Consider the following 144179-nt stretch of genomic DNA (forward strand, 5'->3'; position numbering starts at 1 on the left):
TTCGAATAGCCGTGTCCGCGGTAAATAACTTCTGGGTTGCCTGTACAGTTCATAGACAAGTGAAAGTGGATACTCTAAAATGCGCAAGATAAGCGTGAGTGCTATGGATGGTGTTCTCGTAGGGAGACGGGAGCGGATCCATAGTGGTGTATTGATATGGTGAATATGTGGACTCATGTGCGCCACCTCAAAAGAGTTACTTGTAGTCGTAGTTTAGGATAGCCACCGAGTCAAAGCTTTCTTGCTGCAGTTAAACTCCACCACCCCCTTTGTTGATACCGATGCATATGTAACTAGTTCTGATGTAAGTCTTGTTGGGTACATTTGTACTCACGTTTGCTTAATTTATGTTTTGCAGAGAGACTTCAGTCTCGCTAGTAGTTCCGCCTGGACTTCGACATTTAGCTTAATACCTCAGCTACGATCTTGTGCCCTTGGCAGGATTTGGTAGTTAGTCAGGCTTCTCAGCCTTTTTCATTTGTAGATGTCTGTACACAGACATGTTAAGCTTCCGCATGTGCTATTGCTTGTATGACTTGAATGCTGGGTCATGAGACCCATGTTTGTAATATCTGGCTCTTCAGAGTCTTATGAATAAATACTTTGAGTCGTAGAGTTTTGTTGTGATGCCATGTTGTATTTACACATATCGAGCATATTGTGTGTATGATTGAAATGCTTGGTATGTGTGGGATCTGACAACCTAGTTGTCTATCCTTGGTAGCCCCTCTTATGGGGAAACGTAGTCTGGTGCTTCCACTGAGCCATGGTAGTCTGCTATAGCCCGGTTTACCGGAGTCCTGCTAGCCCAGTTACTACTACTCCGGAACACCTAGACTGGCCGGCATGTGTCCCACATCATTCTTGTGTTTGTCCCTTCGGGGAAATGTCACGCGGTGACTTCCGGAGTCCTGCTAGCCTGCTACAGCCCAGGTTCCCGTAGTCCTGTTAGCCCAGCTGCTACAGCCCGGATTCACTCGCTGATGACCGACACGTTCGTTGCTGGGTCATGTATGCCTGTCCCTGTAAGTTAGTGCCACTTTGGGTTTACGACTAGTCATGTCGGCCTGGGTTCTGTGTCATATGGATGCTAGCGACACTATCATATACATGAGCTAAAAGGCGCAAATGGTCTCGGGCCAGGTAAGGTGGCACCTGTGGGAATACCGTGCGTGAGGCTGCAAAGTGATATGATTTGTTACATGCTAGATTGGTGTGACTTAGGATCGGGGTCCCGACAGCTTTGGCATCAGAGCCTAACTGCCTGTAGGATTACCAAGCCAAACTGGTCGAAGTTGAGTCTAGAAATTCTTTAGTTATGTAAGGGAATTGATTGTGGAAGGGAACGTAAGGCTCTTTTTTACTCCTCTACCTTATTCCCTTATGATCCGAGTCATCTTATCTTTCCTACGGGGTTAAGGAACTAGGCTTTCTATTCTTTCTATCAGGATCACGTGTTACTAATCTATAGACTTATAGGGTTGATGGATTCAAGTCTCAGTTCAGTTTCTACTACTCCCGTATGTTCATAGTTGATCTCGGAACCTTGATATTGTGATGTTAAGTGGTTACGCCACCAATTTGCAGGATGTCTCAAATCTTTTTGAGCATTTATAGCTGTTATGCTATCCGAGTCATCCCAGGTTTCTAAAGAATCTGATGCATTTGCAAATCCTTCCTCCCAGTTCCCGATGTCCTTTTGGTCCAGATTAAGCACACTAAACGGTCTGTTCAGGTACTCCATTGCCTTGACATATATGTTGGAGCTAGTATATGACCCTAGGCATCCTAGAGAACCACCCAGTAATCTAGCAATGCTTTATATTCCTAGTGTGATGATTCTGGTCGTCATTCTCGAAAGCATCCCGTGATGCCATTTAGTTAATAGGCATTCTATTCCTGGGTTCTTGAACCCGAGATTTACCCTACTTACTTCATGTTGATAGTGTTCCTAGTTCCTTTAGGATATTAGTAACCTTGCGACAGTCCTCGAGGTCCGTGGTATTTCCTTCTTCCAAATACCATGAACCATTAAGGTAGAAGTTCTTTGAACCAAAAGATCACAATCAGAGTACTCTTGAGGAGTTCTCCATTCATAATTGTGATTCTGCCAGTTCTACCTTTCTGCATGGGTTATCTGGAAGAAACCTGTTGAACTTGGTTCGACATATTAATCTATGCATCCACAACTCAAAAAGATATATGTCCCCTTGAGTTGTCCCTCTTCATTTGTATTCCGACCATCGTCTATCAATTGATAGTCAGGAGTAATTGGGCGACTTTAACTACATGAGAGCTCCGGACAATCGTAATAAACCTGGGGGTAACATTCACAACATGATTACGTTCAATGACATAATTTGTAAGCAGCAACTAATTGAGCTCCCGATGAAAGGTAGAACTTATACTTGGAGCAATATGCAGATCGATCCTCTGCTTGAGCAGATTGACTGGTTCTTCACATCCTTGCATTGGACTAACGCATATCCTAAGACGCTAGTTAAACCCCTTGGCAAGCCTGTTTCTGACCACATCCCTTGCATTGTCACCATAGAGACCAAAATCCCCCGATCCAAGCTCTTTCACTTTGAATCCTATTGGACCTTACACCCAGGGTTTATGGACATAGTTAGAGAGGTTTGGGAACGGCCAGTTAGGAACGCAAATGCTGCCACAATCCTTTGCCGAAAATTCAAAGCTCTTCGACACGCTCTCAAAATTTGGAGTAAGAATATTTCTCGTTTATCAGTGGCCATCACGAACTGTAACAATGTCCTGGCGGACTTAGACGAGCTGGAGAATAAACGAATCCTTTCAATTCCAGAAATGAACTTCAGACGTATCCTCAAGTCACACTTGATGATACTGCTCAAATATCAAAAACTCTATTGGAAGAAGCGCTGTACTATTCGCTGGATCAAGTTTGGAGATGAAAACTCCAAGTTTTTCCAAGCTGTGGCCATGGAACGATATCGCCAAAACAATATCTCCTCACTCAAGCTTAAGGATGGCACATTGGTTGACGATCATCCTGCAAAAGAGGCCCTCTTGTTTCAAACCTACAAAAACCGCCTGGGTACGGTCTCCCCTTCAGAAATGAAATTTGATCTTTCAACCATTATCCCCCACGCTACCAATCTTGACCAGCTTACCACTCCTTTTTCACATGAGGAAATCGATAATGTGGTCAAAGGTATGCCTCCGGACCGCGCACCTAGCCCAGATGGCTTTAGTGGGGCGTTTTTGAAAGCATGCTGGCCCATCATTCGACATGACTTTTATGCCCTATGTGATCAATTCTATGAAGGTACATTGGATGTCAGTAGTATCAATGATGGCCTTATCACACTTATACCTAAGATCAACTCTCCAGAAATAGTCAATGATTTCAGACCCATTACTTTGCTCAACTACTGCCTCAAGCTAATTACCAAACTGCTAGCAGACAGACTTCAACGTGTCATTCTCACCCTCATCCACCGGAATCAGTATGGGTTCATTAAAGGTCGTACTATACAGGATTGTCTGGCATGGGCTTATCAATATCTTTATCAATGCCAAAGCTCAGGCCGGCCAATCATCGTTCTTAAACTTGATTTCGCCAAAGCATTCGATACTATCGCGCATGAACCGATGATCCGCATTATGCAGTAGATGGGTTTCAATGACAAGTGGATCTCCTGGATCAAGTGCCTCTTCTCCTCGGGTCGCTCGTCCGTCCTTCTTAATGGGGTCCCAGGCCGGCAGTTCCTTTGCCGATGCGGTGTGCGGCAAGGTGATCCTCTATCCCCCCTCCTTTTCGTCCTGGCAGCTGAGCTACTTCAAGGCGCGGTCAATGATGCTTTTCGACGTGGAGATATCAGCCTGCTTTTCCCTGCAATGGCCAAAATGATTACCCAGTGATTCAATACGCGGACGACACCCTCCTTGTCCTACCTGCCTGCCCGCAACAAGCAGCCCATGTCAAGAACATTCTTTCTGACTATGCATCCTCAACTGGCCTCAAAATTAACTTTCACAAGTCGACGCTCATACCAATCAACCTGGATGCAAGTGCGGCATCTAGCCTCGCCGCCGTTTTCGGTTGCACTGTTGGTACTATGCCTTTCACCTACCTGGGCCTGCCGCTTGGCACTACAAGACCAACCATTCAAGAATTCATGCCTCTAGTTTGCAAAATGGAGCGTCGTCTCACTGCCACGATCGCTATGATGTCCTATGGGGGCCGCCTCTCCTGGCTCAATGCATCGGTCACATCCCTTCTGGTGTTTGCCATGTGCACGCTCAAGTTCCCTCCGAAACTGATCGAAATTCTTGACAAGATTAGAAGGAGATGTCTCTGGACAAAGAAAACCGACCAAGGCGACAAATGTAATTCACTTGCAGCCTGGGAACTGGTGTGCAAGCCCAAATGCACCAGTGGGTTAGGAGTGATCAACATTAAAATCCACAACGAAACCCTCCTGTTGAAATTTTTGCACAAGTTCTATAACAAATTGGACGTACCATGGGTTACTATGCTTTGGGATAATCGGTATGCCAACCAGGTGCCTCATGCGGTTGATTTGGCCGATTCTTTCTGGTGGAAAGACATTCTCAAATTAACGCCCATTTACCGAGGGATCACCCGTGTCCAAGTCGTTGATGGCTCGACTACGCTGCTCTGGAAAGACTTGTGGTCAATTGATGTGCTACAAACATCACACCCCCGTGCCTTTTCATTTGCTCTGCATGAAGACATGACGGTCGCTGACTTCTGGGCCAACAATGAACTACAAGAAACCTTTCACCTACCGTTGTCTGCTCGTGCGCTCAATGAGGTGCAAGATGTTCAACATGCAGCATCCCGTATACACCCATCCACAACAATATCTGATGTTTGGCTCTACACTTGGGAGACAGCTGAGTACAAACCAAAAGACTACTATAACTGTTTCTTCCGTGATGCAACAGTTCATCCCACTTTTCCGCTCCTTTGGAAATCAAACTATATGATGAAAATCAAAGTATTTGGCTAGCTGCTGCTACATGACAGGTTAAACACACGTGACATGCTGAGAAGAAGACACTATGACATCGGGAATGACTTCACATGTCTCCTTTGTGGGCAGAATACTGATGAGACTCTCGAGCATATGATCTTCACTTGCCAGTTCAGCGAAAGGTGTTGGGCCAAGATAGGTGCTCACTGGATTGATTTTCAAAATAGGTTTGACGCGTTGCAAAACGCACGACCCAACTGGCCCAATCCTTTCTTCATTGAAGCATTCTTCACTGCTGCCTGGAGTTTGTGGAAGGAAAGAAACAATAAACACTTCAGAGGTGTAGCCCCAAGCATTACATCTTGGTTCCATCGATTCAAAGAAGACTTGGGGCTTCTACAACATAGAGTTAAGGGTACACGTAGAGATGACCTGCTTTCATACTGTGACACACTTAGCTGAGTCCTGCTGTGTTTCCTTTTACCCTCTTAACTTACTTATAGACAAGTGTATAACAGTGATCATGGCGTAGTTTGCCCCACCCTTGGTGGTTACACCAAGAGTGGAGCTGGATGTATGTGAGTGGTATGTCTATGTAAACACCCCATTTATATAGATATATGAAAATATACAGTGGGAGTTCTCTCCCACTGTCAAATTCCTCAAAAAAAATTGTGCATCCGTGTTATCAATGCTTATTATTCTTGGGGTCTGTCAAGCCATTCTATTTCAGAATGACTAGGAGAAACAAACTCCAGTACCTCATCCATAGCCAGGGTTGGGTCAAAATAGTTGTGTACCGCAGATCAAAATGCCAATCCAGCTTTTGATTCTGTTCTACCCTGAAGTATTACCGTCTTATGTCAAGAATGTCATGGGAATTGCACACCATCTTATAAAATCTTTGATACAGTGATACCTCTCGCCATCGTTGTTCATTCCTCGGTTCTCGTGTTGCTGCAACCGAAATACCGACAAGTGAATCATGATGTGTGAAATCAATACTCCTAGCAATTGCGTTGCTTGGTAGTTAAAGGACAATATTCTCATCCTTAGCATGTTGGTTATTGAATCACCATCCTAGGACTGATCGTGCGACCTAGTCCATTTTTCCTGGTGCACTCCTCGATCAATGAGATGGGATTGTGTCAATCCATCACTCTCTTGATCACATCGTCTTGCCCTAAAAAGCAAGATTGTTCTCGAGCTTAGTAACATATCGGTGGTTCGTGATTTTCCGAATATCTTCTCGGAAGCATTACCAGGTTGTCACTTGACCGCTATGTTGAGTTCGTGATCAAGTTGGTTTCTTGTAAACCACCCCTTCTCCAAGAATCTGTGTTGGATACCCCTGAGCTAGTTGGTTAAGCTAAATAACAACTTGGAGAGTTGGAAGATAAAAGCTTGTCTGACTTAGTTCATGTTAAAGGATATCTTTTTGTGTGTGTGTGTGTGTTGAAGAAAGATGATATCTTCATCGATTGGTCCTCGTGATCAGTTCTTGGATCTATTGTATTGTCCAAACTTTGATTTGAGTGCGGGCTATCCTCAAATCAAATCAGAACCAACAATGTTCATAATGTTGTCTTACTCATGGTTGACCCATCGAGCATGCACCATTATATATTTTGGTCTGACCAATGCTATCACCGTGTTCACTTAACTGTGGAATTCCATCTATATGGAAGCATGGATGGATTGTTGTTGAACCCATCGGCAACATTTCCATCTTGTCCATGATTCATGTTGAACATCAGTAGTGTTGGAAACTTCTAAAAGCATTATCTTCATGTCTCGTTCATGAAGCATATGTTGGATGAAAGAAGTGACTTTCTCTAATTCACGTGCGTTTGGTGCAAGTTTTTGCCATGAGTTCGAGAAAGATTGTTTTTGTTTCCTCTGGTACCATCCCAAGTCAGTCATGCATGTGTGAAGTATGCTTGGTTTGACAGGCTCGCTACCTCCATTCCATACGTAATTCCTAGCACACCAAGCCCCTGATTGATTTGTTCAAGATAAAGGAGTATGTTCTAAGGTTATTACTTTAGACTTCCGCGCGGAGACTTCGACATCATTAATGATGGTTCCCTACCAGAACTCGGTAGTATTTTGTTGTAAGACTACCATGTGATCATGCTTGTCCGGGACAACGTGTTCACATGGGTGTAGCAGAACCAGCTCATGTTTTGGGGCTTGCTATCATAGTTCATTTCCCGAGAATCTCGCAACATCATCTCCTCGATTTGTGTTGCAAACTTTCATTTTTCTCTCTAGACTTGATGAGTCTGGAATATCCTGACACCAACCAGATCTGAATCTCAGGCAGATATGATGGTTGGAACGTGTCCCAAGAACTATAATATTGGTCTCTCTATAACCCGGTAAAGCGGATGTCGTGGCCAACACACCCAGCCGGAAGACCTATTATTGTAGTTTCTTGATTGAGGAAGTTGGCAACCTCCCCATAAGGATCTCATAGGATATACTCCAGAAGTTGCTCCTTATGGATTCTTGTGTTCCCGAAGTCCGACCTTTTACTTAATGCCCTAGATACCAAACCATAGCAGTAAATGGGTTACGCTAGCACATCAAGGAGAACATTAGAAGGGGAGTGCTAAATGTCTCTCGGTCGACCATCCAGATTCGGTTTCCTTGCCTCGTTAAGGTGAAATATGAGAAGGTGTTAGCTTCCTTTGCATCCGCACCATCCATCACCATTCATCATGGTAGTATGTTGTGTTGCTAGGATCCTTGACACGGATATTGGCAAAACCTTGATGAATATGGAAATGCTCGAGTTCTTGAGAGCACGCGCAAGCACTAGGTTTTTATCATTGGCATTAATTGGGATTTGCTCCCAGTTTCCTCGGTTATGTTATAACCTTTTCAAACAGTGGACTCACTCTCTACTGTTGGGTTTCTCCCCAGTTACTAGAATCATTCCCAGCATTTGCATTTTATTCCCATCTTGCACCACCGTTGTGCCATCCTACCACGGGTTCCCTCCATTTCCGATGATAAGTAGAGACCATCCATTACGTTGTCTTCAACAAGGTAGTCCACATCATCCATTCTAGTCAGAGTATGCCATTCTTCTGAACTCCTTCAAACGATCATTTGTGATTGCCTTTGGCTGGTATAAAGAGTTTCAATGATCTTTGTATCAAAAGTAATTCTTTTTGCCACTTAAGGGAATAATTCTACGAGTCACCTCTTCTAAGGTGTCCCGTTATGGAATCTTGACAATTTAATTCCTCGCTACTTTGAGAAACCCTTTCACCATCTTTTCAAGTATGGAAGTGTTGCTTACCAAATTGGGCAATCGTCATCTGTTTCCTTTCACCCCTGATGTGTGTCTTGTCTCTCAGCTCAAGAGGCGTTCTTTCGTCTCACTCCATGAGTTGATCTTGAGTGCTCAAACTTCGAGGGGATCAATTCCTGTAGAGTTTCCTTTTGTCGTCATAGGTTGGCATGAATGTTTCAAAAGCAAAGATGTCAAGACAAAGATGATGCAATGAATCAACATCTTCAAGAAGAGCAATTGGATCATGAAGATTGTGTTAGTTTGTGTCCCCTTTGTCTTCTTACCTCACGACTTGAATCTCGGGACGAGATTCTTGTTAGTGGGGGTGAGTTGTCATAGCCCTAGAATTTGCTTGTAGCTAATTACATGAGTGAGCATCTTGCATCATGCCTATATTCTAAAAGTTGAATTGAGGTTAGTTGAAACCCTCAGAAATAAGTTCAGAAATAATCAACATTAAAATCTCATCAAAGAAGCCCAAGAAAATGTTCCGGTTAAACCTTGAAAAATATTGGCAAGAATAAAATTCAAACCAATATTTTTGGAGGCTTCAAAATATTATTTTGGGCCTTTGATTTAAATCATAAACTGTTTGAATTGGATTTATTTCTGTTATAAACGAAATACATCTCCAATAATCCTGAAACTTTATGAGTGACTCTGGTATTATATCTACAGTCCACATGGATATTTTTAGGAGCAACAAAAGTGGTTTAGTATTTTTGCTAAATCAGAAAACAAAGACAGAAGTAGAAAAAAGAAACAAATTAGTAAAGAAAGAGAGAGAGTGGACTTACTTGACGCAGCCCACCTAGCGGCCCAGCTGCGGCCCACCACTGTAGAGACCCAGCCACAACGTCGCCTCCTTCAACCTCGTGCCAGAAGGCACGAGGGCGCGTGGTTGCCGTGTGCCGACCACCTCCTGCCTGCCTGGTTGCCTCCTCGACACGCCGGGTCTCCCTAGGCGTTGCCACGCACCCCCTGGCCCTCTCCTTCTCTCTCCCGTGTCCCTCTCCTTCCCTCTGCCTTCCCCCCCCCCCCCCCCCCCCCCCCCCCCCCCCCCCCCCCCCGCTCTCCTCGCTCGCGTCCGAGAGCGTCGACGAGAACCACCGCAACCACCGCGCATGCCTCGCCGTCCGGTCCCCTAGCTCCTCCTCGATGCCATGGAGCCACACGTCAAAGCATGCGACCGCAGGAGGCCTGCAACACCGTCACCACCGTCGTCTTCAACCCCCAATCTCCGAGATCCCCGGCAATGCCCTGACGTCGTCCAACCTTCCCCGAGCTCGCTGAGACCCTCGTCCGACTCGCCGTGAGCTCCTCTACCGAACCCCCTGCCCCATGCTTAATACCTCAGCATAGTCCTCATTTCCATCGAGGCCGAGACCTCGCCGGCGCCAGACTTGTCGCCGTCGTCATTTCGGCTTGCCTCCGTCCAAACCGAGCGTGTCCCCACACTCAGGGCACTCCCAGGAAGACGTGGACCTCACCGTCTCATCCTGAGATGCGTCGTAGCGCCTAACCCGCTAACACCGAATGCCGGCTGCCGCCACGAGCTCGACTTCCCCTTTATCGCGTTGGTTGCAAGGTTCTTATTTGTTTATGTAGGTACGAGGGACTTGCGTGTAGTCTCCTACTTGATTGATACCTTGGTTCTCAAAAACTGAGGGAAATACTTACGCTACTTTGCTGCATCACCCTTTCCTCTTCAAGGGAAAACCAACGTAGTGCTCAAGAGGTAGTGGGCCCATACGAGATGTGCCAATTCGGCCCGTCAACGGCCCGTTAAAGATTTGACACCATTGCAACCCAGCATCAGTTCGAGCCTGTTAACAGCCCGCTATATGTTTGGGCTGAATATCGGCCCGATGTGATTTCGGCCTATTAACTGCCCATTCAAGGGATGGGCCAATTTTCAGGATGTACATGTTTCGGCCTTTTAGCAACCCGTTTAAGTGTTGGGCCAATTTCTGGCCCGGTGTGTCTTTCAGCCTGTTCACGGCCCATAAATGAGTTGGGCCATTTGTAGTCGGACCTTAGTTTTGACCTTTTAGCGATCCATTTAAGTGTTGGGCCAATTACAGGCCCGGTGTGTCTTTCAGCCTGTTGACAACCCATAAATGAGTTGGCCATTTGTAGTCGGACCTGATTTTTGGCCTTTTAACGGCCCATGCTCTTCATGGTCCAATACCAGCCCGGTTTCTCTTTCGTCCTGCTAAAGGCCCACAACACAGTTGGGCCATTTACAGTACGACATGACTTTTGGCCTCTTAGCGGCCCATGCTCTTCATGGTCCAGTACGAGCCCGCTGTCTCTTTGGGCTTGCTAAAGGCCCATGGTATAGTTGGGCCATATGTAGCCCGACCTTAGTAACAGCATGTTAACAGCCCATGAAATCAAGTAGGCCCACCTATTGCCCGCTTCGAAGTCAGACTCTTCACTACGGGGGAGGTAAGAGGGCCGACCATTAACTTTCGGCCTGGTAACGACCCATTAACTTAATGGGCCCACTAAAGTTCGTACATGTCTTTAGGCCCAATTAGATGGCCCAATTAGATAATTTGAGCCCATTACGACAAGCCATTATGCATAGGACCAAAACCGATCAAGCAAAGGTACGACATACAGGGAAAAACGTTGCACATCCAGCATATATTACAGGAAATTACATCCACTGGGCAATCAAAGATTGATGCCAGTGGAAATAAATGAACAGAACCTAACGATCTACAATGTCACAATCCGCAACCTCAGCGCAGATGACGCCCATAAGCATGTGGGCAAGTTCTTGCTGCTTTGCTACGCTGTCTCTGAAAACATTGATCAGTTGTTGTTGCGCATGAATGTGCAGCTCTGATTCCTCCACCATTTCCATCATTTCTTCAGCCATTAATTGGCCCATAAACATACATATTTTCCGTTGCATGACATTTTGGCATTCTTGTATTATTGATAGTGGAGAGTGTCTCAACCACTGCATCATAACATAAATTAGGAGGGGAACCGAATAGATTAATCATGAGTTATTGCCATATTACCTAGCCTAGATTTATTGGAAAGAAACAATGGGGTTGCCTTGCTGTTTTCAGAGTTTGTCTTCTTATCTTCAGCAGCCTGCACCAAATTAACACACTAGCATTTGCTATCATTGGCAAGGTTAGATAATAAGAAAGCAACATTGACACAACGAATATTTGGGCAACCAGACCAAACCAGCCTACACCAACTTAACACAATATGGCACATCCATCATCAGCCAGGTAAGGTAATACGAAAGCAACATTGACACAATGAATGAATGGGCAACCAGAGCAACACTACAATTCAGTAATGTGCATGATATGAGATAGTACACTCATGCAGCTCACTATGCAAAACTACCAGGTAGTTTTCCTTACAAAAATCAAAATTGTCACCTTTAACATTTTGCTAAAACTGAATTTAGATTAGATAAAGGTTGTATTCACATTGATTAACAAAATACATGCTGATGTAAAAATATTGTCATATACAGCAGGTACTTACATCAGCATTGGAGCACAGAGAATTCTTGCAAGATACTTTCCTCGAATACGATCCCAGTACAGAAAGTCTTTTATCCTTTAAGATTATTTTCTAAAAGAGAGATGGGTAAGAAACATGTAGAAAATATGATCAGAATGCTATAAAATTTCATGATGCGAGGATACGCACATGCTTCTTAGAATGGAGTTGACATGTTTTTGCTGGACTGGAGTGGACTAGTTCTTTGGGCACTGGAATCTTCTTATTATCAGTGGGAGTTGGGTTTCTTTGTGGTGGAGCAGTATCTATGAAAACTGGAGTTGGTTTATTATCTCCTGGCGTTTGGATCTTTTGCAAAGACCTGGTTTGTAACCCTTCAGATTCTAACATAGCCGTCTTCCCCTTGCATGCCTTATATAGAAGTATGGTGCTTCAATTATAAAATAACTATATAAGAGATGGAATAGGTACTGAAGAATGCAAAGGCATGACATATTGACATGTATTCCCTCCATCCGGAAATAAACGGATGGGTCTAGGCGTATTTCAATTCTAGATACATCCAATTTTATCTATTTCTACGACATGTAATCCGGACGGAGGGATTATGATGTAAGAGCTGGGGATATGACAGGACAACAGTGTAAAAACACTACTTGGATGTAAAACTGTATGCTAGTGGAATACATTGCAGAAAAACACTAAGGCAACATATGCGTGTATGATTGGGAAACTAAGATGGCATTGCAAGAGACCACTAGAACAACACTTCAATGTAAAAAAGGAACATGGTATGATAGACAGATGAAGTACATACTGATGAATAACAATGCATGAGATATTGAGAAGCATGGTGTCCAAACTAAGCAGATGGCATTGCAATAGAGTAGAATGACAGTACTTGAATTTGAAAACATGTTATCATTAATGGAATAGGTAATAAGAAATAGGAAAGCATGCCATATTTCCATGCATGATCAGCAGGCGAAGCACAAGGCATTGCAACAGAGTAGATGCACTCCAGGACATTATATGCATGTTGTACCCATGTCAAGGGCCAAGTTAGAGCAAGGACCTTATGGGGTGAATAGGATTCATCATCTTTCTGCAAGTCTTGTGAAGAACTGCCTTTACATGTTCCATCATATTGGGTATCATTGACGTCAAGTTTGTTGGCCGTTACATTGCTCTGTGAGGTTCTTGTGGATAAAGCAGTGTGTGCAATTACATCTGACATGCATGGAAGACAATTAGTAGTTAGATTTATGTAATGAGTGCCTGTAGGAGACGACATAAATAGTAGGACTGGGGTTAACTAGAAGCAACAAGTCTTAAAAACTAAAGGGAGAACACAGATGCAAGCTACAGAATATGTATCGTTTGTACTTGAGACTAACTAGATGGCACACAAAAGTATTAAGGAACAACATAGGTTATACTAGAAGTGTCTAATGCTATAATCACCAGCCTGTGGGATAGCATTGGCTGATGGATGATAACTATGGAACAACGTTACCTAAAGAACAAGTCTCTTAGCTGAACTATGGAATAGTGTTAACTCCTGAACAAGACCCGTAAGAGATCAGCATGAATATACAGTGAAATGTGATAATCTATTTTCAATGCTTAAATGAATAACAAAGCCATAAATGTTGCACATAAGTAAGATGAGGGTACAACCTATCTGGCCGCCATCCATAGGAGTGAGAATCATGTGCTGACTTGTCGACGGCCCTGCAGTTGTTGTGGCTGTCCATGTCGGGCACGCACATTCGATGCAGGCAACTATTGAGTGGGGACTATAGCTCCCTTCTGGTGTATGCTTCCCTTGTTAGAGCAGTTGCGGTGAGTCGGAAGACGGTGTCGCTGAAGATGCAGAAAATGCATAATGTTAAGAACGACACATCTCTCTGGTCTGAAGAAATACCCTAAGAGATCAACAGCAAGGTACGAGAATGGTCACACATCTGTTGACTGAAGACTAAATTGGGGTCACACGATTTTATTTTATTTTGGTACCGTTCAATCTACGTCGGATGGCTTGATGGCCGTCTTATGCCTCCCGGCTGACACTATTCCCCGAAGAGCCAGCGACCACCGGCAGAACAGCCTGCCTCCGTCGTCCGTGGCCCCGACCAAAACCCCGCTCACCGCCCCACCGCACTGCCGTGGTTGCACCGCCCCCAGGCCAATCCACAAAGACTCGCCGTCATCCAGATCCGGCGGCGGCAGTATCTTCAACCCACGCAACTCTAAGATAGCCATCTAAGCGCTTCTTCCGCAGCGAACTTGCGCCACCGCACCCTTACGTTAGACACCAGCCAACCGGCAGCCTAAGATCTCCGCCGACTCGAGGGGTGCTGCTTCCCATTGGGAATCGATTGGCCCAGAATAAAATTCAGACAACTAACACGTAAATAAAGTGATTTGGGATGAGGGTGCGACCTATCTGGCGGCCCGGTGAAGTAGGCAGCTCTGCCTAGCCGGTGAGGTCGGTGCGGTTGCGGTGGCTACCGGCAGCAGGGAAGCAGAGATGTCGCGATGGTCGACGGCTACAGGGAAGTAGCGTCGGGGCTCTGGTCGGGTCCAAAGTTGGAGCCGCTTTGACCCCATGAACAACGGCAGGGGTGAATCGGCTCCGGTACGGTTCACACAGCCGTCGTCAAGGCAGCTCCGGCAGCACGAATAAGAGGCACACGGCCCAGTGCATGACGGCAAATGGACAGCGTCTCCGGGATTAGAGAGGAGGGCGGCTGTGAATTTGGTGCGGTGGGGGCGCCATGGAGGAGGGGCTGAGGTTTCGCGGCTAGGGAGAAGGGTGCTTCCGGGGAGAAGGTGATTTGGCACCCACGAGGTATGAATGGGGAATTGGGAGGGGGAACCATGTCTTACAGATGCAATTATCTGAAATGTGTGTGTGTGGGGGGGGGGGTTACAGTTCTACCCCTGCCTTTAGGCTTCTCGGCTTGGGTTTGTGTACTGAGGGTCGGGGATAGTAGAGTAACTTTGCTTCTACCAAATAGTGGGCGCGAGCGATTTCGGGCGAGGAGGGCGTGTTTTGAAATATACTGGGCGCGAGCGATTTCGGGCGAGGAGGGTGTGTTCTGAAATATAGTGGGCGCGAGCGATTTCGGGCGAGGAGAGCGTGTTTTGAAATAGTGGGCACGAGCTATTTCAGGCGAGGAGAGGGTGTTTTGCCGACCATGGTTTATGAATTATTCGGCACATGTCATTTTGGTCGAGGAGAAGGCGCGCTTGGATGAAGTTACGAACCTACCCTCGATGTACAACGGGCCAATTGATGCATGTCCCACATAGGCCGGTAATTTCGCGTCTCCCATTTATTTGCTCGGGCGAATTCCACTGAGTAGAGGGTGTTTAATGGTTCGTTCAAATTTTGGGAGAACGAGCATCCACGTCTACCTTACCAAGTCGATTCGAATCAAATGTTGAAATATAAGCTTGCCACTTCTTTTTTAGATGGAGAGATGATGCTCGGGGGTAATGTGTTTTTACATGCTCGTTGCTAGCGATTTACTATATGACAAATAGTTCCACTCAAAAACGGGAATCAAACCCAACATGAAATATCTCGATTCAATGAAATAGCTCGTTCACCAGGTCAAAATAGTGAACTAAATCCAAAATTGAACACCTCAATCAAGTAGCATGTTGTACAGTATTGTAATACTCCATGAACATGTTGAAAGTCAAATTAATGAACTTGTTTGATATACGCATATCTCCGTTCATGTGTGGATTGCAGACAACATGTTCTCCAATTTAAATATTTGAATGCAAGTTTATATCGAAACATGGTTTATATCAGTCTTTCATGCATAAAACGCGACCTCACCCTCTCCCGGACTCCTGCTCTCTCTCTCTCTCTCTCTCTCTCTCTCTCTCTCTCTCTTTCTCACCGACAATCTTCAATTATGTCACATGCATCCAACACACAAACCTTGTTGGTCCCTCTCCCTCTCTCCCTGTCTCTCTCTCTCTCTTTGTGTGTGTGGGGGGGGAGGGGTCTTTCTAGTTCGCATGCATATATACTCCATCTATAGGTCTCTCTCGCACACTATGTATGATTCTCTAGTCCAATCTAAATATCTTGGGTGCACCATCGTACGCACACAAATTCCTTGGCTCGTTGCCCGTAACTCTCTCACGCACCACTCCGTCGTCTCGGAGCTCTTCCCTCTCTCTCAAAATCTCCATCTACCTGGGTCACACATACACATGCATTTCTCACTCGCACTCAATAGAACCGTCTAAAACTCTATCTCTCTCCCTCGTTCTCTCTCCATCTCACACGCACACACACACAATATCATGCCTAGCCAAGTATGACGGTCTCTCACTCAAATGTAGGCACACGCAGTTCCCCCTATATGTACATGACTAGCTAATCTTAGTCTCCATCACAAACATGTGCATGGTCTATCTCTATTTGTCTCGAGGTATCTTTCTATCGCGCATGCACCTCCCTCGATCTCCCACCCATATAGTCCCCTCACGATCTCGAGGGGATCTCTCTATCACAAACACACCCTCTCTCCCTCCCCATGCATCCATGTTCTCCATGTGTACCTCTCAACCTTTGTTTCTTGTTGGCCAGACCTCTATTGGACATGTGCTATAGGGGTGTCTCTCTCTGTTGCAAACAATCACGCACTAGCTATCTTCGTGTATCGCCTCACCTCGCTTGTCTATCTCGGAGATGCATGCGTGATATGTTTGCATAAGAAACGAAAAAACACACACACTCTCTCTCTCTAATTTATCGTTTGTTGTCCCTTTCACTTTCACACACATACTCTTTTTGCACACTCACTCATTCTCCTTCACACGCACTTGATCTCTCTCGACTTAGGCACTCTCTTCGGTCCATAGCATATAGATTTATTGAAAAGTCAAACATCACAAAGTTTGACCATGTACGTGGAGAAAAACATTTACATATAGAACGACAAACATATACCATTAGATTCATCATGAGATGTAGTTTCGTATGATATATCTTTGGTATTGTAGATATAAATAACATTTGCATAAACCTGATAAAAGTTTCCAAAGTTTGACTTCTAAATTTTTTACATGCACTGCATTATCGAGCGGATGGAATATCGCTTTCCCCCTCTCAGCTATCTGACGCACCACTCAGCCTTATCGGGGCTCTTCTATCTCTCTCAAACTTTATTTCTCCCTGGTTCACACATACACATGTCTCACTCACGCTATATATAGACCCATCCAACACTCTCCGCCCTTGTTCTCTCTCTATGTGACACGCACCCCCTAAGTACCATAATCCCTCACTCCATCATAGCGCACGCACTCCCCCTAAGTATGATTATCTCTCACTAGCCACCAGGAACACACGTATTGTCTCCTTCCATCCATACATCTATCTCGATATCTCTCGGGGTATCTTCTATCACGGACACACCTTGTCACTCGATCTCCCACCCATGTAGTCCCATCACGATCTCCAGGGGATCTCTCTATGACAAACATACACTCTCTCCTCCCCATGTCTGCATTTTCTCCGTACGTCTCTATCGACATCTCTCCCTTGTTTGTCAGACCCTCTTAGCCACGTGCTAGGGGTCTTTCTCTCTCGGTTGCAAACAACCACACACTATCTCCTCACCTTGCTTCCGTTGTCGAAGATGCATGTATGATATGTTTGCATAAGACACACACGCCTTTTCTCTCTTTTATCGTGTGTTGTCCATGTCTCTTTCACACACGCACCCACACACTTTTTTCGCTCACTCTTTCTATTTCACTCTCTCTCTCTCTCTAGCTAGGGACTCTCTCACGTCCATAAGCATATGGATGTTTTGAAAAGACAAACCTCAGAAAAGTTTGACCATGTATATGTGGAGAAAAAACATTTACATCTGAAATGATCATTAGATTCATCACAACATGTACTTACTTCATACTATCATTTATATTTGGTATTGTAGATATAAGTAATTTCTTTATAAACTTGGTCCAAGTTTCAAAAGTTTGACTTTTAAAAAAATGCTGGCACTACATTGTCGAACAGAGGGAGTAGCTCTTTCCCTCTCTCTGCTATCTCTCACGGGCCTCCCCTCTCACTCGAACTCTCTATACCGACGGATTATACGCTCACTGTGTCCGCGTACAGCTCCGTATATTGTTTAGTTCACCGGTCAACCAGTCCACATGCTACCTTGTCAGCTTGTGTTCTCCATCTTCGTGTGCTGGCCCATGTGGCAGTGGGTGAAAATAAGTAAACTAGACGCCCATCTGACACGCGGTGAAGTAAACAAAGTTGAAACCACTCGGGGTAGCACCCCGCATGCTAGTAAATTGAGGGCGCATTGAGGACACACTTCTTCCACGTGAAGGACGCACTCGTGCATAATTCACCACTGCGTGGCGGCATGCACAGAAGGATGCACTCGCACACACCTAACAGGCCAGCACACAACACACACTAGCACACGTGTACACCGGCGTCGCCACCGGTTGAGATGGACGGCGAGGCAGCCAACAAGCGGAGGCGGTTCGAGCCAAAACCGCATCCGGCGAGCCTGGACTTCATCAGCAGCCTCCCCGGCGACATGCTGCTCGTCATCATCGGCCTCCTCCCCACCAAATCTGCCGTGCGGACCGTCCTGCTCTCCAGGCGGTGGTGCCCCCTCTGGCGCCCTGTCCCCCTCAACCTCACTGTCGACAGCTGGCTCTGCGGTGGGGATTGCAAATGCATGGCCGCAATCTCAAAGATCCTTTCATCGCACCCTGGGCCAGCCAGACGCTTTGACATCCGCATGTTCAATACCAACTCCAAAGTCCAAGCCAAGTTCAACGAGTGGTTCTTATCCCCCGCCCTAGATCAGCTCGAGGAGCTCAGCTTTGAAGCTGGACGATGTCGCTCTCTGCTGCCGTCCATGCTCCGCCTCACACCAACGCTGTGCCGCGCCAGCTTCAGCTCCTGCTATCTTCCCCCAGATTAATGCCGCGCCCACCCTTCTTCTCCCTCAACTCAAGCAGCTCGACCTCTTCGACGTTGGCATCTCATAGCAGGCTAAGGAGCACCTGATCCGCTACTGTACTGCGCTCGAGTACCTTCGTCTTGAGCAGATCCACAGGTTCATTAGCCTCCACATCGCCTCGACGAATCTCCAATGGATTTTTGTGTCTTGTTGGCCCCGCAACAAGACATCAATTGGGAAGATATCACTCCAGCTGTTCCACATTATGGTCATTGAGAATGCGCCTTTCCTTGTGAGATTGCTTGTATTTGATCTAGAAGGTCCAACAAAAATCAGGGTCATTGACGCGCCGAAATTGATAGCGTTGGTGTACTCGTCTGCCAAATTCTACGAACTCTTTGTTGGATCCGTGATCGTTCAGGTACAACACTCATCTTCTTCTCCGTCTTCTTGAAATTCATATTTTTTAATTTCTTCTTGATGTATTTACGACCGTCTTCCAGAAAATTATTCCCACAAGCTTGACCCAGTCTATGCGCACAGTGAAGATCTTGGCAATAAAATCTATCGGCCCCTATCTGGATCAAGTTGTTGAATTCCTTACATGCTTTCCGTGCACGGAGAAGCTACTCATCGAGGTGAAACTTCTTTCCTATTAGTAAACGGTAATCACAACGTAGCTCTATTTTTTCGTAATTTTCCCAAATTACGATGACAAGTCTAGTGTTCAAAACTGCATCTACGCACTACACCGAAAGAAATGTTTTTAGTATTTTCTCTCACGTGATCACTTGCATCGTTTTTTGTTGTACCACTATAGTAGCCTATGCTAGTCATAGGGGAAAGTAACTTAGACTAGTAACTCTATGGTTACCCTAAGAGCAAGTTTTACCTCCATCCCGCTTTACTCTTCCTATTTTGTAGTATCAAAATTTGACCATATATTTAACTGACAAAATGTTAATGCATGCCACTAAAAATTATATCGTTGGATTCGTATTTGAACATAATTTCAAATGGTATAATTTTTGGTGGCATGCATTGGCATTTTCTTAGGTAAATCTATGGTCAAAATTTTACACTAAATACGAGGTAGTACAAAAGTGGGCTATAACGGCCCTCCACTATGTAGGCCAAAACACGTGCCAAATTCACTTGTGATGCATTTGGCATCGATGCCCCTCCATTGCTCACCTGGTGCCCCAATCTGGATCACATACTTTGCTTCGGTGCCAAATTAACTCACACAATGAAAAACACTTGCGTGGGAGAGAGAGAGAGAGGACTGAGGCAATAACAAAACACTTTTTTGGGAGAGTGAGAGGCTGGTGTAGTTGGTTTGATTGATTTGTTTATACATGTGGTCTATGTGCACAGCGGTGCCAACTCTCTCACATCGCGAGAGCGGTTCCAAAATCTTTTGATTTGACATCGATTCGTATTATGTGGCATACTTTTGAGAAATATGGCATCGGCCACATAGTGGAAGGCAACAAATGCCCAAGCTCTTCACGTGCTCCTAGGTAAATGAGAGTAAATAGAAGGAGAGAGAGAGCGAGTGTGTGTGTGTGTGTGAAAAAATATCACTAGCCAGCCAACCCTATTGTATGAGTGAATGATATTGGTACCTCCTGATGACATGACAATCTTATACAGCCAGCTGCTCTAATATGTTCTCTTCTTTTGCAGATAAAAAAGACCCAAAAGTGAAAAATGTGCTGCACTATAACAATCTCATCGAATGCCTTGATCTCCATCTTACAGAAATTGATTTGATCGACTACCGAGGCAGCACATCTGAGATTAAATTGGCCAGGTTCTTTGTTTTGGAGGCAAGTGTGCTCCAGGTAATGAGGTTTGGCATTCTCTGGCGCAACAATGAATGGCGTGTTGATCACCGCAAGCGTCTAAGCCTAAATGACAAAGTCTCTGCAGACTCAAAAATTTGTTTGCCCATTAGTGACTTGTGAGGGCGGTGGATTTTAGTTTGTACGATAATGCTGCATCCACCTAAAGAAAAGAAAGTTCTTACGTAAACTTCCTAGATTCCCTCTTCGTAGGTGCAGCATTACTCCTAACATGTGTAATATCAGTTTGAAACTTGTAATATTGGCGTGTCCTATTCCTGCGTTTTCAATTTCCTGCAAATCAAAGAGGTCCTGAGTTGGTGATGATGTTGTGCCTGCCATCTTTCACCAATAGCCGTCGGATCTAGATCTGACACATACAAACCAAACTTCTCCATTTTTGAAAAAAGATGCCCGCACTTGTTCCCTATTTACAAATAACTCCTTGTCTCTCACAATCATCCTTATCTCCTCCCCACCACATCTAGAAGGCCATGGAAAAATATGGAGCGATGGCCGCTGCCGGCGCCATCCACCCCCAATCTTGGTGTTCCGTGCAATGCACGGGCATCTACACACGGGAAATTATGTCGAACATGGCTAGTTATAAGCAGGATAGCTCTACAGCCATGATGATAGTGACTGCAGACGGTGAGGTTGACTATGTTATGCCAAACATGGCGCGTATACTCAGGTGTCATCTCCGGCGCAGGGTCTTGTCACTTCACTGCGAGGAGCAGCACGTAATAATTTGACCAACGGGTAGTACAGTGCTACTACGTTGGTAGTACTACTAGTAGTACTAGCACCACCGTCTGGATTTAGTAGTACTACCACGTCCATCTGGATTTAGTATTTGACTAGCAATATCTAGTAATGCATGTCACAAAAAAGGGTCTGTCTAGGACACATCTAGATGTGACATAGTTATGTCACATCTAACCTGATGTCCACTATGTTTGTGGCCTATTTTTTTCTTGTCTCAGTTTTTTTGTTCCTTGTTGCTACGTTATTTGTGAGAGATTAGATGTGACATCCTTGGAAAACATCTAGATGTGAATTAGAGAATTGCACAAAAAATGTACTACTTCCTCTGTAAATAAATACATGGTGTATTGTTTTATTCCTTCCGGTAGATGGCTTAAATCTGAAGTCTCATCAATCAGACTACTATTGTACTCACCGAGCGCTCAACTTTGTAAGCTACCAACAAAAAATTGCAATTAAAGACTACTATTGTACTCCCTCTGTACTGGTGCATTAGTCACGTTACGAAAACCAAATAGTAATCCCAAAACTTTTAGGCGCGGTGCATTAACTACCCACCTCGTTCCCAATTTTTTGCCACGAAAAAAGAAATCACCCAATACGAGACATGGGGTGTGTATGCATCCAATGACTTGAGACTACTCCCTCCGTCTAGGTGTATGACTAGCCACAATGAAGAGAAACATACACTAGTAACATACACATATCCCTAAACTATGTTACTACCTTTCATAGTGGGTAGTAACATAAGCATGGTAACATGCAAAGCCTAATTTATTAGGTTATAGACTCATATTGCATCGAGACATGTGATGTTACATTAACTAGCTAAGTTACTCAAACTACCTCTCTCCTCATTAACTCATTGCCACATAAGCAAATTTGTTTAGTTGGACTCGATGTTACTGCTGAAGTTACTCCCACTATGGCTAGTCTAAGTCATCTTAGAGCAAGTGAAAAAGAGGAGTGGGCTCTCATGCAAGAGCCGCTATATGCATATTCCTAGGCAGATATACAATAAATATGAAGAAAGAGAGAGAGAAGATGAGAAAAAGTAGTACTATTATAGCCAGCCTTATAGCTAACCTTATTGTATGAGTGGCTACAAGTGATGGCTCCATATGACATGGCAACAACATATAGCCAGCAGCTGGCTATACTATTAACCATGCTCTTAGGGAATCTCCAATGGTTGTAAGATAGTTGTTGGTAGACTTTACCACATAGGATTTTTGATGATGTGGCATACAATAAATGAGGATAGAGAGAAAGGTTGTATGTACATGAACCAACACCCCTTGCACAAGCTCCAATGTAGAATGAGAGAGCACCTTATTTATTATCTTACATCCTATTGGGCAAACTAGATACAACCCATTGGAGTTGTTGTATGTTAAGGTGTTGATTGAGGACATGGCATATTTTAGCAACAAACTAACATACAAACTATTGGAGATGCCCTAAGGTTGTGCACCGTGACCAAGAAGAAGGGGAAAGCGAGAGAACTTAATGTCTTTTTGCTAATTAATAGGATTACATGCAATCAACTAACCACTGCATGTCATGTTTGGTAGTCTCAAGTCAATGAAAGCATGCACGGCCCACATCTCTCATTGGTTGATATGTCACGAAATAAGAAAAGAGGAGGGAGTTAATGTACCATGCCTATGTGTTTTGGGACGGAGGGGGACGCAGCTTCATTGACTTACTACACATGCGTTTGGGTGAATGACACGTGGGCCCAGTAGGTGGCTGGCCCACTGCTACCTCTTGAGCTTGCGTTGGTTTTCCCTTGAAGAGGAAAGGGTGATGCAGCATAGTAGCATAAGTATTTCCCTCAGTTTTGAGAACCAAGGTATCAATCCAGTAGGAGATAGCACACAAGTCACCTAGTACCTGCACAAACAAACAAGAACCTCGCAACCAACGCGATAAAGGGGTTGTCAATCCCTTCACAGTCACTTACGAGAGTGAGATCTGATAGAGATAATAAGATAAATATTTTTGGTATTTTTGTTGTATAGATTGGAAAATAAAGATTACAAAAATAGAAATAGCAAATTGATAGGAAAATAATATAATGGAAGATAGACCCGGGGCCATAGGTTTCACTAGTGGCTTCTCTCAAGATAGCAATTTCTATGGTGGGTGAACAAATTAATGTCGAGCAATTGATAGAAAAGCGAATAGTTATGAGAATATCTAGGCATGATCATGTATATAGGCATCACGTCCGCAACAAGTAGACCGAAACGATTCTGCATCTACTACTATTACTTCACACATTGACCGCTATCCAGCATGCATCTAGAGTATTAAGTTCATAAGAACAGAGTAACGCATTAGGCAAGATGACATGATGTAGAGAGATAAACTCAAGCAATATGATATAAACCCCATCTTTTTATCCTCGATGGCAACAATACAGTACGTGCCATGCTGCCCCTACTGTCACTGGGAAAGGACACCGCAAGATTGAACCCAAAGCTAAGCAGTTCTCCCATTGCAAGAACGATCAATCTAGTAGGCCAAACCAAACTGATAATTCAAAGAGACTTGCAAAGATATTTAAATCATACATAAAAGATTTCAGAGAAGAATCAAATATTGTTCATAGATAAACTTGATCATAAACCCACAATTCATTGGATCTCGACAAATGCACCGCAAAAAGAATTACATCGAATAGATCTCCAAGAGAATTGAGGAGAACTTTGTATTGAGATCCAAAGAGAGAGAAGAAGCCATCTAGCTAATAACTATGGACTCAAAGGTCTATGGTAAACTACTCACACATCATCAAAGAGGCTATGGTGTTGATGTAGAAGCCCTCCGTGATCGATTCCCCCTCCGGCAGAGCGCCGGAAAAGGCCCCAAGATGGGATCTCATGGGTACAGAAGGTTGCGGCGGTGGAAATAGGGTTTCATGGTGCTCCTGGATGTTTTCGTGGTATATGGGTATATATAGGAGGAACAAGTACGTTGGTGGAGCTGCGCGGGGCCCATGAGAGTGGGGGCGCGCCTACCCCCCTAGCCGCGCCCCTGCCTCGTGGCCTCCTCGCTTCTTTCTTGATGGCCACTCCAAGTCTCCTGGATCACATTTGTTCCAAAAATAACTCTCGCGAAGGTTTCATTCCATTTGGATTCCGTTTGATATTCCTTTTCTGCGAAACACTGAAATAGGCAAAAAAACAACAATTTGCACTGGGCCTTTGGTTAGTAGGTTAGTCCCAAAAATAATATAAAAAGGTAAATTAAAGCCCATTAAACATCCAAAACAGATAATATAATAGCATGGAACAATAAAAATTATAGATACATTGGAGACGTATCAAGCATCCCCAATCTTAATTCTTGCTCGTCCTCGAGTAGGTAAATGATAAAAACAGAATTTTTGATGTGGAATGCTACCTAGCATAATTCTCAATGTAATTTTCTTTATTGTGGCATGAATGTTCAGATCCGAAAGATTCAAGACAAAAGTTTAATGTTGATATAAAAATAATAATACTTCAAGCATACTGATAAAGCAATCGTGTCTTCTCAAAATAACATGACCAAAGAAAGTTATCCCTACAAAATCATATAGTCTGGCTATGCTCCATCTTCACCACACAAAATATTTAAATCATGCACAACCCCGATGACAAGCCAAGCAATTGTTGCATACTTTTGATGTTCTCAAACTTTTTCAATCTTCACGCAATATGTGAGCATGAGCCATGGATGTAGCACTATAGGTGGAGTGGAATGGTGGTTGTGGAGAAGACAAAAGGAGAAGATAGTCTCACATCAACTAGGCGTATCAACGGCCTATGGAGATGCCCATCAATAATATCAATGTGAGTGAGTAGGGATTGCCATGCAACAGATGCACTAGAGCTATAAGTGTATGAAAGCTCAACAAAAGAAACTAAGTGGGTGTGCATCCAACTTGCTTGCTCATGAAGACCTAGGGCATTTTGAGGAAGCCCATCATTGGAATATACAAGCCAAGTTCTATAATGTGAAATTCCCACTAGTATATGCAAGTGACAACATAGGAGACTCTCTATCATGAAGATCATGGTGCTACTTTGAAGCACAAGTGTGGTAAAAGGATAGTAACATTGTCCCTTCTCTCTTTTTCTCTCTCTTTTTTCTTTTTATTATTATTTTTGTCTGGAGTCTCATCCCTACTTGTGGGGGAATCATAGTCTCCATCATCCTTTCCTCACTTGGGACAATGCTCTAATAATGATGATCATCACACTTTTATTTACTTAGAACAAAATATGACTCTATGTGAATGCCTCCTGCGGTGTACAGGGATGTGCAATGACTCATGAGTGACATGTATGAAAGAATTATGAAGGTGGATTTTCCACAAATACGATGTCAACTACATGATCATGCAAAGCAATATGACAATGATGAAGCGTGTCATAATAAATGGAACAGTGGTAGGTTGCATGGCAATATATCTCGGAATGGATATGGAAATTCCATAATAGGTAGGTATGGTGGCTGTTTTTAGGAAAGTATATGGTGGGTTTATGGTACCGGCGAAAGTTGCGCGGTACTAGAGAGGCTAGCAATGGTGGAAGGGTGAGAGTGTGTATAATCCATGGACTCAACATTAGTCATACAGAACTCACATACTTATTGCAAAAATCTATTATTTATAGAAACAAAGTACTACGTGCATGCTCCTAGGGAGATATATTGGTAGGAAAAGACCATCGCTCGTCCCCGACCACCACTCATAAGAAAGACAATCAATAAATAAATAATGCTCCGACTTCATCACATAACGGTTCACCATACGTGCATGCTACGGGAATCACAAATTTTAACACAAGTATTTCTCAAATTCACAACTACTCAACTAGCATGACTCTAATATCACCATCTTCATATCTCAAAACAATCATCAAGTATCAAACTTCTCATAGTATTCAATGCACTTTTTATGATAGTTTTTATTATACCCATCCTGGATGCCTATCATATTAGGACTAATTTTATAACCAAAGCAAATTACCATGCTGTTCCAAAGGACTCTCAAAATAATATAAGCGAAGCATGAGAGATCAATAATTTCTATAAAATAAAACCACCACCGTGCTCTAAAAAGATATAAGTGAAGCACTAGAGCAAAATTATCTAGGTCAAAAGATATAAGTGAAGCACATAGAGTATTCTAATAAATTATGATTCATCTGTGTCTCTCCCAAAAGGTTTTTACAGCAAGGATGATTGTGGTAAAATAAAAATCAAATACTCAAATCATACAAGACGCTCCACGTAAAACACATATCAGGTGGTGAATAAAAATATAGCCTCAAGTAAAGTTACCGATAGACGAACACGAAAGAGGGGATTCCTTCTGGGGCATCCCCAAGATTAGGCTTTTGGTTGTCCTTGAATTTTACCTTGGGGTGCCTTGGTCATCCCCAAGCTTAGGCTCTTGCCGCTCCTTGTTCCAAAATACATCAAATCTTTACCCCAAACTTGAAAACTTCACAACACAAAACTTCAACAGAAAATCTCATGAGCTCCATTAGTATAAGAAAACAAACAACCACTTCAAGGTACTGTAATGAACTCATTATTTCTTAATATTGGTGTTAAACCTACTGTATTCCAACTTCTCTATGGTTCATAGCCCCCGATACTAGCCATAGATTCATCAAAATAAGCAAACAACACACGAAAAACAGAATCTGTCAAAAACAGAATAGTCTGTAGTAATCTGTAGTTTTAGAATACTTCTGTAACCTCTAAAATTCTGAAATAAATTGGCGGGCGTTAGGAATTTGTCTATTAATCATCTTCAAAAAGAATCAACCTAATCGTACTCTCCAGTAAAAAGTGGCAGCAAATCTCGTGAGCGCTAACATTTCTGTTTTTTACAGCAAGATCACATAAACTTCCCCCAAGTCTTCCCAAAGGTTCTACTTGGCACAAACACTAATTAATAGCATAAAACCACATATAAACAGAATCTAGATGAATTATTTATTCAAAAACAGGAAGTAAATATATTGGGTTGTCTCCCAACAAGCGCTTTTCTTTAAAGCCTTTTAGCTAGGCATTGATAATTTTAATGATGCTCACATGAAAGACAAGAATTGAAGCACAAAAGGAGCATCATAAAGCATGTGACAAACTCATGTGAATCTAACATACTTCATATGCATAGGCATTTTATAAGAAAACAAATTATCATAGCAAGAAAAAATTAGCATATGCAAGGAAGAAGAAAGAGACGATAGCAATCTCAACATGACGAGAGGTAGTTTAGTAAGATAAAAATTTCTACAACCATATTTTCCTCTCTCATAATAATTACATGTGGGATCATAATCAAATTCAACAATATAGCTCTCACATAAAATATTTTCAACATGATCCACATGCATGCAAAGTTGACACTCTTCCAAAATAGTGGGATTAACATTAACTAAAGTCATGACCTCTCCAAACCCACTTTTATCAAAAATTGCATAAGATTGAACATTCTCCAAATACGTGGGATCTAAAGTTGACACTCTTCCAAACCCACTTTCAATATTGCAAACATTATTATCAATCTTATATTCATCATGGGGCTTCAATAAATTTTCACGATCATAAGAAGAATCACCCCAATCATGATCATTGCAACAAATAGTAGTCATAGCAAAACTAGCATCCCCAAGCTTAGGGTTTTACATATTATTAGCACAATTGACATTAATAGAATTTATAATATCATCATTGCAATCATGCTTTTTATTCAAAGATATATCGTGAATCACTTCACAAAGTACTCCATCAAAATTTTCAGATTCACGAATTTCAAGAAAAACTTCATAAAGATAATCTAGTGCACAAAACTCACTAGCAATTGGTTCATCATAATTGGATCTCTTAAAAAGATTAGCAAGCGGATGAGGATCCATAGATCTTAGGTTCTCTGTTTAGCAATAAATAAACAATTATTCCAACCAAACGAGCAAATGAGCCAACTAAGACATCAAGGCAAACGAAAAGACGAAAAGAAGAAGGGCAAAGAAAAGGCAAGGGCGAAGTGGGGGAGAGGAAAATGAGAGGCAAATGGAAAATAATGTAATTCGAGGGATAAGAGTTTGTGATGGGTACTTGGTATGTCTTGACTTGATGCAAACTCCTCGGCAACGGCGCCAGAAATCCTTCTTGCTACGTCTTGAGCTTGCGTTGGTTTTCCCTTGAAGAGGAAAGGGTGATGCAGAACAATAGCGTAAGTATTGCCCTCAGTTTTGAGAACCAATGTATCATCCAGTAGGAGATAGCACACAAGTCACCCAGTACCTGCACAAACAAACAAGAACCTCGCAATCAACGCGATAAAGGGGTTGTCAATCCCTTCATGGTCACTTACGAGAGTGAGATCTGATAGAGATAATAAGATAAATATTTTTGGTATTTTTGTTGTATAGATTGGAAAATAAAGATTGCAAAAATAGAAATAGCGAATTGATAGGAAAATAATATGATGGAAGATAGACCCGGGGGCCATAGGTTTCACTAGTGGCTTCTCTCAAGATGGCAATTTCTACGGTGGGTGAACAAATTAGTGTCGAGCAATTGATAGAAAAGCGAATAGTTGTGAGAATATCTAGGCATGACCTGTATATAGGCATCACGTCTGCAACAAGTAGACCGAAACGATTCTGCATCTACTACTATTACTCCATACATCGACTGCTATCCAGCATGCATCTAGAGTATTAAGTTCATAAGAACAGAGTAACGCATTAGGCAAGATGACATGATGTAGATGGATAAACTCAATCAATATGATATAAACCCATCTTTTTTCCTCGATGGCAACAATACAATACATGCCTTGCTGCCCCTGCTGTCACTGGGAAAGGACACCGCAAGATTGAACCCAAAGCTAAGCACTTCTCCCATTGCAAGAACGATCAATCTAGTAGGTCAAACCAAACTAATAATTCGAAGAGACTTGCAAAGATATTTAAATCATGCATAAACGATTTCAGAGAAGGATCAAATATTGTTCATAGATAATCTTGATCATAAACCCACAATTCATCGGATCTCGACAAACACACTGCAAAAAGAATTACATCAAATAGATCTCCAAGAGAATCGAGGAGAACTTTGTATTGAGATCCGAAGAGAGAGAAGAAGGCATCTAGCTAATAACTAGGAGGAAGAAGTACGTCAGTGGAGCTGTGAGGGGCCCACGAGGGTGGGGGTGCACCCCCCTGCCTCGTGGCCTCATTGCTTCTTTCTTGATGGCCACTCCAAGTCTACTGGATCACGTTTGTTCCAAAAATAACTCTCCCGAAGGTTTCATTCCGTTTGGATTCCATTTGATATTCCTTTTTTGTGAAACACTGAAATAGGCAAAAAAATAGCAATTTGCACTCGGCTTTTGGTTAGTAGGTTAGTCCCAAAAATAATATAAAAAGATAAATTAAAGCCCATTAAACATCGAAACGGATAATATAATAGCATGGAACAATCAAAAATTATAGATGCGTTGGAGACGTATCACCCACCTATCATACAACCAAAGGTAGGTGGAGTAGAGGGCCGAGGAGTAGATGGCCAACACACACGTGAATGCAACGCAGTCTGCACATCTCATATAAAGGCTCCTCGCCAGTCCAATCTACAAAATCCTACGCACCTACGCACCCTAACCAAGGGCAAGAGTGATCACTCCAATCGCAAGATCAGTTGACTAGAAGCTAGACCCACGAAGGCGATGAGCGCGAGCATCAGCCGGTTGTGCCAGATGGTCCACAATGCCAGCCTGCGTCCCGGCACCGAGGAACATCTCCAGGTCGTGCTTGGGGCTGCTAGGGAGAGAGGCCGCTTGGACGATAGCTTCATCTCCTTGTTTGATAAGGTCCTCGTTGGCTTCCTCGACAAGTTCACCATCGTCAAGAAGCTCGCAAACGACCTTGACGTACGCCTCCAGCCCACGCGCCTAGGCTCTGCGATGCCCGCCACCCTCAACGGCCTCTATGGTGACAACCTCTTCGACGCACTGTTGGCCCTGCGACTGCCCGCCGTCGCGCCGGAGAATGTCCACCTCGAGGTCGCGCTTGCCGCTCAGCGCCTGGCGCAACAAGACACCATTGACATAATCACCCACGTCTACATGCAAATCATCCACAAGGACTACTACGTGCCAGAAGAGGATGATAGGTTGCTGGCCTTCTTGACCCGCAGGGCAACCTTCGACAACATTGTTCAGAAGCACGTTGAGCTTGCCGCTAACGCCGCTGCTCCTCACACGTCGGTTGGTGACCCAGCGCACTAGGGCGTGAGGATGTCGTTGATGGACCTGTATGTATCTTTATCTTCCTGTCAAATCCATGTAGTAGTATATGGTACTACTAGTAATTATCTTACCTTTCGCATCAACTTCATAATTTTCGTATGTACTCCATGCATGAACCGCGCCAGAACCAAACTTCTCATTACTCTAGGGAAAATCGTTATTTCTATCTTTCGGTCGCGCCATGGAGCAGAACCAAATTTTACAAGTTACAAGTTCAAAAGGAGAAGTTTGCCGTGTTCGCGTCGCACACCCACACGGTTGGTCCGGCACGCCGGTCAAGGGGGAATGTGTGATGTGTTGCATTTTCACTTACAAGTGGGACCGTAGTTAGCAAACCGACTATTGGCAAACCCCCACCCCTCCCACCACGCGATGGCTAAGAAAACAGGAGGGAGAAGAGATGGCTGTAGCACAGACTCTAAGAAAATTGGTGTCGGATGGGACTCGTGTCGGTGGCGTGTGCCATACTGCTAGACGTGAATGCTAGTTATGGCCCATTCCACCCGACTATATCAAGCCTATATCGAGGTGCTGGTTACGTAGAACAAATTTCCTGGAGTCCATGCTCAGCCCTCCTCTATCTCTCTTCTTAGCCAGCCAGCAAACGCGCGAAGCCCATCGTCTATTTGCTTACATGTGGTCCCACATGTCAGTCAAAACACAAGAGGACCAACTGAACCTGCACATCTTTCACCTTGACGTGCTGGTGATGAAAAAATCCAATAAAGATCTTCAGTGGCTGCTTTTGGAGTTAATCAAGAGTAGTAAGATTCAATTTACAGTTTAACCCAAGATGCACATCACGTGGCTTCAACTACCACTCCATTTTCTTGCATGACATGACCTGGATGCTGGATGTCCCATGTGTCGGCAAAAGGAGGAAGAACTCAACCAAATCTTCTCCACATTTAGACTGGAGGAGTGGGAAACACGGAAAGCCCTGTGCCTACATCATACTACGTACAAGCCCACCTCACGCAGTCACGCTATCACATATTTCTCGGCCTCCGTGCGACACCTAGCTCTAGTTGATCTAACTAGAACTAACTATTGGTTGGCTCTATGTGATGTGGCAACTTCATACTACTACGGATGCTGGCTATACTACTACGGCACTAACACTCCAAGAAGTTAGTCAAAAACCATTTATAAATTGAGTTTATGACATGCATATGCAAATTTACCATTCATTACATACAACAAGTCATCAACACACAATGACAACGAGGATACATGTTGGATTATAGATTAGTTCCAACGAAACATTCTAGTAAATACTAAAGCTTTCATCACACAACAATAACAAGCAATGAAATGAACTTCAGCTCAACCAATTCTCAGCGTTGGAAACACTTGCTTTGAACCAGAAGTGATTCTTTGGGAAGGGGCAGCTTCTGTCAATCTCGAGACCAACACATGACTGATCATCTAGGCTGAAGCGGCCTATGTCAGGATGCATATTGTGATAGCCACAATAGGGAGGAACCATAGCAATTTCCGAGGTATAGATACAATTGCTTCTCATAAATGGTAGTAACGTTGTGTCAACAGCAGTTGGATCACCTTTCACCATCATTGGATAGTTTTGTCCAAGGAAGAGCGAGTTTCCTCCAAGAGTATCAATACTAAACCAGGGAGAAGGTGTTGGCGCTAGAATAGTAGTAGTATCCTTCCCGAATACCCTGCAACGAACGTTGGAATAGGTACGGAGAGTGCGACCATGGGAGACAACACCTGCTTCCTTAGTAACATCAGCAGTGCCCTGTATATAGACAAGAAGAGGTGATCCATCAGAATAAGTTTCCACGCGCCACTGAGTATATGGGTCCCCATGCTTGTGATCATCATCATTGTCATAACCCCCTTGGTTATTGTAAGGGCATATTTATCCCTAAGGTGTTTAGGTGATTGATGACAATGCGTTTGCGGACTAATCGTGTGCCTAGAGTATCCCAGACGTTTCATCGCTAGGCACAAGATGGTTTGGTGCCCCTCGAACACTGTTGAAGACGGCGTCTTTTCTACGTTTCTTTTTGGTGGATTTGAGTCGTAGGAAAGCCATACTATTAAGAGGGGGTCCGCGTCGGAAAGGTTTGGGTGGAATCATCACGTACACATTTTCTTCCTTGTCCCCTCCTTTCCCCTGCACTTTGGAGCATCCTCCGTTGATCCTCTTTTCCCCTATCCTGACTGCTGTTGGTGGGCTTGCGGTAGTACTGCTCATTGTTGAGCGGTAGTACCGCAGGCACCCGCGATAGTACCACACTTCGGCGGTAGTACCGCACTTCGGCGCGGTAGTACCGCTGGTGCCCACGGTAGTACCGCTCCTCTGGAGCCGCAGTATCGTGGCCCCCAGGCCAAGTACCGCTCCTTCGCGGTAGTAGGGGCGGATGTAATTTTTTACATCCGCGCCACTACGGTAGTACCGCATTCCTTGCGCGGTAGTACCATGCGCGGCCTGGATCAGCTACCAGGCGGTAGTACCGCTCCTCTACGGTAGTACTGTGTCGGGTTTTTGCTTCTTCCGTTTACCAGCGGAAGTAGGCACGGATGTACCTTTATCCGCACTCTTCCCAGGCTAAGGGTTTCCTGCCTTGCGGTAGTACCGCAAGGGGGAGCGGTAGTACCGGGCCCGCGGCAGTACCGCCCTCACACTACTAGGAAAAGAGCTATAGATGAAATTGACACTAATGGCGCACCAGGCAAGTGGTGCGCCACTACTATATACTAATGGCGCACCATTTGCTGGTGCGCCATTAGTAACATTTTTTTTCATTTTTCCAAACATACTAATGGCGCATCCTGGCAAAGTGCGCCATTACTAGTTCTAACTAGTAATGGCGCACCACAACCACGGTGTGCCACTACTAACAATTATATATATATATATATATACAAAACTAGTTATGGTGCACCCTAACTGGTGCGCCATTGATATACCTCTCGATCTGTTCCAAAACTCCCTCTCCATCTGTTCCTCCCTCCCTCGCTCCCACATCGGCGCCGACCCCACCCCCACCCCCGCCGGCGACCTCGCCCTCTCCCACACCGAACTTCTCTCCCCACCCTAGGCCGAGGAGCCGCAGATCGAGCAGGTCAGGCCCGATCCGCCAGCGGCGCTTCCCCGATCCGCGCCGTCTCCAAGGGCCGCCTCCCCTGGTTCGCCGCCTCCCCTCGTATCTTCCTCCCTCGATATGCTCCGCCGCCCCGGTTCCTTCCGATTCTCGCCGCCGACTTACTCTTCTCTCCTCTCTCTCTCGATCTGCAGCACCATAGGGGATTCACGGACAGGGCAGAGGAACCTCCTCTCTTGATCTGGAGCTGCGTGCCGGCGTTCTTGCAGTGGGGCGGAGGGCTAGGTGGGATTCCGGCGGGCTAACGGCGGTGGCAGAGGCGCAACACACTCTTCTCTCCTCAAGGTACAAGCCTCTCTCAGATCCCCATGTATATGCTACAGGTGGAACTTATTTTACTCATGGATTTGTCCAGCCGAGAGAGAGAGAGTTCGGATCGTGGTTGCTTTTTGATTCATGACTGCTTGTTGATCCAATATTTACTCAAATTAATGTTGCCCAGTATATATCTGCAATATATGCTAATGGTGGATAATGTTGTCCAGTACGAGCCTCCTCTGCAGCAGAGCTCCGATTGTGTTGGTAGTCACACCGTGGCACTGGTGTGGCTGAGTTTTTGCTATGGCTACAACTCCTCTTGGTGAGCTCCTCCTTTCCTCTCTCTGTTCTCTCTATGATCTAGCCCTAGTTCATGTTTTAGATGCTTTGGTAGTCCTGCTAGTTCTGGCTGTATGTTCCAGATGAGCATCAATTAATTTTGGTGCTCTCTGTGATAGCTATATCTTGATCTAGAGTTGCCCGTTGCTGTGCTCTAGGTCATTTGTGATGGCTCTCTGTGGTGGTCATCTTGCTCACTAAACTTGCTGCATACATGCTCCTGTGGGTGCTGTTGGCTATCTAAGTGTGTGTGTAATTTAACTTATGCTAGGGTTCTGGGCTGTTAATTTAACTTGGCTGCTCTCTGTATTTGTGGCACTCTAATTGGCTTAGCTATTGGATTTTCTAACTAGTTTTAGTTGCTCAAATGCATAGGTACACCTGTGCATTTGTGGTGGCTTTAACTGGGTAAAATCCAATTGGTCTTGGTCATTTGGACAGTGCAAATGATCTGGTCTTGCACTACTGGCTGTTCTGTTTTTGTTGCTGCTGCTGTTTTTCTGCCTATAAGGGCTGAATTCATTCTACCATGCTGCTAGACATTACTAATGTTTGATTAAATAAGCATGGGAAACATTCAGATGTTAACTTCTTTTCTTTCTACCATGCTGCTAGACATTACTAATGGCATGTTCAAGCTTCTTGGCAGCATGTTAATAAATAATATGGCATCTGACTGAATAACTTTAAATGCATGCAAGATTGGATAAGAATGGGGGGAAGCAGCCACCGTCGCTCTGCATCACTGGAGTACGAGTTGGATGCTTTCGAGTTCTTCAGTATCATACTTTCTTATTCAGTATCAGCCACGAGGCAGGTATATAAAACGAGAGATCTCCCCTTCACCCATCTCATTATGATAAGTTTGTTGTTTGCTACATCACTCCTTGTCCCAAATTGTAGAGGCTACCTGACACTTTTATGAAGATGCTGGGTGAAGATCCGCCAGATAATGTGAAGCTCCGACAGGCCGGCAACGGGGTTCGCAGGCTGTGGGACGTGGAGTTGGTGATCGAGGAGGGCCACATGTACCTGTGCCGTGGCTGGGAGAAGTTCTACAGTGCCTACGACCTGCGGACCGGGTACTTATATGCTTAGTTTACTTATATGCTTAGTTTCTATAGGTTAGCTCCAAAATTACTTATGTTAGCACAAAATGATCAAGTTTACATAATAAGCTTATAGTCTTCTTCTTATTCTTCTTCTTTTCCAAAATGACATAGGTTAGCTTCATTTTACTAAGTTGGCTCTAATATGCTAACTTAGAGCTTATATGCTTAGTTTCCTATAGGTTAGCTCCAAAATTACTTATGTTAGCACAAAATGATCAAGTTTACATAATAAGCTTATAGTCTTCTTCTTATTCTTCTTCTTATTCTTCTTTTCTTCTTCTTCTTCTTCTTCTTCTCTTCTTCTTCTTCTTCTTCTTCTTCTTCTTCTTCTTCTTCTTCTTCTCTTCTTCTTCTTCTTCTAACTTCTTGTTTATCATTTTGCAGATTTGATTTAATTCACGGAAGCTTGCATGGATGGAGTGCTTCTTTTCCATTTGTGTTTTTATTTTGTATCAATGTGAAACTTTTGTGAATTGATGGATAACGGTGTTGGATGAACAATGTGAAACTTTTGTAATATGTAACGATGGAACTATGTGTTGGCTATGTATGTATATATGATGAAACATGTGTGTTGGATATGATTGTTATATGGATGCTTGTTGTATATATATGTGTTGGATATGTCATATGTGAAATAGTGACCTGAGATTAAGAAAAAAGCGAAAAAAAATTTAAAAAAATTGTTACTAATGGCGCACTTCCATGTGGTGCGCCATTAGTATACCAGATACCAGATACTAATGGCGCACCTGTGGGACACTAATGGCGCACTTATGGTGCGCCATTAGTATACCAGATACTAATGGTGCACCTGTGGTGCGCCATTACTAAAATATACTAGTGGCGTGGTACTAATGGCGCACCTGTAGTGCGCCATTAGTAGCCAAAACAGGTGCGCCATTAGTAGGACTTTTCCTAGTAGTGTCAGCTCTTGTGCTACAGGTCTGCCCTAGCTGCTGCTGGTGCTGCGGTAGTACCGTGGGCCTGCACGGTAGTACCGCGTGGCCTTGTTGTAGTACCGCTTGTCAGCAAGTGGAAGTACCGCGTGGACCTGTGGTAGTACCGCTGGTCTTATGCGGTAGTACCGCTGGTCGCGGGCTGGTAGGTGGATAATGGTTGGATCTTTGTCCTAAGCTATAAAAGGTGTGTCTTCTTCCTTGAGTTGACCATCTCTTTCAACCCTAAGCTCCATTGTTGCTCTAAGCTCCATTTTCGCCCGATCTCACTCCCTAGCCAATCAAACTTGTTGATTTGCTCGGGAGTGGTTGAGAAGGCCCCGATCTACACTTCCACCAAGAGAAAATTGATTCCCCCACTAATCCCTTGCGGATCTTGTTACTCTTGGGTGTTTGAGCACCCTAGACGGTTGAGGTCACCTAGGAGCCATAGTCCATTGTGGTGAAGCTTCGTGGTGTCATTGGGAGCCTCCAATCGAGTTGTGGAGATTTCCCCAACCTTGTTTGTAAGGGTTCGGTCGCCGCCTCCAAGGGCACCAATAGTGCAATAACGGCATCTCGCATTGTGTGAGGGTGTGAGGGGATACGATGGCCCTAGTGGCTTCTTGGGGAGCATTGTGCCTCCACACTGCTCCAACGGAGACGTACTTCCCCTCAAAGGGAAGGAATTCGGTAACACATCCTCGTATCCACCGGATCCACTCTTGGTTATCTCGTTCCTTTACTTGAGCAAGCTTATTTGTGATATATCTCTTGCTTGCTTGTGTTCCAATCTTTTTTGCATCATATAGGTTGCTCACCTAGTTGCATATCTAGACAACCTACTTTGATGCAAAGTTTAAATTGTTAAAGAAAAGCTAAAAATTGTTAGTTGCCTATTCACCCCCCCTCTAGTCAACCATATCGATCCTTTCAATTGGTATCAGAGCCTCGTATCTTTATTAAGGACTTTACCGTCCGAAGAGTATGGTTGATACCGTAGACGGTGTGGAGGAACACTCCGGTGTGAATCTGATCTTGTCTACGGGCGATGGGGGAACCTCAGTCTCTCGTGAGGAGTTCAATGTGGTCTTGGAGACATTGAAAACCTCCATGACGATCGAGGTTGAAAGCATGTTTACTAAATTCCTTAAAGGGCTTAAACTATCCACCGCACCATTGAAAGTGGGTGATCCCACCGACAAGGTGACGGATGCTATCTCCGACAAGGGGGAAGCTAGTAGTGAAAAGGCTCCTTCTTCTAGTGGTAAAAATGGCACCGACATATTTGCTCATGTGGAACCACCACTTGTTTATGGTGGACCGGTTCCTTCCACTCATTTGAATCATGCCGGTCCTCCCCCTAAGATTGTGAAAAATGAGGACTTTGATTCTTGGGTTTATCTCTTTAAGCGCCATTTAAATCATGTGAACACTAATCTTTGGAGAATCATTGAAGAAGGTTACCATCCGCATGATCCAAGCAACTTCACTCCTTGAGAAGCCGCGGATAACCAATTCAATGAGAATGCTCTCTTCATCATTCAAGATTCAATTCCACCCGAAGATCTACCTCATCTTCGGCCCTTCGCCTTGGCCAAAGACGCATGGCTTTGTGTTGTCTCGCTCTACCGGGGAAGCGCAAGCATTCAACGCTCCAACTATGAAGTGGTGCAAGATGAAGCCGATGAGTTTGCAATGAAAGAAGATGAAGAACCTCGTGAGCTTTATCGGAGAGTAACCAAACTCGCGGTCTCACTCCGAGATCACGGGAGCAAGTACACGGATGACAATTGGATCAAGCACAAATTCCTCAAGGCAATGATGCCTTACCACAAGGCCATGTCCTCCATCATTCGTGAAAGGCCGGACTTCCACACTTTGACCTCAAGCAAAGTGTTGGATGAGTTTGTGGCCATGAACATCTTGGACAAGACCGCCGACAATGCGGTGCTTCGTTCTCAAAGGGCAAAGAAGCCCAACCTTGCATTGAAGGCCAAGGTCTGCGTTGAAGAAGAAGAAGAAGAAGAAGAAGAGGAGGAGAGCAACCCCGAAGATACAAAGTATGCATATCATGAACACATGGCACTTGCTTCAAGGCAATTTTGGAGCAATAAAAACTCAAGGCCAAACTTTAACAAAAACAACTCAAGTGGCACGAAGAGCAAGCAACGTGTAAGGACTTGCTACAATTATGGCAATGTGAGTCATTTTGTTGCGGAGTGCCCGTATGAGAAGAGGGAAGACAATGGTGGCAAGCTCATCCGAAAGGACAAGGCCAAGTCGTTCCCCAACAAGAGCAACTTCACCAAGAAGACTCCTCCCAAGGCATTGGTGGTACAAGAAGAGTACAATGAGGATGACGATGATGAAGATGGTGAGTCGGTTGCCATGGCCTCAGTTGCCATTACAACGACACCACGGGTGTCTCTCTTCGACTCACCCAATGAGAGCATCACCGCCAAGTGCCTCATGGCTAAAGCCACCAACAAGGTAACCCCCAACATCAAAACTACCATCATTAATCATCCTTCTTCGACGGATAGCATTGATCAACATGAGGGAGTTAATGTGGAGGTGAATGAGTTTGAGGCCTTTATGGGCAAACTTAAGGGTAAATCCAAGAAGCACTTTGTTGCTCTCTTGGAACAACTTGGTGAAGCCAATGACATGATCGAGGCTCACGAAGATACCATCTCTAAGATGGAAGGGCATAGTCGTGACTATGCCGATGAGATCTCGGATCTTTCCAATGCTCTTGAGGAAGAGCGTGGTCTTTGTTTGGCTCTTGAGGAGTCACACAACGTTGATCATGCTAAGTTAAAGAAAGATTTTGATCATGTTCTCATTGTTTCTCGTGTGCTGAACTTCGAGAAGGCCGAACTTGAGGTTGATCTTGCTAGACTCAAAGAGGAGTTTGATCTACTTGACAAGGCTCACAAAGTCTTGAAGGGTGCTCATGCTAGCCTCAAAGAGTCTCATGATCAACTTCAAGTAAAGTTAACCAAGGAAAAAGCCACTTTTCCTCGTATGATGTTAGTTGATAATGCAAATGCTACTAACCCGTGTTGTGAGCATGTGGATCTTGTTGAGGAGAACGCTAAGCTAAAGGTGCAACTTGAGAAAGGTCTTGTGTCTTGCATACAAGGCGAGAAGAACCTCAACGACCTCTTGACCAACCAAAAGGGAGTTGTGGCCAAGGAAGGGATTGGGTACGTGCCCAAGTCCAAGAACAAGAAGAAGAATGACAAGGCCAAACGACCTCCTCCTCTCATGCAAACCTTTGTGAAGGAGGGAGAGAATGCTTCCAAGGAGAATAAGAACAATGCGAAGGGTGGCGGTGTCAAAAAGGGTAATGCCACTCCTCCCATCAAAGCCGGCGACTTTAATCCTTCTTATGTGTTATGTCGTGCTAGTGATGGGCATGTCTATGCCAAATTTGTTGGTTCTCCTCATGAGTACATTGAATGGTATAATTGGGTTCCAAAGACCCTTGTTACTAACATCAAAGGACCCATTACAAAATGGGTACCTAAAACCAAGCATTGATCTCTTGTAGGTGTTTGCTTCCGATGGGGGATCATGGTTGCTCAATAGCGGAGCTACAAATCATATGACCGGAAGCAAGGACTTGGTGGTGGACGTGCACAAGATTCCATCTATGCCCAGCAATGTCGAGTGGGGTGACGCCTCATCTTCTAAGGTATTGAGACTTGGCAAGGTAGTCATCTCTCATGATCTCACGATCGAGAAGGTCATGCTTGTTGAGTCCCTTGCATACAATTTACTTTCCGTTCGTCAACTTGCAATCATGGGCTTTGCCACTTTCTTTGATATTGATACCGTGGCCCTCTTGTGGAGCAAGACTCTTAAAGTAGCCTTTGTTGGGCATGTCAAGAACGGTCTATATGTGATTAACTTTTCGGAGCGACCCACTAAGACCGCGACATGCCTAATGGCTAAAGTTGATGTGGGATGGCTTTGGCATCGACGTTTAGCCCATGTCAATATGAGATCTTTGCAAAGTCTTCTCAAGGGGGACCATGTCCATGGACTAACGAATGTTAGTTTTGCTAAAGATCGTGCTTGCAGTGCTTGTATCAAAGGAAAGCTACATGAGAAGGCTCACCCTCCCACGACTATCATTTACTCAAAGAGGCCTTTGGATCTCCTTCACTTGGATCTCTTTGGACCTCCATCCTTTGATAGTCTTGGGGGTAGGAAGTATTTCTTGGTGATTGTGGATGACTACTCAAGATACACCTGGGTGTATTTCTTCAAGAGGAAGAGCGAGACCCAACAAACCGTCATTGACTTTGCAAATGAAGCACAACGTCAACACAACGCAAATATCTTGACAATAAGAAGTGACAACAGCACCGAGTTCAAGAACTACACCTTGGATGAGTTTCTTAGTGATGAGGGGATCAAGCATAAATATTCCGCACCTTACACCCCTCAACAAAACGGTGTTGCGGAGAGGAAGAACCGGACGTTGATGGATGCGGCAAGGACCATGATGGCGGAGTTCAAGTCTCCATACAACTTTTGGGCCGAAGCCATCAACACCGCGTGTCATGCATCCAATCGGCTCTACCTCCGCAAGGGCTTGAACAAGACTCCATATGAGATACTCACCGGTAACAAGCCCAACCTTAAGTACTTTCGGGTGTTCAGGTGTAAGTGTTTCATTCTCAAGAAAAGTGTTCGGTTGTCTAAATTTGAGGCTAGAGCTTATGAGGGCATATTTGTTGGTTATGCTACAAACTCTCATGCTTACCGTGTCCTCAATAAATCCACATGACTTATTGAGGAGACGTGTAACGTGGAGTTTGATGAGAATAATGGCTCCCAAGTGGAGCAAAGTGGCACTTGGGGTGTGGGTGATGAAATTCCTCCTCAAGCCATAAGAAGAATGGGTGTTGGTTTTATCCTACCCATTGAGAAACCCCTTGTGGCCGAAGGAGAAGGACAATGCTCCACTCAAGTGGAGCCATCACCAACCCAAGGCCCACACGCTTCCGAAGAACAACGTGAAGGCCCTCATCCTCAAGAACAAGACCAAGGGCAAGATCATGATCAAGACGGTGTTGACACACCAAGTGATGCCCAAGGTCAAGTTCACTCCTTCGAGCAAGTTCAAGAATGAGAACAAGCTCAAGACGACGCTCAAGATGATCAAGTGACCACTCCTCGTCTCACCCCCGAGGAGGAATTGGAGCGTCGTGCCGCCAAGGTTGCTTCCAAGCTCTCCACCAAGGATCATATCATGACAAATGTGTTTGGAATCTTAAGAAAGGGGGTAAGCACTCGTAGACAATTAGCAAACTATTGTGAACATCACACGTTTGTCTCTTGTGTTGAGCCCCAAAAGGTCTATGAGGCGCTCGAAGATCCGGATTGGCTCAATGCCATGCATGAAGAACTCAACAACTTCGAGCGCAACAACGTGTGGAGATTGGTGCCAAGGCCGACGGTGAACCACAATGTCATTGGAACCAAGTGAATATTTAAGAACAAGCAAGATGCTCATGGGATTATCATTCGCAACAAGGCTCGCTTGGTAGCACAAGGGTATTAACTACGGTGAAACCTTTGCTCGCATTGCTCGTCTTGAATCCATTCGCATGTTGATTGCATATGCTTCTCATCATAACTTTAAGTTACAACAAATGGATGTGAAGAGTGCTTTTCTTAATGGTCCTATTAATGAATTGGTTTATGTCAAGCAACCCCCCGGGTTCGAGGATCCCTACTTTCCCGATCATGTGTATCAACTTGATAAGGCACTCTATGGCCTTAAACAAGCCCCACGTGCGTGGTATGACCACCTTACCGAGTTGCTGCAAGACCGTGGTTTTGAAATTGGGCTAATCGACCCCACTCTTTTTACTAAGAAGGTCAAAGGGGAGTAGTTTGTGTGCCAATTATATGTTGATGATATTATCTTTGGTTCCCCTAACAAAAGCTTTCAATGAGGAATTTGCCGCTCTCATGACCTCAAAGTTCGAGATGTCTTCCATGGGAGAGTTGAAGTTCTTTCTAGGATTCGAAGTGAAGTAAAGAAGAGAAGGAACCTTCATCAACCAAGTCAAATACACTCAAGACATGCTCAAGAGATTCAAGCTAAGTGATGTCAAGCCGGCTTCCACTCCAATGCCCACCAAGTGCCAACTTGTAACGCCCCGAGACCGATGCTCTAGTTACCTTCCTTTTATTTCGTCGAGGTTGGGTGTTCCAATTGTTTGTTGTCATGATCTTGATGGTGCCTTTGTCATATTTTGTTTCTTCCATCATGGTCATCTTTTAGTTATATTGCATTGACATGCTCACCATTGTCACATTGCATTTGTGCCTCTTGTCATTTTGCATTCATCATGTGCATTGTGGTATTCATCTCGTTGTGCTTGCATCATGTTTGAAATGTTGCTTGGCTATGCATTTGACCCATGCATCATCACCTCCCCATTACTTCTTATTCCTTCCTTGATGCAGTGCCATTTCTCCCCTCTCCATTAATGTTCGATCTTTGTCAATGAATCATGCACCATGCCTTATACCTCTCTGTCAAGATTCAGCCTTTTGGGAGTTGTTTTGGTTAGGTTCAAAATGCCTCAAGTTTGAATTTTATTCAAACTTGTTTTATTTTTTTCTACCTCTAAAAAATGCCCAAACCAATTTTATAAAATGGTGCATATCTCCAGGAGATCATATTAGTTTTCTTCCAGCTTCAACTCCCCTCCAATCCCTCTGTTCTTTTGCCCTTTTATTTTTGTTTGAAAAAAAGAAAAGAGATAGAAGCAACACCAGCAGCAGCAGCCCCAGCGTAGCACAGTCCAACACCACCACAGCCCAGCCCGCAGCCCACCTGGGACTCTTCTAGCTGGCCCAAACCCTGTTCACAGCCACCTGCCCCGTTCTGCTCGCCGTCTCTGATTTAGATACAGAGCTCGCAGTCGTGCCGTGAGCTCCTTCACGGATGCCGAGGTCGCGCCGTCTAGCCCCCTCCTATAAAGCCAGCAGCCTCGTGCCTTAGGGTTTCCTCTTCCCTCTCTTGCCGCCGCCACTCCTTTCCTTCCCTCTATGTATTCTTCTTCCTCAAGAGACAGAGGAGCAGACTAGCAGAGGACCACCGAGCATGCTCCGCCGTCGGTTGCGAGGCTCCTCGTCGTCTTCTTCGCTCGGATTCGACTCTCCTACGTCGTCTACTTCCACTACAAGCAAGACCAGGAGCCAGAAGGGCCCAAGGGCATCGCGATCTCTTCCTCTACTACGTCTTCTTCCCCTGCTTCGTCTTCTTCACGGACAGCAAGTTCACCGGAGTTCCTCGCCTCCTCTCCGTCGATATTATGCGTCCCCGGCCGCATACTTATGTCACAGGTATACTAGGTATACCCAACTCCAACCCTAATCTTTTCCTTAGCGATTTGATCGTGGAGTCGTCTCTAGATCCATGCCAGCTTCGTGTTCTCGGTGCTCCGACGAGTTCTGAATTTTGTTGTGTAGTTGTAGTAGTCGCCGTGGTTCCTCGCGCGTCGCCCCCGCTCTGAATCTTCTCTCGCACACGCTGCCATGTCGTGCCACTCCCTGCTTGCCCTGCTTCTCCTTGCCGCGCGTCCTCTGCACACACACCGCCCCTTTGCTGCACCTTCGCGGGCACACCTCCATGCACATGTGCATGGCCGCGCTCGACTGCAAGCCTGTGGCCCTGCTGCGTCTTGCCTCACCGTCATGCCCGGGACGAGCTCAAGCTCGTGCTCGAGCCAGTCTCCTGCACGCGACCATCCCGCAGCGCCTCGTCTGCAGCTCGCGCGCTGCACCAGGGCCTGCCCAGCTTCTTGTTCGCCGTAGCTCTCTGCCCCGAGTCGAGCTCCAGCTCGTGCCCGAGCGCGCGCACGCACCCGACTCCGGCAAGAAGCAGCCGCTCGCTCACATGCTCCCACGCATCGCAACCCATCTCCTGTATGCTCCATCCAGGGAGCAGCAGCTCCGGCCGCTCCTTGACATGGCCGCCCTTTGCTTCCCGAGCACGTCAGAAAGGCAAGTCCAGTGAGGTGGTTCTGCCTCCTCGGTTTTCTTTACACACGCACCCTAGCATGTTTGCGCACACCTGCTGCACACTACCACTGCCTCGCTGCCGTGGCTGAGACGAGCTCCAACCTGAGCTTGTTCTTGAGCCCTTGCTCATGCCGTTGCTCAACCGCTTGCGCAACCACACCCACACAGGTTTCCGCACGCCCGCTGTTGTCCTGTAGCGTCGATGCCAGCTGCTTTGCTCGCTTGCGTCGCCGTCGAGCATCACCGTGAGCCATGGCTCCAAAAGCTCGACCTTCTTCCGCTCAAGTAGCATTGCATCCTCATTCCTTTCATGACCTTAGACACAGTCGAGTTGGCTAGCACAGCTGGCATTCACACAAGACGTCGTGGGTTCGAATCCCAGTTGACCCTGTTTTCCATTTCTTTTGCACACAGCCACTTAGGCCTCATTCTCTTTTGAGCCACTGCGCTGCAATCCGGCCCGTACATGTTTTTTTTCTGCTCTGTGATTTTAGCATTTTCCAGTGCATGCATATTTACAGGTAATGCCACTGTTTTGTATTGTTAATAACCAAATATGCATGCATCCAAATTAAACAAACAATACATGTAAAATGTTTAGAATTTTATCTAGTTTCACAATATCCAATTTTCATCCATGTTAAAATATTTAAACTTGTTGTTTGCATTATTTTTTTGCACATAGGTCATGTTAAAATGGTTGAATTCATAACTTAATAACCGTAGCTCCAAACTTAACAAACTTTATATGTAAATGGGGTAGAAAAATGCCTAGTTTACATGGTTCACTTTCTTCGCATGTTTAATAACTCTAAAATATGGTTTAGGGCAGAATAGTACCAAACCTAAAATATGCATGAGGATTTTCCAGACTTATTGCTTGTTGTTTCCGGCCTCATTTAAACTTGCCTAGTTAAATAGTTCTACTATGCTCCACCTCTTGCCATGTTTAACAACATTTGATATTGTTGGGTACCTAAACGAGAGAGAACTAAATAAGTCACGTGGTGTTTCGTCAATATGCAACGGAGTTGCATATTGAGCTCCACTTAATTTGTAGGATTGTTTGTGCATATTGCCATGCCTTGCCTCTTTAAACCGGACATGCATCAGACCTGGTTGTGCATCATGACATGTTTATGTGATGGTTGTTTACTATGTTGTTTGCTTCTTTCCGGTGTTGCCTCTTCGGGTTAGTTCCAATAATGTCGCGTTTGTGAGGTTCTGTTCGACTACGTCTGTTTGTCTTCTTCATGGACTCGTTCTTCTTCCTTGCGAGATTTCAGGCAAGATGACCATACCCTCGAAATCACTTCTATCTTTGCTTGCTAGATGCTCGCTCTTTTGCTATGCCTATGCTACGATACCTACCACTTGCTTATCATGCCTCCCATATTGCTAAGCCAAGCCTCTAACCCACGTTTTCCTAGCAAACCGTTGTTTGGCTATGTTACCGCTTTGCTCAGCCCCTCTTATAGCGTTGTTAGTTGCAGGTGAAGATTGGAGTTTGTTCCTTGTTGGAACATGGATATTTTGTTGGGATATCACAATATCTCTTATTTATATTAATGCATCTATATACTTGGTAAAGGGTGGAAGGCTCGGCCTTATGCCTGGTGTTTTGTTCCACTCTTGCCGCCCTAGTTTCTGTCATATCGGTGTTATGTTCCCAGATTTTGCGTTCCTTACACGGTTGGGTTATAATGGGAACCCCTTGACAGTTCGCCTTGAATAAAACTCCTCCAGCAATGCCCAACATTGGTTTTACCATTCGCCACCTAGCCTCTTTTTCCCTTGGGTTCCGCGGACTCAAGGGTCATCTTTATTAAACCCCCCGGGCCAGTGATCCTCTGAGTGTTGGTCCAAACTAGAGCCCCTTGCAGCGCCACCTCGGGGAAACTCGAGGGCTGGTTTTAGTTGTACGGATTGCTTATCCGATGTGCCCTGAGAATGAGATATGTGCAGCTCCTATCGGGATTTGTCGGCATATTCGGGTGGTGTTGCTGGACTTGTTTTACCATTGTCAAGGATGTCTTGTAACCAGGATGCCGAGTCTGATCGGATTGTCTTGGGAGAAGGAATATCCTTCGTTGACCGTGAGAGCTTGTGATGGGCTAAGTTGGGATACCCCTGCAGGGATATGATCTTTCGAAAGACGTGCCCGCGGTTATGGGCAGATGGGAATTTGTTAATGTTCGGTTGTAGAAAACCTGAAACTTATCTTAATTAAAATGCATCAACCGCGTGTGTAACCATGATGGTCTCTTTCCAGCGGAGTTCGGGAAGTGAACACGGTGTTGGAGTTATGCTTGGCGTAGGTTGTTTTAGGATCACTTCTTGATCATAGTTTCTCGACTGTGCGTTGCCTTCTCTTCTCGCTCTCTTTTGCGTATATTAGCCACCATATATGCTAGTGCTTGCTGCAGCTCCACCTCACATACCTTTTCCCTACCCATAAGCTTAAATAGTCTTGATCGCGAGGGTGTGAGATTGCTGAGTCCCCGTGGCTCACAGATTACTTCCAAAACCAGCTTACAGGTGCCGATGATACCATGCAGGTGACGCAACCGAGCTCAAGGAGGAGCTCGATGAAGACCTTGTTTGTTGTGTTGTTTCGTTTCCAGTTGATCAGTAGTGGAGCCCAGTTGGGGCAATCAGGGATCTATAGCATTAGGGGTAGTCTTCTTTTATTTTGGTTCCGTAGTCGGACCTTGATTGTATCTAGATGTTGTAATGCTTTATTCATGTATTGTGTGAAGTGGTGATTGTAAGCCAACTATGTATCTCTTTCCTTATTCAATACATGGGTTGTGTAATGATTACCCCTCTTGCGACATTGCTTACAATGCAGTTATGCCTCTAAGTCGTGCTTCGACACGTGGGAGATATAGCCGCATCGTGGGCGTTGCACAACTTGACATAGATCCCAATGGTAAAGCGGTGGATCAAAAGGTATATCGCTCCATGATTGGCTCCTTGCTTTACCTTTGTGCATCTAGACCGGATATCATGTTGAGTGTGGGAATTTGTGCATGGTTTCAAGCCGCACCTAAGGAAAGTCACTATGTGGCGGTCAAACGAATCTTCCAATATTTGGCTCATACCCCAAACTTTGGCTTATGGTACCCAAGAGGAGCAAACTTCAAGCTTGTAGGGTATTCGGATTCCGATTGGGCGGGAGACAAAGTGGATAGGAAGTCCACTTCCGGAGGGTGCCAATTCCTTGGTTGCTCTTTGGTAAGTTGGTCTTCCAAAAAGTAAAGTTGTGTGTCTCTCTCATTCATCGAAGCGGAGTATGTAGCGGCCGGTAGTTGTTGTGCACAACTCTTATAGATGAGGCAAACTTTGAAGGATTACAGTGTCATTTGTGACAAAGTGCCTCTTTGGTGTGACAATGAAAGTGCCATCAAGATTTCTCTCAACCCGGTGCAACACTTCAAGACAAAGCATATTGAGATTCGGTATCACTTCATCCGGGATCACATTAGGCGAGGGGAGATCGAGCTCAACTACGTCAACACTCATGATAACCTTGCAGATATTTTCACGAAGCCGTTGGATGAAGCAAGATTTCGCGAGTTAAGGCATTAGCTAAATATCATTGATTCGAACAATGTTGCTTGAACACTTGCACACCCCACCATACTCAACTTGTTGTCTTGTTTAGATGTAGGCATGGACATGGGGGGAGTGTTGTTCTCTCAATGAACTCTCCCTCCCCCCATTATGCATCATAAATTGATCAAGTCTTTCACACTAGCCATGTTTGATGGTACTTGTGCTTCAAAGACGAGTTTTGGTCATGGGCCCAAGGATAATTCTTTGCGGTGCCATACCAATTGACTCAAACATAGGTGGCTCCGGCTACTGCCCTCTCATTGGAGAGGTTGTGTCTCGTGGTTGTCTCTTGTTGTCATTTTGCCCCTTCTTCTCCTCGTGTTTGAGCTTGTTGGGTGGTGTGGTGTTCATTTGAAGTTTCCGTGCGAAGATCACTCTTTCTCTTGTGTTGGAAATGTGCTTCTTCTTGAGCTCACGGTACTACCGCGGCTTGCCACGGTACTACCGTGCGTGGAGTATATGGTACTACCGGACCAGCGCAGTACTACCGCCTGGGGGAGCGGTACTACCGCTTTGTACGGTCCTTCCGCCCAAGCGGTACTACCGCAATGATACGCGGTACTACCGCTCTGTCGGAGGCGCGTGCAGATAAGAATGGGAATGGGGGGTTCTAACTTCCCCATACCCATTCGTCAGTTTCCCCACTTCGTCTCTCTCTCTCTCTCTCTCTCTCGCTCAAGAATGGGGCCGGAGTCCCTCGCCGGATCTCTGTCTCCCGCTGCTCTCTTTTGATTCCGACCGGTGGGATCGTTCCCCACCACTTCCTCTTGCCATGGACCAAGGTTTTTCCCCAAATCCCTCTCTTTCTTGTTGGTTCTCTTGTCTCTAGGTTTTTGGGGAGATGCTTGTGTTCTTGAGATTTTAGGACAAATCTCTGCAAGAGAAGGTTGTAGGAGAGTAGTGTTGCGTAGACGTTTTACTTGATATATTGTCCCGTGGTAGATGTGATCAACCGTAGTTCTGCCATGGTTTCATGCGTATTCTCAGATTCAAAAGTAGGCTCGGATCTGACGCGGTGCGGTACTACCGTGCCTCTGATGCGGTACTACCGCTCGTTCGATGCGGTACTACCGCACATTCTGCAGCACTAAAATCTTACTACCGCTCCAAGCCACGGTAGTACTGCGTGAGGACAAGGTACTACCGCGACTAGGAGCGGTACTAAAATTTTAGTACCGCATGACCGGGCAGCACTACCGTTGTTGTCTCATCTTCCTTGTGGCATCTATCCCGTATGATTTCTACTTGTTTCCCTTGCTTTTGCCGTGGTCTTTGCATTGATTCTTCTCGCTCTTTGTGTGTGCTTTCTCTTATGTCTTAGGTGGTGGCTCTTGCCGTTCCAATCCTAGTCGTGACACTGGCTCCAAGCGACTGCGCAATCCTCAAGATGAAGCACCAGAGGGCTCCAGTGCCCCCAAGCGCAATGTCAAGACCACTGCCAGCAAGCAAAAGGAACTTGCTAAGGGCATGGACGAGATTCCCCTTAATGAGTACGTCGAACGCCGGAAGATCAACCCTTATGTGAATCCTCGTGCTGTCCTCAGAGGCACTGAGTTGTTTTGGACCAAGCAGCAGGCTCTCATTTATCTGGATGTGATCAAGAACAAGCAGAATACCTTCGTGGATGTCAAGTGGATAGACATGAATCACATGAGGAAGGACAAGTTTCGTGACTATTTTGGAGAAGCTCTGGACTTGGTGGAGCAGTTCGCTATTGATCCTGTGATCTCCTTCCACCTTGACTATGACCCTGAGCTTATCTGTCAGTTCTTTGCCTCAGTTTACTTTCACCCCGGGGATGAGCGGAGGATGACCTAGATGACCAATGGCCGTCAGTTGTCTGCTACCTGGAAGGAGTTCATGGATCTGCTTCACGTTCCTGATGACGGGCTTCACACTCCCATTGGTGTTCGCCCCCACGCCAACTCTGAGTCTGCTAACAAGAACTTGCTCCAGCCGTACTATGTTGAGAAGGTGCTTCCCAGTGGCAAGTCGACTTGGGTGCTGAACTCTTTTCTGGATATCATGCATCGCATCTTCCGCAACACTCTATTCCCACGCATTGGCGACAAGGACAAGGTTCGTTCCTATCTGGTGGACATGATGCTCCTGTGCACGGAGGCATGTTCGTCTCAGACTCAGCCACTTGATGTCTCACACATCATGTGTTGTGAGCTTCAGTTTGCGGTATTCACCCGCGAGGTACCTATCTATGGACTGTACCTGTTTCTGTTGACCTCCACGACTTGGGAGAAGATGTACCCTGGTGATGAGTTCCTTGCTCCAGACTGGATTCGGCATGAGTCCATCAGTCTCCGCGTCAAGCCCAACTGGGCCAACACTACTACCCATGCTGAGGCGTCTACTGCTAGGAGGGCTGTTGGTGAGGAGGAGGCTGGTGCAGAGACTGCTGCTGAGGACCGTGCTGCTAGGCCTTCCCCACCTTCCTCTGAGCCGTCGTGGGCCAAGAAGTTGAAGGACAAGATGAAGACTCTCTTATGCATGCAGGAGAAGGGGCAGTATAGGAATCACGTGGCATCCAAGGAGAGTCGCCGCCGCGACAAGAAGGTCATGGGGCTCTTTGGAGAGGATGTCTCTGGCGGTTCTGAGGATGCCATCACGCCAGAGGCTGCATGGATGGCGAAGCAAGGTTAAAAGTGGACTAGCTCTGAGGAGGACATCGAGGAGACCGTCCCTGCCGCCGAGTCTGACGAGGAGCACGAGGAGCAGTGGGATGATTTCTCTTCCTGAGCCACCCCTTGTGTGTAGGTGTCCTCTCTGCCTTTTTGGCGTCTCGATGCCAAAGGGGGAGAGAGTGTAGGGATTTGCGTGTTTGTGAGTCGTGCATCGTGTTTGGTGTGTTTGCTTTGTCGTTTGGACCTCGTTTGCTTATGTTTGGTTTGTGCCTTTGAGACTTATCCTTCAAATGGTGTAAGACATATGCACTCTATTCTATCTTAGTTAACTTATGTTGGTGCTATCTTGTCTAGTGTTAACCTTACTATTGCAAGATATGCCTTGTCTCTATAATATAGGGGGAGCTTTGATCCTAGTATGTGTGCCGTGCAGTCCAAAGCACCCATCTAGTTGGCACACATCTAGGGTGAACCCGTCTATATTCTAGAGAGGAGGGGTTTGCGTTTGCTTAATATTATTTCCCTTGTGCAAATCCCGTATTGTCATCAATCCACAAAAAGGGGGAGATTGTAAGGGCATATGTATCCCAAAGGTGTTTTGGTGATTGATGACAATGTGTTTGTGGACTAATTGTGTGCCTTGAGTATCCTAGACGTTTCATCGCTAGGCACTAGACGGTTTGGTGCCCCTCGAAGACTGTTGAAGACGGCGTCTTTTCTACATTTCTTTTTGGTGGATTTGAGTCGTAGGAAAGCCGTACTATTAAGAGGGGGTCCGCGTCGGAAAGGTTTGGGTGGAATCATCACGCACATGTTTTCTTCCTTGTCCCCTCCTTTCCCCTGCACTTTGGAGCATCCTCCGTTGATCCTCTTTTCCCCTGTCCTGACTGCTGTTGGTGGGCTTGCGGTAGTACTGCTCATTGTTGAGCGGTAGTACCGCTGGTGCCCACGGTAGTACCGCTCCTCTGGAGCCGCAGTACCGTGGCCCCCAGGCCAAGTACCGCTCCTTCGTGGTAGTAGGGGCGGATGTAATTTTTTACATCCATGCCACTGCGGTAGTACCGCATTCCTTGCGCGGTAGTACCGTGCGCGGCCTGGATCAGCTGCCAGGAAGTAGTACCGCTCCTCTGCGGTAGTACTGTGATGGGTTTTTGCTTCTTCCGTTTACCAGCGGAAGTAGGCACGGATGTACATTTATCCGCGCTCTTCCCAGGCTAGGGGTTTCCTGCCTTGCGGTAGTACCGCAAGGGGGAGCGGTAGTACCGCACCCGCGGCAGTTCCGCCCTAAGCTCTTGTGCTATAGGTCTGCCCTAGCTGCTGCTGGTGCTGCAGTAGTACCGCGGGCCTGCACGGTAGTACCGCGTGGCCTTGCGGTAGTACCGCTTGTCAGCAAGCGGAAGTACCGCGTGGACCTGCGGTAGTACCGCTGGTCTTGTGCGGTAGTACCGCTGGTCGTGGGCTGGTAGGTGGATAACGGTTGGATCTTTGTCCTAAGCTATAAAAGGTGTGTCTTCTTCATCGAGTTGACCATCTCTTTCAACCCTAAGCTCCATTGTTGCTCTAAGCTCCATTTTCGCCCGATCTCACTCCCTAGCCAATCAAACTTGTTGATTTGCTCGGGAGTGGTTGAGAAGGCCCTGATCTACACTTCCACCAAGAGAAAATTGATTCCCCCACTAATCCCTTGCGGATCTTGTTACTCTTGGGTGTTTGAGCACCCTAGATGGTTGAGGTCACCGCGGAGCCATAGTCCATTGTGGTGAAGCTTCATGGTGTCGTTGGGAGCCTCCAATCGAGTTGTGGAGATTGCCCCAACCTTGTTTGTAAAGGTTCGGTCGCCGCCTCCAAGGGCACCAATAGTGGAATCACGACATCTCGCATTGTGTGAGGGCGTGAGGAGATACGGTGGCCCTAGTGGCTTCTTGGGGAGCATTGTGCCTCCACACCGCTCCAACGGAGACGTACTTCCCCTCAAAGGGAAGGAACTTCGGTAACACATCCTCGTCTCCACTGGCTCCACTCTTGGTTATCTCGTGCCTTTACTTGAGCAAGCTTATTTGTGATATATCTCTTGCTTGCTTGTGTTCCAATCTTTGTTGCATCATATAGGTTGCTCACCTAGTTGCATATCTAGACAACCTACTTTGATGCAAAGTTTAAATTGTTAAAGAAAAGCTAAAAATTGTTAGTTGCCTATTCACCCCCCCTCTAGTCAACCATATCGATCCTTTCAGTTATAATTTTTTTTCAAATATAGGTGGTGGAATGTTCACAGGACCTTGGAAAGATAAGAAGGTTAATTAGTAAAGGGAAACTAGCCGATCCGCATGCATGTGGATGGAACAATTATAATTACAGTGGAAGACAAATGTACCGAAAGCATAAGGATTCCATGCAAAAACAGTGCCATGGGTGGTGGTAGCAAACACAAGACCCTCGTATTTAATTGCATCACAGTACTCATCCGTGTATAGAAACTGATTTTTGAGCAATATCCATCGAGTCGGACCATGAAGGATGGCAACAAGCTTGTCAAAGATAGTGACAACACAAGCATTCCTATAACCCCATGAGTGGTTGGGAACTCAAAAAATTGCTATCTTTTGTAGACGACAGTCACCATGATCGTAGTTGAACATATGTAGAATACCGGTGTGCTCAACCTCTGGGCAGTCTGAGATTTTTGGAAGTGGAACCCGGCGACGAGTGTACACATTCACAAGTTCCCACTCATAGTTGTACCCAATATGAACATCCCAATATCCATTTGCGCCTGCCCATGCCTTACCCTCAAGCGATGGCATATTAACATCACACATATCATTATCAAGCGGCATCAACTTGCGCAAGGCGAGGCCTCTGTTGTACGCGCGCTAGTCAGCAGGGTCAGGCGAAGAAGATAGGGGAGATCAAACCGCTCCTGGACCCTTGGGTTCCTTGTAATAATGTTATTAGTTGAATCAAGAATGGTCTTGAATGAACTTGCCATGCTAGCCGAGGTGATGACGCCGCACCGATCAATGATTTCCTCAACCACATCATCATTCAGATCGGGGCAAGAATAACGGGGCCGTTTATGGTCTGTTCCCTCCATGGAGAAGACAATCGAACAATGGCAGAAGGCAAATGGAGGAGGGAGGAAGAGCGTGCGACAACAGTTCCAAATCGAGAGCGAAAGGTGAAGAGTCAGTGGATGGTTGCCACGGTACACGAAGAGGCGCCCCGGCCTACATAGATGTCCGTTAGAAAATTGTACAAAAGGACTCGCCGTCATTTCACTGACATGTTGGAACGGGACCACATGTCAACGAAGAGGCTAGTGGGGAGCGGACGGTTGCCATAGAGGTCAAACACTGATGACAAGGCCGTCCTGACGGACCTAGCACCCGAGCTGGATGGCTTCCATCCCCCACACGAGCGAAGCCACTTCGCACCCCCACACGGTTGGTCCGCCACTCTGCTAGGCCAACTCCAGTGCGCGCAGCTCGGACACGCGCTCGCTCAGCCCCCTTTCCCTCGACGCCCCGGAGCTACCCAACCACGGCTACGTGTTTTGCGCACCCGGTAGCCGGATTTGGAGCGAAACCGGTCGGGCTTGAGCTCGCCCGGCTGTGGGAGGCCGTGCCATGCCATGGACTGGCCGGGCACCGGGCTGGAAGGCCCCGGCAAGGCCGCAAGGCCGCATGCAGGTACTGACTCCTCCTCTAGCCACTCGGATCTACACCGTCGGCGGTCCGTCGACAGATACATGAATGGCGGCCGGCCGGGCTCGATGCTGGACCAAAAGCTCGGTGGCACACCATTGCCACTCATTACGTGCGATGACCGCCCAAAGAAGGTCTTGCGTCGCGTGTCTACAACGCCGGAACATCCCGGATGGGTCTTCATCAAGTGCTCAACCGATGGGGTATGTGCTACTTTAGCTTCGGTTGTGCTCTCGCATTAGACTAGTTGTGCTAACTTAAAATTTTATTGTGTAGAAGGGATGCAAGTTTTGGTATTGGGAAGAAGAGTACATCGATATATTGATAGAGCGCAATTTAGTAGATGTTCTAGCACTTTTAGCTAGCATAGAGGCTATAGATGAGACTAGTGCACTTGTTGATAGAATAGAGGCTAGACATGAGACTAGATGCAAGGAATCAACGCCTACTTCTTTACACTCGAAGAAGAAAGAAGCACGCAAGATCGAGCCTCCGCAGATCAATAATGAATGCATCGAGAAGGCACCAATCCAACTTACAGGAGCAGTTATGGAAGTTGGATATCTTCTAAAATGTATTCTCGTGGTTCTTGTTTTCTTTGGTCTTAATTTTCTAGTCAAATTTTGGCGATGTATTTCCATGTACCAAAAATCAATGGTCCTGTTTGGATAATCTAACTCAGTTAGCGGTTAGATTTAGATTCTAACCCTGAACTAACTCTAACCAAAGAGTTGTTTGGATGGCAGGGTTAGATGGAGCGCGGATACGGCAAGGCGCCTTCACAGGTGGTGCGAGAGGGAGGGAGGGAGAGGACGAGAAGCTTCGTGAAAGTGGGGAGGGATCTGCTGCAGGAAGAGCGAGAGAAAAAGATGTTTTTTAGTGGTCCCGAGAAGAACTAACCCAAATAAGCACGTCTTGGGTTGTTAGTTTTTTGGGGTGGGTTAGATGCATCTAACCCAAACTAACCCTCCTGTTTGGATATTTTTGGGTTAGTTAAGTCCAAATTGCCCAAACTAACTCTAACCGATGGATCCAAACAGGTCCAATGATGAAAAAAAGACATGTGTTTGCAAAGAAAAATGTATGCGGTCGGGATGCATCCGCGCATTGGGCGCACGGCCACCGCATTCGAGAAATTGCTCGGACACGACCCCATTGCCCTACCCAAACGGACAAAATCCGGGCAAAACGAAGGTCCGTTTGGGGTCGTGAGTTGGAGTTGGCCTTACAAGTGGGACCGCAGTTGAGGAAACTGACTATCGGCAAACCCCCACCTCGCCCGCCGCGTGATGGCTAAGTTAGAGAAACGACGAGGTTGAAGAGATAGATGTAGCACGGACTCCAAGAAATATGGTGTCAGATGGAAGTCGTGCTGGTGGCGTGTGACGTACTCCTGGACGTGAATTCTTGTTCTGGCCCATGCCACCCTACTGTACTATATATTGAGGATTCGAGGTGCTGGTTACGTACAGCAAACACATTAACATATGGCCCACCTCACGCCGTGGCGAAATTTCCTGGAGTCTATGCTAGGTTAAAAAGTGTTCTTTGTGAGGGTGGGTGGCTGGTCTCAAGTTTAAAACTTGTTGTATTACGTATATGTAGACGTAGAGATAGTGCAGCGGTTTTGAAAGTTTGAACTCAAACATTAGAATGTAATTTCTACTAGACCCATCCGAGGACCTAGGATGATGGGATTCGCAGCTATAGTAAAAACACCCGCCTGATGCGCGAAGCATGTGAAGCAAGTACAAATAGTAGTAGTACTATTGTTGATTGGACTCATCCGATAACTTGTTGTGATGCACGTACAATTATGTATTCGGAAAATATTTTTTTGCCTCGTCGCAGCACCCACTCAGAGAAGCGACTCGAAAGCCATTCATAAATTTAGTAAGTTTATCACAGACATATCATGTTATTACATATAACAGGTCATGACCCCACAACGACAACGACGATACATTCTAGTAAATACTAAAGTTTTCATGACACAACAAATAACAAGCAATGAAATGAACTTCAGCTCAACCAATCCTCGGTGTTGGAAACACTTGCTTTGAACCAGAAGTGATTCTCTGGGAAGGCCCAGCTACTGTTAATCTCGAGACCAACGCAAGACTGATCATCCAGGCTGAAGCGGGCTATGTCAGGACCCATAGTGCGATGGTTGGGAAGCAGAGAAATGACTGAGGTATAGATACAGTTGCTTCTCATAAATGGTAGTAACATTGTGTCAACAGCAGCTGGATCGCCTTTCACCATCATTGGATAGTTTTTTCCAAGGAAGAGCGAGTTTCCTCCAAGACTTTCAATACTGAACCAGGGAGAAGGTGTTGGCGCTAGTACACTAGTATCCATCCTGAATACCCTGCAATGGATGTTGGAATAGGTCCGGAGAGTGCGACCATGCGAGACAACACCTGCTTCCTTAGTAACATCAGCAGTGCCCTATATACAGACAAGAAGAGGTGATCCATCGGAATAAGTTTCCAGGCGCCACTGAGTATATGTGTCCTGCACGTCCTCATGCTCATGATCATCAGCATCGTCATCTCCCCCTTGGTTATAAAAATTTTCAAGTATAGGTGGTGGAATGTTCAGAGGACCTTGGAAACACAAGAAGGTAATTAATTAGTAAAGGGAAACTAGCTAACCCGCATGCATGTGGATGAAACAATTATAATTGCGATGGAAGACAAACGTACCAAAAGCATGATGATTCCATGCAAAAACAGTGCCACGAGTGGTGGCAGCAAACACAAGATCCTTGTATTTAATTGCATCACAGTACTCATCCCTTTACAGAAATTGGTTTTTGAGCAATATCCATCGAGGCGTGGAAGTAAGGAAGGTAACAAGCTTGTCGAAGATAGCAACAACTTCATAGTTCGTATAATCCCAAGAGCGGTTGGGAACTCAACAAATTGCTATCTTCCGTAGACGACAGTCACCATGATCGTATTTGAACTCACGTAGATCATCTGTGTGCTCAACCTCTGGGTAGTCTGAGATTTTTGGAAGTGGAACCCGGTGACGAGTGTACACATTCACAAGTTCCCACTCACAGTAGTACCCAATATAAACAACCCAATCTTCATTTGCGCCTGCCCAAGCCTTGCCCTCAAGCGATGGCATCTTAACATCACACGTATCATTATCAAGCGGCATCAACTTGCACAAGGCGAGGCTTCCGTCATCCCCGCGCCAGTCAGTAGGGTCACGATGAACAAGATAGGGGAGATCAAACTGCTCCTGGACCGTTGGGTTGCTTGTAATGATGTTATTAGTTGAGTCGAGAATGGTCTTGAATGAACCTGCCATGCTAGCCGAGGTGATGACGTCGCACCGATGAATGAGTTCCTCCCCTGCATCATCATTTACATCAGGGCAAGAATAATGGGGTCATTTCTGGCCTGTTCCCTCCATGGAGAAGACGACCGAACAATGGCAGAAGGAAGTGTGAAGGCAAATGGAGGAGGGAGGAAGAGTGTGCGACAGCAGTTCCAAATCAAGAGGGAAAGGCGAAGAGTCGATGGACGGTTGCGACGGTACACGAAGAGGTGCCCCGGCCTACATAGACGTCCGTTCAGAAATTGTACAAAAGGACTCGTCGTTGTCTCACTGACATGTGGGAACGGGACCACATGTCAACAGAACATGGTGTGTAATTTCTTGTGCAAAATGCGATCTGGCCGTGTTGGTCCGAGGTGCCGTATTAGTTATCGACCTTTATTTTTTTAATGGCATGTCATTCAGTTTTGAAGCACGACTAACTAGTATTGTATGCAGAGAAAATATAAACTACTCTACCATTACTCCACCTCTAGTACTAGTAGTATAAAAAAGATATATGGGCTAGAGCTTCAGCGCTTTCTTGCTAAGGGCTGCCCACTTGCTTGTCACACTATCACCCTCTCTCCAGATCTAAAAAGGACAACCTCTCCATCCCTCCTCACCGGTGGTCACAGATCCGCCGGGGAAGAAAAGGACGTGCAGCGTTGACGCACTAGCTCGTCGGCGGCGAGCAAGGTCACGCACTGACGACAAGGTCGTCCTCTCAGACCTAGCGCCCGCATGGGATGGCCTCCGCCACGAAGCTCGTTGTCGTAGTGTGTGCAGAGGACGATAACCACGAGTGAAGCCACTTCCCACCGACCCTTGGTTATGCTACCTCTTTTTGAACCATACCCTTGTTCTATTGCCCCATCTGCCACGTCGTTGCATGTGGATCTTTTTCCACTCCACCATCTTCCAAATTTGCTATCCTCTGCTCTGCTGGTCACGCAGAGGAAAACCTTAACCTACACTATTAAAGGAAACCCTACTTCATGCAGACTAATCCATGTCTGGGTTGAATAAGGAAAGGAAGGGAGACTGTACTGTCCAAGAAACTAGGCATCGAACCCGCATCGAGGTTGAAAAGGGGAAAATCAGTAGCTAAAGAGAAAAAATGGGACGTAATTCACATATGCTGCCTGGATATTTGTTGCTCTGGGCAACCATACATCCCTCACCACTCTATGAGTTTGTGAAGGTACATCATACTGGTGCGCCCACTGTCCGGATGGGCCTCCTATGCTCTTATGGCCACTTTTTTGCTGTTAGTATAACGTCAGCGGTCAACTTAAGCAATGCTACTGCTAAAGTGATGCCACATTTAACTAATGCCGCACTTAGTCTAACGCCATCGGTAAATTTAAGCAATGCCATTTAATGTCACTGGATTATTTCAGGGTTAGCTGTTGATTGTGGATGTATTAAAGATTTTTCAGCTAAGGCATTCTAATGCAGTTGCACAACCAGTATACCAACGATGAATCTTGTTACTACCTTCATACTTTTGCACTGTTAATGCTTATAGATCACATAACTCACTGTTATGAGATAACTCAATTTTTTTGTACAGTGTCAAGAGGAAAGGTCAAGAGTGGGCACCTTCTCCTTCGGCTGTTCTCTTGATTCGTTCGATCAATTTTTTATGTTTTATCGATTATCAAGATTGGGATAGCAATTTTTAGGCCCCCTCGAGTTCGAAATGATATTTACCTTGAAGGTACATGGTTTGCAATTTTTTATACTGTCATTAGTTAATAATGCTAGTTACCTTTAGACTTTTGTATTTGGTTTAATGCTCTTGCACAGCTAGTATACCAATGCTGAAACTTGTTACCTTTACATTTTGTATTGTTAATTCTTATAGAAATCTTCCATTGCTAGAGCCTATGGAAATCTGTTCAGTAAAACCATTGTACTGTACCCTGTAATAAGATAACTACTCTACTATTGCACTAGCCACTGGATTAGTGTATATTTGTACTATTCGAATGGTGTTGCATTAGCGTATGGACATATATAAAGTGTGGCAAGCTTTCCCAGATATGTGCTCACGAAAACTACTACCTGCTTTTCTAAATACTAGAAGTTTGGGTACTTTAAATTGAACTGCGAAAACGTCTTATATTAAGGAACAGAGGGTGCAGAGTTCACTCAAATTATCCCGGTAAAGCTAGTCACACCTTTGTTAAAATTAATGTCCATTATGTTATCGGAGGAGGTCTGTATGTTTGTCTCTAATGCCTGTCGACTACATACCTGACATCATGATGTAATGTTAAGTCATTTCCTTTTATACAATGTCACTGAATTGTCAAGGCGGTGATGGCATTTTATTTTAGTTGAACTGCACAAAATATGCTTAAAAGAAGAGGAAAGGTCAGGAATGGCTCAATTTTTCAGAAACTACTATGTATGCCTTCATCACATCAGCCACTGTTGTCTTATTTATTCCTTCAAATAGGTGGTTAGAGATAGTCTTGCTATTTTTTCCCATTAAGAAATTGGAATGCTTATATTTGTGAGTCTATGCTTCAACTAGTGCCACTTTTATAGTAATCACACTTTCAATATCTATGCAAACAGGGATGCTCGATTTTAGTGGAACTACACAAAAAGTTCAAATGGTTCAACATCAGGGGCATGTTTTCTTCCAAACCTTTATATCCAGTTGGTGGCAATATGAGCTGTTCATTATGAAGGTACATGGTTTGCTACTATCTTGCTACTCTTTTTGTACTGTCATTAGATACTAATACTAGTGGTCTGCATGTGAATTTATTGGAAGGGTGGACCTACATTGGAGATGCAGGAAAGAATTCAATGATTGGATGCTCAATTTCGGTTGTATCGATTTCACCTCTTCCATCGTTGCGAACATGGATATCCTTGGTCTGATGAAGAATAGGTGCTATATTTCTGCTCTGAACCAGCAAATCAATTCAGTATGAAATTGTCCAGGGCAAAACATGACAGATGCTAAGCGGAAGAGATGTGTTTAAACCGAAAATACAAGGTGGGGTATATGTTTACTAGCTGCTTGATATTTGTGCATACAGAGATTTCTGCTCATTGCTATTTGGCAAACAAACAAAGTGACCGCAATTTTGGTTGAACTACAAAAGAGAATAGTATAGTCACTACAAGCAGTGCCATTTGAAAATAGACACAGAAAGATTGGATAGTCACTTAATGGACTGCAGAAAAGTACTACTGTACTATTTATTGGCCAACACTTGTTGCTTCATTGCTTTGGTCTGTTTATACAATGGGCATCATTTTTCCTAAGTTAAAGTTTGTATTCTGAAAATAGTCTCGCAGTGTGATCGGGAGATGACCAAATCATATTGCAGTGGATATTCCTCCATCATGTGTGGTTCATTCTCGTGGTTCCAGCTATTGGTGAAACTAGTTACGTTTGCAAGAGGAATTGTAGACTTCACAAACAAATTTGTCTTTCATTCTGTACTGAATGTTGGCCAAGAGAAGCATCCATGTTAGTACGAAGAACAAATGTTTTTTCTAGATCTTTGCTTTTGGAGTTACATATTTGTATATGATATGTGAATCATTGAGATGCATTAACATGTTGATCTTATGTATGGGAATTGTACTAGTTTGTTTTGAATTTGGGCTACTAATGTGAACATATTACACTGCCACACTTGTGAGTCTCGTGTGAACATTTCGAACGGATCGGCTCTTACTGCTGTGCACAGCATGATCCTTATTTCTGTGTTCTCAGTGTTTACAAGTTACTAACTGTTCCTTATTTCTGTTGGCTCAGTGTTTACAAGTTACTGATCAATCACTAGCTAGCCTACTAATGCGCTCCTGGCAGTTTTAGTTGCGATGCAAGATCCGAAGTGGCAGTTTTTTGAATAAAAATGCCTACCTCTGAAGAAACTGACAAGCTGCTCTGAAGAAAATGCCAAGCGAATCTGAAGAAACTGCCAGCAAAAACGTTCGCAAATGCCCTATCTCCCAACGAACGTTCATCAGCTAATGCGATCGTACATGTACACCATCCGACCTACTCGATCCTACACGTACACTATCCGACCTACTCGATCCTACACGGATAAATAGCAGATCACACACATACTACCTCCTTTCCGGTTTGCAGGGCTCAATTCAAAAAATGACCTACTCGATCCTACATGAATAAATAGCGGATCACGCACGTACTACCTCCTTTCCGGTTTGCAGGGCTTAATTCAAAAATCTCACCAACCAAGGTAGATGATGAGTGGTGGAATCATTTTTGACAAGGAGGGAGTACCTCATCTGGATTATTTGAGTGCACTCATTTGACCGTCATGCCAGCGTGTGACCCAGCACGGACGGGGTGGGACGGGACGACACAGTCATAATTTCAGTTTTTCCACTTTTCCATGGCAAGCTGGCGCACTAAGCCATGCCTGCTTATGCATTGAATTCTGATGACCGCGATGATCGTCGCGTTTCCTGTGACATGCTGGTTCGCCTACCTTTCGCCTATAATTATTGTTTTCCGGGCTTCTTCGGTGGCACCATCACCCAACTCGCCCTATCCTCAAAATCCCCCACTGGCCGACGTCGCTCGCCACTTATCCTCGCTCTCGCTACGTCCGCCATGCCCCCGCCCGTCCGCGATAGACGACGCCGGAGGCGGTCACCGCCGGAACTAGTGTTCGGTTTTTCACCGCAAGGCAGACGGATGGAGGAGGCATTATATCGGTCTTTAGATGGCAATGCGGAGTACGAGGAGTTGTTGGAGCGTGACCGCCTAGCGGAGGAGCAGCGTATCGCCAATTTGTGCCGCCAGCGGGACATGGAGCAGCAGCGCACCGACGCTCTGAGTCACGAGAAGAGCGCCCACAATTGGGCCGACTACGTGGAGGTCGGCGCCCGACAAATAGCCCTGGAGGCTGTTGGGCACACACGCATTCGCGACGCCGAATTTTACTACCAGCTCGTCAAGTGGGTTTCCTGCTTAGAAGCCGAAGCTGTGGTGGACCACACCGGCATGGAAAGGGCCAACGCGCGCGAGCAACGCGCCCTATCGCACCTCTGGCAAGTCCGAGGCGAGGCGGAGGACGCCGGTGCCGGCGTTTAGCGTGTACCGCAGATGGCAGCCGGCATTGTCTAGTTAGCTAAGAGTAAGTTAGTACTTGTACACTACTAGAGTATTAGTGGGAGTAGATAGTTAACTTGGCTATGATGGTTTTCAACATGGAAGTTCTAACTCTATATCTGAATCAGACCTGTTACTTTGCTCTGAATGTTGAACTTTCCATTTGAACGTATGGAATGGGCTGTTATTTTTTTAATGGGTTGTATTTGTCCGCCACGGGTTTAGAGGCTGACTTGTGGGCCTACTAGGTTGATGCGTACACAATCAGGAGATGATTGTACGTGGAGAGGATGACAGCAGGGACCCACCAAGGTCATGGCAGTACGCAAGCAAGTGCCTCCTTATTTCAAGCCAATAAAAAATGGCTCCTAATGGATTTCTGACATCTGGGTCCCATGCCATTATCAACGTAGTCAATAAACGAGATAACTGCACAACGAGCGGCTGACACCAGGGACCCAGTAGCTTGCCCAGTTATTTTTGTTTTGGGTTAATTTGATAAATGCCACTCCAAATCTGGTGATTCTGAGAAATGCCACTGCAATTTCCAAACTTTGAAATGCCATTTCATGCCATTTCCAGCGGCATTTTTCGAAGCCTGGAGTGGCGTTTTTCAAAGTTTGCAAAAATTGCAGTGGCGTTTTTCAAAGTTTGCAAAACTTGCAGTGGCATTTTTCAAAGTTTGGAGATTGCAGTGGCATTTTTATGAATCGCCATAATTGGAGCGGAATATATCTAATTTGTTTCTGAGACGGAAGCAGGGTGTTAACTGGGTTGTGCGGGGCACTCTGGCCTGTCTAGACAACCTTTTCTTTTATGTTTACCACAGACCAGCCCATTAGTTTTTTTTCTTTCTGAAAATGGCTAGCCCAGTTTTTTTGTGATTTGTCAAGTAAGTCGCTTTGTCAGGCCTATTGGGCTGCAAATCTTTCAAGACGAGGAGAGCTTCATTCGGCTGACCAAGAAAATGGCCTATCAGCAATGAGAAATGGGATGTACATTTTTAAAACACATCAAACCGACAATTAGTTTCAAATTTCCTCTTTTTCATTTTGAGATTTTAAATTGCATTGATTTTTATGCGTGGACAATTTGTTGGATTTTATATTGATATACATTTATTTTTAGATTAGTTTGAATATGACTCGAAATTTCGGGATTAAAAATAGTTCGGACCGCACCGAAATATGCAAAATTTCGTATAATTTTTTAACCATGGCCACAATATGGGCTGTAATACTAACAAAAATAATATGGGCTACAAAAAAACCTTAAGAATTAGCAAATGGGCTATAAGTTATTAGAAATAATGGCAGATGGGATGTATGTTGTTTTCCACAGATTTGAGGCTTTCCTAAAAAAAAGGTTGGCGCACAAGCAATGACTGTTGGATGTCCATCCAACGGTCGTCGTGCTTCTTCAATGTCTGCTCTTCCTGCTCCAGCTGCTCAAATAAGCGCCAGCGGGACTGCCTGCTCCCTCCTCCCACAGCCGGCTGTGCTGCCGCGTAGGCCTCACCGCCCCATCGTACTCCCATCGCTGGCCTAGCCATCCCTCTACTCACCCACACCTGATGTTATTCTCCGGCAACGACAGACAAACCAGTAAACCCTTGTACTCCCCTTCGCATGGGAAACAACTGCCGAGTATTCTCTGGCTCCGTGTCATTCCCTTCCTAGGCCTCGCCGTCGTCAACCGCCTTGGTGCTCTTGGCGCGGCGTGGTCAACGACCGACATGCATCTGAAGTGGACTGTACGTGGAGAGGCTGACAGCTGGGTCCATGGCCGCACGCAAGGAAATGCCTCCTTATTACACGCAAAATAATGATTCCTCCACGTGACATCTGGGACCCACTGAAAAGACCTCTGTATTTCGTGACAAAAACATCCCCGTCGCTGACAGCTTGGACCCACCAGCTATATTTTTGCATGGAAGGAAGTGCCTCCTTATTACGCACAAAAAAATGAATACTCCGCCTGTTAGCTAGGACCCAACATAATGGGAGGCTGACTTGTGGGCCTACTAAGTTGACAAGGATGGAGGGCTTTGTCAACTTAGTCAATATGAACGATTCTAGCTCCAGTGACCGTACGATGTCCATCCAACGACCGTAGTGCTTCTTCAACCTCTGGTCTTCTTGCTCCAGCCGCCCAAAGCAGTGCCGGTCATGCCGCCTGCTCCTGCCTCCCGTGGCCGGCTATGCTGCCGTGGAGGCCTCACCGCCCCCTACTATTCCCACCGCTGGCCAGGCCCTGCGGCGACGGCATGATCACACCGCAGCCGAACCAGTGAACCCTCGTACTCCTGTCCGCGTGGGCTTCCACTGCCGCGTCTTCCCCGGCTCCGCGTTGTCCCCTTCTTCGGCCTCGCCGTCGTCCACCGGCCTGGGGCTCTCGGCGCGGCGTGGTCAATGTGGTCAACGAACGACTTCCGTCGGAAGAGTACAGTACGTGGAGAGGCTGACAGCTGGGTCCACGGCAGCAGCAAGGAAGTGCCTCCTTATTACACGGAAAATAATTATTCCTCCACATGACAGCAGGGACCCACCGGATGGGCCATTGTATTTCACGAAAAAACGTTTCCCCCCTGACTGATGGGACCCACTAGCTACATCTTCGCACGGAAGGAAGTGCCTGACAGTTAGGACCCACCTGGTCGAAGCGTGTGTAGCGCTGTCATTCTGGTCGTGAACATGTACGTACATACTGGTTGATCGGTCTCTCTGCATGTATGAACCGTGGCCAAGTAAGTAGCGGCACATGTGTCATTTTAGAGCACCCGACATAGCAGTTCACGTAGTCCTGTCTAAGTCCTGTACACGTACGTACATTCACAGGGCAAAAAATATGGCCACGTACGTGCATATGGGCAGGGTCTCGAGCACGTACTCGCGGACAGCCAGGGCTTGTGTACATGGAGAGGCAATGGACAGGAGCAACGGCGTCCTATTCATCGGGCAGCGAACCGACTGGGTCGGAACGGAGAAATAGCGTCGTGTTCATCGGGAGGCAACGGAACGCGTGCTATTCATCGAGAGACAACCGGCTTGGACAGAACAGCCGATGGAAACGAGGCATGGCATACCGCTGAATGGAGGAAACGGCCTTGTGTTTGACCGGCCACGGTCGAAATGGGATCTTGTTCATCGGGAGGGGTATGGCGTTCCGCAAAACGGAGGAAACAGACCTCCTGCGGTGGAAACAGGTCCTGTTGATCGGGAGGGGTGTGGCATACCGCAAAAGGAGGAAACAGACTTGTGTTAAAGTGCTACGGTTGAAACGGGGGTCCTGTTCATCGGGAGGGGTGTGGTGTACCGCAAAACGGGACTCCACGGGATACTATTCATCTCCACCGTCGACCTCCTCCAGCCTCCACGGGCTACTATTCATCCACCGTCGACCTCCTCCAGCCTCCACCTATGACTGTTCATCCACGGGCTCCTGTTCATCCAGCCTCCACCGCGCGCTGCTCCACCGGCTACTATTCAACCAGCCCTCTCCACGGGGTCCTGTTCAACCACCCCACCACGGGCTACTGTTCATCCAGCCCTCCACGGGCTACTGTTCAACCAGCCCTCCACGGGGTCGTCCTGTTCATCCAGCCCTCCATGGGGTCCTGTTCATCCACCCCTCCACCGGGTCCTGTTCATTCACCGGCTCGACCGATCGGGGTACTGTTCATCCAGTGGCAACGGCTTCTACTACCACGGGGTCCTGTTCATCCAACCCCCCATCGGGAACTGTTCATCCAACCCTCCCCCCAACAACGCTCACTGTTCATCCAGAGGCAGCATTGATCGGCTTCAGTTAGCAGCAGTAGTGAAGCAATCACTTGGATTCAGTTAACAGCAAGGGATCGATCGATCGCTCAGGTTAAGTAACGCGTAGCCTGCACTGCAATCGCTCGGGTTTAGTTAGGCGAACACCTCACTCGGTTCAGTTAGAGCCCAATGCCTCGCACCCACACGCGTATGTGTACAAGAGAAACGTGCATCGCTCGGCCCCCGACCACCCACCGTAACCGGGAACTCCCCGATATTTTCCTTGCCCTCGCTTCTACCACGGTTTTTTCCGTCATGGATGGCCCAAAGAATGTCGTGCAGCTGTGTCTCCGGCCCGCCCAGGACGAAAAGCCCATTTTTTGTCATGATTTGTTGTCATAGAAGTAGGGCCCCACCACATCTATGATGATACCGGGTTTTGTCACAATTATTGTCATAGAAGTGTCATAAGTATGACAGAAAAAAATTCGTTCGGCCCAAAATGTCACAGATGTGTCTTTTTTGTAGTGAGAGTATCTACTTGTTCCCATTTGGAGTAGATGATGGAGCAGGGTCGTCATTGGAGTTTGGTGGTGCAGACGGGCCTGACGTAGAATCTAGATGCAGTGGAACCATGGTCGGTGAAGTGGCGTCGTCTTCTTCATCGGCGACTCTCGCAACAAAAGTTGCAGCCAAAGACGAATGTTCAGAATATTCAATAGACAGAGTGCGATGCTAGCTTGCATTTGGTGGAGGCTTGGAGTCGAACTTGAAGTTCTCTGTGAAGCCATCTTCGCGAAGATCGTCTTCAGGACAGAGCATTGTGGGGCTCTTCCAGGACCGCCGATAGGCTTCACGAGCAACAAACGAGTTCTTGGTGGCCAAGTTACGGATGCGATTGACATCCACTAAGAGACTCTGCATCTGACGCTTCAGCCAGTCATGATGCTTACCCTGCTTCTGATGCAATGCCACAAGAAGCTCTCGGTCATTGAGTACACGAGAACGCTTTCGAGGCCTTGGGGCAATTGTATTTGCAGTGGCTTCAGTGTTAGCGCGGTGTGGCACTCTCATGTTTCTTGCCAGAGGATAAGCGGGGGTTGCAGCATTAGGGACAAGAATTCCTTCAATCGGCTGTGAGAAGCTTTGATGTTCGGCATTCTGAAGATGTAGGGGTTTCTTTGGCAGGCTCGGGGTAGATGGCTTCAATCGACAGATCAACCTTAGGCAAAAATACAATATGGTTGCGCGCTGAGGGCTGATAGTCAATGGTGGAACGAAGCTTAATCAAGAACATCACCCATGGTGCGTAGAACTTCAGACCAAACAGATCGATTCCAAAGGCAGCAAGTTGTCTGATGAAGAAATCCTTTGTGTTGAACATGATGCCATTGATGATATAGAAAACCAAAGTCTTCATGGCGCCTTCAAGTTTAGCTTCAGAAGAATGTCCCTTGATGGGCTATAGAGTACGCCTCAGAATATGGTACATTGTGCGTGGCAAGTACTCGAGGTCCTTTACAAGGAACTCCTTTGGGTATTCAGCGTCTTGAGGCAATGGCTTCATCATGCTAAGCATCTGGCTCATGTTTGGCTCAGGCCTCTGAAAAATGCTCTATAGCTCATCTCTATGACGCGGACAACCAGGTTCATATAACTCACCTAGAGTGGGCAAGGAAGTAAGCTCGATGATGTCTTGATATTTGGCTTCATGATGTACATCACCTGTCATCCACTCAAGGACCCAAGTCTTCGGATCCCTGTTGCAGCTGCGAATATGGAGGGTGGCATAGAACTAGAGCAGGAGCTCTTCATTCTAGTGTTCTTTGTCAGTCACAAAAGGCAGAAGACCAACATCCCTGAAGCAGTCAAGAGCTTCTTCTAGACATGGCATCCCAGCTACAACTTCACAATCCACACACATGTGTGGAAAGATCCGCTATTGGTTGTATAGGATGCATGAGTAGTAGCTTCGCTACAGATGGCTCCAGAATCTATCTAAGGAGATCTTTGGCTTCGTGTAAGGGTTCTTGGAGCTGTCAAATAAAGTGTTGTGCTCTCTGAACCTATGTATGCTAAAAGAACCTTGTGTAGTTACAGCACTTGGAAGCCTTGGCAGCCTTGGTTTGGGCTTCTGAATATGAGGCATCTGTTGCACATGGTAATCATATTGTGGCCCCGGAGCAGTGGGTGGAACCATAATTGGCCATCTGACAGTGACAAGCTGACCTTCACGAGTGAGGGCCTGTTCCATGGTGTGAGGCCTTGGTGGAGGAACGATGCTATCAGAGATGATTGGAGTCATGGTGGCTTCATCATTTACAGTAGCTTCAGGCTCCACATTGTCTTCAGCCATGACAGAGTCATTGGCTTCAGTGGCGTTGTCTGTGGCAGCCTCAGGGTTTTCAACCTCCATCTGTTCATAGACTCGAGGGTCGGTCACAATCACATTCTCCTTGAGAATGACTTGATCACTTGCTGGGGGTGTGGCTTCTCTTTCTTCTTTGCCTTCATCGGCTGAGGCAGCTAGAATGTCTTCAGCGGTCTTAGCTTTAGACTCTGAGGTAGTCGTAGAAGGAGTGGCTTCAGAAAACACTTGACGTGCTATAGAGCTAGTGTGTTGCGCTTCTCCTTCTGGGATGGTGGACATGGTGACCTATGGCTAGAGGTCCTTGCGAAGCCTGCGAAACGCTGGCGATGCCTTTGGAGATGGAGTGATCTGTTCCATGTAATTGTCATCGTCAAGCACCAAAGTGGTGACTTGAGGTGGTGGTGTTCTTAGTGTCTCATTTTGCAGAGGGGTTTCTTGTTGTTGTCGCTCGGCCCATGAGTCATCTTGAGCGATTAGCGTCAATGCACGACCAATGCTAATGAGTTCACTACTCGTGAGAGCAGGCGATGATACCGACTAGGGCTCGAGCTGAGGAAGGACTACATCATCATCTACATTGTCTTCATGACCAATGTCTTCACCTATGATAGGATCAGCAGATGGAACTTCTTCACTTGCATGAGCCTCTATGGAAGCAGGCTCATGGATCACAAGTCGACGCTCTTGGTTGGTTGAGACAGGAAGAGCGATAAAGATGGGTTCAACATTGAGGGGCTCTGTGGCAGCATCATGCTCTTTCTTTGAAGACTTTGAAGCCTTGGTCTTCAACTTCTTCTTGGAGGGAGCATCATCAGAAGTATCCTTGTGCTTCCTCTTCCTGGCTTCGGCTTCAGCCTGCCGTGTCTTCTTCATTTCTGAAGCTGCTGAGGGGACCTTTGGCTTCGAGCCAGTCATACTGGCAGGGAAGACAATGCGAGGTTCTTCCTGCCTTTGAGCTTCGGATTGGACCGCAGCAGACTTCTTCTTTTGTTTGGCCGCCATCCCGAGGTCGATGCCAGGACACCCAAGAGCCTTTCGCATTTCAGCTTCATTGTGGGCTTGGACACATTTCTGAGCATAGTACTTCATGCGCTCGCGTGAGCCTTTGGCTTCTTCATGCTTCTTGTGGAATTCTTCCTTAAGATCATGCAGCATCTTCTTGAAGATTTGCACATCAGCCACACTGAGCTTGGCCATGTGCTTCTTGAAATGCGCCTTCTCATGATCTATCTTGTTCTTGAGCTCGACGATTTTCTGAGCCAAGGCCAATTAATTGGCAATGGCTCCGTGAAACGTGACGCTTATGTCCACGGGCAGCTGTACGTCATCAATACTGATGCTCTGGTCGTCAAACCACTCATGGATGAAATTGTTTAGAATATCAACATCAAAGAGGGGCACATCATTGAAGATCTCCGCCCCCTGCTTGCTCTTGATCAGCATCTCAAGAGCTTCATCACCAAGACCTTCATAGCTGGATAGATCAATGGTGTCATCCTCGTTGTGCAGAATGGCAGCATGAGTCAAGTCATGCCTAGAAACTTTCTTGGGCTTCTTGGGCTTCTTAGTCCTCTTGGACATGCGAGACAGGTCTTCAGACTGCACACTGGGTTCAGGAGGTACAGTGGCCAATGGCTTCACAGTTGAAGTGGTTGGTGCAATAGAGGGCTTCAAAGCCTTTGATTTCTTCTTGTGCTTTGGTGGTGCTGGCACTTCTTTAGAGTCAGCATCATCAGCAGATTGATCCACGGTGGCCCTCTGAGCAGCAATGTGGGAGAGGAGCGCATCGAAGCTGTAAGTGCATCTAGTGCCACCCCTAGTTGGTTTTGGAGTATTGACGACAAACCTGGTTGAGGGACTAATGTGTTTGTGAGAATTGCAGGATAACACAGGTAGAAGTTCCTCATTAATCCGGTTTTCCTACCAGATATGACCCCTAAAAATGTATGAAGACATTGATGTCAAAAGTGGTATGTGAAGACATTCACATTGAAGACTATGACAAGAGAAGACATCGCGTGAAGACTATGGAGCGCGAAGACTTAGTTGTTTCATCGTTCTTTTTCTTCTTTGTTGAGTCATAGGAACCACTGTACTATTAAGTGGGGTCCAAGAGAACCAGTCAGAATGATTGAAGTGATGCTTAACCAAAATCATATCTCTTCGAGTGAAGACTATGAGAGCAAATCTTATTCAGAGTTGGATAAGTCAGCTTTGCTTGTAGCCCAAGTAAAGTTGTCATGTGTGTTTGAAATTTGACCGTTGGAACACATGTCAGTTCCTTAGTGACCCAGGGTCATTTCAGAAAAATCAGGTCGGGTTGCCTAGTGGCTATAAATAGCCCACCCCCTACAACCATAAATGGTTGGCTGCTCAGAGTTAGTGTACGGCTTTTGTCGTTTGAGAGCAACCCACCTCGAAGCCTTTGAGAGAGAATTCCTTGCGAGGACAAAGCCCTAAACACCCAGAGCCAAAGAGTGTTAGGCATCACTTAAGTCTTCCTGTCTGTGTGATCTGAAGACTTATTACACTTGAGGACTGTGAATCCTCCAGCCGGTTAGGCGTCACGTTCTGAGCATCCAAGAGTCATTGTGGATTGTCGGTGAACGAAGTCTGTGAAGGTTCGGAAGTCTACCTTGAAGACTTACCAGAGTGATTGGGCGAGGACTGGGTGTCCTTAGCTCAAGGGAAATAAGGTGAAGACACGGTCTTCTGAGTTGAATCTCAGCCTCCCTAACTAGACGCACAGTTGTCACAGCAACTGGAACTGGTCCAACAAATCATTGTCTTCAATGAGTCACTGGTTCTATCCTTCCCATCTCTTTATTTACAGTTGGTCCTTGTGAAGTCATTGCATGTTTGCATTATCCTTTGTCTTCACTGGGTGACTGCTTGTTCTGATTGGTTTCATACTATCTTCCTACCTGATCTATACTACCTAGCTGCTATTAGTCGTTGTGCTTTCACTTCATTGAATACTTGACTATGGCTTGCTTAGTGTAGTCCACCTTCCGCTGCATGTGTGACGCCCCCGATTTAATCGTACACTAATCATACACGCAAACGTGTACGATCAAGATCAGGGACTCACGGGAAGATATCACAACACAACTCTACAAATAAAATAAGTCATACAAGCATCATATTACAAGCCAGGGGCCTCGAGGGCTCGAATATAAGAGCTCGATCATAGACGAGACATCGGAAGCAACAATATCTGAGTACAGACATAAGTTAAACAAGTTTGCCTTAAGAAGGCTAGCACAAACTGGGATACAGATCGAAAGAGGCGCAGGCCTCCTGCCTGGGATCCTCCTAACTACTCCTGGTCGTCGTCAGCGGGCATCACGTAGTAGTAGGCACCTCCGGTGTAGTAGGAGTCGTCGTCGATGGTGGCATCTGGCTCCTGGGCTCCAACATCTGGTTGCGACAACCAGGTAGAAGGTATAGGGGGAAAAGAGGGAGAAAGCAACCGTGAGTACTCATCCAAAGTACTCGCAAGCAAGGAGCTATACTACATATGTATGCATTGGTATCAAATGGAGTAAGGGTATCATATGTGGACTGAACTGCAGAAAGCCGGAATAAGAGGGGGATAGCTAGTCCTTTCGAAGACTACGCTTCTGGCAGCCTCCGTCTTGCAGCATGTAGAAGAGAGTAGACTGAAGTCCTCCAAGTAGCATCGCATAGCATAATCCTAACCGATGATCCTCCCCTCGTCGCCCTGTGAGAGAGCGATCACCGGTTGTATCTGGCACTTGGAAGGGTGTGTTTTATTAAGTATCCGGTTCTAGTTGTCATAAGGTCAAGGTACAACTCCAAGTCGTCCTGTTACCGAAGATCACGGCTATTCGAATAGATTAACTTCCCTGCAGGGGTGCACCACATACCCCAACACGCTTGATCCCATTTGGCCGGACACACTTTCCTGGGTTATGCCCGGCCTCGGAAGATCAACACGTCGCAGCCCTACCTAGGCACAACAGAGAGGTCAGCACGCCGGTCTAAACCTAAGCGCACAGGGGTCTGGGCCCATCGCCCATAGCACACCTGCACGTTGCGAACGCGGCCGGAAGCAGAACTAGCCCCCTTAATACAAGAGCAGGCTTACGGTCCAATCCGGCGCGCGCCACTCAGTCGCTGACGTCACGAAGGCTTCGGCTGACACCACGACGCTGGGATACCCATAACTACTCCCGCGTAGATGGTTAGTGCGTATAGACCAAATGGCCAGACTCAGATCAAATACCCAGATCTCGTTAAGCGTGTTAAGTGTCCGTGAACGCCGACCAGGGCCAGGTCACCTCTCTCCTAGGTGGTCTCAACCTGCCCTGTCGCTCCGCCACAAGGTAACAGTCGGGGGCCGTCGGGAACCCAGGCCCACCACTACCTGGGTGGAACCACCTGCCCCTTCAGCCCCCATCTCCGAACAGTATCACAGGTAATGTAACAGTGTAAAGTATATAGCATATGCCCGTGATCACCTCCCGAAGTGATCACGGCCCAGTAGTATAGCATGGCAGACGGACAAGAGTGTAGGGCCACTGATGGAACACTAGCATCCTATACTAGGCATGTAGGATTGCAGGTAAAGGTAACAACAGTAGTAATAAGGACAGGCTATGCATCAGGATAGGAATAAGGGAAAGCAGTATCATGCTACACTACTCTAATGCAAGCAGTATAGAAGAGAGTAGGCGATATCTGGTGATCAAGGGGGGGGGCTTGCCTGGTTGCTCTGGCAAGAAGGAGGGTCGTCAACACCGTAGTTGAACTGGGGTTCTCCGACAGTCTCGGGGTCTACCGGAAAGAGTAACGGAGGGTTAACACAATAAATAATAGAGCAATCAATGTAACAAAAAGCAAGATGCGGCATTACGTTGTGCTAGGGGTGACCTGACGTGGTACTAAGTGATACCGGCAAAAGGGGGAAAACATCCGGGAAAGTATCCCCGGTGTTTCGCGTTTTTGGACAGATGAGCCGGAGGGGGGAAGTTGCATGTTTGCTATGCCAGGGATGCGTGGCGGACGAACGGGTTGCGTAGCTGGATTCGTCTCGTCGTTCTGAGCAACTTTTATGTATAAAGTTTTTCCATCCGATCTACGGTTTATTTTATATTAATTTTAAAAGATTTAAAACAATTTTAGGAAATACTTTAATTTGATTTAAATGGTAAAATGCTATGCGTACACAGTAGAGGCTAGCCACAGCCTATGACATGTGGGGCCAGGGGACCCGGTTGACCCAGTCAACTGTTGACTGGTCAACGGTGTGAATAGTACATGCGGGACCCCCATGTCATTCTCTCTAGTAATTTCAACACTGATTTAACATTTATACTTAGCAGTGGACCCCATCTGTCATTTTCCAATTGATTCTAATTATTTAGTTAATTTTAACAGATGGACCCACGTTTCATGCATTCAAATTGCGTTAATTTAATTAAATGGATTAATTAGCATTGGGGGTCCTTCCAGTCAGCGTCTCAAGGGCTAATCAATAGAGCCATTTAGTCCAATTAGTCCCCAATAGTCAGGGACACGATAACTGGCCGGGGTTAACCGCCGGCGACCTTCTGAGCGGCAGAGACACGTCGAAGGTCCACGGGAGCGGCGGACGAGGGCAACAGAAGGCACCCCACAATCGCGCGCATCTAGGGGGCTTCGCAGCACGCGTTGGAGTTGCCGGAATCATCGGGAACGACGAGTCCCGCGGTGGTGGAGCCACGGCTTGCTCCGGGGTGGTGCACGGGCGCGGCGCGGGCATGTGTGTGCACGGCCGGTGGTGGTGAGAACGAGCTCCCGACGCGGTGGTGCGGCGAACTTCGGTGACGGAAAACGCGATGGAGAAACGGAAAGCGGGAGCAGGGGGTTGAGGGGGAGTCTCACATCGAGCGGCAGGGGAGGCTTGTGAGCTCGGCGGAGGCCGTGGCGGGTCGGAGAGGTGGCCGACGAGGCGCGGGCCGCTGGTGACGAGGCGGTCGGGAAGGGGCGACGACGGGTGGAGCAGAGGGGCAGGCGCGGACATGAGGGGAAGGAGGGAGGCCGGATCCACGACGGGGCCTCCGGGATCCGCCCCTCTCTGGCGACGAGCGGCTTGGCGTGGTATGGACGTGGAGAATCAGGCGACGGCGGCCATGGCAGGAGCTCCAGCGCGGCGGTGTCGCGAGGACAGTGGGGCGGAGGCGGCGGTTAGGGCTTGCCAGCGGCGCGACCGGAGTGGCTCGAGGTGGATGCGAAAGGCAAGGAAGAGCTCGGGCGCGAGGCACGGTGGGGGCGCGAGGGAGGTCTCCCTCCTGTGTGTGGCCGCGCGCGTGGGAGACGGGGAGGCGTGGGGCGAGTGGGCGTGGGAGGTTAGGGTTTGGGGTAGTGGGGTAAGTAGGCCACGGGGGTAGACGGGCCGGCCGGCTAGGCCAAGGCCCAGTTGGGCCACGGGGGTTTTCCCCCATGTTTTATTTATCTTTTGTTTGTTTTGTTTATTTTATTTCTTTTCTGTTTTAGCTTAGTTCTTTAATAGTTATAGTTTTATATAATAAGTTAAATCCCACACCTAAATTGGAATTGTAAAAAGTTCTTAGTGACTAAATAAACTAGTTTAATATTTGTTTAGTATTTAAAAGCATTTAAATAATCGTTTTGCCGTTGTTTTACCAACTATAGTGCATTTGAATATTTTACTTAATTATGGGTTCTTCACTGTAATTACCTATGCAATATTTGTCACAACCCGAACATTTTGGTTTTAACATTTGAAAACTTTTGTTCTATCCTTTAATTAAATTTTGAATTTGTTTCGGTTTTGAACTATCGCTAGTTTATTATCAGTAACCGAGGTGACGTGGCAGCATTTGCGGGGGATCACTGTAGCTTGATTACCCGGGCGTCACAGCATGGTAATAGGTTTATTTCTATCATTTGTCTTCGAAACTTCCATGTTTTGAAGACTTTCATAAAAATCGCCTATTCACCCCCCTCTAGTCGATCACTAGCACTTTCAGAAGCTAGTGAAGGGCCCGATGATGTTGGGATTGACATCGCGAGTGCCATCCTGTCTTGGAGCAGATGGACCAGGGTTGAAGTTGAGTCCAAGATCCATCTTGTTCTTCGCAGCTGACTCCTTTGCGAACTGGTAGTTGCGCTTGAACAAATTGTCGTCACGACACCATAATAAGGATGATGGTCGGCATTCTCAGGCTTCAGTCCTCAGACCATGCAAGGATAGAAACCTTGAGCAATAGCTTCAGGCTTCGACTTTGGCTGCAGATTCCTGTATAGAATATCACCCCATGGGCGCTTGATGGCGTTCTTCTCAGCATATTCAGTAGTGACGAAGTTGTACTTGAACCACCGTTCTGCCCAATATCTTCGAATCCATTGGATTCGGGTCTTGCGCTGATTGTAGTTTTCCTCAGGATCAGTCTTGTACAACTCATACATATCCGGAGGCAGATCGAGAGCAGTATTACCTCAGAGCTGCCTGCCACCTTTCCTAGTAGACTTCTCTATGGCCATGATATTAGGACTGATAGGCTTCAGAACGGTGAAAAGCTTCCATCTACTGGTTAGACAAGAACTGGCTTCGGGAGAGTGAATATGATGTTGTAAGAACTCTGCAAATGAATGCGGACTATGAGAACCAAGGGATTCCCCCACGGACATGTACCTATGACATCATTAGAGGTGCGAGGGAAGGGGAAGAGGTCATATGAATTCTTAGAAGATTTTGAAGATAAATTAGTTTGAAGACATTGACCTCATAGAGCGAAGACATTCACTTATTTGAAGAGAGTTGGTTCTAGATTTGTGAAAATCCATGAATAAGTACATTATCTTACTAATTATGAAGCATAAGTGAATATCCTTTGCATGATATGAGATGCAGACAAAGATAGATCTAGATTTGGAAGTATAGAAACCACTTTTCGTTGAAGTGGATGGATTTGATGGATCAAAAAGACAGTAAAAGGTGAGATTTAATTACCGCTGACGAACTACTAGACGAGGCAGAGAAAGGAGCCAAGCAGTTCAATCTCCCGCGCCCTAACTTGGTGGCGGAAGACACACGGCGGCCGCGGAGAGGATGGCGTCGAAGAAGTCGCGAGCTAGCGGAGGTGCTAGGGTTTGAGCGAGGTGGCGAGGTGGAAGAAAAGAAAATGACCGCGCGGTGTGGATATTTATAAGGTAGAGGGCTGCACAGCGTAATTACGCAGGTGCCCCTGGTGGTTCACATCTGATGGACATGTGGCATGCATGCAACTCATTGGAAGTTGTTCCATGTTCCCACGCATGCCTGGTTTGTCGGGTGGTCGCTCCAGCTTTTTCGGGATTTAGGCAAAAGGGATATATCATTGAAAGTAGTTTTAAATGTGTGTCTATGTATCTTTAGATGACAAGGATGCAGTGAAGACAATCGGCAAGTTTCAACAGAACGCATATGACTTAGATAGATAGAGTTTGAGGAAGAAGCACAGAGGGGGTTAGGGCCCGATCACATTCACTTAGTTCAGAAAAATGGCAAGTTTGAAGACATAGCTATAAGTGAATGCTGTAGAGGACAGAACACCATATGTATATATATATATCAAAAGACTAAGTCAAGATTGTGAAGATAAACCATGAAGATAAATCAATGTTGAAGACAAACCAAATGCGAAGTTAATGCAATCAAATCAATGTTGAAGACAAACCAAATGTGAAGTTAATGCAATCATGATGCCAAAAGAAAATCTTCGAGAAAGTTTGGTGGTGGCGTTACCCACCGTATAGGAAGTATTAGACCTAGACACGGCACACAATTATCGTGGTGCTCCGAAGTCAAATTCCATGTTAATGTATTCACACATAGAGTGTATGTCTTCATTGATTGAAGATATACGTTACTTTGTGTGTTGCACATCTAAGTCATCAACATGCATAAGCGTTAGGATGTGTGTGTCCAATCACATGACATTTGAGGATTCTAAGATATTTAGCTCACACCACAACTTGCAAAACCTTTTCTCATCCAAGGGCTTTGTGAAGCTATCTGCCAATTGCTCTTGAGTGTTGATGTGAACGATATCAATATCTTCCTTCATGACATGATCTCTGAGAAAGTGATGACGGATCTGAATGTGCTTTGTCTTCGAGTGCTGAACTGGGTTGTTGGCAATCTTGATGGCGCTTTCATTATTGCAATAGAGTGGCACATGCTTCAGGTGGATGCCATAGTCCTTGAGAGTTTGCTTCATCCATAGAAGCTGAGCGTAGCATGATCCAGCAGCAATGTATTCAGATTCAGAAGTGGGGAGAGATACTCAGTTCTACTTCTTTGAAGACCAACAGACAAGAGATCGTCCAAGAAAGTGACATGTTCCTGATGTAGACTTCCGATCGACCTTGTCACCAGCATAATCAGCATCTGAGAATCCAACTATATGAAACTTTGAGCCCTTTGGATACCATAATCCTAGCATTGGGGTGTAAGCAAAATATCGAAGAATTTGCTTCACAGCTAAGTGATGCGATTCCTTTGGCGCCGCTTGGAATCGGGCACACATGCAAACGCTAAGCATTATATCTAGCCTAGATGCACATAAGTAGAGTAAAGAACTAGTCATGGAGTGGTATACCTTTTGGTCGAACTCTTTACCATTGTCGTTGGGGCCCAGATGACTTTCGGTTGGCATTGGCGTCGTGTACCCGTTGCAGTCTTGCATTCCAAACTTCTTCAGGCAATCTTTGAGGTATTTTTCTTGTGATATGAAGATGCCATTACTCTGCTGACGGATTTGAAGACCAAGGAAGAACTTCAGCTCACCCATCATTGACATCTGATATTGCTCTTGCATCATATGCCCAAATTCATCACTGTATCTCTTATCGGTGCAGCCGAAGATAATGTCATCCACATAGATTTGGCATACAAACAGTTCACCATCATATGTCTTCGTGAAGATTGTGGAATCTAGGGAACCAGGTTTGAAGCCTTTGCTCTTCAGGAAGTCTTTGAGTGTGTCATACCAAGCTCGAGGTGCTTGTTTGAGGCCATGCAGTGCCTTGTTGAGCTTGTATACCATGTCAGGACGATTTGGGTCTTCAAAGTCAGGTGGTTGAGCAACATACACTTCTTCTTCATTTTTGCCATTGAGAAAGGCACTCTTTATGTTCATTTGGTACAGTAGAATGTTGTTGTGGTCGGCATAGTCTAACAGAATGTGAATAGCCTCAAGCCTAGCCATAGGAGCAAATGTTTCATCGAAGTCAATCCCTTCAAATTGAGTGTAACCTTGAGCGATGAGACGAGCTTTGTTTCTGACAACTTGACCATGCTCATCTTGTTTTTTGCAATATACCCATTTGGTGCCAATGATATTGTGCCTATGAGGATCAGGACGCTTCACTAGCTCCCAAACATTGTTCAGCTCGAACTATTGAAGCTTCTCTTGCATAGCTTGAATCCATTCAGGTTCCATGAAGGCTTCATTAACTTTCTTGGGTTCAGATATTGAGACAAATGCAAAGTGCCCACAGAAATTTGCAAGTTGTGTTGCTCTTCAACGAGTGAGTGGTCCAGGTGCATTGATGTTATCAATTATCTTCTCGATCTGTACTTCGTTTGCAACACGTGGATGGCCTGGACGAAGATTTCGCTCTTGCTGATCACTGTCTTCATCTTCAGCATTGGCTTCAGGCTGAGTAGTGTCTTCAGATTGATTAGGTGCAGAAATGATGATTTCCACTTCAGCCTCAGCCTCCGAAGGTATGATTTCTCCAGTACCCATAAGCTTGATGGATTCACTTGGCGAGGCATCATCTAGCACATTTGGCGGGTACTCTCTTTGCGAGCCATTAGTCTCATCGAACCGCACATCCACAGTTTCAACCACTTTATAGTGAAAGAGGTTGAAGACTCTGTAGGAGTGCGAATCCTTTCCATAGCCAAGCATAAAACCTTCATGTGCTTTCGGTGCAAATTTTGAAGTGTGATGTGGATCCTTGATCCAGCACCTAGCACCGAATACTCTGAAATAGTTGATGTTTGGCTTCTTACCAGTCAGGTGCTCATATGATGTCTTCTTTAGGAACATGTGAAGATAAACACAATTGATGACGTGGCATGCAGTATCAATAGCTTCAGGCCAGAACTTCCTTGGGGTCTTGTACTCATCAAGCATCGTATGTGCCATCTCAATGAGGGTTCTGTTCTTGCGCTCCATGATGCCATTCTGCTGAGGTGTGTATGGAGCTAAGAACTCATGTGTGATGCCTAATGTATCAAGATAAGTGTTGAGGCCGGTGTTCTTGAATTCAATGCCATTATTACTTCTGATGTGCTTGATCTGGATGCCATAGTTGGTCATGGCGCGATTGGCGAATCGTCTGAAGACATCCTGCACTTCATTCTTGTAGGGAATTATGTGCACCCATGTAAATCTCGAGTAATCATCAACAATGATGAATCCATGGAGGAAAGTAATGGTAGTGAGGGTAGAGTAGTGAGTAGGGCCAAATAAGTCCATGTGAAGCAGCTCGAAGGGACGTGTTGTTGTCATGATTGTCTTCGAGGGATGCTTGGCCCTAGTCATCTTTCCAGCTTCGCAGGCACCGCACAGATGATCCTTCTTGAACTTGATGCCCTCGATGCCTATGACATGCTTCTTCTTCATGAGAGTGTACAGGTTCCTCATGCCCGCATGTCCTAGCCTCCGATGCCAGAGCCAGCACTCTGAAGCTTTTGCTAGAAGACATATGGCCAGTTGTGGTCCTGCAGAGAAATCTACCATATACAGACCGTCCTTTCGACATCCTTCGAAGAATAGAGATTTTTTAGATTCCATAATCACAAGGCAACGATGTTTTCCAAATATCACAATCATGTTCAGGTCACAAAGCATTGAGACAGACATTAAGTTGAAACCAAGGGATTCAACAAGCATGACTTTATCCATGTGCTGATCCCTTAAGATTGCAACTCTACCTAGGCCCAGTAATTTGGTTTTACCAGTGTCAGTAAATGTGATGTGGCTCTTGTCAGTGGACGTAGGTTTGAATCCATAAGAAGACTTTGATCACCTGTCATGTGGTTACTGCATCCAATGTCCATGATCCACTTAGAAGTGTTCGGTGTCGTACCCTATAGTGCAGTTGGGGGGATAGGCTTCACCAAGAGAAGTGTGAAGCATAAACATTTGACGAACAAGTATATTATCAAAGTTCAAATCCTGGATATGGTAGATAGGATGTTTGTCAAGAAATCCTGGGACAAAATACATAGTAAGACCATTTTGGCATTTTACCTTGCGTTCCACAAGATGTTTTAGGTTCCCAGCATAAGCATCAGAAGCTTTTGAATTTTGGCTGGAGAACATTCCCTGCAAAAGAGTGTTAATTCTTCTTAACCACCCACATCTTAAGGGGTGGCTTAGAAGCAATGAGTCTAAGTGCAGCATCTGAGAATTTAGGATTTGGAGCCCTAGCAAATAGCCTTGCAGGAGGTGAATAGTACTCATAAGAATAAGCAGAATAGTTCTTGGTCTTATGAACATAGCAGTTTGATGAAACACGCTCATATTCATACGTCTGAGTATGGTTTCCCTGCAAAACATTGGTGTTAGGGTGACTCTGATGAGTCCACTTTCTGTATGAATCCTTTGGACCATATGAAGCCTTTGGTCTGGGGTTTGTCTTCTTCCCAGGTGGGGTCATGATGACATTCACAGGAAGCTTCTCAAGACAACTTTTGGGCACCCAGATCTTCTTTAGAGGTGGCCCATTCCTGCAGTTAGTACCAATATACCTAGCAAACACTTCACCATTCTGATTCTTAAATAGTTTATAGTATGCATCAAAGGATTCATCAATGATTATCGGGTTAGCACAAGTGAAGCCAGATAAGGTAGATGGATCCACTGAATGTCCCTTTGCAGCAACCCTGTGGTTGTGGGGTACTGCTCAGGCTTCCAGTATGAACCATCAACGTTCATTTTCCTCTCGAACTCAACACCCTCTTTCCTAGGGTTTCGGTTCAGAATCTGTTTCTTGAGGACATCACAAAGAGTATGATGCCCTTTGAGGCTTTTGTACATTCCTGTTTCAAGTAATGTCTTCAACCTAGCAGTCTCATCAGCTATAGTAGTGGTATCCTCAGAAGAGGGGTTAGTTTCCACATCAGCAGTTGAAGACATAGCAACAGTAGCAACAGTAGAACATTCAGAAACAGAGACAACATTATCACACTCAAGACATTTCAAACATGGTGGCTCAAAGTCTTCCTGAGCAGTACTGATCTATTGAGCACGAAGTGACTCATTCTCTTTTTGAAGATCTTCATGACACACTCTCAGGTTCTCAAGTTCTTGTTTCCTTTGAAGATAATCATAGGAAAGCTTCTCATGAGTAGCTGAGAGTGTTTCATGATGACTTTCAAGTTCTTTGTACTTAACATGAAGATTTTTGATGTATTCAATTAAGGACTGAGTTCGAGTCATTCCGCGTCCAACATATCATCGCTTTTGTCTAGCAACTTTTGAATGTGTTCCATAGCATTTTGTTGTTCTGTGGCAATTTTACCAAGTGTTTTGTAGCTAGGTTTAGATTCACATTCAGATTCATCCTCACTGGATGTTTGAAAGTAAGCATCGCGTGAGTTTACCTTGGCACCACGTGCCATGAAGCAGTAGGTAGGAGAAGATGGCTCAGGTTCGGGAGTCATTGTTTTGAGTGACTCTTTGAATTCGAGGAAACATGGGTCCTGACATGTTCGATGACCTTCATAAACGTCAGAGATCCTGTCCCATATAAGCTTTGCATTGCAGAGATGCATGACACGCTTGAACTCGTCTCTTGACAGACAGGAGCATATAACAGCCTTCACCTTGGTATCTAGAAGAGTATATTTCTGAATACCGTCAGCATGCGCCATCTTGCATAAATTGGTGACACCAATCTCCGTGACGGTCCAAAGCTCACTGTCCATAACAAGGAGGCGCTTCCTCATCATAGACTTCCATCGGGGATAATCATGACCATCGAAAATGGGGCACGCAATGGAGACCTTGATTGTCCCTGCAATCGACATAGCTAAAACTCCAGGTGGTTAAACCGAATCACATAGAACAAGGGAGCACCTTGCTCTAATGCCAATTAAAAGTGCTAGTTATCGACTAGAGGGGGTGAATAGGCGATTTTTATGAAAGTCTTCAAAACACGAGGTCTTTGAAGACAAACAATAGAAATGAACCTCTTAATATGCAGCGGAAGGTAGACTACACTAGACAAGCCATAGTCAAGATTGCAATGAAGTGAAAGCATAAAGACCATCAGCAACTATGTACTAATGATCATGATGGAAGACTGTATGATGCCAAACAGTAAACAGTCTTCACTCAGTGAAGTCAATCAGATCATACATGCATGCAATGACTTCACGAGGGCAAACTGTAAAGTAAAGGAAAGCGAAGGATAGAACCAGTTGCTTGGTGAAGACAAGGAGTTGGTAGACCAGTTCCAGTTGTTGTGACAACTGTACGTATGGTTAGGGAGGCTGAGATTCAACTCAGGAGACCGCGTCTTCACCTTATTCCCCTTGAGCTAAGGATACCCAGTCCTCGACCAATCATTCTGGTAAGTCTTCAAGGTAGACTTCCAAACCTTCACAGACTTCGTTCACCGGCGATCCACAATGACTCTTGGATGCTCAGAACGCAACGCCTAACCGGCTGGAGGATTCACAGTCCTCAAGTGTAACAAGTCTTCGGGTCACACAGATAGAAAGACTTCAGTGATGCCTAACACTCTTTGGCTTTGGGTGTTTAGGGCTTTGTCCTTGCAAGGATCTCTCTCTCAAATGCTTCGAAGGTGGGTTTCTCTCAAACGACAAAAGTTGTGCACTAACTCTGAGCAGCCACCAATTTATGGTGTAGGGGGTGGGCTATTTATAGCCAGGAGACAACCCGACCTGATTTGTCCGAAATGACCCTGGGTCACTAAGGAATTGACACGTGTCCAATGGTCGAATTTCAAACACATGCGGCAGCTTGACTTGGGATACAAGTAAAGCTGGCTCATCCAGCTCTGGATAAGATTTTCTCTCATTGTCTTCGCTCGAAGACATAGGATTTGGTTGAGGATCACTTCAGTCACTCTGACTTTGTTCACTTGAACCCCACTTAACAGTACGGTGGTTCCTATGACTCAACAAAGAATAAAAGGAAACTACGAAACAACTATGTCTTCGCACTCTATAGTCTTGATATGAATGTCTTCTCATGTCATAATCTTCACCGTGAATGTCTTCATGAACCACCATTGTCTTCAATGTCTTCACACATTTTTAGGGGTCATCTCTGGTATGTAAACCGAATTAAGGGACTACTACCTGTGTTATCCTGCAATTCTCACAAACACATTATTCCCTCAACTAAGTTTGTCGTCAATACTCCAAAACCAACTAGGGGTGGCACTAGATGCACTTACAATAGCCCCTGTTCACCGTCGGCAGCATCATCACCGGCGCTAGCCGCCACGCGTCCATGGGAATGGAGTCAAACGACCATTGTTCGCCTGTGATCTTGGCACCTTGCTTTTCTCCTTGACCTCCTCTTCCTCCTCGTGCCTTGGCACCTTGCTTCGCTCCTTGACCTCCTCTGCTCTCTCCCGTCCTGTCCACGCCCGCCCGTGAGCCATGTCCCTACTGGAGCGTTGGTCGGACCCTCGCGACAGACTCCGGCCACCGGCACCTCGTCCCCGCCTATAAATAGGCCCCCCCCAGCCCCCCCCCCCCGACCGCACCAGCACCCCCTCTCTCTCCCAGTAGCCACCGCGAGCCCTCCATTCGCCTCCATAGCTTCCCCTCACTCCCCATGGCCACCATGGTTGTCGCTCAAATTTGAGCTCCACGGCCCATCTCTCTCCACCCAGTCTATTCTGGAGATCAACAACGCCACTAGAGAGACTCCACCTACTCCCTACCTTCCTCTTTGCAACCTCAGCGCCGAGCCCATTGGTGGCCGAACCCGCCGTCCGCCCTGGCCAGTGCCCCGTTCCTTCCCTCTATCTCCGGTGTTCGTGACACAATCCATCCGACGAGGCTCCGTCTCCCGAGCATGCTGGTGGTTCGAGCGGCACGGATGGTGGCCCGTAGCGCCGGCAGCCATCGCCGGAGCCCACCCCTACCTCGGCTGAGCTGGCCAGGCGGGCCCCGCTTCCCTGTGCGTCCCACCAGTCGGCCGCACAAGACCGATGCTGTAGCGACCCAACCTCAGATGGTCAAGTCTCTATGCTTCAGTGTCATCCCTGGATCGGTAATGCTAACACACACAGTACTCGAAGGATTTATAACAGAGTAGCAATCACACACTTATTACATCGAATGTCTCAAGAGAGAACTTATTACAATAATATGTCTTAAGGCCATCTAATACGATAACAGCGGAAGGCTTGGAAGATAAAGTGAGTCCATCAACTCCAACGGCATAGCTGAGCTACACGGCAACGACCTAACGAACCTTACTCCTCGTCTGAAAAGTCTGCAACATAATACGTTGCAGCCCGAAAACGGGTCAGCACATGGAATATGCTGGCAATGTAACACCGTAGAGCAAGAACAGAATAATGCTATCACTACATGCATATTTGGCTGGTGGAAAGCTCTATGGTTACAGTTTTGCGAAAAGCCAATTTTTCCCTACAACAAAGGAATAGATTTTATTTAACTATCATGGTAGTTGAAACATCATTGAGAAGGTTCCTCCAACTCAATCCCAATTAAAGTGATTAACAACCCAACAATATTAATTAAGAGTGATGAGATACATGTGATAACCCAAGTACTAGATACTCAAGAATTGTCCATAACCGGGGACACGGCTAACCATGATTAGATTGTACACTTTGCAGAGGTTTGCGCACTTTTCCCCACAAGACTCGATCGCCTCCGTTTGATTTCTCGCACTACATGGTTTTTGAGAAACGGATGACTGAGACACAGTCTTTTAGAAACATTAACTCTCTACTCCGGACAGACCATACCAAACCTACATCCCACTACCTATTGATCTGCCTCTTCAAGAGCTTCACGTAACTTACTCAACTATGCTAGAGCCCATAATAGCTTGTGGCTGCACACGGAAGTTTCTAGCATGAATCATCTCGGTTCCCTTTGAGCCTGGGTGGCGGTCCATAGGAAGATCACACGGGTACTCCGGGATTTCCAAAAAAAATACAGGCAACACTGGGTGCTCCAGGTGCCTCAATCCACCCAGATGTTTGATTAAGTTGCCACCTTAAGTTGAACCATTAATTAACAAGCTCGCATCTGTCATGTATTTCACTCAAACCCAAACCACGTCTACGAGCATAGCATAGCATAGTATATATAAGCAACGCGTAGAGTAACTCCCAAGGGTTTGAATGTAACAGGGCAATAGGTTCTACCTCATCGACTACTTCCCAACCCACAAGTTAATAACATCCTAATCATGCAATGTTTGAGGATTGAGACTAATGCATAAAAACTGGGTGATAAAAGGGATATGATCAAAGTGTTACTTGCCTTGCTGACGATCTGCGAAACCTAGGGACTCGTAGTAGCACGCTTCGCACTCCGGGTGTTCTATCGCAAGCAAACAAAAGCATACATAAGTAACAAGCAACGATGCACAAGCAAAAATCAAACAAAAGAGGTTGACCAGAAGTTTCAACTTAAGAACTCTGGTTCGCAAAAAGAATCAAATCAAATGGAGCAACGAAACTCAAACGGCGAAAGAAAGAAGCTTTGTTTACTAATCTGAAACTAGGTCAAATTTTACAGTAGAGAAAACTTGTTTGAGTTGGTTAAGAGGAAAGAGGGTTTCGATACAAAACTCTAGGCGCTTGAATCGCCTGATTCCGACTAACGAGCGAAAAGAAAAACAAAAACTAAGATCGGATCAGAAATCGCGATCAGAGAAAATCAGGGAATAAATCCGATAAAAGAAAACTGACGAACAGACTAATGTACGAGCGTTCCTTGGCTGTTTCTAACGGGCGAAGAACCGTTCGTTAAAATGATCGTTCCAACGAACGTCCGCCAAATAGAAGAACCGAGAAAAACTGGTGAATCCGAAAAAACACGGATCTAGGGTTCTAAAAAAACTGGTCGGTCTTTATAAAAAAACCTGCGGCGGGGCGCGGCGGCTACCTCCGGCGAGAGGTCCGGTGGGGCGGCGGCGGCAGCAGGCGGCGGCGGCTTGGCGTGGCGCGGGCGGCGGTTGTGTGGTGGGGTGTTGGGGGCGGGGGTGGCGGCCTATATAAGGGCGGGGCGGGGCGGCTTGGAGGAGGGGGCAAGACGCGGCGACGGAGAGAAGTTCGGCTCAGACTCCTAGTCCGAGTCGGCAGCGGCGGCGCTCGCGGGGAAGGCGGCGGCCTGGTGCGGCTGGGCCTTAGGCCTAGTCGGCGCGGGAACCTCTTTTTTTAAAAAATAATTTCGCCGACCGAAATAAATCCTAAAAAAAATATCTAAAAATGCCAAAATAAATTTTCACCGTCTAAATAAAATATTTAGAACGAGATGAACATTTTCTTGGCCCTAAAATGCAATTTTGGAAAACGTGCAATTTTCCTAATGCAAACAAAATTGCAAGAAAATCCAAATCAAACAATTATTTGGTTTTAATATTTTTCCTCCAATATTTCAATTATCTTGGAGAAGTCATATTATCTCCTCTCATATATTTTAGTGTGAAATATTTCTGGAGAGAAAATAATTAAAACCAAAAATCCTCGTTTTCAAGATTTGATAAGGATCAAATTTGAAAACCGAGAAATCCCCAACTCTCTCCAAGGGTCCTTGAGTTGCTTAGGATTCCGAGGATCGCGAGACGAAATGCGAATAAAATGTGATATGCATGGATGACTATGTATAACATTGCAAATTGAAAATTTGGGATGTTACAAACCTACCCCCCTTAAGATGAATCTCGCCCTCGAGATTCGGGTTGGCTAGAAAATAGGTGTGGGTGGTCTTTGCGAAGATCATCCTCCCTTTCCCAGGTGGCTTCATCCTCGGTATGGTGGCTCCACTGAACTTTACAAAACATGATAACCTTACTGCGGGTGACTCTGTTGGCAAACTCAAGAATCTTAACTGGTTTCTCCTCATAAGTCAAATCACTGTCCAACTGAATCACCTCCAGGGGTACTGTATCTCTTAGCGGTACATCTGCCATCTCAGCATTACACTTCTTCAGCTATGAAAGGTGAAACACGTCATGAACTCCTAACAATCCCTCGGGTAACTCCAACTTGTAGGCAACTTCTCCCATCCATTCCAAAATACGATACGGTCCTACAAATCTCGGGGCTAACTTTCCCTTAACTCCAAAATGTTTCACTCCTCGCAAGGGTGATACTCGCAGATATGCTCGGTCTCCAATTTCATAGGTTACCTTCTTGCGTTTTGAGTTTGCATAACTCTTCTGCCTGGGATGAAGTGAGCTACTTTGGTCAAGCGATCAACTACTACCCATATGGAATCATATCTTGCTTTGGTCCTGGGCAATCCGGTGATAAAGTCCATGCCCAGTTTATCCCACTTCCATTCGGGTATCGGCATATGCTGTAACAGTCCTACTGGCTTCTGATGTTCTGCCTTCACACGCTAACATACATCACACACGGCGACATACTCGGCAATATCCTTCTTCATACCGGTCCACCAGAAACGTTCCTTCAAATCCAGATACATTTTGGTGTTTCCGGGGTATATCGAGTAGGGTGAGTCATGGGCCTCGTGAAATATTAACTTCCTGATCTCCTGGTTATTGGGCACATAAACTCGGTCCTCAAACCATAGGGTATCGTGCTCATCCTCACGAAAACCTTTGGCCTTTCCTTTGCCCATCTTCTCCTTTATCTCGGCAATCTCTTTGTCATCCTTCTGAGCTTCCCGAATTTTGTCTAGCAATGTCGACTGGACCTCCATTGTTGCAATAAATCCTCTAGGAACAATCTCCAATCGAAGTTCCATGATGTCCTCTGCTAATTCCTTCGGCAGTCCCTTGCTTTCAAGGATTTTAGCATAACTCTTCCGGCTCAAAGCGTCTGCTACGACATTGGCCTTTCCTGGATGATAGTGTAGCTTCATGTCATAATCCTTTATAAGTTCCAACCATCTCCTCTGTCGAAGGTTCAGCTCCTTCTAGGTGAAAATGTACTTCAAACTCTTATGGTCCGTGTACACATCACAACGGTTTCCAATAAGGTAATGTCTCCAGGTCTTCAATGCATGTACTACGGCTGCTAGCTCCAAATCATGCGTGGCATAGTTTAACTCATGAGGTTTCAGTTGTCGTGAGGCATACGAAACAACTCTCCCGTCCTGCATAAGCACACATCCAAGTCCTAAGAGTGAGGCATCGCAGTACACTTGGAACTCCTTATGTATATCTGGCAGTGTTAGCACTGGCGCTGTAGTCAGGCGTTTCTTCAATTCCTGGAAACTTGCCTCGCAATCTTCTGTCCATTTAAACTTAGTTTCCTTCTTCAACAGTTCAGTCATTGGCTTTGCAATCTTGAAAAAATTCCCGATGAATCTCCGGTAGTATCCTGCGAGTCCAAGAAAACTGCGGATCTCGCTAACTGAAGTGGGTGCCAACCATTCAGTGACTGACTGAATTTTGTTGGGGTCTACTGCTATACCTTCTCCCGATATAACATGCCCAAGGAACCCGACTTCCTTCAACCAAAATTCGCATTTGCTGAACTTAGCATACAACTGGTGTTCCCTGAGTTTCTCGAGAACTAAGCGCAAATGCTCCTTATGCTCCTCCTCGTTCTTCGAGTATACCATAATATCATCAATAAACACCACAACAAACTTGTCCAAATATTCCATGAACACCTTGTTCATCATGCTCATGAAATAGGCAGGGGCGTTAGTCAGTCCAAATGACATGACCGTGTACTCATATAATCCATATCGTTTTGTGAATGTTGTCTTCGGTATGTCCTTCTCTTGTATCTTCAACTGATGATACCCCGATCGCAAATCGATCTTCGAAAACACTTTAGCTCCTTGCAACTGATCAAACAGATCGTTGATCATCGGCAGTGGGTACTTGTTCTTAATCATCACTTCATTTAATGCCCGATAATCAACAACCATCCTCAGGGATTTATCCTTCTTCTCAACCAAAAGTACTGGGGCTCCCCAAGGTGATGAACTTCTTCGGATGTATCCTTTCTCCAATAACTCCTTGATCTGTTTCTTAATTTCTTCCAGATCATTTGCGGGCATCCAATAGGGTCTCTTGGATATTGGTCCGGTACCTGGCAATAGTTCTATCAAAAACTCAATGTCTCTATCCGGTGTCATGCCTGGTAACTCCTCTGGAAAAACATCCGGGTAATCCTTCACTACAGGCACTTCCTCCTGAACAACTCCCGTAAGGGCATTCACCTGACTCCTCCTAGGCACATGCCTAGATACATACTTAATCCTTTTTCCTTCCGGAGTGGTGAGATAAATCGACTTACTAGTACAGTCAATGCTTCCTCCAAACTTTGACATCCAGTCCATACCTAATATCACATCCAATCCTTGTGACTCCAAGATAATTAGGTCGGACGGAAAAACATGTGTACCAATGGTTAAGGGTATCTGGTCACACCATCGGCTAGCCATAAACTCTGTTCCGGGTGAACTCACTAAAAGAGGGGTCCTAAGGGTCTGGGTTGGTAGCTTAAACTTATCCACGAATCCCCTTGATATGTATGAATGCGATGCACCAGTATCGAAAAGAACAAGAGCGGTAAATGACTTAACCATAAACTTACCTATTACCGCGTCCGGCTGCTCTTCAACCTCCTCCACGTTAACGTGGTTCACTTGTCCTTTGTTGAATGGATTTGGCTTCTTCCCAGCGCTCCCATTTCCATTTCCATTCTTTCCTTCAGGGCACTCCGTGGCGTAGTGTCCAGTCTTCCCGCACTTGAAACAAGTAACATGACTTAAGTCCCTTTTGGCGGGTGTGGCTGGGTTGGGGCGGTTATGATTATTGTTGGTTCCGCTCCCATTCCCATTCTTAGATCCATTGTGGTTATGCGATCCTCCTCCAGTGTGGTTGTGACCTCCATGGTTATGAACAAGTCCTCCCGAGTTCGGGGTTAGGCGAGGCTTCTGCTGAGCTCCAGAGTTATACTTCCATTGTCCATACTTTCTCTTGCGGCTCTCAATCTGCTGCTGCTTCCCTTCAATCATAAGAGCCTTATCTACCAACTCCTGGTAGTTTTTGAAGGTTGCTACCATCAACTGCATACTCATCTCATCATTCAGCCCTTCCATAAACTTCTCCTGTTTCGCTGCATCTGTGGCCACATCATCAGGGGCGTAGCGAGATAACTTGCTAAACTCATCCACGTACTGAGCCACAGTACGGTTCCCCTGGCGTAAGTTGCGGAACTCCCGCTTCTTCATTTGCATAGCTCCAGTGGAGACATGGGCTGTGCGGAAAGCTTGTTGAAACTGGTCCCAAGTGACATTGGCTATAGGAAAAGTGGCTGTGTAATTCTCCCACCATGAGGCTGCTAGTCCATCCAATTGATGTGCGGCAAAGCGCACTCTCTCAGCATCTGTGCAACCTATGGTGGTCAACTCCCTTTTAATACGGCGCAGCCAATCGTCCGCAACTATGGGCTCGGTGCTACTGGAAAACACTGGCGGCTGTAACCGTAGAAAACGGGCTAGGTTGCCCACGGGCGGCGGGTTGTTGTTGTTGTTGTTATTGTTGTTGTTGCCCTGATTCTGAACTAGCAATTGCATCAAAGTATTCTACTGTTGGATCAACTGGGTGAGCTCCGGTGGGAAGGCAAAACCGGTGTCACGTCTCGGAGGCATCTAAGGGTTTAGATGGAAGAGATTAGAATAGAGAAGGGGGGTCTAATGAGAAAACACTACCCATATGCACATGAGACAAACACAATCATTTCACTCAATCAATCAAGCAAGGGCATACAAACGGTCTAGAACTATCGCACAAGTGCTCAACTACTACTAAATACATGGGGGAATACTAGTGATATATGGTAGTCATCTAGAAATTTTGATCGGGGGAAGACTCCATGACGTCTGCTCCAGCTTCGTCTTCATAGTCATCATCACTAGGATCAGAATCGGTGTCGTCGATGATGATGTAGTCCTCGGGGCGTATCTCCTTGGGTTCTTCTTCTTCTTCTATTGGTGCTGGTCCTCCCATGAATACTCCGATCTTCTTGACTAGGTTGTCATTCTTCTCCAGTAGTGTCTTGATTTCCTCCTCATATCCATCGCGTACAAACTTGAGTTCTTCCTTCAGTTTGATGATTCTAGTCTTCGCCTTCTTTAAGTCCATCATGTCCGCGCACATCTGGTTTTCCTGGTGTCGGATGTGTTGGTTTAACTCCTGGATGAAAGCTGCAATAGATCTATCCTTCCTGGTGCTGATTACTTCCCATTGCTCGTCTCGGCGCCCACATATTTGGTAAATAGTGTCCTTAAGTTCCCTGTTGTAAACTTCTCCAATGCGTCCAATGGTAATGTGGGCTGCCATGCTCTTGCCTAGACTCCAGGTGGGTGCTTCGAAAGAAAACTCTATGGGTTTAGAAGTTGGGGAGAACATCCTTCCTGGAACTTGTACTTGTATCCTCCAGCGCTCCTCTTCAGGTAAAGTGGCGTTGTACGTCCCGGTGAAACTTGGTATTCCAATGTTCAGGTACCTAGTGACTTCCTTCAAGTGACGTCCAAAAGGTGTGTCTTCAACCGGTTGGGCAAATTTGTTCTTCATCTCCGCCATCCTAAAAGAGTAGAAAATGGAGAGGAGTTAGAAATGAGAAGATAAGGGTGACCTAGGGTTTATCTTACTGGCCGTGTCCTACACTCAGCGTGTGCTCTGATACCATCTTGTAGCAACCCGACCTCAGATGGTCAAGTCTCTGTGCTTCAGTGTCATCCCTGGATCGGTAATGCTGACACACACAGTACTCGAAGGATTCATAACAGAGTAGCAATCACACACTTATTACATCGAATGTCTCAAGAGAGAACTTATTACAATAATATGGCTTAAGGCCTCTAATACGATAACAGCGGAAGGCTTGGAAGATAAAGTGAGTCCATCAACTCCAACGGCATAGCTGAGCTGCACGGCAACGACCTAATGAACCTTACTCCTCGTCTGAAAAGTCTGCAACATAATACGTTGCAGCCCGAAAACGGGTCAGCACATGGAATATGCTGGCAATGTAACACCTAGAGCAAGAACAGAATAATGCTATCACTACATGCATATTTGGCTGGTGGAAAGCTCTATGGTTACAGTTTTGCGAAAAGCCAATTTTTCCCTACAACAAAGGAATAGATTTTATTTAACTATCATGGTAGTTGAAACATCATTGAGAAGGTTCCTCCAACTCAATCCCAATTAAAGTGATTAACAACCCAACAATATTAATTAAGAGTGATGAGATACATGTGATAACCCAAGTACTAGATACTCAAGAATTGTCCATAACCGGGGACACGGCTAACCATGATTAGATTGTACACTCTGCAGAGGTTTGCGCACTTTTCCCCACAAGACTCGATCGCCTCCGTTTGATTTCTCGCACTACATGGTGTTTGAGAAACGGATGACCGAGACACAGTCTTTTAGAAACATTAACTCTCTACTCCGGACAGACCATACCAAACCTACATCCCACTACCTGCTGATCTACCTCTTCAAGAGCTTCACATAACTTACTCAACTATGCTAGAGCCCATAATAGCTTGTGGCTGCACACGGAAGTTTCTAGCATGAATCATCTCAGTTCCCTTTGAGCCTGGGTGGCGGTCCATAGGAAGATCACACGAGTACTCCGGGATTTCCAAAAAAATACAGGCAACACTGGGTACTCCAGGTGCCTCAATCCACCCAGATGTTTGATTAAGTTTCCACCTTAAGTTGAACCATTAATTAACAAGCTCACATCTGTCATGTATTTCACTCAAACCCAAACCACGTCTACGAGCATAGCATAGCATAGTATATATAAGCAACACGTAGAGTAACTCCCAAGGGTTTGAATGTAACAGGGCAATAGGTTCTAACTCATCGACTACTTCCCAACCCACAAGTTAATAACATCCTAATCATGCAATGTTTGAGGATTGAGACTAATGCATAAAAACTGGGTGATAAAAGGGATATGATCAAAGTGTTACTTGCCTTGCTGACGATCTGCAAAACCTAGGGACTCGTAATAGCACGCTTCGCACTCCGGGTGTTCTATCGCAAGCAAACAATAGCATACATAAGTAACAAGCAACGATGCACAAGCAAAACTCAAACAAAAGAGGTTGACCAGAAGTTTCAACTTAAGAACTCCGGTTCGCAAAAAGAATCAAATCAAATGGAACAACGAAACTCAAACGGCGAAAGAAAGAAGCTTCGTTACTAATCTGAAACTAGGTCAAATTTAAAGTAGAGAAAACTTGTTTGAGTTGGTTAAGTGGAAAGAGGGTTTCAAGACGAAACTCTAGGCGCTTGAATCGCCTGATTCCGACTGACGAGCGAAAAGAAAAACATAAACTAAGATCGGATCAGAAATCGCGATCAGAGAAAATCACGGAATAAATCCGATAAAAGAAAACTGACGAATAGACTAACGAACGAGCATTCGTTGGCTGTTTCTAACGGGCGAAGAACCGTTCGTTAAAACGATCGTTCGGATGAACGTCCGCCAAATAGAAGAACCGAGAAAAACCAGCGAATCCGAAAAAAAGGGATCTAGGGTTCTAAAAAAACCGGTCGGTCTTTATAAAAAAACCGGCGGCGGGGCGCGGCGGCTACCTCCAGCGAGAGGTCCAGCGGGGTGGCGGCGGCGCTCGGCGGCGGCAGGCGGCAGGCTGCGGCACGGCGGCGGCGGCTTGGCGCGGCGCGGGCGGCGGTGGTGTGGTGGGGTGTTGGGGGCAGGGGTGGCGGCGTATATAAGGGCGGGGCGGGGCGGCTTGGAGGAGGGGGCAAGACGCGGCGGTGGAGAGGAGTCCGGCTCGGACTCCTAGTCCGAGTCGGCGGCGGCGGCCTGGCACGGCGGCCTGGCGTGGCTGGGCCTTAGGCCCAGTCGGCGTGGGAACCTCTCTTTTTTAAATAATTTCGCCGACCAAAATAAATCCTAAAAAATAAATAAAAATCTAAAAATGCCAAAATAAATTTTCACCGTCTAAATAAAATATTTAGAACGAGCTGAACATTTTCTTGGCCCTAAAATGCAATTTTGGAAAACGTGCAATTTTTCTAATACAAACAAAATTGCAAGAAAATCCAAATCGAACAATTATTTGGTTTTAATATTTTACCTCCAATATTTCAATTATCTTGGAGAAGTCATATTATCTCCTCTCATATATTTTAGTGTGAAATATTTTTGGAGAGAAAATAATTAAAACAAAAAATCCTTGTTTTCAAGATTTGATAAAGATCAAATTTGAAAACCGGGAAATCCCCAACTCTCTCCGAGGGTCCTTGAGTTGCTTAGGATTTCGAGGATCGCGAGACAAAATGCGAATAAAATATGATATGTATGGATGACTATGTATAACATTCCAAATTGAAAATTTGGGATGTTACAGATGCCCCCAGCTGCTGACGTGTTTAAGTGAAGGCGGTTTTCGGTAAACAACATCTTCGTGTGTTGAAAGCATATTCTCGTGTGCTTTCTGTTAAAGAATACGCTTTCACTACTGTGAAGACGTATTCCAGTAAAGGCATTTTCTATTTTTCAGCCGCCGGCGCCGAAATCCTTAGTTTGTGAACGTTCGTCGGTTAGCAATGGAAAAGATTACTTTTTATTTCTTTTTTTGCCTAACAAACGAACGACCATATCTCTGCGACCGTAACTCCGATTCAGGTGATTCAAAAGCCCATGTTCTCCATTTGTCGAGCTCGTTCTGTGGGTACCATTTTCATGATGTTGGTCTAAAAATGACCATTTTGCCCTAGCCTTTATTTAGCCCCTTCGAGAGAGAAGTTTTTCCGGCAAATCATTCCGCGAGCTTTCCGCACTTCTTCCCGGAGAATCCATCAACCCCAGGCAAGCCACGACAACCACTTGCATGATGGTCTTGTAGTAGCCATGGTTTCCTACTTGAATAATAAATTAATTGTGCATGTTAATATTTTCTGAATGTTATATATATGCCCATGAATCCATGCTTATCTGTATGATATGATCATTTTGCATCTGCTGGTTAAATGATTACTTGCTAGTATTATTTTCATGTTCTTTTCTAGTAAATATTTTCGATGCTAGTGGTGATGCTATGTTCATATGTAGTGTTGTTATTATAATTGTGTTACTCGTGATCATTGCTATGCCATGCTCATGTGCATCCAGTGGGGTAAATGAAAGAATGGGTCATCTTTGTCAATTGATAACTGAGTGAGAGAAGACAATCACGTTCTTAAAGCGGTCGGTTCGCCAGATTCACAACCTTCCCCTCACGCATGGGACTCTAAATCCCAATTGCGCTAGCTCTGTGGTTCGCACTACATTGCCTGGTTTTGATAATGCGCAGGACCCGTGTAGCGGTGGCTGCTTCCCTCCGTTCCTCTGCTTTGGCACAGCCAAATCCTGTCTCTTCCTTGTCAATTTCATTGCCTTAATGGCAGCAGTATTAGCACTCCGCAATCTTATGTATTATCTCATCGAAGATCTTAGTCATGGCGCGTTGATATGTAGCACCGGCGTTTTTGAGACCTTTGGGCATAACTTCACACTCACACGATCTTTGCCGAGAGATAGGAGCATTCGGTGGAACCGGTGAACTACACTTGCTTCTTGATAGATTTGTGGGACAGAGGGCTCATGGTACCTACTGCCTGCCCTTCCTTGTTGACGTTGATAGACTTGTGCGTTCTCTGCCACTCGTAACCTTTTTTTTCTCCCATCAATCGAATTGAGGAGGTCAAGTTTCGAGAGAAGAGCCTCTCGCTTCTGATTATCAGTCATATCGTCGTCGAGCAGAACGCGCAGGGAAGGAATTGTTGTTGCTGATATGTTAAATAGTGATGTTACTCACTCATGCTCCTGTTGATAGCATGCTCATATGCATTGTTATTCCATCATGTTATTATGACTCAGCTCATTACATTCAAGTTTAACTAGATATTAAATGAACTTGAACACCTGTTGGCTGAGTCATAGTGTCATGGAGATGAGCTGACCAGTGCAACCACATTTTCCTTTATGGGAAGGCCCTAATTGGGTCTATTGTCATGCCTCTCACTGGTGCCTCAAACTAGGGAAGGTTATGTGTGTGCGGTACCATGATCAGGTAGGTGGCCATAAGCCTTGTGTGCCCGCTGTTGCATGGTACCATTGTCCCCATTTGGGACCATTTTTGTTTTGCCATGATGGTGGCCGTTGGATGTGACGAGGTGACATCAGGGCCACCCATGACTAGCCTAAAGAGTAGTTTGTCAGAGTGGCCGGGAGGGTGTCATGCAATAGATCGGTTTTGTCGAAACGGCGTTGGTCCACCCGAATGGGAGCACGAGGCCTTGGGTTACGTGGTGTGGGTACAGTGTACTAACCTCTTAGAGTGTATAATCTATCGATAGTCGTGCCCATGGATATGGGCCCAGTTCGTAGTAGGTCACACTATGGGTCAACAGTAATAATAACCTGATTAATAAAAACCCTGGTTCGATGAGGAAAGAAGTTGGTTGATCTTTATGTGATCGTGAGAGGATCATGAGGGTGTCGTGGATACCGAAGTGGTTGATATTTGTGGTGTTATGCGATAATCACGGGTAAAGATCAAGCTCCTTGTGGTCATGTACTACGGTATTGTTAATACCAAGCTTCATTTCATCCTGAGGTGATCGTGTGATGACCATGATGGTAAGTGAAACATGTGGTGGTTACGAGGTAACCCCGAACAGGGTAAGTGAATCATGATAGTTTAAACATGCTGCATGTTAGTAACATCATGTTCATATGTTCATGCCATGCTCAGCTGATATTGTTCTAGTGACATCTTGCTCAACATGTCCATGCCATGTTGCTCTAGTTGTAGTATGTTCATCATTGATTTAACCTGTAAATGCCAAGCTGTTGTTTGTCTTGATTGCTTTTGGTTAGCTTGCGAGTACATTCAAAGTACTCACCTAGCGTGTCATGCCAGTTTGCAGGTCATGCCGTGTTTACTTGACTGCCGAGGATCCTGAGTTTGTGAGCTAGGATACGCGTTCTAGCCAGAGTCCCTGTGGAGTGGAGTCCATCGTTTTCATCGTTGTTCCGCTGCTAGAAGTTATTCCGCTGCTTCGAGTTGTTCTGCTTCTAACATAGAGTAACCTACGTAGGCGTAGTGTCGCCGTGCCGGGATGTTCCGTTGTAATACCCGAGCCCGTGTACTCCGAGTATTTGTAATAAAGAGTTGATTTCTTCTATGCAAAGCAGTGCCGTATTCCAGAAGACTTGATCTCTGGACTAGAATACGGGGCGTTCTGGTCTCTCTGAGCCGGGGTGTCACAATTTAAAGGCGGCAGTGCTGCGGGCCGCACCGAGAGGGCAGCCCACGAGATTCTCAGATCTAAGGGATTATCCATGATGGGATCCTCCATGGCGGGATCTGGTGGGCGAGGCGGGGAGGCGAGCGTGTGCGCTGGGAGAGCCCTACGAGGCTAAGATAAAGATAGTACTACTCCACTCCATCCATATTTAAATACGAAGGCCACCAACACTAACCCAGATAAAAATTGATCATGCTGCATGCATCCTAGTTTATTGGCCCTTTTTTATTTTGTGCTAAATTTTGACCAAAAATTTAACTAAGAAAATTTTAATGCATGTCACCAAAAATTATATCATTGGAATCGCATTTGAACATAGTTTTCGATCATATTACTTTTTATGACATGCATAAATATTGTGTTACTTAAAATTGTGGTAAAAAATTGGCACAAAATACGAAGGAGATGAATGGAAGTAGCAACCCATGATTTAACTACTCGCATGCACGCAGTGGGGTAGTAATGTCGTTCTCAACTAATTCCTCCCTCACATCCAATCAATTTGCTTGTGTTGTATTAATTGACCATCCATTAAGTGAATGACTTTACACGCGTCAAATTATCACATGGGGTGGATCTTCGTACTAAAATGTGTTCCACCGTGTACCAACATGTGTGTGCGAGGGAATGAGTGTGTGCATGCACATCTTCACTTCATGCACGTACTCTGCGAGTGTGCATGAGAGAGGACGAGTACATTCTTCTGGAACCAGCAACACGTCACTGTGATCAATCCACACAAGAAGGTCGCGACAATACCTCCACATGTGCCACGTGGCTTCATGGATGCCCCCACATCATTTTTATCACAATATATTAACAAAAAAGGGGGAGGCACTTTGTAGCGTGCCAATGGAATTCTAATTTACGTGTTTTGCGCATAATGGAAGTACTAGTAAAGTACACGTGCATTGCACGCATGAGATTTGGCAACCAAATTATGAATAAACAGCACACGATAGCATGTAAGCTTTGAGTCATATATGCATGATGTAGATGTTCATTTAATTCTTATAGCCCATCTCATTCAAAATCAATTAGTTTTTATAAAAAAGTTAACCTATTTTAAGATTCATGGAATTGTGCATTGTAAAGCATAAAGTAAAAACAAATAATGGCAGTTCATCTAGAAAAAAAAGTTTGGGCAATTATGATACGGAAGGTTCTAGAAAAAAAGAGAAGTGCTTGTGTTTTGAGGTTTGTGCATTATGCTTAAGATCAACCATGGAGTCTTCTAGATTGTACACGTGGCAGAATCTGGTGGAATGTAGATGATATCCAATGGCCAGTAGTGCTCGGATTTGCCATCTCTGCACCGTCGGATTGGCTTCATATAATGACCATCTTTCAAAGTTATTCGCACACTGTATAGGGGTATAGATATATACTAGTGACACATCGTCTAAAGCCTTTCTACATGCTCATTTTTGTACAAACTAGATGACACCCCACGCGTTGCTGCAGGATATTGTTAGCAGACACAAGTAGGAGTTAAATTCAACAAATTTATGTGGTTTAAATGTTCAGTAGTAGTAATAGCCTAGAAAATAGTAAAGGAAGTTAAGTATAAGGAAATGGAAATAAACCGAGCACAAACGGTATTTAAACATGTACTCTGGTTAGAGGAGGAAATAATTTTACACATTGTATTTTTTGTATAGCAATTAGGTTTGTAGCTAACATGGTCTGATATGTGTCTCTTAGCTAGGATCCATTGGCTACGTAGGTAGGGTAATTAGCAAAAAAACAAAGCACGCTTGCCTGAATACGTGATGCAAGTACAATACCAGCGATGGCAAGCACACACACGTGCGCGGTGCTTGATGTCTACTACACAACCTTCTTCTTGTAGACGTTGTTGGGCCTCCAAGTGCAGAGGTTTGTAGGACAGTAGCAAATTTCCCTCAAGTGGATGACCTAAGGTTTATCAATCTGTGGGAGGCATAGGATGAAGATGGTCTCTCTCAAACAACCCTGCAACCAAATAACAAAGAGTCTCTTGTGTCCCCAACACACCCAATACAATGGTAAATTGTATAGGTGCACTAGTTCGGCGAAGAGATGGTGATACAAGTGCAATATGGATGGTAGATATAGGTTTTTGTAATCTGAAAATATAAAAACAGCAAGGTAGCAAGTGGTAAAAGTGAGCACAAACGGTATTGCAATGCGTTGAAATAAGGCCTAGGGTTCATACTTTCACTAGTACAAGTTCTCTCAACAATAATAACATAATTGGATCATATAACTATCCCTCAACATGCAACAAAGAGTCACTCCAAAGTCACTAATAGTGGAGAAAAAACGAAGAGATTATGGCAGGGTACGAAACCACCTCAAAGTTATCCTTTCTGATCGATCTATTCAAGAGTACGTAGTAAAATAACACGAAGCTATTCTTTCCGTTCAATCTATCATAGAGTTCGTACTAGAATAACACCTTCAGACACAAATCAACCAAAACCCTAATGTCACCTAGATACTCCAATGTCACCTCAAGTATCCGTGGGTATGATTATATGATATGCATCACACAATTCAGATTCATCTATTCAACCAACACAAAGAACTTGAAAGAGTGCCCCAAAGTTTCTACCGGAGAGTCAAGACGAAAACGTGTGCCAACCCCTATGCATAAGTTCACGAGGTCACGGAACTCGCAAGTTGATCACCAGAACATACATCAAGTGGATCACATGATATCCCATTGTCACCACATATAAGCACGTGCAAGACATACATCAAGTGTTCTCAAATCCTTAAAGACTCAATCCGATAAGATAACTTCAAAGGGAAAACTCAATCCACTACGAGAGAGTAGAGGGGGAGAAACATCATAAGATCCAACTATAATAGCAAAGCTCGCGATACACCAGGATCGTACCACCTCAAGAACACGAGAGAGAGATCAAACACATAGCTACTGGTACATACCCTCAGCCCCGAGGGAGAACTACTCCCTCCTTGTCATGGAGAGCACTGGGATGATGAAGATGGCCACCGGTGAGGGATTCCCCCTCCGGCAGGGTGCCGGAACGGGTCTAGATTGGTTTTCGGTGGGTACGGAGGCTTCTGGCGGCAGAACTCCCAATCTATTCTACTCCTCGATGTTTTTAGGGTATATGGATATATATAGGTGAAAGAAGTCGGTCAGGGGAGCCACGAGGGGCCCATGAGGGTGGGGCGCGCCTAGGGGGGCAGGTGCGCCTCCCTGCCTCGTGGCCACCTCGAAGCTTCCCTGACGTCTACTCCAAGTCTCCTGGATTGCTTCATTCCAAAAATAACTCTCCTGAAGGTTTCATTCCGTTTGGACTCCATTTGATATTCCTTTTCGATGAAACTCTAAAATAGGCAAAAAAATAGCAATTTGGGTCGGGCCTCCGGTTAATAGGTTAGTCCCAAAAATAGTATAAAAGTGTAAAAATAAGCCCAATAACATCCAAATAGATAATATAATAGCATTGCGCAATCAAAAATTATAGATACGTTGGAGACGTATCAAGCATACCCAAGCTTAATCCCTGCTCGTCCTCGAGTAGGTAAATGATAAAAACAGAATTTTTGATGTGGGATGCTACCTAACATATTTATCCATGTAATTCTCTTTATTGTGGCAAGAATATTCAGATCCGAAAGATTTAAGACAAAAGTTTAATATTGACATAAAAATAATAATACTTCAAGCATACTAACAAAGTAATCATGTCTTCTCAAAATAACATGGCCAAAGAAAGCTATCCCTACAAAATCATATAGTCTGGCTATGCTCTATCTTCATTACACAAAATATTTAAATCATGCACAACCCCGATGACAGGCCAAGCAATTGTTTCATACTTTTGATGTTCTCAAACTTTTTCAATCTTCACGCAATATATGAGTGTGAGCCATGGACATAGCACTATAGGTGGAATAGAATGGTGGTTGTAGAGAAGACAAAAAGGAGAAGATAGTCTCACATCAACTAGGCGTATCAACGAGCTATGGAGATGCCCATCAATAGATATCAATGTGAGTGAGTAGGGATTGCCATGCAACGGATGCACTAGAGCTATAAGTATATGAAAGCTCAACAAAAGAAACTAAGTGGGTGTGCATCCAGCTCGCTTGCTCATGAAGACCTAGGGCATTTTGAGGAAGCCCATCATTGGAATATACAAGCCAAGTTCTATAATGAAAAATTCCCACTAGTATATGAAAGTGATATCATAGGAGACTCTCTATCATGAAGATCATGGTGCTACTTTGAAGAACAAGTGTGGTAAAAGGATAGTAGCATTGTCCCTTCTCTCTTTTTCTCTCATTTTTGGGGCCTTCTCCTTTTTTATGACCTTTCTTTATATTTTTAAATTTTTTTTCATCCAGAGTCTCATCCCGACTTGTGGGGGAATCATAGTCTCCATCATCCTTTCCTCACTCGGGGCAATGCTATAATAATGATGATCATCACACTTTATTTACTTACAACTCAAGAATTACAACTCGATACTTAGAACAAAATATGACTCTATGTGAATGCCTCCGGCGGTGTACCGGGATATGCAATGAATCAAGAGTGGCATGTATAAAAAATTATGAATGGTGGCTTTGCCACAAATACGATGTCAACTACATGATCACACAAAGCAATTATGACAATGATGAAGCGTGTCATGGTAAACGAAACGGTGGTAAGTTGCATGGCAATATATCTCGGAATGGCTATGGAAATGCCATGGTAGGTAGGTATGCTGGCTGTTTTGAGGAAGATATAAGGAGGTTTATGTGTGATGCCCACTAATTGATGTTGATGCAAGGAGTAGGGATTGCCATGCAACGGATGCACTAGAGCTATAAATGTATGAAAGATCAACAAAAGAAACTAAGTGGGTGTGCATCCAACTTGCTTGCTCATGAAGACCTAGGGCACTTGAGGAGGCCCATTGTTGGAATATACAAGCCAAGTTCTATAATGAAAATTCCCACTAGTATATGAAAGTGATAAAACAAGAGACTCTCTATCAAGAAGATTATGGTGCTACTTTGAAGCACAAGTGTGGCAAAGGATAGTAACATTGTCCCTTCTCTCTTTTTCTCTCATTTTTTGGGCCTTCTCTTTTTTTATGGCCTTTCTCTTTTTTATATGGCCTTTTTTTATAATTCCTCACTTGGGACAATGCTCTAGAAAATGATGATCATCACACTTCTATTTATTTACAACTCAATGATTACAACTCGATACTAGAACAAAAGATGACTCTATATGAATGCCTCCGGCGGTGTACCAGGATATGTAATGGACCAAGAGTGACATGTATGAAAGAATTATGAACGGTGGCTTTGCCACAAATACTATGTCAACTACATGATCATGCTAAGCAATATGACAATAAAGAATGTGTCATGATAAACGGAATGGTGGAAAGTTGCATGGCAGTATATCTCGGAATGGCTATGGAAATGCCATAATAGGTAGGTATGGTGGCTGTTTTGAGGAAGATATAAGGAGGTTTATGTGTGAAAGAGCGTATCATATCACGGGGTTTGCATGCGCTGGCGAATTTTGCGCCAACTCTCAATGTGAGAAAGGGTAATGCACGGTACCGAAGAGGCTAGCAAGGATGGAAGGGTGAGAGTGCGTATAATCCATGGACTCAACATTAGTCATAAAGAACTCACATACTTATAGCAAAAATATACAAGTCATCAAAAACCTCGGCACTACGCGCATGCTCCTAGCGGGATAGATTGGTAGGAAAAGACCATCGCTCGTCCCCGACCGCCATTCATAAGGAGGACAATCAAATAACACCTCATGTTTCAAATTTCTTACATAACGTTTACCATACGTGCATGCTACGGGACTTGCAAACTTCAACACAAGCATTTATCAATTTCACAACTACTCAACTAGCACGACTTTGATATTATTACCTCCATATTTCAAAACAATCATCAAGCATCAAACTTTTCTTAGTATTCAAAACACTCATAAGAAAATTTTACTAATCTTGAATACCTAGCATATTAGGATTTTAAGAAAATTACCATGCTATTTAAGACTCTCAAAATAATCTAAGTGAAGCATGAGAGATCAATAGTTTCTATAAAACAAATCCACCACCGTGCTCTAAAAGATATAAGTGAAGTACTAGAGCAAAACTATATAACTCAAAAGATATAAGCGAAGCACATAGAGTATTCTAGCAAATTCCAAATCATGTATGGCTCTCTCAAAAGGTGTGTATAAAAAGGATGATTGTGTTGAACTAAAAAGTAAAGACTCAAATCATACAAGACGCTCCAAGCAAAACACATATCATGTGGCGAATAAAAATATAGCTCCAAGTAAAGTTATCCATAGAAGTAGACGAAAGAGGGGATGCCTTCCAGGGCATCCCCAAGATTTGGCTTTTAGGTGTCCTTAGATTATCTTGGGGGTGCCACAGGCATCCCGAAGCTTAGGCTCTTGCCACTCCTTGTTCCATAATCCATCAAATCTTTACCCAAAACTTGAAAACTTCACAACACAAAACTCAAAGTAGAAAATGTCGTGAGCCCCGTTAGCGAAAGAAGACAAAAGACCACTTCAAGGTACTGTAATGAACTCATTATTTATATTGGTGTTATACCTAGTGTATTCCAACTTCTCTATGGTTTATAAACTATTTTACTAGCCATAGATTCATCAAAATAAGCAAACAACACACAAAAAACAGAATCTGTCAAAAACAGAACAGTCTGTAGGAATCTGTAGCTAGCGCAAGATCTGGAACCCCAAAAATTCTAAAATAAATTTCTGGACGTGAGGAATTTATCTATTAATTATCTGAAAAAAGAATTAACTAAATATCACTTTCCAAATAAAAATGGCAGTAGTTCTCGTGAGCGCTAAAGTTTCTGTTTTTTACAGCAAGTGTAACAAGACTTTCCCCAAGTCTTCCCAACGGTTCTACTTGGCACAAACACTAATTAAACACAAAAAATACAAAAAAAACAGAGGATAGATAAATTACTTATTACTAAACAGGAGCAAAAAGCAAGGAATAAAAATAAAATCGGGTTGCCTCCCAACAAGCGCTATCGCTTAACGCCCCTAGCTAGGCATAACAAGCAAGGATAGATCTAGGTATTGCCATCTTTGGTAGGCAATCCATAAGTGTATCTCATCTTAGATTCATAAGGTAATTTAATTTTCTTTCTAGGAAATTTTTCCATTCCTTTTCTTAACAGAAATTGGAATCTAATATTTCCTTCCTTCATATCAATAATTGCACCAATCGTTCTAAGGAAAGGTCTACCAAGAATAATAGGACATGAAGGATTGCAATCTATGTCAAGAACAATAAAATCTACGGGCACATAATTCATATTTTCAACAATAACAACATCATTAATTCTTCCCATAGGTTTCTTAATAGTGGAATCCGCAAGGTGCAAGTTTAAAGAGCAATCATCAAAATCACGGAAACCTAACAAATCACACAAAGTCTTTGGAATCGTGGAAACACTAGCACTCAAATCACATAAAGCATAGCATTCATGATCTTTAATTTTAATTTTAATAGTTGGTTCCCACTCATCATAAAGTTTTTCTTCATCTAAGTTATCCTTTCTGATCGATCTATTCAAGAGTACGTAGTAAAATAACACGAAGCTATTCTTTTCGTTCAATCTATCATAGAGTTTGTACTAGAATAACACCTTAAGACACAAATAAAAAAAACCTAATATCACCTAGATACTCCAATGTCACCTCAAGTATCCGTGGGTATGATTATACGATATGCATCACACAATCTCAGATTCATCTATTCAACCAACACAAAGAACTTGAAAGAGTGCCCCAAAGTTTCTACCAGAGAGTCAAGACGAAAACGTGTGCCAACCCCTATGCATAAGTTCACGAGGTCATGGAACTCGCAAGTTGATCACCAAAACATACATCAAGTGGATCACATGATATCCCATTGTCACCACAGATAAGTACGTGCAAGACATACATCAAGTGTTCTCAAATCCTTAAAGACTGAATCCGATAAGATAACTTCAAAGGGAAAACTCAATCCATTACAAGAGAGTAGAGGGGGAGAAACATCATAAGATCCAACTATAATAGCAAAGCTCGCGATACATCAAGATCGTACCACCTCAAGAACACGAGAGAGAGAGAGAGAGAGAGAGATCAAACACGTAGCTACTGGTACATACCCTCAGCCCCGAGGGAGAACTACTCCCTCCTCGTCTTGGAGAGCACCGGGATGATTAAGATGGCCACCGGAGAGGGATTACCCCTCCGGCAGGGTGCCGGAATGGGTCTAGATTGGTTTTCGGTGGCTACGGAGGCTTCTGGCATTGGAACTCCCGATCTATTCTACTCCTCGATGTTTTTAGGGTATATGGATATATATAGGTGAAAGAAGTCGGTCAGGGGAGACACGAGGGGCCCATGAGGGTGGGGGGCGCGCCCAGGGGGGCAGGCGTGCCTCCCTGCCTTGTGGCCACCTCGAAGCTTCACTGGCGTCTACTCCAAGTCTCCTGGATTGCTTCCGTTCCAAAAATAACTCTCCCGAAGGTTTCATTCCATTTGGACTCCGTTTGATATTCCTTTTCAACGAAACTCTAAAATAGGCAAAAACAGCAATTTGGGCTGGTCCTCCGGTTAATAGGTTAGTCCCAAAAATAGTATAAAAGTGTAAAAATAAGCCCAATAACATCCAAAATAAATAATATAATAGCATGGAGCAATCAAAAATTATAGATACGTTGGAGACGTATCAGTACTCTCGCTGGTGAAGCTGCCGGAGTACGGGGGATGAGATGACAGGTGAGGGACCTGTGGCTTGGTGAGGCAGTAAGGCTGCTGGAGGACGTCATACTGAAGACCCTAGCGCGTATGCACGACATCGCTAAGAGCCTCAGACCGAGCCATCATTCTGGGGTGGCACTGCTCCTTCCTTGTCGGCTTCCTCGGCCAGGAGCGGCACCATTGCAGGGAAGGTTCTCCCGTCTCGATATTTCGTCCCCATGCCGACTATGGTTGGTTCCTAGCCTCGGCCATCCCCTCGTCAGCTCCTTCGGCCCATACGTCGTTGGCCTCTTTGGCGACTGCATCGTGCCGCTCCTGTCACACCACGCAATCAGAGGGGAATATGAGAGGGGTCGACAGAGAAGAGGAGGGGCCATGCTGGTTGATTTGTGTGTTCTTGGTGAGGTTGAAAACATAGGGGGAAGAGAAGGGAAGAAATAGTACTTAACCTGTGGTGCTCTTCGGCTGCCAATTAATTAGAAGAAAGATTCAAGGAAGCCGAACAGGAAGGAAGGGTCGGAGGTGCATCACGCACTACACTATTGAAAGCCTCAACTAAACGGCTGATACACCATGCGAGTAAACTACCTTTATGAGTTAATTAATACATTGGGGTGACGTTATGTGAGGAATGGTCAGAAGATAATGTGAGAAATATACTCCGGTTGAAGGTTGCATTGCACCTCAGGTATGCGTACATAATGCATGTGTACATGACAAGAACCGCTGACGTGGCTATATGATGATGTGGATGGGCTGCATGTTGTGAGATAGGTAGTGGTGGGGATCAAGTTCTTAAGAATGTAAGATGTGTTCCATCATGTACCCGTGCGTTTGTATGTGGGAACGAGTGCGTGTGTGCACCTCTTCTCTTTCGTACACGTAGTCCATGTGTGTGAGAGATACTGAGATATGGTGAGGGAATACGTGTCAATGTAATTTGTGTGAAGGAGAGGCCTATATACATACATGTATGTGCATGGGGATGGGGTGATATACGAGAAGGGAGGGGAGGGGTCGAAAGCGTGAGATATCGATAGAGAGAGATAGAGAGAAACTCTCTACGAGTGTACAAGCACTGTGATATGGGGGGTGCTAGAAGATGGTGCGAGGGGCCTAGTGGAGGGAGACTGGAAAGGAGTGCACAAGTGTGAGATCGATATTTAAAGAGAGGGGGTGATAACGTGCGCAGTTGCGCAGTGGCGGAGCCATGAAAATTAGATGAGCTAGGGGGGCAAGCATTGCTAATCCTTTATGGGGAGAGACAATTCATCAACTTAAACCATTTTACCAGCAATTGATCTACTGATCACATTCATATTAGCCTCAATATAGTCACTACTGCAGGATGGTCCAAACGCGACAGTCGAATCAGAGACCCTTCGATGAAACTGTGTGCGATGCCATAATCACAAACGGTGGTGTAAAAAACCGTCAAAAAAGGTGCAAAACATTTGCGATGACAGATGCATCAAACATGGTTCAGAATTTAGTTGCATGTGCGATGCAAGGCATACAGTTCAGCTCAATGAACTGTTTGTGATGAGGAGGCACAAAAGAAACGGGCAGCCAGATAAAGGCGTGTGCGATATACAACATACGGTTCATTGGGATGAACTGTGTGTGATTAGGCAACACAATGGAAACGGTTCAACTGAACAAGATGTGTGTGATACACGGCAAACATGTCCATAATCTAAAATGTGTGCGAAGACCAATAATAACACAGACAATTGCTGCTAATAAGCTGTGTGAATTGCTCTGTCTACAGTAGAATAACATGTATATATATATAACTGAAATAAACATCCAATTACATAAGTGACTATACAGATCATTCTCACACACCTCAATAAACAATTGCATGCATTCTAAAGTAGGAGAAACGATCGTCTAGTCATCTACTTCTTGTGACGCTCCTGCCAATGCTATGTGGCTCTGGGTCAGGAAGAAGACAGTTCCTCATGTCAACGATCCGCCTGTACATCTCGTAGCTTGTGTACGCGTCCATGGTCGCGTACTTGACATGTTGTTCATCCAGTCTCTTATGCCACACACTGTGCCAGGCGTTCTTGTCCTTATTGCTCTCTTGCTTCATCTTCGTGTAGTAGGGGTCGATGATGGCCGAGGCGAGGTCAACCAGGGAGTTCAGTTTGCTTTTGTTGGTGCCCCAGACCTTGTAGTCGTGCTGGATGTTGACAAGATTTGGGCATTTCAAGTCCGAAACCTTGAGCGCTTTTAGATCGTTGGTGGTGTCCACCATAGCGAAACTGTAGTCGGAGCTCTTCATAAACCTGGAGAAATGCTCGCAAGGCCTTGTGGAAAGGTGGAAGTGGTAGACGAGGACGTCATGTCGCACGCACAACTGGGCGACGACAACCTTTTGATCGTGCCCGGCACGACCGATGGTGTACTCGAGGTCGAAGCCGACCACTCGGTACTTGTCCTCGGCAAGGAACTGCTCCATAGTTTGGATGGATCTCTCCACCGAGACCGGATCGTTCGTGTACACCACCGAGAGGGCCTTCCCCCTCACGTGGGTGTCCACTACGTGATGCGTGGTGAACTGCCCGCCGTTGTCATCGTCGGCCGCTGGGAGCGCCATTGGAGCCGCTGGATGTCCTCACTGTATATGTCCTTGTGGGTGTGCTTATTGTGACGTGTGAGACGAGAGATGAAGGTAAATGGCCGCAAGAATAAAAGGGGGCCGGGCGGCATGGATTCTCGGTGCGTCCACATGGCAGTTTTTGCAGCGGGTAACTGCATCGTCGCGCCGCGCCCGGCGCAACCGCTTGCATACGAATGTGCGTGATCATGCGCTAGCCCAAAACACTGGCAGCGCACGTGGAGGGACGCTGGTAGAGCACCCGGCGGGATGCGAGAGCAGAGCACGCGCGGCGGGATGCGAGCAGAGCGCACCGCGGCCGCCTGAACCACAAGCAACCACACGCATGGAGCAGCTGAACACGCAGCAAACGGTCGCCTACAAGCCGGCCGACAGTTGCGTCATTGCGTAGAGAGCGGCCGTGTGGTACCACCTCCATCTAGTCTATAGTCTCCTTTATATTCCGTGCCATACTTTGCCCTCAAATTTAACCAACAAAATGTTAATGCATGTTTTAAAAATTATACAATTGGAAACTATGTTCAAATACAAATCCAACTATATAATCTTTGGTGACATGCATTCGTATTTTATTAGTTAAATCATACTTATAAACCAGGACGGTGGTATAGTAGGTAACTAAATCGCAAATGTTTTTTATTAACCGTATGTGTACGTGGCCTTTCGTCCTCCTCTCGCACGTCTTGTCACCCCACTGCCGCAGACGGCTTACAGCACAAGCTTGCGCAGTGCGCGGGGGCGTTCTTGTTGCCAGCCAATGAATCATCGGTGAGCCCGTTCCCGTGCAACCTCATAGGTTCCCGCGCAAGCTTCCCGCCCGACTCGGTGAAATCCCCCAAAATCCCAATGCTTACCGGCTAGCTATAAAAACCCTCACGGCCGGCGAGTCCTGCGTCGCATTTTCCCCTCCATCCTTGTAGCTTATCTCGTCTACTTCTCCCACATTCGCCAATGGCATCGGCTCGTCGTCGTCGCTCAGCCACTCTGCCATCATCAGAGGACAGCTCCAGCTAGGAGGCTACATTGTGGTGGCGGCGCAATCCCCGGCATAGTGTAGTGCGTGTGGCATCCCTGTTGGGTGTGCGCGGAACACCCACCACATGCTCCACCGCCGGTGCCCGTCGCCTACTGTTGCCGGCCGCCGTTGCCTCCACACCACCGTCGAAATCCAAAGCCATCGTCCGCTCCGCCGCCACGGCCCGAAGGCGGGAGATGGCCGTCGTGGCCGCCACCCCACTGCCGGCCACTGTGGCCATCACCCGCTCCGCCACCGCGGCCCGAAGGCGGGAGGTGGTGGTCGTGGCCGCCGCCCCATTGTCGGCCGCCGTGGCCGCCAGCCCACCATCGACCACCGGGGTCATCACCCGCTCCGCCACCGCCGCCCGAAGGCGGGAGGCGGACGTGGATGCCCGCACGTGCGACAGCGACCTTGTGCGCTACACCGAGTTCCTGTGGGAGGAGGAGGAGCACCTCGTCGAGCATGCAAAGAGCCCTACCGCCATAGTGGCAGCGGCAGACGCCGCCTCAGAGGCAAGGAATTAGGAGATCGACGAGGAGAACCACCACTTCGAGAGGGGTCATCTGGAGCGGCAGAGGGCATTCGAGGCGATCATCGCAGAAGCTGCATTAGCGGCAGGCACTGCATTGCGGTTGCCCAGCTCGCCGGTAGTCTCCTCCTCCTCCACCTCTTACTGAGCGCGCTCGGCAGAGGAGAGGCAGCCGGAAGTACCTCCGCAGTAGTAGTTGTATTTAGGGGCTATTTTGTTCAGTTCATCTGACTATAGATGTGGTAGAACTGTACAACGTACTTAAAATTAGCTAGTATATATAGTTGAACTAGCTATTTTAGTATGTGGTTGGCAACAATTGGGGAAAAGTTTGTTCGGTTCAACTGTCGAGTTGAACTGTTTGTATAAATTAAGAACGACTGGTTAATCTATGAATGAAATCTATGCTTAATTACTGAATTTTAGTTGCAAAAATTAGATACTGCTAGTGATTTTTAGCTTCATATTTTGACAAATCGTAGTCTTACAAGGATTGACAAATCTTACCAAATTGTTTGTACGTGGTTCCACATGGGTCATCCAAAACAACCGTTTGCGTTGAAGGGATGCACAAGTCCTGCAGTGCTCTCACTTTGCATATACGGGTGTTCTATCTAAAACGTTTGCCATCAAGAGCTGCAGAAATCCTGCTCGGCACATTTTCTCTTGGCTTCTTGGGGAAGCTGTCGATTTGCATACGGGTGTTCTAACTTAAACGTTTGTGATGAGTGTTTTATATTTAAAAAGCGAATTAAACTGTGGCTTGGGCGCCATTAATGGAGAGGATGCGAGCAAGGCGGGCGGCCATGGAAGTCAAAGGGCTCGCTTCCCAATGAGCCTGCGCTGCGTACAGCTCGCACGCTTCCCGGTGAGCCTGAGCACTCAAGGACAGCTTTGCCTCTCGGTTAGCCTGCGCACCGGATGGCACTCGCATGCCTCCCGTTCAGTCAAGGTCAAGCAGCTATCCACATGGAACCTCCTACATCCAATAAAACCAAGAGACGTGGCATCATGTGAATGGTTAACAGAATTTTGGATTTACTAGAATTTAAAAACCAGGCATCTCAATGTTTTGCCGGCAATCAACGGTGCCCTTGTGTTTTAAATTCATTCCCATTTCTTGCATGGGACCTAAGCATGCACCCAAGGACACATATTTGATTTTTCAACCAATTTATATGCACTGGAGCATGTGCATGTAGTTCAAATTTGAATTATGCACATAAATGCATTGAAAACTCAGTTAATGCATAAAAATGTCCAAACGAACCCCGAAAAATCACAAAAAATCACACAACACTCATGTTGTTCTATGTTGATACGAGAAAAAAAATGAAAGCAATAAGAGGCAATGGATATCGTTTCGTCCACAAAGGTGGGACGTTCCCTACCGAAAACCATCATGCTTGTTGTGAGAAGCTCCGGTTTGTGAGAAGCATATACCCAAACCTGCCCCAAATGGGACAAAATTTGTACCACGGCATGTTGATTCCGCTCCATGATATCATGCCAAGTTTCATGAATTTCAGACGACTTTTGGATTTACTAGAATTTAAGAACCATGCATCTCAATGTTTTGCCGGCAATCAACGGTGCCTTGGTGTTTGAAATTCATTCCCATTTCTTGCATGGGACCTAAGCATGCACTCAAGGAGACATATTTGTTTTTTCAACCAATTTATATGCACTGGAGCATGTGCATGTAGTTCAAATTTGAATTATGCACATATATGCATTGAAAACTCAGTTCATGCATAAAAATGTCCAAACGAACCCCGAAAAATCACAAAAAATCACACAACACTCCTTTTGTTCTATGTTGACATGAGAAAAAAATTTGAAGTAATAAGAGGCAATGGATATCGTTTCGTCCACAAAGGTGGGACGTTCCCTACCGAAAACAATCATGCTTGTTGTGAGAAGCTCCAGTTTGTGAGAAGCATATACCCAAACCTGCCCCAGATGGGACAAAATTTGTACCACGGCATGCTGATGCCGCTCCATGATAACATGCCAAGTTTCATGAATTTCAGACGAGTTTTGGATTTACTAGAATTTAAAAACCAGGCATCTCAATGTTTTGCCGGCAATCAACGGTGCCACAGTGTTTGAAATTCATTCCCATTTCTTGCATGGGACCTAATCATGCACCCAAGGACACAAATTTGATTTTCAACCAATTTATATGCACTAGAGCATGTGCATGTAATTCAAATTTGAATTATGCACATAAAATGCACTGAAAACTCAGTGAATGCATAAAAATGTCCAAACGCACCCCAAAAATCACACAACACTCTTGTTGTCCTATGTTGACACGAGAAAAAAATTTGAAAGCAATAAGAGGCAATGGATATCATTTCGTCCACAAAGGTGGGACGTTCCCTATCGAAAACCATCATGCTTGTTGTGAGAAGCTCTGGTTTGTGAGAAGCATATACCCAAACCTGCCCCAAATGGGACAAAATTTGTAGAACGACATGTTGATGCCGCTCCATGATAGCATGCCAAGTTTCATGAATTTCAGACGAGTTTTGGATTTACTAGAATTTAAAAACCATGCATCTCAATGTTTTTCCAGCAATCAACGGTGCCCCGGTGTTTGAAATTCATTCCCATTTCTTGCATGGGACCTCAGCATGCACCCAAGGACATAGATTTGTTTTTTCAACCAATTTATATGCACTAGAGCATGTGCATGTAGTTAAGATTTGAATTATGCACATAAAATGCATTGAAAACCCAGTTAATGCATAAAAATATCCAAACGAACCCCGAAAAATCACAAAAAATCACACAACACTCCTGTTGTTCTATGTTGACACGAGATTTTTTTGAAAGCAATAAGAGGCAATGGATATTGTTTCGTCCCCAAAGGTGGGACATTCCCTATCGAAAACCATCATGCTTGTTGTGAGAAGCTCCGGTTTGTGAGAAGCATATACCCAAACCTGCCTCAAGTTGGACAAAATTTGTACCACGGCATGTTGATGCCGCTCCATGATAGCATGCCAAGTTTCATGAATTTCGGACGAGTTTTGGATTTACTAGAATTTAAAAACCAGGCATCTCAATGGTTTGCCGGCAATCAACGGTGCCCTTGTGTTTGAAATTCATTCCCATTTCTTGCATGGGACCTAAGATGCACTCAAGGAGACATATTTGATTTTTCAACCAACTTATATGCACGGGAGCATGTGCATGTAGTTCGAATTTGAATTGTTCACCTAAAATGGGTAGAAAACCAATTTAATGTATAAAATGTTCAAACGAACCCTGAATAATTCCAATTCTTTTACGACACACATATAGTTGCATGTTCACTCCAGATAAAAGGTCTAGCAATTCAAACACCGTCCATTGCCACTGTGACCACATTATGTAATTCAAATCAAGATGAAAAATCAAGTAGATCGCACACAGTTTATTATTAGCAACCGTGTGAGATGTAGTACAAAATATCTTGGAGCACCGTTGGTGTATAGTACGCCTATGGCTTACGCAAGAAGGTGCATCGGCTACAGTCCACAGTCGGCGTCTCAAGCACACTAGCTCGCTCCCCAAATATCATTTCACTTTTCAATCATCGCCGGTGAAAGATGGGCACATGGACCCGAGGTCGTGAGGGCAACTTCGGTGGCCCACTCTGGCAAGAGCGCGGCCGTAGCCGCCGTGCGCGTGCTAACAATGTGCATGAGCGTGGCCACAATTTGCGACCGGGCGGCAAAGGCATCCCAAACAGCCCCTGTTGCTTCTCAGGTGGCGGCAGCAACATCTGCCTCAGGGATAGCAACTGGCGAGAGCGGCACAATAGCTGTCCATTCTGTAGCAGCGGCCTTAGCCCAGATGGAGGTCGCCCACGACCATGTCGAGGTCGCCCACGCCCAGCTCCTGGCGGTCACCGCACAAAGCGAACGAAGCTTCTCCGACAACGGTCAGCAACCCACGGCCGAAGAGCTAGCAATCGCCGAGAGCGTTCGAGCAGCCGTCCGTTCCTCCGCCGCATTCCTTGCGATGACGGAGCCCGTCCAAGCCCAGATCGCGTCCACCCACACCCAGCTCGTGGCGGCCTTTTGCAAAGAGATGGCAGACACGGATGGTGGGATGCTTGCCAAGATGGTGCGATGGATGCCATGGAGCCCCTTCCCCAGGAGACCGTCAGGCGCGAGCTGGACATGGAGGCAGCGGCGGAGATCGACGAGCACCAGCCATAGTAGTACTCTATGTTTTGTTTAATTAAGAGCGCTGGTCTTTAATTTTTTAGAGTAATGTTTAGGTCAGCTAGCTCTGTTTAATTGCTGAACTTGCTCGATTAAGAAGTGTGGGTGTTCCGTAGTCTTCTTTGTGTACCCAAATTATGCAATGATATGGATGACCACTGTAACCATGGAAATTCAAACCAAAACTTTTGACGTTCAAACTCATCACACACGGGTTAAGCTATCTGAATCCTTTGTGATGTCCACATATCGTACACAGTTCTAAATAAGGGACCGTGTCTGATGACACTTTGCGCACCAGTTTTTTGGCTGAAGCAATTCCAAATTTTCGGCTTCCGCGGAAATATTGACCTCCCTGCCCCCTCCCCCTTACCAAAAGCCACATTTACCCTCTTTCTGCCTTCCTTTCCAAGTTGAAACCTTCACTCCTTGCTTGCAGCGCCACCGCCTCGTCGCCGGCGACCCTCCTTCACGCTGCTCGGCCTCCTCTATCCAGGCAGGTAATCCACACCCGACCCCCATCCTCCTCCTCCTTCCACATCTCACATGCCCCGACCTCCGGCATGAGCGCGACACCTTCCACCCAAATCACCAACCCCTCCACCAAATAAGCACCGGCCTAAGCCATAGTGCACACAGTATAGCCAGGACCTCAAGGAGCATTTGGCAGCGGAGAAGCAAATCGTGGCTGCACGCGCGGATGAGGTCGCGATGGCTGCCATTCGTGTTGACCCCCAGATCTTGGAGGAGCACCTTGCCAATTGCTAGCTACGCCGGTTAAGCATGCTCGATTTACCCGTTGTGTGTGCTCCTCCTGCCTTTCCTTCACAAAATCTAGTGAATTGTGCTATCTAATTTCACCATGCAATCTGTTGCTCTAGTGTATATGTTCTATATGTCGTGCAGTGTGGTGCTCACGTATTAACTGTTTTATTAATTAGTTGTCATCCTCAGTTAACTGTTTGGTTCAATTCTACAAATGTGATGTTCAATTCTCCAGGCTGCAATTTTGCATTGTCTTCCATGTGTGAAATAAATCGAATTTATCTTTACAAAATTGTGGGTGCATTCTGTTATTGTATACCATGTGAGGAATAAATTGAATTTGGCTGTAGTAAATACATGAGAAACAAATACAATTGCTACAGCTGGCTGTAGTTAACTGTTTGGTTAACTCTCTGATCTTCTATTAGGAGTATGTTATATTGTGCAATGTGGTGCTCAGTTAATGTTTTGTTCATTTGTTGTGGTGTTTAGTTAACTGCTTGGTTCAATGTTATATTGTGCAATGTGGTGCTCAGTTAATGTTTGGTTCAGTTGTTGTCGTGTTTAGTTAACTGCTTGGTTCAATTCAGCAATGCGATGTCCAATTGTCGTGGGTAAAATTTTGTATTGTTGTGCATGTGAGGAATAAATCGAATTTGGCTGCACTTAATACATGATAAACATATACAAGTGCTATATTTCCTAGTTCTTAATCATTCTTGGTTTGGGTAAATGGGTTTTCCGTGTGGCTTCAATTAATCTGATGAATCTGCAATGTGCTTATTTTTCATCAACATATTTTACTGATAGCATGCGAACCCTAACTTAACCTGATGACTAACTACCTTATATGTGTTGCAGGGAAACAATGGGAAGCACTGAGGTTTACAATCAAGGTTAGCACGTGCATGGTCCGTTGTCTAATAGCACATTATTGTGCAATTCCAGAAACCATTCTAATATTTTGGTTTTTAACAATTTGGTCTTGCACATGTAGGTCCTGCTGTCAGAGGTTTTGACCCACTGTTCGACCCTTTTTGCATATGGGGAAATGAGTTGTCCATGAATATCAATCAAATCAAGAAACTCGGAAAGATTGTTAGGATAAAGAAATAAGCGACAAAAAACAACAAGACCTTTGTCTGCACAATGAAGAAGACATCAGTTCACTACAAGATGGTACTAACTATTATACCTTGCCTTTTTTTATTCCTTTGCCCCATTTCCAATATATAGAAGATATTTATGCACATTCTTGTTTTCGGGCCTTTCCAAAGCAGTTCACTGATGATTACCTCTCAAACCGCCTCTATGGTCAAGAGGCGAGGAAGGTTTTCATACAACACCCATGGTTCAATATTGAAGTGTTCCTGAAGAGGTCGAAGGACGGATGGTCAATCATCCACTGGCACTAGCCTAAAGTTGCAAAGACCTTCAACATGAATGAAGGCTCAATATTCGCCTTCCGCTTCAGCAGTTTTCCAGATGAGATGCATCTGTCTATATACCATCTATGATGCTACTTTCGAAAGGTTCTACATGTTGCATGTGGAACTTGCTGCTGGTGCAGTTGTGTAATGGGGTAGCTGAGTGCTGAAGCTATATCATCTTGTACTCTGATGTATTTCAATTATGAAAGTCTGCTTCCTTAATATGGAAGTGAAATATATTGTGTGCTTAATATGAATGTCAATTAGATTAATAAATGGATTATTAATAATAGGGCAATTAGCCTGCTAATGGCGAATTAGCCTGCTAATTGGGTTTTGATATTGCAAATGATTGTTGAAAAAATACCGTGGGCGATGACCTCAGGCAATGCACACAGTTTCTAGGAATAAACCGTGTTGGATCAATGAATAATCACACATGACTTTCTCTTGAAAACTGTTTTTGTTAGGCCACCTTGTGCAAACGTTTACCACATAAAAACTGTGTGTCATGGACAGCCTTTGCCACACAGTTTCTTCAACGGACCGTGTGTGTGCTACATTCAATAACGCAAATGATTTAACGGGAAAAATTGTGTGTGATGTACCTGTGAACGAAAACGTTTTCCTTGGAGCGACTGTGTGGGAGGTGCATACGAACGGAAACATTTAGCAGGGACTGACTGTGTGGGATGTACTTGTGACCGGAAACAATTTCGCCGTATAATTGTATTTTTTAGCTCTACTGTACGTATTTCCGTATTTGAGTGCTCGTCGGTCGCACACGACCTCATTTTGCCGAACGTGTGTGCCAGGAGGGCATATCCCCGGCGGTTTCTGGGTCGTGTGGAAAGGACCCCCCTATTGCCCACACTCACTTGGCGATGGTTCCAATTTCCGTCACGGAAAGGGGTAAAAAAACCATTCGTTTAGGACCGATGCGCACCAGTGAGTGATGTTAGGGGGCCAGGGCCCTTGCTGCCCCTGTCTTTACCACTATGCGCGCAAAGCAGAAGGCATGGATGATGAGAGGAAGATGATGGATAGATAATGTGTGTGTATTAGCTATGTAGTCCTATATAGAGAGGTAGATTTGATCGATGTGTACGTGGGAAAGAGCAGGGTGAGACCTGACTAGAGATAAAGATCGACCGGTTTGTGTGGAAAACTGGGAAAGACCTAGATATATATACACACACACATAGAGGAACATCAATTGTCATGCATGCATGTGACAGATAAAGAATGCCCGAAGTGATGAAGAGGGGGGGTGCATGCACGGGAGACCGACCTGAAGAAAAAGATTTCGTGTGTGCGATGGATAATGTCGAGTGGTAGTGTTTGTGCATGCATGCATGAGGGAAAGTTAGTGGTACAACTATAAAGAGAAGACGACTGTGTGGGTGTAAAAGACTTGGTGAGGTCATCATCAATGTAAAGTTGAATTCAACTATTTGAATAAGAGATCATGATGTTTGAAACCAATGCATGCATGAATATAATTGTGATATGCATGGTGTGGTTTTGAAACGAGCATGCTATACTATATTCACATCGAACAAGGTCAAACTGATTTGAATTTGATATACTGATGGCAGACATAGTTTGGCCACATTGCATCCATGCATGGACACACTATTCAAATTACAGATGATGGTGGCTTTCGCAACACATATCTAAATGGTGTGTGTGTGTGTGTTATGCGTGTTGAAGACATTGTACATACTATCATACATGGTTTAGATTCCAAACATCTAGCTAGAGCATACATGTACTATGATTTGAATTCAACATAAAATGGATACACATATTTGAATTCGAGATCGTATGTACATGTAGTTCATATTTATATGGGAATTTACTACTCATGTATTCATGTCATGCATTGTGAAGATAATATTTAGATGGTTGTATAACTAACCCGATTGCAATCCTATTCAAACAGGGAAAATGTACTCAAATTTAATCCATATGCCAAACAGTACGAAATGTTTTTTTATTGTTGAGGGAAGTGCAAATTGATTTGGTACTGTAAACGTTAAGCTTGTTGTCCTAATTTTTTAGTTTGTTGTTGTTGTTGTTGTTTTGAATGGCATTTCTAGTAATATAGTAAAACAGGACATGGCTCTCTCTAGTGGGGTACGAATTATCTTTTTTTGTACACGTTGAACTTGTTGTCCCGAAATTTCAAGCCGCGCATTGTTATGCTGAAATTTCAAGGTAGCATCTCTGTCTATCGTGCTGCGAAACTCCCGCCTCTTCAACCCGTGCCTTGTTATCCCAGAATTTTAAGATATCTCTTTGTCTTGTTGTGCTCCGAAAACTCCCTCCATCTCAACCCGCGCCTTGCTATCCCAAAATTACAACGCGCGCGAAAACTCCCACCTCCTGCGAAATCCTGAGACGCGAAATTCCCATGATACCCCTGAACCGAAAGAACCGCCTAGTTCAAATTGGTGGGGTTAATTTTGTAACTTACCCCACATTTCATACAAGCGCATCCCTAAGCCATGGTTCCCACCTCCCCTCCCCTCCCCCCATTCATACACGGAGGCCGCGAAAACCCGTGAAGCCCCACACCCTCCTTCGTCCACCACCCAGCCGGAGCCTCTTCCCCGACGACATCGTCCACCGCAATAGCTCGATGTCCCTGATCCACTGCACCAGATGAGGATCCATCATCAATCTCATCGTCCCGCTAGTTCAGCCACCCGTCCTCCACCTCCAAGGAGCTGCCCCGAAGTTCACCTCGTCTATCCCGCCACCTCCATTCCCACACCACCGTCTTCACCTGCACCACCAGAAGAGCATCACCATCACTGATTCCTCAGATGAAGCTGAGGCCTAATCGGTGCCACCAAAGAGGTTCTACACTAATCGCTGCATTTTCTTCTTGATTCGATCTGATGATGCTGTCGGTGCTTGGTCCCGAGCCGCCATGATGCAGCTCCATCTACGGTGGCAGCTATTAATGTCAAAACCAGCAGATCTCAGGTAGGGGGTCACGAACTATGCATCTGAGGATTGATGGTAACAAAGGACAAGCGGGACACAATGTTTACCTAAGTTCGGGCCCTCTTAATGGAGGTAAAACCATACGTCCTGCTTGATTGTATTCGATGAGTATAGTGGTTACAAGAGTTGATATACCTCGAGATCGTAATGGCTAAACCCTAGCCGTCTAGCCTATGAGGATTCTATAGCCTCTATGGACTAAACCCTCTGGTTTATATACACACCGGAGGGATCTAGGGTTGTACAGAGTCAGTTTGTGGGGGAAGGAAATAACATATCCAAACACTAAATTTGCCTTCCACGCATATAGGAGTCCTACCCGGACACAGGGGAAAGTCTTCTGCTTTTATCTTCACGGCCCATCAGTCCGGCCTATATCAAATAGTCCGGACACCCGAGGACCCCCTAATCTAGGACTCCCTCAGTAGCCCCTGAACCAGTCTTCAATGATGATGTGTCCGGCACACGGATTGTCTTCGGCATCGCAAGGTAGGTTCCTTCTCTATAAACATTTTAAGATAACTCCCTGCACAAAGGATCTATATCCGGCTCTGTATAATTAATTTAAATCTTAGCCATGAAGGAAAGACATCAAGATAAAATAGTGTCTTTTACTGACAACTTTTTTTGGCGAAGCGTCACATCTAGCTCTTTAACATTTCAAACCGTTTTCATGCCTCCCGCTTCGCGTTTCGAGTCATAGCCCTCATTGGCACATCTTGTCAAAACAGAGATCGTGCCTTCCCATTGCGGGATCCTCATCAATACGGTTTTGGGTAATCCAACCTTGCCATTCGCACGATCTCTTTGGGAACATGCGAGTTTTAAGGCTTGAGAGGGGGGCGTTTGGTATTTCACTGCCTATAAGAGGGTAAAGATTCCTCCTTTTTCCCCACACCTTTCTCCTAGCTCCTGCCTTCCCTTCCTCTGAGCTCCAACACCCAAAATCTCAATATTTCCCACCGCCACCAACCTCCCCAGCCATGTCTGGATCTGGTTCCAAGGGCAAGTGGGAGGCCTCCTCCGTCACCAAGAAAGACGTCAAGGAGCTCTAGGGCACGGGGTATTTGTCTGCGGACATTACGCATAGGCTCCCCAACAAGGGTCAGGTCACGCCTACCCCGAAGCCCGGCGAGCGAGTAGTGTTCATTCCCACTTCCTCCGTGGACTAGGGTTTCCCCTTCACCCCTTCGTCCGTGGCCTCATGTTCTATTACGGGCTAGATTTCCATGATCTAGCCCCAAACTCCTTCCTCCACATATCGGCATTCATGTGCGAGGCTCTCCTCTGCATCCCACCACACTTCGGCCTATATATGGCTTAAGGTTTTCAATCTAAAGCCAAAGGTGGTCGACAGACAGCACATAGACTACGGTGGGGCCATGGTGAGCAAGCTTCACAACACCATATGGCCAAAAGGGGAATTTGTGGATATGGTCAAGGTGTGGCAGCAAGAGTGGTTCTACATCACCGGACCCTGCAATGCCAACTAGGTAGCCACGCCCGACTTCAGATCCAGACCCCCCCCACTAGGGTCACCTCCTAGACTGCTCAGGGCCATGACTGCGGGTCCTCGGCAGAGGTGCAGATGCTGCAAAAGCGCATCACCAACATGATAGGCAAAAGCATCGGTCTCACAGACATGATTCAAGTGATGCTCTTCCGCCAGACTCTCCCTTGCCAACTCCGGGCCTCTCACATGTGGGAGTTTAGTCCGGAGGAGCCACGGACCTTGAAGCACTTCTTCGTCATGACACACAAAGACATTTGGAAGTTGCTCTTCAAGGCCCAAAAAACGTGGCCGAAGAAGACCAAAGACATTGGTCTCGACATTGAGAATCCGGCCTCACCGGAGGAGCCATCGAGTATCATTTGTCTTTCGTGTAGGGCTGGACGGCAAAGGCGGAGCGGATCAAGTGTCCGGCACCACTGCCCGAAGACCTAGCCACACCCCAGCTGACAAAGATGCTGGTCCCGGTGCCGTATCAGGCGGCGGAGAAGAAGGCCAAGAAGAAGAAGGGTGAGGAGGCCAAGGGCGGCCCCGCCATATGGGTCCTTTGGACGCTATGTCCGGAGAGACCGAAGCCCCCTCCTCCCATGAGGGAGATGAGGAAGAGGAAGAGGAGGAGGTGGTGGAAAGCGACTCCCCTCGTAAGGGGAGGAAGAAGAAGAGGGCGTCCTCTGAAGACCCGAAGGGGGAGGCGCCCAAGAGGGGGAAGATGACCCTCTAAGACAGTTCGGACTCAGATGCCGAACTGGTCCCAAAAGGCCTCCCAGGGGGAAGCCCCTGGCCGAATCGTAAGTATTTAGATACTTACTATTTGTCTTTCAGTTTTCCTATTTGGATTATATAATTTATTATGCCACGTGCCTTTCAGCCCTCCCTGCGATCTCCCGAACCCTTCATTATCAGAGGGGAGTTCTCTGCCACCTGAGATGGCAGAGAGCGAGACGCCGCCACGAGCCCCCTCGCCTATCACCATGGATGACACCGAGGTGTTATCCCGAAGGACCTCTCTTGGCCGCGGAGCGGCGGGCGAGGCTGTCGAGCAAGCGCCCGAGGTTAATACCTCAGTCGCCTAAGACATAGGGGAGGCGACCCCAATGACAACCGATGGTGCGGAGCCCCAACAATCCGGGCCCCAACCGGACACCATTCCAGAGACCAATGCGGCTCCGGGATCAGGTGAGCAGCCCCCTTCGAAAGAGGGGGAGGAGTATCAGCTCCATCATTGGCCTCCACTACTCTGGAGGCGCCGAACACTCTAGTGGAAGCACTGCAATGTGCTTCCATCATGGAGGAGCACCACACCCTAATGGGTGTGGTGGTAGAGAAGGTTCAGTCTGCCAAGAGCGGATTGAACGAAGCCTTTACCAGCCTACTGACAGGCTTCGAGGTATGCGACATAATGCTCTAAGTGCTTTTCCATATATAGAGGAATATACCTATAACAGATAATAGCCCCTGAGGCTCGGTCCAGTGTAAAAGAAACCGGACAGAGGATCCACATAAAATTTGGGAAAGCTAATATGCTTCTCTGTTATTGTAACAGGCTTCCCTATTGGCGGCAACCGCCCAGGCTGCAGAAGTTTTCGAATTCAATCAGAAGCTTAAGGTGGCCGACGAAGAAATCAACCGCATTAACAAGCAGTTTGATGAGATGCAAGGTATGCGTAGAGTGTTAAAAGTTTAGTCCTATATAATAAGTGGTAGTTATATTCGGAGATGAACTCATGTAATGCTCTGATTATGAGCATAGTCGGTGCATCCGAGGTCAAGACCCTCAAAGGCGCCCTTGCCCAAGCCCAGGAAGAGGCGAAGGCGAACAAGGCAGCCGCTGACAAGGCGGCTGCAGAACTGAAGACCGAGCAGGCCTCCCGCCGCCAGCACAAAGCTCGGGTGGCCGAAGTTGAGCAGGAGCTTAAGGATGCCATCCTCAAATATGAGGCTTTGGAGGAGAAGACTTCAACCCAATCATCCGAACTCGCTAAAGCCCTCCAAGAGGCTAAAGAGGCGCGGGTCGAGTCCCGGAGTGCTCGCGAAGAGATCCGTCAGGCGAAGCACATAGCGGTTGGTAAGGCCTTTCTTTTGCAGAGTATATTTGGAGGTCAAAGATATGCTTTGCTCACTCGAGTGTGGAGTTCTCAAGAAGCATTTGTGGGTCTTCCAAGGCATGACATCAATGCCGCACAATTCTTCCAAGCCCAGGAGGGCAACTCGACTGGGAAGTTGTTTTAGTCGCAGTTTCTTGCACCGGAGCACTCGACGCCCCTAAATGACTAGCTGAAGCAGCTGATGGAGCTGCATAGGGTGGCCGGTTTGGCCATGAAGGATCTGATAGTCGGGCTTTGGCCAGCAAAACCAATTCCCAGTAGCTACTTCAGTTTGGTGAAGGGGCTCGTCGATGCGCTGCCCCGGATTGATGCTGTGAAGCGCTCGGCCTGCATAGAAGGTGCCTGGATGGCCTTCGCCCGTGTCAACATGCACTGGGCAAAGATGAAGGCCACCGATGTGGCGACCGCAGGGCCTCCCGAAGGCAAGGATCACCGCAAGCCGGAGAGGTACTTCGAGGACATCCTGGAAGGGGCCCGAATAGTAGAGGGCCGGTGCTCTAAGGACGTGATATTTGATTAGGTTGTGAGGGTTGTAAAAATTATGTGATGATTGCCGACATGTAATATATGTGCGCCTTTTTATATTAAGCAATTTTCCTCCTGTGCGGCTGTTTAATTTTGAAAGTTGCCAGTCATCGGCTTTAGCCCCACGTAGATGCTACCGGGGTGTTCGGCATAGCGCGTGACCACACTTTATCCAACGTCTTAGTCCGTGAAGGAGGTGTCCGCAAGGTGAACCAGGAAATCAGACTATGCGGATTTATTATTTTCATTTAGCCATAGGAGTTTGACGGTGAGGCTAAGTACTAGCCCCTTGTGCGTGTGCGGCAATCCAATCTAAGGTTACTTTTCTGCACGACCAAACAAAGACTAGCCCCTCGTATAACACGGAGTAAATCACAAACGATTTGTAGTAAGTCACTGAATCGCCGACCAGTTCTCTCTATATCATGATAGTTAGTTTTCGGCTTTCTCTACTGAGGTATTTGACCGGGCGAACCAGAAATACAATCGCAGTAGTTCTCCCTTTACTACCTTAGCTGAATGAGCGAAACGTAAGGTGGTAAGCACAGGAGCCGGGCAACCCAACTATAGACCAAAGACATGATTCGGAGCCAATGCCTATAGTGAAATACTCGGGACGCCGAAGAGTACCCTATAGGTTTTTGGACTTGAAAATGTGCAGAGCCGAATACAGCCCCCAGTGTTAAGGTCGGACTAAAGCACGTGTGGCAATCTGAAGTAAGGAAGGAATACAGATGGCAAAAGAAATCAGTACCAAACGAAAGTGGTGATCAACTATTTTCCTTTATATCCTAGTTAATACTCTGAGACGTCCTATTACGGATGATGCCATGAATATCAAGGCTATTTTACATGCTGAGAGTTTACACAAGGGAAAGTTTTACACATGGCCTAAAAGTAGTGGTTTTGAAGATCCCAGTGGTGCCCTGCCGCATGTCTGTGCCATTTCTCCTTGGTAAGAAATCCTTTGAGAGGAAAAGTCGTTGGTTGTCTATAAGAAAGGGGAATCAAGGGAAGAGCCCCTGTACAACCGAAGAGTAGGTAGGTTTTTAATGAACCTGTAATGAAAAAGAGAAAAAAAAACAAAAAAGAGAGAAAAGGTTAAGGTCCGAATAGGGTCAAGCCGTACTATAGAACTTTTCCGCAGTATGCCTCTGGCGTTGCCCAAGGTATTTTGAGTGCGTAATTATGCACGCGCGGTACGTATGCCGCAACCTTATGGGGCGATCGGTGGAAGCTGAACTGCTATTCAAGCTCCAGGTCCACCGGGTTGTCGTGTTGTAATGTGGATCGGACTCGCGTGGCAGTGTCATGGGTCTTAATGACCGATGAGTTGTTCGGCTTGACAAGTCCGTTCTATACCTCAACTGTTAAGGCCGCGGTGTGCTCCTCAGTACGGAGGGAGTGCTCCGTATTTCCATTGACTGTAATGAGGCCGCGTGGTCCGGGAATTTTGAGATTTAAATAGGCATAATGTGGGACTGCATTGAAGAAGGAGAAAGCAGTTTGTCCAAGCAGCATGTGATAACCACTGCGGAAAGGGACGATATAGAAGATCAACTCTTCACTTCAAAAGTTATCTGGAGAGCCGAATACTACTTCCAGTGTTAAGGAGCCCATGCAGCGGGCCTCTACACCAGGCATCACTCCTTTAAAGGTAGTGTTACTAGGCTTGATTGTTGACCGGTCAATACCCATTTTATGGACAATGTCTTGATAAATCAGGTTGAGACTGTTGCCGCCGTCCATAAGGACTCTAGTGAGATGGTATCCATCGATGATGGCATCAAGAACCAGGGCCGTCGAACCTCCATGACGGATACTAGTTGGGTGATCCCTGCAATCGAAGGTGATCGGACAAGCCGACCATGGGTTGAATTTTGGGGCGAAAGGCTCTACGGCGTAGACGTCCCTTAGTGCGCACTTGCGCTCCCTCTTTGGGATGTGCGTGACATATATCATGTTCACTATTTTTACCTCAGGGGGAAACTTCTTATGTCCCCCTGTGTTCGGAGGGCGGGTCTCATCATCGTCCTCGCTTTGAGGTCCTTTCCCCTTGTGTTCGGTATTTAATTTACCGGCCTATTTAAAAACCCAGCAGTTTCTGTTGGTGTGGTTGGCAGGCTTATCAGGGGTGCCATGAATCTGGCAAGCCTATCTAGTATTTTGTCAAAAATAGATGGACCGTCTCTATTTCCTTTGAACGGCTTCTTCCGCTGACCGGGTTTGAAGCCGCTGAATCCAGCGTTTACCGCCATATCCTTAGTTTCTTCATTGTTGTTCTGACGCTTATTTTTGCTACGTCGTGGCCTTCCATTGCCATCCTTGTCCTCAGAGGTACCGGGGTCACTGGTGCTGTTGCTGTTGCTTTGATGAGCCAACCAGCTATCTTCGCCTGCACAGAAGCGGGTCATTAGTGCAGTAAGAGCTGCCATAGTTTTCAGCTTTTCCTGATCGAGGTGTCGGGCGAGCCATTCGTCACGGACGCTGTGCTTAAAGGCCACTAAGGCTTCGGCGTCCGGGCAGTCGATGATTTGGTTCTTTTTGATTAAGAACCGAGTCCAGAGTTTCCGAGCTGATTCTCTGGGTGGCTGGACTATGTGACTAAGGTCATCGGCGTCTGGTGGCCGGACATAAGTGCCTTGGAAGTTGTCTTGAAAAGCATCCTCCAAGTCCTCCCAACTGGCAATGGAGTTCTCTGGGAGGCTATTCAACCAGTGTCGTGCTGGTCCTTTTCACTTTAGGGGGGGTATTTGATGGCGTGGAGATCATCACTACGAGCCATGTGAATGTGGAGAAGAAAATCTTCAATCCATACGGCGGGGATCTATCGTTCCATCATATGCCTCGATGTTTACGGGTTTAAACCCTTCCGGAAACTGGTGATATATTACCTCATCTGTAAAGCACATGGGGTGTACGGCGCCTCTATATAGGGCAACATCACGACGGAGTTCGGATGACATCCGTGTTGGGTTCTCAGCCCAAACTTGGTTATGCTTATCGCACAAGGCTCAATGGCTGTCATCTCGTGTTGGAGCACGTCCCCTTGATCCGTAGATTGATCTGGTCTGGCCGGCTCTATTGTCTAGGTCCTGACGTAAGTCGTACGTGTAGCCTGGAGCCGCTGCCTCTTTGCCTCTACGGCGAGGTGGCACGGGCTGGTGTTCGGCATAATTGGTCGCTTTGTCCCGTCCACGTGGTGGTCGGTCCGGTTCATCGGCATGATTGTATCTTGATGGTACTGGCTCAAGGCCATCGTCGTTGAATTTTGGTAGTAGCATGTGCTTTGGGTAGCTCTTGTCTAGGCGCTCGAGGCCGTATTCTTTGGCAGCCAGGACCTTGGTCCATCTGTCGTTGAGTGTATCCTGTTCGGCTTGAAGCTGTTGTAGTTTCTTTTTTAGGCTCCCCGCAGTGGCGATGAGCTGTCACTTGAAGCGTTCTTGTTCGAGGGTTTCCTCTGGTACGATGAAATCTTCGTTACCGAGGCTAACATCTTCCTCGGAGGCCGGTAGATAGTTACTCTCTTCCGAATCCTCGTGATCGACAGGTTCGTCTGGGTTGACTTGTCCCTCTTCCCACTCATCCTGCTCGAATGCAGGATCGACGGGGAGGTCAGAGTCTTTGGCATTGTCCGGAGTGTCATTATCTCCGGTGCCGGTATTGCTTTCCTTTTCCCGGCGCGACCGTGCGCAGCGCCGCTGACGTTGGCGCTTTGGTGGTGCCTCGACGGGCTTGTCCTCGATCGGATCTTGAATGCCATCGTAGTCCTTCTTCTCGGGCGTATCCACCATGTACACGTCGTAAGTGGAAGTGGCCGTCCAATGCCCAGTAATAGGCGGGTTTTGTCCTGGTTCGGCTCTGGCATCGTCGTCCATACCATCGATGTCTTTGGAGGCGTAGTCTAGCATGTTGGTTAGGTCCTCAACAGTGGCTATTATGTGGGTGGTGGGTGGGACGTAAAATTCCCTGCTCTCAGCCCCCAGTTTAGGCTGGGCGTAGTTCGTAAGTGACACTTCCGTGATGGCGAGAGATCGCATCAGGTCCAGAGCTTCGTTTAGAAGCGGAAGCTGGACAGGAGATTTCAAGAGTTCGGAGTTGACATCCAAAGGTGAGTCCGGCTTCCCGATGATAGGAAGAGTCATGTTTGACTCCGAGCCCACTAACAATGTGGTCACCTCTGGGTCTCCGGTAGGAAGCTCCGTAATGGGAGAGAGTCCGACGGGGTTTATCCTCCTGTCTTCGGATAGAGTGGTCCGCTCTGGATCTGAGACCAGGGCAGGCACGAGAGTTGATCCTTGAATGGAATTTGATAGTGGATCCGACGGGCTTCCTTCATGTAGATGACGAGCGGTGGCCGAGGTCGATAACCCTTCGAAGATCAAGTCTCCCTGGATATCAGGGATGTAATTCAAGTCTCCCTTCGAAGATCCTTGAATGGTATGATTGTATGTTGTCCTACGGACTACACCCCTCCGGTTTGTATAGACACCGGAGGGGGCTAGGGTTACACAAGGTCGGTTACAAAGGAGGAGATATCCATATCCGTACTGCCTAGCTTGCCTTCCACGCCAAGTAGAGTCCTATCCGGACACGGGACGAAGTCTTCAATCTTGTATCTTCATAGTCCAACAGTCCGGCCAAAGGATATAGTCCGGTTGTTCGGAGAGCCCCTAATCCAGGACTCCCTCAGTAGCCCCTAAATCAGGCTTCAATGACGATGAGTCCGGCGCGCAGTGTTGTCTTCGGCATTGCAAGGCGGGTTCCTCCTCCGGATACACCACAGAAGAGTTTGAATAAAAGGATAGTGTCCGACCCTGCAAAATAAGTACCACATACCACCGTAGAGATAATATTTCCACAAATCTAATCTGCTGACACGTTTTGGCAACATGACATCATGCCATGGCTCGGTGATTATTCGAACCATTTTTCTTTAACTATCCCCGCACATAACGCGAGGCAGTTTCTTGACACGTCTTGTCAAAGCAGAGATCGTGTCCCCCTTATTACGGGATTCTCATTAATACGGGCGTGGGTAACCCAACCGCGCCATCAATTACGGCGCTTGGGGGATAAGCGAGTTTTTCCAGGCTAGTAGGGGCGCATAGTTTCGGCCACCCTTATAATGGGATAAAGTTTAACCTTTTTCTACCCACGCCTTCTTCCTCCTTGCTCATCCATTCTTGCGCACTCGAGCTCCAACGCCCAAGTCCACATCCCTCTCCTCAACCTTCTCCAAACATGTCCGGAGCGGGAGGCAAGTGGATGGCTTCCTCCGTCACGGAGGGACACATCAAAAAGCTGCGCGGAGCTGGATACTTAGCCGCGAATATCGCGCATCGGCTGCCTGCTGCGAGGCAGATCGTCCCTACCCCGGAACCTCACGAGAGGGTAGTCTTCCTCCACTACTTCCTCCGCGGTCTGGGGTTTCCCCTCCATCCATTCGTCCATGGTCTTATGTTCTACTATGGGCTGGACTTTCATGATCTGGCCCCGAATTTCATCCTCAACATCTCGGCGTTCATCGTCGTGTGCGAGGCTTTCCTCCGCATCCGGCCCCACTTTGGTCTGTGGCTGAAGCCCTTCAATATCAAGCCGAACATGGTGGGGGGCCAGCAAGCGGAATGCAGCGGAGCCATGGTGGGCAAGATGCCCAATGTTATATGGCTCGAAGGCTCCTTCGTGGATACTATAAAGGGGTGGCAACCGGCGTGGTTCTACATCACCGAGCCGCGCGACACCAACTGGGTGGTGGCCCCCGAGTTTCGATCCGAAATCCCCACGCGGCTCACCTCCTAGAAAGAGAAGGGCCTATCCTGGGGTTCATCGGTCGAGGTGCACGGACTCTAGAAATGTATCTGGAATATGGCAAGCAAGAAGCTCAAGCTTGTCAACATAGTCCAGGTCATGCTCTTCCGCCGGATCCTCCCATGTCAACAACGGGATTTCAACTTGTGGGAGTTCGACCCAGCCCAGCACCAGACTCTGAGCGAGCTCTTTGACACGACGCACAAGGACGTCTGGAGGGTGCTGTTCAAGGGCACCGAGGTCCCTCCCTCTCTCACCGAGGACCGCGGGCTAAGCGCGAAGCGCCCTGCGAATCTGGTAAGTTTTGTACATCTGGTAGGATTTTTACTTCCCATAGCTTAACCACGTGCAGGGTCTGAGCTCCCATGCCTTTGATAGGACTGGGTGGGGGCATCGGAGAAGATCAATTGTCCGGCCCCTCTACCCGAAGACACTGCGGACGCTCTCCTGACGGAGATGCTGACTCCGGCTCCTTACAAGGTGCCGGAGAAGACCAAGAAGAAGGCCAAGGGAACCCGAAAGAGTTCCCGGCGCCAGGTGGTATCGGACTCATCGTTCGATGACTCTGCGACGCACTCCTCCCACGAAGACGAGGAGGAAGATGAAGATGCTCCCCCTCCAGCTGGGGGATACAAGAAAAGGAAGGCCGCCCCAACCCGGGGGGCCGAAGGGTCCAAGAAGGGAAGGACTCTCTTTCCGGACTGCTCCACCACCGCCGCCGAAGACGAAGACGAGTGGCTGCTCAGGGCCAAGCTCCTGGCGAAGTTGTAAGTATTCAGATACCAGAGTAACTCATAGTATACCTTTGTCGCACTGCTTCCCCTAACACCAAATATGATTATGCAGACCGCCCCAAGCCCGTATCGACGTATCTTCGTCAGACGGCTCCTTGGACTCGTTGGACATGGATAGCGATCCACTTCCGACCACCACCTCCCCTTGCCCTATGAACAATGCCGAGGTATTGTCTCAAGAGGCACTGGGTCGAGGGGAGACAGTCCCGGAGGCGCCTCAAGGCGACCTTACGGACTCCGGGAGCAGAGGGAGTAAGGCTCCCAAGGGCTCCGAGTTCGGCCCTCGGCCGAACACCGCGCCGGAACCTCAAGTGGTTCCGGACTCAGGCAGGCGGCCTCCTTCCAAAAGGGGCAAGACGCCTGTGCCGGTGACCTCTGTCCATCCAGAGGCACCGGACAACCTGCTGGGAGCGCTTCGCGACGCTTCCATCGACGAAGAGCACCGCACTATTATGAGTGCGGTGATCCAGAAGGTTCAGTCCGCCAAGAGCGGACTGACTGAAGCCTGTGCCATCCTTCTAACAGGCTTTGAGGTAAGTATTTGAAATATAGGAAATATATTACCGCATAGATAGTAGCCCCTGATGCTCTGTTTGGTGTTCAAAAAGAAAAGCCGAATAGAGGATCAACTAATATCTGCAAGAGTCTAATATAAGTATGTCTATATGCGTATGCAAGCTTCGCTGCTGACCTCTGCCGCACTAACTGCGGACGTCGCCGTACTGAAGCAGGACCTCGAAGGGTCCAAGAAAGATCTCGGCCTTGCTCAGAGGCAGCTCGAGGAGAACAAAGGTAAGTAATACCTAGTCTATAGATATGTATATATACAAAAAGGATGCGATTGCAAAATTACATGATCATCTTTTATTTGCCAGGGGCCATGAACGAAGTGGCGACCTTAAAGCAAGCGCTATCCGAGGCCTAAAACAAAGCGGCCCAGGAGCACACCGAGCGGGAAAAACAAGAGGCACGAGTGGGCGAGGTGCAGCAAGAGCTCCACGCTCTTGTGACAAAGCACGAGGCGTTGGAGCTTGACTTGAAGACGCGAGAGTCCGAGCTTGCCGTGGCCCTTGAGAGTGCAAAGGGTGCCAAGGCTGAAGCCCAAAAGGCCCTCCAGGAGATTGATGCGACGAAGAAGATAGCGGTGGGTAAGGCATTCAATATGCAAAGCAAGCATGTGAAAGTAAATTACTTGTTACTTACCCGAGTCCGGAGCTCTCCAGGAGCGTTCACAGATTTGCCCCGCAGCGTGTCGGATGCCGCACAATCTTACCAAGCCGAGGAGGGAAGCTCAATGGAGAAGCTGTTCTGGCCTCAGTATACTAGGACCGAACACCCGATGCCTCTGAGCGACCAGCTGAAGCAACTGGTCGAGCTGCACAAGGCGGCCGAACAGGCCATGAAGGGCTTTATAGTCTGGATGTGGCCTGGCGACGCCCTTCCCAATAGCTACTTCGGCCTGGTGAGGCGGCTTGTGGATGCCTGCCCACGGCTGGAAGTCATCAAGCGGTCTATCTGCATCGAAGGTGCACGCCGGGCTTTCGCCCGTGCGAAGGTGCACTGGGCCAAGAGGGACGTTGTGAAGCTGGTGAAGGAAGGGTCGCCGCAGGGCAAGGAGCATCGCCACCCCGAGATGTACTATGAGGGTGTCCTGAAGGGTGCCCATCTTGTAGCGGACGAGTGTGCGAAAGATGTAATATTTGAATAAACTTGCTCGTGTAATCCTGTATTATGAAAACTTGTTCATATGCGCTATGCAACGCTTGTTTGAATTTAAAATATTACCTTATGTTCGGCTGTTTATCAAATCTGAGAGATGGCTAGTCGTCGGCTTCTGCCCCCATGCCACGAGTGCTGGGGTGTTCGGGATAAACCTGAGCACTCTTTTTCCCATTTTGGGTCCTTCGAGGGAGGTGCTCAGCACAACGAACAAGGCAATCGGACTATAATGCGTTATCACTCTCACTTAGCCATAGAATTCTATAATTTTAAATTTCGGTGAAGCCCCTAGTATTCAGAAGGCCGAATTCAGGGCACTATACACGCCTTAAGCCGGACAGGGCCGACTCCTCACTCTAAGCGGCATAAGTCTTTAGGGACTTGAAACCTCTCGAACTGCGACCAGTCTCTCGCCTTATCATGACAGTCAGTTTTAGCTTTCTCTACTGAGGTGCTTAGCCCAGCAGAACCGGGGCACAATCGTAGTAGTTCTCCCAGTGCTACCTTAGCCGATATAGCAGAACGTAAGGTACCAAAACATGGGAGCCGGGCAAACCAAACTATTGACCCAAGACATGATTCGGAGCTGATGCATATAATGCTATAAGTTCGGGGTGCCGCACTGTCGAAATTGTTCGGACTTCTCACGCCGTATTATGGGGTATGTTTAAGCCCCTAGCGTATTGGCCGTACCAGAGTGTACGGGAGCTAGATGTCATGAATGAACATATATGTAAAAAAAGAAGAATGCAATAATAGTCTTAATGCTATGCATTGTTTTTTCAAAAAGGTGCGTTAAAGCAGAATGATACAAGTAGTGCGATAAGCAAAAAGTGGGACTATTTGACATGTCCCCTCCAAGGGCAAGCTGAAGAATAGTATTAAAGCAAGTATTTCACTGGTTATCGTAATCCACCTGGGAGTTCCGTGGTGTGACGTAGCTTTCTGCCTCCTTGGTTGCTGCATCATGTGTTCGGCAATCATGCTGCCGGACAGGGTTTCCAGAGATTAAAGTCCTGAAAGATAAAAATAACAAAGCAGGAAGCCCCTAGTGCGGTTTAAGCCGCGTCTTGGAGCGTGCTGTAGTCGTGCCCCCCTCCCCACCTGTGCCCATGGTATTTTTAATGCATAATTATGTACGCGCGGCACGGACTTCGCCGTTTGGCTGGGACCGGGGTGGGGGCCGCATTGCTATGTGAGCTCGGAACGTGCCAGGCGGTCCTGTTGCCGATTACTCCGGGCGCGCTTGAAGGTGTCCGGGTCCTTAATCGCCGAACTAGTGGATTGCCTTAAGAGGCTGCTTTGCGCTTCTGCTGCGAGGGCCGCAGTGTGCTCCTTCGTGCGGAGAGAGCGCTCTGTGTTTCCATTGACTGTGATGACACCCCCAGGGTACTGGCATCTTGAGCTTGAGATATGCATAATGCGGTACCGCATTGAATCTCGCAAATGTGGTTCGCCCGAGTAGTGCATGGTAGCCACTGCGGAAAGGGACTATGTCGAAGATTAACTCTTCGCTTCGGAAGTTATCCGGGGATCCGAAGACCACTTCCGGTGTGACTGAGCCTGTGCAATGGGCCTCTACACCTGGTATGACGCCTTTAAAGGTCGTTTTTGTGGGTTTGATCCTTGAGGGGTCTATACCCATTTTGCACACTGTGTCCTGATAAAGCAGGTTCAGGCTGTTGCCGCCATCCATAAGGACTCGAGTGAGGTGAAATCTGTCAATGATTGGGTCTAGGACCAATGCGGCGAATCCGCCATGACGGATACTAGTGGGGTGGTCCTTGCGATCGAAGGTGATCAGACAGGAGGACCATGGGTTGAACTTTAGGGCGACTGGCTCCAACGCATATACGTCCCTGAGCGCATGCTTCCGCTCCCTCTTGGGGATGTGGGTTGTGTATATCATGTTCACCGTTCGCACTTGTGGGGGGAACCTCTTCTGTCCTCCGGTGTTCGGCTGCCGGGGCTCCTCCTCATCATTGCTATGTGACCTCTTATCTTTGTTTTCGGCATTTAACTTGCCGGCCTGCTTGAACACCCAACAATCCCTGTTGGTGTGGTTGTGTAAGTGCATCTAGTGCCACCCCTAGTTGGTTTTGGAGTATTGACGACAAACCTAGTTGAGGGACTAATGTGTTTGTGAGAATTGCAGGAAAACACAGGTAGAAGTCCCTCATTGATTCGGTTTTACTACCAGAGATGACCCCTAAAAATGTATGAAGACATTGAAGACAAAGGTGGTATATGAAGATATTCACATTGAAGACTATGACAAAACAAGACACGTTATGAAGCCTATGGAACTCGAAGACTTAGATCTTTCGTAGTTCTTTTTATTTTGTGTTGAGTCATAGGGAACCACCGTACTGTTAAGTGGGGTCCAGGAGAACCAGTCAGAATGACTGAAGTGATGCCTAAATCAAAAACCTATGTCTTCGAGTGAAGACAATGAGAGCGAATCTTGTCCAGAGCCGGACAAGTCAGCTTTGCTTGTAGCCCAAGTAAAGTTGCCATGAGAGTTTGAAATCTGACCGTTGAGACACGTGTCAGTTCCTTAGTGACCCAGGGTCATTTCGGACAAATCAGGTCGGGTTGCCAAGTGGCTATAAATAGCCCACCCCCACAACCATAAACGGTTGGCTGCTCAGATTTCAGTGCACGGCTTTTGTCGTTTGAGAGCAACCCACCTCAAAGCCTTTGAGATAAAATTCCTAGTGAGGAGAAAAGCCCTAACCACCCAGAGCCAGAGTAAATTGGGCATCACTTAAGTCTTCTTGTCTGTGTGATCTGAAGACTTATTACACTTGAGGACTGTGAATCCTCCAGACGGTTAGGCGTCGCGTTCAGAGCATCCAAGAGACATTGTGGATTGCCAGTGAACGAAGTCTGTGAAGGTTTGGAGTCTACCTTGAAGACTTACCAGAGTGATTGGGCGAGGACTAGTGACCTTAGCTCAAGGAGAATACGGTGAGGACTTGGTGTCCTGAACTGTGTGTTCAGGACTGGGTGTCCGGGACTGGTGTCCTAAGATTTAAATACCTAGCCGCTCCAACCAGACGTAACTTGTCACAGCAACTGGAACTGGTCCAACACATCATTGTCTTCACGAGTCACTGGTTTCATTTCACTCCTCTTCTTACTTCACACATTGTGAAGCCCATTGCATGCTTGCTTATCTTTAGTCTTTCGACAACGTGAATGTATTGAACTTGTTTGGCTTCATAACTTCTTCCTACCTGATCCTTATTACACTGCAGTTGTTTGTCATGCTTTCACTCTATGATACATGACCATGGCTGGCCTAGTGTAATCCTAACTTCCGCTGCATAGTAATAGGCATAATCTTCGCTGTTGTCTCATAACTCTCATGTTTGAAGACTTCGTAAAAATCGCCTATTCACCCTCCTCTAGTCGATATAACGCACTTTCAATTGGTATCAGAGCAAGGTGCTCCCTTGTTCTGTGTGATTCGGTTTAACCACCTGGAGTTTTAGCTATGTCGACTGCAGGGATAATCAAAGTCTCCGCTGCGTGCCCCGTCTTCGATGGAACTGAATATCCCTACTGGAAGAATAAGATGCGCATGCATCTTGAAGCCATTGACGTCGACCTATGGTATGTCGTCGAGAACGGCGTTCCCAAGGCTGGAGAAGGTGTCACTGCTGCTGATGTCAAGAAGTTCACTCAACTGGACTCTACTGCCTAAAATATCATCTGTGGTCATCTGACAAAAGGACAGTATGGCCGCTTGAGTGCCTTGAAGACATCCAAGCTGGTCTAGGTCCAAGCTGGTCTGGGACTGGCTCTCCAAGGTCAATGAAGGCGTCTCAACCCAGAGAGATCAAAGAATCAGTGTTCTTCGCAACCTCTTCAACCGCTTCAAGCGAAATGACAATGAGAATGTCCAGCACACATTTGACCGACTCACTGACATCACAAATGAGCTTCAAGCCCTCGGCGCCACTGAAATCACCAAACATGAAATCGTCAAGACGCTGCTGAGATCACTTGATAGTTCGTTTGACATCCTGGCCCTGATGATTCAAGAACGTCCTGATTTCAAGACACTCGATCCGTATGACATACTTGAGAGGCTCAACACACATGAGTTTCAGCTTTCTGAGAAAAGAGATATCTACGGTCCAAACTATGGGCGAACTCACGCCTTGAAGGCAAAAGCTGTCTCCTCATCTGAAGAAGAATCTGACTGCAGTTCTGATGATCCTGAAGACATTGGAAGAGAACTTGCAATGCTAGTGAAGAAGTTCCAAAAATTCACCAAGAAGAAAGGCTTCAGAAAATCTTCACGATCAAGCTCAAGGAATGATGAAGCTTCTGCTCATGACTACAAGAAGAAAACATGTCACAAGTGCAAGAAAACTGGACACTTCATCTCTGAGTGTCCACAGTGGGACAATGAGAACAGAAGGAAGAAGAAGAGCAAGGAATATGATTCTGACGACAAGAAGAAGAAGAAGAAATACTCAAAGTCTTCTTCCAAGTCTTCATCAAAGTCTTCATCACACAAGAAGAGCTCATCTGGCAAGGCACGTGCGTTTGTTGGAAAGGAGATGGATTTAGAGGAGGAGTCCGCATCTGAGGAGGCAGAGGTGGAGTCTGAGGAGGAGTCTGATTCTGGCATTGCGAGTCTAGCTACAGCATACGTCGCCAAGTCTATCTTCAACACTAAGACAATGACTGCATCACCGACACCGACGCAAATGACAAGAACGACTCCACTCCTACCTACTGCTTCATGGCACGCGGTGCCAAGGTAAACACACGCACTACTCGCTATCAAACATCTAGTGACGATGACTCTGAATGTGATTCAAAACCTAGCTACAAAACACTTGCTAAAATTGCAACTGAACAACAGAAAGCTATGGAACATATTCAAAAACTGTTAGACAGAAGCGATGATCTGTTGGGTGCTGAAATGACTCGATCTGAATCCTTAATTGAAGACATAAAAAACCTTCACGTTAAGTATCAGGAACTTGAAGATCGTCATGATACTCTCTCAACAACTCATGAAAAGCTTTCCTATGATTATCTTCAAAGGAAGCAAGAACTTGAGAAATTGAGGGTGGCTCATGAAGATCTTCAAAAGGAAAACGAGTCACTTCGCTCCGAACAGATCAGTCCCGCTCAGGAAGGATTTGAACCACCATGTCTTAAATGCATTGAGCGTGATAATGCTAATTCTGTTGCTGAATGTTCCACTGCTACTGCTGTTGCAATATCTTCAACTGTTGACGTGGTAACTAACCCCTCTGCTGAGGATACCACTGCTATTGCTGATGAGAATGCTATGTTGAAGACATTGCTTGAAACAGGGATGTACAAAAGTCTTAAAGGACATCAGACATTATGTGATGTCCTCAAGAAGCAGATCCTGAACCGAAACCCTAGGAAGAGGGTGTTGGATTTGTGAGGAAAATCAATGCAGATGGCACTTATTGGAAACCTGAGCAGTACCCCAAAACCACATGGGTTGCTGCAAAGGAACTTTCAGCAGATCCATCCAACTTATCTGGCTTCACTTGTGCTAACCCTATTATCATCGATGAATCCTTTGATGCAAACTATAAACTGTTTAAAAATCAGAATGGTGAAGTGTTTGCCAGGTACATTGGTACTAACTGCAGGAATGGACCGCCTATAAAGAAGATCTGGGTTTCCAAAAAGTGTCTGGAAAATCTTCCTATGAAAATCTTCCTATGAACCGCCTATAAAGAAGACAAACCTCAGACCAAAGGCTTCATACGGTCCAATGGCTTCATACAAACAGAGGACTCACCTGAGTCACACTAACGCAAATGTTTTGCAGGGAAACTATACTCAGGCATATGAATATGAGAGCGGTTCATCGAACCGTGTTCATGTGACCAAAAATTATTCTGCTTATTCCTATGAGTATTATTGTCCACCTGCTAGACTGTTTGCTAAGGCTTCAAAGCCAAAATTCTCAGATGCTGCACTTAGACTTATTGCTTCTAAGCCACCCTTGAAGATGTGGGTGGTTAAGAAAGTTTAACTCTCTTTTGCAGGGAAAGGTCTCCAGCAGAAAAACAAAATCTTCTGATGCTATTGCTGGGGACCTTAAAAATCTTGTAGGGCGCAAGATAAAATGCCCGAATGGCATCATTATGTACTTCGTTCCTGAATCGCATGCTACTCTCCCTATTAGTCCTAATCTGGATCTAAGTTTTCATAACCCACTGGTTCGTCAAATGTTTATGCTTCACAATTCTCTTCGTGAAGCCTATCCCCCTAACTGTACTGTAGGGTACGACACCAGCGACTTCAAAGTCTTCAGAATGGATTATTGACAGTGGGTGTACAAATCACATGACTGGCAGAAGAAGCCTTCTTACGGACTCAACATTACGTCCATCCGACAAGAGCCACATCACATTTGCTGACACTGGTAAAAGTAAGGTATTGGGTCTAGGTAGAGTTGCAATCTCAAAGGATCAACACATGGATAAAGTCATGCTTATTGAATCCCTTGGCTTCAACTTAATGTCTGTCTCAATGCTTTGCGATTTGAATATGATTGTAATGTTTGGAAAATATCGTTGCCTGGTGCTAATGGAATCTGACAAATCTCTAGTGTTTGAAGGGTATCGGAAAGGTGATTTGTACGTGGTAGATTTCTCAGCAGGACCACAACTTGCAGTATGTCTTCTTGCAAAAGCTTCAGAATGCTGGCTTTGGCATCGGAGGCTTGGGCATGCTGGCATGAGGAACCTCCACACCCTTGCGAAGAAGAAGCATGTCATAGGCATCGAGGGCGTCAAGTTCAAGAAAGATCATTTATGCGGTGCCTGTGAAGCAGGGAAGATGACAAGGGCAAAACATCCTTCGAAGGCAATCATGACTACTACACAACCCTTCGAACTGCTCCACATGGATCTTTTTGGTCCCACTCACTACTCAACTTTTACTACTTCTGCTTGCCTCTATGGCTTCGTCATTGTTGATGATTACTCTAGATATACTTGGGTACACATAATCCTTTACAAGACTGAAGTGCAGGATGTATTCAGACACTTCGCCAATCGAGCTATGAACAATTTTGGCGCCAAGATAAAGCACATCAGAAGTGACAATGGCACTGAATTCAAGAACACAGGCCTTGATACATATCTTGATACCTTGGGCATCACACATGAATTCTCAGCTCCGTACACGCCATAGCAGAATGGCGTCGTCGAACGCAAGAACAGAACACTCATTGAAATGGCCAGAACAATGCTAGATGAATACAAGACTCCAAGAAAATTCTAGACTGAAGCCATTGATACTGCATGCCATACAATCAATCGTGTTTATCTTCACAAGCTTCTGAACAAGACATCTTATGAACTCCTAACTGGCAAGAAGCCAAATGTCAGTTACTTCAGAGTATTTGGCGCAAAGTGCTGGATCAAGGACCCACACCACACCTCAAAGTTTGCACCAAAAGCACATGAGGGCTTCATGCTTGGATATGGAAAGGATTCACACTCCTACAGAGTCTTCAATCTCTTCCATTACAAAGTGGTCGAAACAGTGGATGTGCGGTCTGATGAAACAAATGGTTCACAAAGAGAGCAACTGCCAAATGTGCTAGATGAAGTTCCAGCTAGTGAATCAATCAAGCTTAAGGGAACTGGAGAGATTATGCCTTCTGAAGCTCATCCTGAAGAAGAACTCATCATCTCAGCACCTGATCAACATGAAGACAATGCTCAGCATGAAGACATTCCTCCAAACAACAACGCAGATCAGCAAGAGCAAAGTCTTCGCCCTGTACATCCTCGTGTTGCAAATGAAGTGCAGATTGACAGAATACTTGACAGCATCAATGCACCTGGTCCACTCACTCGTTCAAGGGCAACTCAGCTAGCAAACTTCTGTGGGCATTTCGCATTCGTCTCAATATCAGAACCCAAGAAAGTTGAAGAAGCCTTCATGGAACCTGAATGGATTCAAGCTATGCAAGAAGAGCTTCAACAGTTTGAGCTGAATAATGTATGGGAACTGGTTAAGCGTCCTGATCCACGGAAGCACAACATAATAGGCACCAAATGGATATACCGCAACAAGCAAGATGAGCATGGTCAAGTTGTCAGAAACAAAGCTCGTCTCGTTGCTCAAGGATATACTCAAGTGGAGGGCATTGACTTCGATTGAAACATTTGCTCCTGTGGCTAGCTTGAAGCCATACGCATACTGCTGGCCTATGCAAATCATCATAACATATTCTATATCAAATGGATGTGAAAAGTGCCTTTCTCAATGGCAAGATTGAAGAAGAAGTGTATGTTGCACAACCGCCTGGCTTTGAAAATCCAAAACATCCTGATATGGTATACAAGCTCAACAAGGCACTGTATGGCCTCAAACAAGCCCCTAGGGCCTGGTATGACACACTCAAGTACTTTCTGAAGAGCAAAGGCTTCATACCTGGTTCCCTGGATCCCACTCTTTTCACAAAGACATATGATGGTGAACTGTTTGTGTGCCAAATATATGTGGATGACATTATCTTCGGCTGCACCAATCAGAAGTACAGTGAAGAGTTTGGATATATGATGCAAGAGCAATATCAGATGTCCATGATGGGGGAGCTGAAGTTCTTCCTTGGTCTTCAAATACGACAACAGCGCAATGGCATCTTCATATCTCAAGAGAAGTATCTCAAAGATTGCCTGAAGAAGTTTGGTATGCAAGACTGCAAAGGCTTCACAACACCAATGCCAGCCAAACATCATCTAGGTCCTGACGACGATGGTAAAGAGTTCGATCAAAACGTATACCGCTCCATGATTGGGTCTTTGATTTATTTATGTGCATCTAGGCCAGATATCATGCTTAGTGTCTGCATGTGTGCTCGATTTCAAGCGGCACCAAAGGAGTCGCATCACTTAGCTTTGAAGCGAATTCTTCGATATTTGGCTCACACCCCAACTCTAGGATTATGGTATCCAAAGGGCTCAGAGTTTGATTTGGTTGGATTTTCGGATGCTGATTATGCTGGTGACAAAGTTGATCGCAAGTCTACATCAGGCACATGTCACTTTCTGGGACGATCACTTGTGTGTTGGTCTTCAAAGAAGCAGAACTGTGTATCTCTCTCCACTGCTGAATTTGAATACATTGCTGCTGGATCTTGCTGCGCTCAGCTTCTGTGGATGAAGCAAACACTCAAGGATTATGGCATTCATCTGAAGCAAGTGCCACTTTACTGCGACAATGAAAGCGCCATCAAGATTGCCAACAATCCAGTTCAGCACTCGAAGACAAAGCACATTGAAATTCGTCATCACTTTCTCAGAGATCATGTTGTGAAGGAAGACATTGATATCATACACGTCAACATTGAAGAGCAATTGGCAGATATCTTCACCAAGCCCTTGGATGAGAAGAGGTTTTGCAAGTTACGGTGTGAGCTAAATATCCTGGAATCCTCAAATGTCCTGTGATCAGGCACACATCCTAACACTTATGCATATTAATGACTTAGATGTGCAACACACAAAGTAAAGTATATCTTCAATCAATGAAGACATACATTCTAAGTGTGAATACATTAATGTGGAATTTGACTTCGGAGCGCCACGATAATTGTGCGCCGTGTCTGGGTCTAATACTTCCTATACGGTGGGTAACGCCACCACCAAACGTTCCATTTTGAAGTGTTTAACTCTTGGCGTTACCTTGCAATATCTTCACATTTAGCTTGGCTTCGAACTCAATATGTCTTCATGATTATCTTCATTACGTTGATTAAATAGATATATATGCTCTAGTGTTCTGTCCTCTACAGCATTCACTTATAGCTATGTCTTCTTGGTTGAATCTTTTGAACTAAGTGAATGTGATCGGACCCTAATCTCTCTATGCTTTCTATCTCAAACTATATCTCTCCAAGTCATATGCATTCTGTTGAAACTGTCGAATGTCTTCACTGTGTCCTTGTCAGCTGAAGACATAGAGACAACCATAAAAGTCCGTTTTTAATGCTCATTCCTCCACATAAGATCCGGAGAAGCAGGGACGACCGCCCGACAATTTAGGCGTGCGTGGGACGTGGAACAAACCCCAAACTTCCGCTAACTAGACACGCGTGCCTCAAATGCGAACCGCCAGGGGCACCTGCGTAATAGCACAGTGCCGCCTCTGAGTCTATAAATTCACACTTACCGCGGTCATTATCTCCTTCTTCCATCCTCGCACGAACCCTAGCGCCACCGCTAGCACTCGACGACGCCGGAGACGAAGCGCTTCGCTGCCGCAACCTCTCCAACGTCGTCCTCACGCCGACCACGGACATCGTCCTCTCCGCCGTCGCCGTAGGTGTTTTCCGTCGCCAAGTTAGGGCATGGAGGACTGAACTGCTCGGCATCAACTTCCTTCTGTCTAGCAGTTCCAGTGTGGTAAATAAAACTTCTTTTTATAGCCTCTTTTGATCTCATGGTTCTGTCACTTTCTACCATAAGAAGTTTCTCTTTACACCAGTTAGATCTCTCGCTGCATCTCATAACATGCCTAGTATATTCACTTGTGCTTCATAAAGTAGTTAGATTCCTCACTTGTACTGATCTATGGGTTCGTACAAATCTGGAACCAACTTCTTATCTATAAGTGAATGTCTTCGCACAATGAGGTCAATGTCTTCTAAACTGATTAATCTTCA

The sequence above is a fragment of the Triticum urartu genome, chromosome 3 (assembly GCF_003073215.2).
Source record: "Triticum urartu cultivar G1812 chromosome 3, Tu2.1, whole genome shotgun sequence".
In the NCBI taxonomy this organism is placed as follows: Eukaryota; Viridiplantae; Streptophyta; class Magnoliopsida; order Poales; family Poaceae; genus Triticum; species Triticum urartu.